The following is a 121,896-nucleotide window of genomic DNA, read 5'->3' as shown; positions in this document are numbered from 1 at the left end:
CAAGATTGGCTTAACCTTATAAAATAGGTTAATGTATTTGGGGTGCCTAGGTGGCTCAGTTGGATAAGTGGCTGACTTGATTTCAGTTCAGGTCATGATCCCAGGGTCCTGGCATGGAACCCCACATTGGACTCCACACTCAGCAGGGAGTCTGCTTCTCCCTCTCCCTCTGCCCCTCCCCCTGCTCTCTCTCTCAAATAAATAAATCTTTTTTAAAAAGTAGATGAATATATTTGACAACATTAATAGAATTAAAAACTATCATTTACAAATCTAACATACATTAATTTCAAAAAAAAACCCCTCTTAGCATAAACTCAAAAATTTGAATTTCTTTAACCTAATAAAGGGCATCTGTGATAATGTTCTGTGTCAACTTGCCTGCACTAAGGGATGCCCAGAGAGCTGCTGAAAACATTATTTCTGGGTGTGTCTGTGAAGGAGTTTCCAGATGAGATTAGCATGTGAACAAGTGAAGCAGAGGGCGGGCACCCTCCAATCCAATGAGCCCTCTGACATGGGCACTCTGTGTTCTCTGGTCTTTGGACGCACATCGGGATTTACATACTCCTCAGCCCTCCAGGCTTCCAGCCTTCAGACTGGACTGAATTATACCAACCACCGGCTTTCCTGGTTTTCCAGCTTGCAGGCGGCTGACGGTGGGGCTTCCTGGCCTCCATAGCCATAGGAGCCGAGTCCTGCAATAAATCTCCAGTCCGGCTCTCTACACATCCTATTGGTTCTGTTTCTCTGGAGAAACCTGAATGATACAGTGTCTATATAACCCGGTGCAGTGGAGACTATACTTGGCAGTAAAATGTTGAAAGTGTTTTCTTTGAGGTCAGGCACACCTGTGCTCTCACTCCTATTCTGCAGCTACTTGACATCCAAGCCAGAGACAAGTAATGGGGGCGGGGGGGGCGCACATGTTAAAATGTCATCATCACAGTTGCAGAGGTTATGAGAATCCCTGCAGGAAAAGTTTAAAACTCTGTGAATAAATGAGGGGCGCCTGGGTGGCTCAGTCGTTAAGCGTCTGCCTTCGGCTCAGGTCATGATCCCAGGGTCGGGCTTCCGTGCGCTCACTCTCTCTCTCTCTCTCTCTCTCTCTCTCTGAGCAATAAATAAATAAAATCTTTAAAAAATAATAAAAATAAAATAAAACTCTATGAATAAATGAGATGAAAGACACAGGTAGCTGGTCCCCACGCAGGTCTCCAGTCCGAATCCACACACCGCCTGTGAAGATGTTGGGAGCATGATAGCCAAGGAGCAAGCCCCCTTTCCAAGTCCAGGCCCAGAGGGGTACCCAGAAAGAGGAGCTGGCTGGTCACCAGAGGACAGCACCAAGCAGTGTCCTTATTAAGGAACTTCTGGAAGATCGTGGAGTATGAGAAGAGGGCTTCAAACTTCAAATTTCACCAAGACAGTGACCTTAGGAACAGTTACAGAACTTCATTAAGAGGTGTTAAAAGCTCAACATTACATAAAGTTTTTGAAAAGACAGGAGAGATCTTTGGTGGAGCATCTCCGAAGCACAGGACAGCCTTACCCCTGACATTAAGTGGGGGTGGGAGGGGGGGTAAGTGAAGCTCAGTTTAACATCTTCCCTGCCCTCATGTTTCCACTTCAGTCTCCAAGACCCTCGGACTCATCCCCCCAACAATATCACTGGGCTCTGACCTGTTCTTCCATTCTTGTTGCTGCCTCCGTGTGGTCAAGCCTCTAGGAAAAAAATTATCAACTTACAGGAAAACAGTGAGCAAGAGAACATTGTAAATGACACCCCAGGGTGCCTTCAACAAAATCTACATCATGAGAAACCCTATGGAACAAACAACCCATCTTCTGCAACGAATCATCTGCAAGAAAAAAAAAAAAGAGATGGAAGGAGAACATGCCGACGGAGGGAGATGTAAAAGGACAATGAGCCGATCACAGTGTGTGTGCATTTTGGGGTCCAGATTCAAACAAGTACTTATGGCATTCACAAGGCAATTGGAAATTTGAATATTGACAATACTAAGAAATTTTTTTTAAAGTTTTCCTTTAGGTTTCATAACGGGATTGTGGTTGTTTTTTAAAAAGGTTGTGTTTTGGGGGCACCTGGGTGGCTCAGGCAGTCGAACGTCCAACTCTTGGTTTCAGCTCAGGTCATGATCTCAGGGTTGTGGGATTGAGCCCCGTGTCGGGCTCCACGCTCAGTGAGGAGTCTGCTTGTCCCTCTCCCTCTGCCCCTTCCTCCACTCTCTCTCTCTCTCAAAAAATAAATAAATAAAAATCTTTAAATAAATAAAAATCTTTAAATAAATAAAAAGGTTGTTTTTTAAAAAATATAATTACATACTGATGAAATGATCAGTAGCATCTGGGATTGCTTCAAAATAATAATAACGTAGGGGAAATGATGGCTGGGGGAGTGTGGATGGGCCAGGTTGGGTGGGCAGGATGGGCCATGGGTGGATGATTTGGGTGCTGCGTGATGGGTCCAGAGGGATTCATTATACCATTCTATCTACTTTCATGGATTTTCAAAGGTCTCCATTAAAAAGACTTAAAAAAAATTTTTTTAAGGATTTTATTTATTTGACAGAGAGAGACACAGTGAGAGAGGAACACGAGCAGGGGGAGTGGGAGAGGGAGAAGCGGGCTTCCCGCCGAGCAGGGAGCCTGATGCGGGGCTCAATCCCAGGACCCTGGGATCATGACCTGAGCCGAAGGCAGATGCCTAATGAGTGAGCGAGCCACCCAGGCGCCCCTAAAAGCCTTTAAAATTTTAATGAGATAAGAAAGAGAAATTGGTTTGAGTAAGATTAAGCATTCCTTGGGAAAACATGAATATTTTTTACCAAACCCTCTTTTTAAGCGTGTGCAAATACTTAAAATGTAAAGTGCTTTCTAGTCTACAGTTTGTCAAAAGGTTATGCCAGCAAATTGACATTTCATTCACATATACATATGATTCTATATTGTCAATGTCACAAAATTAACATATTTTCACAATTTCAATTTTATATTTCAAAATGAGTCCCCAGTTTAAAAAGAAGCACACCCTGACCATGTCATTCCCCTGCTCCTGCCTTCCAGTGGCTTCTAGTTGTCCTCAGCCACTGACTCGCTGCTGAGGAAAGGCCACCAGCTCTGCTGTTCATCTCCCTTATCCAGCTGGATGAAGAGGGAAATATCCTCACAGGGCACTGGGCCCAGGGTCCAGTGGGGAACGCCCTTGGGAGCGACCCTGCCCCTAGTTTCTTCAGGGCCAGGGAGCTGGATCCCAGATGCCTGAGGTCAGCCTCCCTTTAGGCTGGAGGCCAGCTGCTTTCCTGTCCCCTCTGAAGACTGAGCTGGTGACCAGGCCTGAGTGCTGTGACAGCAGGGCCTGGCTCGACATTGTGGTTTTTAGTTCTTTATGAAGTTGCTTTTTTCATGTTTCTGATTTTCTTTTTTTTAAGAGGTTGGTCTTTTTCTCTGGGGTCAAAGACTATCTCTTGGATTCTTTATCTCTTTTGTGTTTGTGCTATTTTCTTATTGTTTTTGCCTTGTTCGCCTTTTTTCTGTTTTCTTGCAGGCTCATGTTTTCTTCTTTTTTTCCCTAACCTCCTGAATTATGGGGTGTATTAGTTTCCTAAGGCCGCTAAAACAAAAACAAAAACAAAAACAAAAACAAAAACCATAAACTAGGTGGCTGAAATGGAAACTATCTTTCACAGTTTTGTAGGCTAGAAATCTGAAATTGAAATTTTGGCAGGGCCACGCTCCTTCCAGAGGATCTAGGGAGGAATCCTTCCTTGCCTCTTCTAGCTTCTGGTGGTTGCTGGCAATCTTTGGGGCTTTGTGACTTGGAGATGCCTCACTCCAATCTCTGCCGGTCTTCACGTGGCATCCTCCCCTGCGTGTGTCCATGTCTAAATTTCCTTCCTCTTGTAAAAACACCAGTCATTGGACTCAGATCCACCCTAATCCAGTATGACATCATCTTAACTTGATTACATCTGCAAAGACCTTATTTCCAAGTAAGGTCACACTCGCAGGTACTATGAGTTAGAACTTGAACTGTATTTTGGGGGGCACACAATCATACTTACTACATAGAGTTAATTTCTTTTCACTCTTTAATGAAAACACTCAAGAATATGCATTCAAGAATATGACTCACCTGTGAGTCAATCCCAAAGATTCTGCTAAAGATGTTTTTATTTTCTTGCTTTCTAGATAGTGTGTTAGATTTTGATTTTCTTTTTGACCCATAATTATTTAACAGAATGAGTTAAAAGTCCTAAGCACCTTGAGATATCCCATTATTGCTGTTTTGTTTGCTTGTTTTCTTTTTTAAAAAAATTCTTTTAGGGCGCCTGGGTGGTTCAGTCAGTTAAGTGTCTGCCTTCAGCTCGGGTCATGATCCCAGGGTCCTGGGATCGAGCCCCATGTTGGGCTCCCTGCTCAGTGAAGAGTGTGCTTCTCCCTCTCCCCTTGCGCCTCCCCCCGCTCATGCTTTCTCTTTCTGTCAAATAAATAAATAAATAAATAAATAAATAAATAAAATCTTTAAAAAAGTTCTTTTAGTCTGAAAGTTGAAAGTTCCATAATTTATCAACCCCCCCCAAAAAAACCCACTACCAAGTTAATTAAAATGCTAAAGTCACGTGCTAACCACCAGTTTCTAAGTCCCATTCACACAGATAATTGTTAATTACTTGGAGTTAATCTTTCCAGACCTTTCTTTCATGTATACATGTTTAATTATCTGCCTCAAATGCTCATGGAGGGAGGAAAGGCAGATACCAAGGCACAAACGCAATAAGACCAGAAAAATGGAAGATACCCACACCAACTTTTAATTTTCCTAAATCAAATTTGCTTCTGAGGGGAGTACAAATACATAAACAGGAGGTGTATCCATACTCTGGTGAAAATAAGCACTTTTCTCCTCAGGGCTCTTGAGACTCTGTTTGCTTAAACATCAAAGTCCATCAAACTTTTATCTAGATATAAACAAAAAATCAGCTTTAAAAAATCTTAACCTCAGCTAAATGAGTTACTTATTTAACTGGAGGCAGGACCACTCCTTACCCTCAGACTCAGACAAACAAATCTCTGTGACACGTGCCCTGTTAGGGGCTATAGTTCAAAATATTTCTTTCCCCTCATAACAGCTTCCCACTCATCTTACAAAGAATTTGCACTACCTTGATATAGAATAGACCGAATTATTTATTTTGTAACATATCCCAAGTTGAAATCTATAAAATTTCAGACAGATATAATAAATTAGTGAACCTGAATTATAATTGATTGTCTATTTCATTCCCTAATTTCTGATTATTTTTTTAAAGATTTTATTTATTTATTTGACGGGGGCAGGGAGTGCACACAAGCAGGGGGAGGGGCAAAAGAGAGAGGGAAAAGTAGACTCCCCGCTGCAGAGGGAGCCCAACTCGGGGCTCGGCTGGATCCCAGGACACAGGGCTCCATCCCAGGACTCTGGGATCATGACCTCAGCTGAAGGCAGATGCTTAACTGACTGAGCCACCTAGGCACCCCCTGATTATTTTTCATTTGGTGATTTTTATCTTTGTCTTAGAAGTGAAAGGGATAGGAATTAAAGCTACCAATTACTCCTAACTTTTCACTCTTCATACTACTTATTTAGAAAAAAATATATAAGCCTGGATAATTTTAATAGTTCAGTACTAATGAACACAGATTTAAGCTGAGGGGGATAAAAACAACTAGTTTGCTATTTTTACATGAACAAAATAAAACATATTGGAATTTATACACACTTGCATCTTTAGAAAGAAAGCATATTTTCTTCAGGACTTTTCTAAAGAAAAAAGGCTTATTTTGAGAAAAATCCATGTTTACTTTGAGAAAAATCTGTGCTGTGGCTGCCAACTTCAAAGAATGAATAGATATTCTGGTGGTGTTTCATCGGAGACCAGATTTGAATTTAGGTTTGTCTCCATTTTCCTATATTACAGTGAATTTCATTATTATATGTACTAAATGAAAAGTTATTTTCATTCTCTGAAACATTTGTATCTAGTGCTTACCTCAGACTGATAAGTTTGCACTGATTTCTGTATTATGGTGTAATTTATTCAGCTGACACACACCTAGATTCAAAGAAAACTCGATTCAAAAATCAAAGACCTTACTAATAGAAGAAAACGTAGGCTGATATCTTTGTAGAAAATGTCAGATAATAGCTCTTTGGTCTGAGAGTAATACTGCTTAAACAAGATCAAAGAGCTCAAAAACCAATGGATTTTATTATATTTTAAGTTAAAGATTTCCAGTCAACAAAAGGCAAGATGGACAAAGTCAGAAGATAAATGACATATTGGGAGAAAAGATTTGCAACATCTAAAACTGGGGATTTATACCCTGAAATGTCAGACACTCCTGCAAATCCACAAGATAAAGACAAAAATGTCTTTGTCTTTTGCCCAACTGAAAAATGGGCAAAGGACATAAGCAGGAAGCCACTGAATGGTAAATCCCAAATGTCTAATGAGTATATATGAGGAGATGCTCAAATTCATCAGTAAGGAGGGCAATGAAAATTAAAACAATGAGAACTCACTCCTCACTTACTAGATTGGGAAATATTAGAAGGATGATGTTAACCTTAAAAAAATAAAAGTACCAACTACTTAAATCAGCAAAAATGGGTTTATTTGGGAATAGCAGAGACCTGTAATCAGGTACAACCATGCTACCACAAAACCGTAGGCAAGTTTGCAAAACACAGGGCAGGACCACCTCTTTTATAGAGGAAATGGGGGAGTGGGGCCGATGTTATAAACAAAAGGTCCATTGGAGGAAACTGGGAGTTTGAAGTATGGTGGCTTTTGATTGGCTGAGTTGTGACTGTCTCTCATTGGCTGGGCTCTTGATGGGGGGGTGGGGATGAAGAGGCCTTCCTTCGTCCTGCTGGGATAGTAAAGTAGCTAAAGTAGTAGCCAAGGGTAGGGTCCTTGTTTTCCTAGTGGCCGCAATTGACAAGTGGTGGGGTGTGAGAGCTCCCCCTGCTGGCCTCTGCTCCGTATTCGAAATGAAGTTTCCTTTTACCAATTTTCACAGTGAAAATGCTGAGGACTTTATGAAAGATGTGGGGATAGAGATGCCTTTGTACATTCTAGCTGAGAGTGTACACTGGCATAGCTAACATTAGGAGTAATCCGGCACTCCAATCAAACTAGTTATGCACACCTAGTATAAATCCTACTCTTGGATATATAACCCTGAAAAATTCCCTCACACGGGTCCATAAGGGACACGGACGGGGACGTTCTGTGCAGTGCTGTTTGCATTAATGGGGAGCTAGAGTCCACCCAGGTGTCACTCATGCGGAGCCTGGACAGTAAAATATGGGGTTGGCCTACTACTGAGTACGATGAAGCAGCTAGAAGCAAACAACTAAATCAGGGGTTCCCAAATGTTCTCACATCACAGCATCCTTAGAATCTCAACAATTTTCCTTGGAACTCCTAGTCCAAAAGCAATGGCTAAGAATTCTGTGTATTAAGTAGTTAGGTCCAAACAGCTGAATACACATTTATGTTCTAACAACTTGGTGGTATCTGAGGAAAACAATGCACATAATTTGGAGGAGAAAATAGTATTTCATTTCATTCTTAAATAACCAGAAGAACTTACTAAGAGGATGTGTGTGCCTGTTGGGCACTGCCCAACTTCTCAAATGTTGGCATCAGATTGGACACTACTGTCCTTACTCTCCGTTTCACCCTGATTTCCCTGTAGTACCTGCTTCTCACCACAACTGCTGAAGGCACAGCCCTGCAAAGATATATGACATTATATCATAGAAAGGAACATAGCACAATCTAATGTTGCAGCTGTGGACTACCTCAAATTAGCAGTTCACATGGCACCGTTTGGGAACCACAGAATTAGGTATACCTATAGCAGTATGAAGAAACCATAAAAACAGTGCCAAATTAAAAAAAAAAAAGTACCAGAAAACTAAGGCCTAAGGGGCTCCACTGAGTCTATTCTTGCTGAGGTTTCAATGACCTTACCGCTAAACCAGGGAACAGGCTCCCATACAGCATTTGGCCCTGTTGAGTCCCTCCACTTCCAGAAATGTTCTTCCATTGGCTTCCACCAATCCCCCCTCTCATGATCTCTTCCTCGTCTTTTTTTTTTTTTTAAGATTTTATTTATTTATTTGACAGAGAGAGACACAGCGAGAGAGGGAACACAAGCAGGGGGAGTGGGAGAGGGAGAAGCAGTCTTCCCGCAGAGCAGGGAGCCCCCGATGTGGGGCTCGATCCCAGGACCCTGGGATCATGACCTGAGCCGAAGGCAGACGATTAACGACTGAGCCACTCAGGCGCCCCTCTTCCTTGTCTTTGACTTGTCCTTCGCAGTTCCCTTCGGTGGTCTCCATCTGTCCCACTCTGAGCCCTTTCTGCACAAGCTAGCCCACTCCTATTGGGACCTAATAACTCACAACTCATTGTCTTTGGCCCAGAGCTCTTCCCTGAGCTGGGGGCCACATATCCAACTGCCTGTTCAGTGTCTCCACTCAGACATCCACAGGCACCTGAGACCTACCACGTCCTGACTAATCTCCCCATCTTCCCCACTCCCCCAGCTGCTTCTCCCATGTTTCCTAACTCAGAGAATGGAACCCCTCTCCACCTTGTCGTGGCCTGTGGCAGATTGCATCAGTGGCCCCAGTTCTTCACCTTCCCTGCATCCACACCCTTGCCCAGGCCTCATCCCCACCACTTGGCTTCGGGTGGCCCACAAGACTTTGGCTGGTGGCACAGAGGAGGAAGTGTAACAGGACGGTTCCGAACCTAGGCCTTCAGAGGCCTCACTCACGTGTTTGCCCTTGCCCTCTTCTGCTCCCCAGCTTCCATGAGAAGAGCATGGCTGGGGTACTCGCTGGTCCCAGGAAGAGAAGGCCGAGTGACATGTGGAGCAGAGCCACTCCACCGGAGTCTAGCCTAGATCAGCTGACACCTCTGCCCCGCCCCCTGCTGAGCTGCCAACAAGTGAGGAACACTACAAGATTATTGTTCTAAGGCACCAAGTTTGAGGGTGCTTTGTTACGCAGTTAACCAACCAGGTCGCCTAAACTAGAAACCAGACATTGCCTTTGACTCCTCCCCCTCTCAGTCCACGTGGTTCCCAGAGCTTCCCGAATATCTCGCGACTCCATTCACTGTCTCCATCCTTGGCACCTCTGCCTTACCTCAGGGCCTCCTGCAGCCCCATTTTAACACATTTCTCCTTTCTGTCTTTTGCCCCTATTCTCCACACAGCAACTTCCTATTATTCAAATCTGATCACGTGACTTCTTTTCTGGGGGTTGGCTATGCCCTCAGGCTGGGGTACCAGGGCCCCGGATGAGGGAAGGACGCTCGCTGGGGACCGTGGGTATCCTGGTCACTGCAAAGAGACACCTCCGGGGCAGTTTCTGCTTTGTTCCCAAGTCAGTGCAGGGGCTCTTTGGTTCTGCGCAGGGAGCCAGGTTCAAGCTTGGAGCAAAATAAGCAAAAGACTGGCCTCACTCAGGCCATGGCAGCGCTTCCTCAGGGTCCCCCGGAACCACCTTTACTGCTGGGTGTGCTTTTTGAGGGCATCAACAGAGAGGACAACCTGAGAGTCATCGACAACTTGGAATTACACTTTCTGTCTTCATTCGTTGCTAATGGGTTAAGTCGTGGGTGGGCAGCTTCCCTATGTAGGCAAACAGGCTCTCAGACCTCCAAAAGAAAGGGTGAATCACCAGAATGGGGTAGGTGCCACAGCCCACAGAGAAAGGCACCCCTGAACAAAATAGGGCCTCCCTGTGGGATACCTTGAGAAAGAGCCAGCGGCCTTGGCCTTCAGAGACATTTGTGTTTTGCCACAGGCCTTCTCATAAGACTACCCAGAAAATTGTCTCCTTTAGTGGTTAAACATGCAGATTCTGGAGGCAAATTTACTGGCGTGTGGGCCCAGTTCTGTCACTGATCTAGGGACCTCGGGCTGAGAGGAGCATCTGGGCTCCAAGCAGCTCAAGTTCAGCAAGAGAGACAGCCAGGTAATCAGACCATTGCAAAAGTATGAGAGGGGCTCCCATGGGCTGGGAAGGCCCTGGGAGAAGCATCTCACCTGTGAGAGCTTCTGGAAAGAAGTCAGTCCTAGGGACAAGGACGACATAGCCAGCGGGAATGTGGGGAAGAGAAGGTGTCCTCCCTTCCAGGAGGAGAGGGAGTAGGTCTGATTTTGTTTCTCATGGCCCCTTCGCCATGTCTGGCACACATTAGACTACCAATACCAGCTGATCCCAGGAATGAATGAGCCTCTCTGTCCAGAACACCGGGAGCTCTGATTTTAAATACAGAGGTGGGATGTGGCACATGTCAGAGCTGGGTAACCATTCAGATTTGCTGGGACCTGACAGGGCCTGTTGGAGCCCAGTGCCTGCAGCCCCAGGGTACATTTGTCTGTGACCTCTGTGTCACCAGCATGAGTGAACAGCTGTCTTAGTACCCGAGAGACAGCCATGGAAGTCTCCAGGCTTAGGGCCACCAGAGAGACAGGTTAAAGGTGGAACCTCTGGCCCAGATGTCCTCCGCGGGTAGCCAGGCCGCGTTAGGGCAAGACCTGTGCAGGGAGCACATGTGGATGGATTGGAGGGCAGGGGAGGGGTGGGGAGAGAGAGCTGCGCAGGGGGTACCTGTCCTGTTGCACAGGTGCGAAGCGCGAGGGCCTGGCCGGACGCGTGTCCCCGCCCCGTCGCCCGGCAGGCGGCGCCAGAGCGCAAGCCCGCGGGTGACACGGGTCCCGGAGTCCGGCCGGGCGGGGCGAGGGGCGGGCCCGGCGTCTCTGGGCGCTGGGGCGCGGCGACACTGCCGGCGCGGGAAGGACGGACAGACGCGCCGCCGGACCCTCCGCGGCCATGGCCGAGCGCGCCGCTCGCCCCTGCTGCCTGGGCTGGGACTTCAGCACGCAGCAGGTACAGTCGCGGGCCCCGAGTCCGGGCGGGGCGGGCCACCTCCTCCGCGACGCCGGGCGGGCTGGTGGGACCCGGGCGCGGGGAACCCTGGGCCGAGCCGCGCGCGGGCGCGCCTCCCTCCCGGGCTTCCTGGGGGTGGGGTGGGGGACGCCGGCGACCCCGCCAGATTCGGCCGCGACCCGGCCTGGACTCGGGCCCTCCCGGAAACGGTGGGCGCCCCCGCCCCCAGCCCCGGCGGATCCCGCGGGCACGTAGCGGGAAGTGCCTCGAGCGGCCGGGGTCCCCAAGCCTTCGCCCGTCGTGGGCGCTGAGTGACAGGGACCCGAAGGAGCTCGGCCGCAAGACTCGGGAACAGACAGACAGACGGGTAGACATGCACACAGGCATAACCAGTGACCTGGAACCAGATCACTGCTTGGAACTTTTTTTACGTGGAATGGGCACGATATACGCATGAACTTTGTTCCACCCCTGGTTGGCACCAGCATGCCCGGGTCAACGTACCCGGCACTGCTGGCCCCAGGACGGGCCGTGCTGCTCCCGGAGCTCTGCAGACAGGCGAGCAGAGTCAAAATGCCTTCAACCTGGGTGTGGGGTACCAAGGGCCTCCCTTTCTTTAACTTGGGAAATCAGCACAGGTGCAGTCAAATCCCTGGATCTCCGCGACGGGTCAGGGAGGCAGGCTTAGACCAATCCCTGATCAGAAAGTCCTGTGGGACTCTGCAGTCAGGTTCCTTGCTGGGTCTCAGTGCCCATCTGTCCGAGAGGAGCTGTGAGGAGCTGTACCCCTGAGTTTGGAGGTCTGCTCCCTTCCGGACCTGTATGTCTCTGGACCATGATCACAGCCTATGGGAACAGCCCAGGGACCTTGTCCGGTCTCTCAGGTCCCTGCACACGGGGTCCCGAGAGGCATCTCCAAATGCTGCTTCTCATTCCTTCCCCTGGAGGACTTAACGCAGGCCTCTCTGCCACGTTCTGGAATCAGCTCTTCTATGAACATCTGGTTCTATGAACATCTGGTTCTCGGCTTTGGTTGTTTAGAGGGACCAAAGATTCCTTGAGCAGTGTAGGTGTTTCGACTTTGCCTCAGCCTCTTCATTTTACCTACTCTTTGGGTATGTTCCCAGAGGGGGCCTCCATTGCCGTGGTTACAGTGATGTACCCCAAGCTTCTGGGAGGTCTCCAGGCTGAGCCACCCACTAGGGTGCTGGGCTTCACCTGGTGATGTTCCTACCCCTGGGCCAGTGTAGAAGCTGAGGAAATTTCTATACACCATTTTTTAAAATGCCTTCCAGGTGAAAGTTGTTGCTGTTGATGCAGAGCTGAATGTGTTCTATGAGGACAGTGTGAATTTTGACAGAGACCTTCCAGAATTTGGGTATGTACCTAGTGTATGTGTGTGTGGGAGGGGTTGGTTTTGGGGTCCTCCCTCAGCCTTTTACATTTATAAACCACACTATTCCGGTGTTACATTGTGATTTACAAGAAATACATATTTGGTCATTCAGATGGCCAAAATATATTTCTCACATGTATTTGGTCTTCATCCACAGTTCCTGGCTCACAGCTCCCCAAACCCTTGGAACTTCCTAAAGTGTTGAGAGTCATAAAGGTGTCTTTTGTTATGTTAACGGAGATGACTTTTGGACCCCACCTGGGGGTAGGGGCTGGTTGCCAAGAAGACCAACCACATGATTAGAGGGTTGGGATTTTCAGCTGGAGGTTGAAAAGGCCAATGGCCAGTGGCTTAGTCAGTCCTGACTATGTAATGAGGCCCTCATAAGAGCTCAAAAGGGCTGGGTTTAGAGAGCTTCTGGGTTGGTGAACATGTGGAGATTGGGCAGAGTGGTGTCCCTGGAAAGAATATGGAAGTGCCTTGCACTTTCCCCATACCTGACCCTAGGTATCTCTTCATCTGGCTGTGGATTCCTGTCCTTTCACGTCCTTTAATAAATTGGTAAACCTAAGCACGAGTTTCCCTGAGTTCTGTGAGCTGCTCAAGCAAATTAAAAGAACCTAAGGGCATTGGAACCAACAATCTGTGACTGGTTGGTCAGAAGCACAGGCAACAGCCTAGGGCTTGCGCCAGGCATCTGAAGTGGGTGGGGAGGGCAGTCTTGTAGGACTGACCCCTTAACCTGTGGAATTTGATGTTGTCTCTGGGTAGATAATGTCACCGTCTGCTTGTGTCCGAGAATTGCTTGGTGTTGTGTGTAGGGAACCACTATCCCCTCCTGTCCCCCACCACATTGGAATTGCATCCAAGAACCTAAGAGCTGATACCTGTAGATCTGGCTTGATCAAACTGCAGGCATGGTGGGGTCTTGGTAGACCTCTCAGCATCCTTTTTTCCTGTGCCCTGAATGTGTTCTCCATTCCTTCCCAATTCTATGCATGCATTCATTCATACATGCAATAGGTATCAGTTGAGACTCACTTTGTGTCAGGCACATGCTGGGTCCTGGGATTTGATGGTGAACCAGAGATGTGGTCCTTACTCTCCCAGAGCTTCCTTTTGAGTAGGGGAGACTGGTATCAATCAAGGAATCTCACAAAAAAATATTTGATTATAGACTCAGAGAAGGCCGTTGAAGGAAAGGAACTCCCTTCTCCAAATATTTATTATAAAGGAATGGGACCCAGACTTGGGGGGTGGTCAGGAAGGGTCCCTAAGGAAGTAGTGCTTTAGCCAAGGTCTGAGTGAGTGGGGTTCGCCAGGTGATGGAAGGGAGAGAGCATTCTAGGCAGAAGGATCAGTGTGTGCAAAGGCCCTGTGGCAAGAAAGAACACTGCTTATTCAGTGAATTGAAGAAGGTCAGTGTGGCTGGGGAGCAGAGAGGGAGGTGGAGGCTGGGCTGGGTCACATAGGCCTTGGTACACAGTTTGTCTATATCCTAATACCTATGGACAGCCACTGAAGGACCATAGGGATGGGGGTAAGGTGTGACACGGTTGTATCTGTGTTTTGAAAAGATCTCTGGGTGCAGTGGGAGACCATTTGGGGGTTGGTCAGAATGCAGGTTGGGAGACCATGGAGGTTTTTCAAGATCATCTAGATGGGAAATAATAGTCTTGGAGGAGAGAGCTGGGTGGTGAAATTGACAGGGCCTGGGGCAGAACTGAATGTGAGATGCGAAGATGAGGTTTCTGGCTGGCCTTCTGGATGGATGGTAGACTGAAGAGAGTTGGTTTTGGGGAGAAAGATCATGAGTTTAGCTGTTGTATTAGTTTGGGAGGGCTGCCAGAAGAAAAAAAAAATACCACAGACAGGGTGTCTTAAACAACAGGAATTTATTTTCCTGTAGTTCTGGAGCCTGGAAGTCCTAGGTCAAGGTGCTGGCAGGGTCGGTTTCCTCTGAGGCCTCTGTCGTTGGTTTGCACATGGCTGCCTTCTTGCTGCCTGTCACACGGTCATCTTCTGCCCCTGCATCCCTGGTGCCTCCACTGTGTTATTTGTGTCCCAGCCTACTTTTATAAGGACACCAGTCATACAGGATTAGGACCCACCCTGATGACTTCATTGTAAGTTAATTGCCTTTTTCAAGGCTCTTTCTCCAAAAACAGTCACATTCTGAGGTACTAGGGATTAGGACTTCAATATGTTAATTTGGGGGGAATATAATTCAGTCCATACAGCTGTGGACTTGTTGATTCTCAGGTGGCTCTGAGAGGCCCCGGTGGAAGTGTCCCTCCACGACTGTTTTAGATATCACTTCCAGGGCGCCTGGCTGGCTCAGTCGGTAGAGTGTGCAACTCTTGATCTCGGTGTTGTGAGTTCTAGCCCTTGTTGGGTGTGGAGATTACTTAAAAATAAAATAAAATCTTTAAAAAAAGAAAAAAAATATCACTTCCCTGATGACTCTGTGTACCCCCACTGCTGCTCATGTCATATGCCTCCTTTAAGTTGAGGTTGGAAGCCATCTTGCATTTGTAGTTTGTATTACTGCAGGTCATGTGTGTTTGAGTTTTGGTAGTTTGTATCTTTCAAGGAATTGGTCCGTTTCATCTAAGCTATTAAATTTGTGGCTAGTGTTGTTCATAATACTCCTTTACTTTCCTTCGGTGTCTGTGGGATCAGTAGTGATGACCCTTCTATCATTTCTGATACTGATTATTTGTGTCTTCTCGCTTATTGTCTTGGTTAGCCTGGCTAGAGGTTTATCAATTTAATGATCTTTTTGAAAAGTCAGCTTTTGGTTTTGTTGATTTTCTCTACTGTTTTCCTCTTTTCATTTCTCATTGATCTGTGTTCTCATTTTTAGTATTTCTTTTCTTCTGCTTGCTTTAAGCTTGCATTGCTCTTCTCTACTTTCCTGGAGTGGAAGCTTAGATTTTTTTTTTTAATTTTAGCTCTTCTTTCTAATATGTGCATTTTAATGCTGTAGATTTCCCTCTAAGCACTGCTTTTGCTGTATCCTACAGATTTTGATGTCATATTTTCATTTTTTGGGGGTTCAAAATACTTTTTTAGTTTCTCTTGATACTTTGACTCATGTGTTATTTAGAAGGATATAGCTTAGGGGCGCCTGGGTGGCTCAGTCGGTTAAGCATCTGCCTTCGGCTCAGGTCATGATCCGAGGGTCCTGGGATCGAGCCCCGCATGGGGCTCCCTGCTCAGTGGGGAGTCTGCTTCTCCCTCTCCCACTCCCCCTGCTTGTGTTCCCTCTCTTGCTGTGCCTCTCTGTCAAATAAATAAATAAAATCTTAAAAAAAAAAAAGAAGGATATAGCTTAATCTCCAGATCTTCCAGTGATCTTTCTGTTCTGGATTTTTGCTTTAATTCCATATTATAGTATGAAAACACACTTCATGTGATTTCTGTTCTTTTAAATTTTTAAATTCTATCTCACTTTCTCTTTTGACTCAATGAGTCTATCAGTCCTCTCCATTAGAAAAAAAAAAAAGATATCCCTACCCAAAATACAGTATTGCTTAGTATTGCTTTTTTACCCAGTTACATTTTTAAGATCTAGTTCATTCCTCCTGCACTGTTTTTTTTTATAATTTTACTGAGATACAATTGATGTACATTAAACTGAACATATAAAATATGTACAGCTTTGTAAGTTTTTTAAAAAGATTTTATTTATTGTTTGAGAGAGAGAGAGAGCGTGCGCGAGCGTGAGCTGGGGGGGCAGAGGGAGTGGGAGAGGGAGAAGCAGACTCCCCGCAGAGCAGGGAGCCCCATGTAGGGCTTGATCCCAGGACCCCGGGATCATGACCTGAGCCGAAGGCAGACATTAACTGACTGAGCCACCCAGGCGCCCCAGCTTTGTAAGTTTTGACATAGATGCTCCTCCATGAGACTATCACCAGGATCAAGATAATGAACATTTCCATACCCCAAAGGTTTTCTCATGCCCCTTTGAGTTTATTCCTCTTCCCTACCCCAAGCCCCCTGGCAACCACTGGTCTGTTTTCTATTACTATGGATTAGTTTACACTTTCTAGAATTTTATATAAAGGGAATCATCATTATATATTCTTTTTTATCTGACTTTTAACTCAGTATAATCATTTTGAGATTCATCTGTTTTGTTACATGTGTCAATAATTTGTTCTTTTTGTATCTCAGTAGTATTCCATTGTAGGAATGGACCACAATTGGTTTATCCATTCATCTGATGAGGGATATTTGGATTGTTTCCAGTTTTTTATTATTATAAATAAAGAGGCTATGAAACTTGGTGTCTTAGTGTCAACCTAAGTTTTCATTTGTCTTGGAAATGAAACACTCAGGAATGGTTAAGTTGTATGCTAGGTTTCTAAAAAACTGCCATATTCTTTTCCAAAGTGGTTTTTTAAATACAGCTATTTTGTTAATTGGCTTTGCATGTACTTGGTACATAGTTTGAGAGAAACAAAAGGCATGTAGTGAAAAGTCCTAATCCCTCCGTGGTCTCATTTCTGCCCTCCTGCCCTCCTCAACAGAGACCTTTCATTAGTTCTTTGTGTATCCTTCCAGTGTTTTATATCAAAGTATAAGCGGATGTGACTATTTTTATTTTCTCCCTTACTTACATATCAGAAAGTTTACTGTACACACTATTGTGTACTTTGTTTTATTCATTTCACAATAATTAGGCTGTGTTTCCACATCAGTACATAGAGCTTCTGTGTTCTTTTTTTTTTTTTTTTTTTTTTAGAGGGAGAGAGCGTGTGTGATCTCGAGTTGGGGGGGGAGTTGGGGGGCAGGGAGAGAGAGAATCATAAGCAGGCTCCCTGCTGAGCACAGAGCCTGATGCAGGGCTGGATCTCACGACCCTGAGATCATGCCCTGAGCTGAAACCAAGAGTCAGTTGTTTAATGGACTGAGCCACCCAGGCACCCTCTGTGTTCTTTTTATAGGATGCATAGTAGTCCACTGTGTAGATGAAATTGAAGGACGCTGGGTTGTTTGCAGTGAAAAATGATGTGTGAGTTACCATACATATGCCATTACAGACATGTGGCGGTTTATCTGTAAGGTAGAAGTTTGGGAAATAGTGGGATGCCTGGGTGGCTCAGTCAGTTGGGCATCCGACTCTTGGTTTTGGCTCAGGTTATGATCTCATGGGTCATGGGGTCGAGCCCCAAGGCACGCTCCCTCCGTGCTCAGCAGGGAGTCTGCTTGAAGAGTCTCTCCCTCTGCCCCTCCCCCCCACTTGCACATGTGTGAATATGTGTGTGCTCTCTCTCAGATAAATAAATCTTTTATTTATTTATTTATTTATTAAAAGATTTTATTTATTTATCTGACAGAGAGAGAGCACAAGCAGGGGGAGCAGGAGAGGGAAGAGCAGGCTCCCCACCGAGCAGGCAGCCCGATGTGGGGCTTGATCCCAGGATCCCCCAGGGATCATGACCTGAGCCGAAGGCAGACGCTTAACCCACTGAGCCACCTGGCGTCCCAATGAATAAATCTTTTTAAAAAAAGTTTGGAATTAGGATTGCTAGATCAAAGAGCAGATAGATTTATAATTTTGGGAGATCTGGGCAGATCGCCTCCCATAGGGATTGTATTGATTTACGCCCCACCAGCAATGCGTGTGAGTGCCTGTTTCCCACTGCACTGCAATGCAGTGTGGGTGTTAAAGAGTCTTTCGTTCTTTGCCAGTGAGAGAGGTGAAAAATGGTACGTCTGTGTGGATCTAGTTTGTATTTCTCTTATTATGAATGAAGGTGAGCATCTTTTCAAATGTCGAAGGGCTACTTGAACTTTTTTTTCCTGTGAAGTTGTTTTTTATGACCTTTGCCCATTTTTCTGTTGGATTGATTGTTTCTAGGTGCTCTTTGTATATTAGAGGAATGAGCTCTTTGTAGTTAAATGAATTGCAAATAGGTTTCTCAGTTTTGAGTTTGCTTTTGACGTGCTTGTGGGCGGTGGCAAACGACCCGGGGTTTTGTTTCCTGCGCTACTGCACTTCTCAGCCTTTCCTGTTGCTTCCAGATTTGGAGTCACAGTTTGAAAGGCCTTCCTCATTTGGAGACTGTGAGGGAATTTGCCTACGTTTTCTTCTAGTTCTCATAAAGTTTCAGTATTCCTATATAAAAATGTTTGTAGTTTAGGTGTATGGCATGACATTTATATCCAGCTCCAATTTTTTCCCGATGACTCTCCAGTTGTCTTAATACCATATTTTTAGATGCCCATCTTTACCTCACTGATTTGAGATGCCAGCTTTATATGCTAATTTCTGTGTATGGTTAGGCCGATTTCTGGGCATTTTCTTTTGTTCTGTTGGTTGGGGGGGGGTCTGTTCATGAGCCAGTAATGTGTGGTTTTAGTTATTCCAGCTTTATAATATGATTTAATATCTGGAATTGTTGGTCCCCTCTGACTCTTCTACAGTGTCCGTGGACGTTCTTGTTCTTTTTTGATATGTACTATAGAATCAGCTTTTAAGGTTCCAGAAAGCAAAATGGTTAATATTTTTATTGAGATCATATTACATTTATGAATTAACTTGCAGAGAATTGGCAACTTTATGAGATTGAGTTTTCCTATCAAGGCACATGTTTTGTCTTTCCATTTGTTCAAGGCTTTTTTTTTTTTAAGATTTTATTTATTTATTTGTCAGAGAGAGAGAGCACAGGCAGAGGCAGAGGGAGAAGCAGGCTCCTCACTGAGCAGGGAGCCCGATGCGGGGCTCGATCCCAGGACCCAGGGATCATGACCTGAGCCGAAGGCAGACACTTAACGACTGAGCCACCCAGGCCTCCCTCAAGGCTTCTTTTGAATACTTCACATGGGTTTTGATATGTTTGACATATGGATCGTGCACATTGGGATATATTGCAGAAAGGCCCATTCTTCCCCAGCCCTCCCTACACCCAGGCCCTTTGCAGTATGACTCTGTAGCTCCTTCAGTCAAGAGATGGGAGTCATTTCCCGACCTGTGGATTTTAACTGGTAGAACGTGAGGGAAATAACATTGTGCGGTTCTAGACCTAAGCCTCAAGAAGGCCTTGCTGACTTCTGCTCTCATTCTTGGAACCCTGCCCAGCCACCACGTGACCAAGCTCAGGCCAGCCTGCTGGAGAATGAGAGACACGTGGCCAAGTTCCCCTGTATCCCCAGCAAAGAGAAGCAGCGGCTGGCCCCCAGAGGCAGAGCCTTCTGGCCCTCTAGCTACTGTTAGTCGACACACAGAGGGAGCCTGGCTGAGCCCAGCCCAGTGACCCACAGAATTGTGAGCTAAATGAGCTTAGTAGTTTCAGGTCACTTAGCTGTGAAGTGGTTTGTAACAGGGCAAAACCACCTGGTACCTATAATTCATTTTAAACTTTCTGACTGTTGTATCTTTTTACTAATGTAAATGGGGACTTTTGTAGCCATTGACCAGCGATCTACCAGACTTCTTTCCTTCTCCTCCTGGGCATACTCCTGCCTTCCTTGCAGTTTTGTTCAGCCGTGTAACTTGAGTCCTAACCAGCAGAACATGAGAGAAAGTGAACAGGCCTCTTTATGAGACCATACGACCCCCACTGTGATCCTCTGCCCTGTGTCTCCCTGGGTCCTGTGGCTGGATGCGAGTGTCCAGGGCAGCCTTGGAAACCACTTGGAAGATGAGAAGGCCCCCCCTGTCCTCCTGGGTCCCTGAATAACTGCAGGGAACGGAGCCCCCCCCACCGACAACTCCGCATTCCTGGTCCCCAGCACACCACTGATGATGCTTTACGTGAGTGAGAACTAACCTTCAACGGTGTCGAGGCATGGAAATTAACTAAGACAGGGTCATCCCCCCCATCGTATCTTTTTTTTTTAAAGCTCTATTGAGATAGAATTCATGTACCAAAAAATTCACTCTTTTAAAATGTACAGTTCGGTGGTTTTTAATATACTCATAGAACTGTGTCACAATCTCCACTATTTAATTTTAGAACATTTTCATCTCCTCAAAAAGAAACCCCATACCCACTAGCAGTACACGCCCTATGCCCCTCCTCCAACCCTGGCAACCACAGTCTCGATGGATTTGCCTATTCTGAACATTTCTTATAAATGAATGTATGCAGTATGTGGTCATTTTTGGCAAGTTTCTTTCACTTATCATAACGTTTCCCAAGTTTATGTTGTATGATATCAGTACTTCATTCGTTTCTATAATATACTCAATAATGTTCCATTGTATGGATAGTACCACATTTTGTTTATCCATACATCAGTTGCCAGATATCCCACTCTTTGGCTATTATGAATAATCCTGCTATGAACATTCATGGATGTTATAGACTAAATTGTGTCCTTCTCCCGCCCCCTGAAAAAGCGTGTTGAAGCCCTAACCTCCAATGTGGCTGTATTTGGAGATAGAGCCTTTAGGGAAGTAATTAAGGTTAAATGAGGTCGTAAGGGTGGGCTCTAATCCAATAGGACTGGTGTCCTTATAAGAGGAAGATCTCTCTCTCTCTCTCCCTCCCCCCCTCCCTCCCCCCCCCCCCCCCCCCCCCCCCCGGTATGCACAGAGGAAAGGGCCATGAGAGGACACGGTGAGAAGGTCCCCCCTCCCTCCCTCCCCCCTCCCTCCCTCCCCCTCCCCCCTCCCCCCTCCCCCCCCCCCCCCCCGGGTATGCACAGAGGAAAGGGCCATGAGAGGACACGGTGAGAAGGTAGCCATCTGCACATGGGAAGAATGCTTTCACCAGAAACCAAATTTCCCAGCACCTTGATCATGGGCTTCTTGCCTCCAGAACTGTGACAAGATAAATGCCTGTTGTTTAAACCACTTCATCTGTGGTATTCGTTATGGCAGCCCAAGCTGACTAATCTAGTGTACAAGTTTTTGTGTGGCCATGTGTTCTCATTTCCACTGGGTATATACCTAAGAGTGGAATGAATGGGTCCTATGGTAACTCTATGTTCAACATCTGGAGGAACTGATAGACTTTTCCAAAGCAACGGTACCATTTTATATTCCCACGAGTGGTATAGGAGGGTTGCAATTCCTCCATGTTCTTGCTAACATTTGTTTTTTACTATTCTTCTGATTATAGATTATAACCATGTTAGTGGGCATGAAATGGTCGTAACTCGTTGTGGTGTTGATTTGCGTCTTTCTAATGACCAGTGATGTTGAGTATGTTTGGCCATTTGTGTATCTTCTTTGGAGAAATGTCCACTTGGATCCTTTGCCCATTTTTCAACTGCGTTGTCTTTTTATTACTGAGTTGTAAAAGTTCTTTAGGTAGTCTAGATACAAGTTTCTTATCAGACATATGATTTCAAAACTTTTTTCCCATTTCTGTGCTTGTCTTTTCACTTTCTTCATGATCCTTTGAAACAAAAGTTTTAAATTTTGATTGTCTATTTAATCAGTTTTTTCTTCTGTTGCTTGTACTTTGGTACAGTATTTGTTAGGTTTTGGTGTTGATTTTATATTTTTTCATAAAAAGAATTGGAAAATTCCAAGGTAAATAATATTAGAAATACTTGTTTTTTAAAGGTTTCAGAGCATTGTTGTGTGAAACCATTTGGGCCTGGTGCTTTGGCAGGTGTGGGGGAGTGCCGGTCTTCCCTCCTAGCAGGAATTGCCAATTTTAAGTTGCTAAATACACATGGACTGTTTGGTTGCAATTATCATGTGTTTTGTAAAGGCAACATTTTTTTCTGATGGTTTTTATTGTCTGTGGGAAAGTTTCCTGCTCTTTTTCACTTTTTTCCTAATAGTATCTTTTTAAAAATGTCATTATTATTGAGTATCATTTGTGTATAAAAAAAGGACATCCATTAAAATGTACAATTCAGCGCATCTGAATATAAATATAAATATCTATAAATATAAATATCTATAGGCAGACCTGTAGCTGGGAAAGTACCACCAAAATTAAGATACAAACTGTCTACATCGCTCCCAGAAGATTCTTTGTGCCCCTTTGCATTCCATCCTTTCCTTGCCGCTGGACTTGGGAAACCACTGATCTGCTTTTTCACACAGGTGGATTTGCGCTTTCTAGCATGTTATATACGTGGCATCATGTAATATGGACTCTTGTGGCTGGCTTCCTTCACTCAGCATGGTCATTGGAGATTCATCACTGTTGGTGTGTGTATCAGTAGTTCACTTTTTTATTATTATTATCGTGTAGTACTCCATCACACACACACACACACACACACACACACACACACACACACACACACACACACACACACACACACCACAATTTATCCATTTCACCTCCTTAGGGACACCTGAGTTGACTCTGGAGACAGGCGCCCTGTTGTTGTTGTTTTAAACTCATCATTGAAGAGCACCTGGGTGGCTCAGTCGGTTAAGCGTCTGTCTTCAGCTCAGGTCATGATCTCAGGGTCCTGGGATGCAGCCCCGCGTCGGGTTTCTTGCTCAGCAGGGAGTCTGGTTCTCCTTCTCCCTCTGTGCTCTCTCTCTCTCACATAAATAAATAAAACCTTTAAAAATAAAGATAAACTCATCATTGAAAGGGTTGGATTTTGTCAAATCAGTTATTTCCATGAGGGCCTTATAGGGGAGATGAGGGTAGGGAGAGGGGTCCAGGCAACTTTCCAGGCTTGCAATCCAAGGACTCCCTGGTCTGATAGCCAAGAACTTTTCCTGCAGACGCAGCACCTCTGTGTAGTGCATCCCTTCTACCTCTCCAAACCCGGTGGGCTTGGGAGGGCTTTGATCCAACCCTGCACCCCCTAGTTTCCTCATGGCCACAGCGCCAAGTGACACCATGCCTGCCTTCCAGGGCAAGCCCCTCATATTTAGAAGGCTTGTTTTTGCTGGTGTTTTCTGAGAATTGTCACCCCTGAGCAATTTCCAGGACTTCTCTTTCCATCTTGCCAGCACTGTTCAGTCTTGTTCAGTTTAGAGTTCCCACCGATGTTGGGGGAGGGGCATTTCTTTTTCCACTGGCGGGATCCAGGGTCTGTCCCCACCGGGCCCCCACCCAAGGCCCTATCCAGCACTCTGTCTTGTTCTCCTTGTAGGACTCAGGGTGGAGTTCACATTCACGAGGACGGGCTGACAGTGACCTCTCCAGTCCTGATGTGGGTCCAGGTAAGCACAGGGATCCCTGACCCTCTGTTGAGACCAGCTCCTCATTGGGAAATGGAGTCGGCCTGGCTCCTCAGGCTAGACTCAGCCTTGGCTGGTGTCAGTACTCGTGAGCCTGAGAGGGCTTGCAGGTCTGTTACTAGAGCACTTGCAGGCCCTGCCAGGAAGTAGCCATCTTCAGAATACCGATTTTCTCAAAACTTTGCCAAACACTCTGCAGGAGGCCCTCTGGCCACCCTTGTACCCTGAGATCCAGACACAGTACTGGCGTCTTAGTGTTCAGGCTCAGATGGACCCCAAGCCAGGCCTGCCTGCTCAGGACCAACAGGAAAGGAAGATGCCTGTTGCTAAACATGGGTGACCCATGGAGCCGCAGAACCAGGGGCATGGCCTGTACAGACCAGCATGATAGGGCTGGGTCTGCCTCGGGGGTCCCGAGACACTGAAACTGGAAGCCAGCCAAAGGCAGTGCTCAGTGTGTCTGCCAAAGCTGGTTCAGTCCTCCAATACCTGGTTACGTAATTCCCTCTCCTAAATTCTTTCTGTTAAGATAACTAGTGTAATTTAAAAAAACTTTTTTTTTTTTTTTTTTTAATCAACTTGACCCTGACTCATACTGGAGGACTGGGGTAAAGGACAGCTTTCCACCCGACAGCCCAGCTAGAATGGACTTCTTAGGGCTGAGCCAGACCAAGGGGCAGTGGGGGTGACAGGCAAGAGTCAGTGTCTAGAAGTCCCAGTGATAATGTCAGGGGTTTCAATAGTTTGGGTCCTTAACTTGGAGTGATGAACCATGGATAGAGAGTCAGAGTCACAGTGGAGGTGGGGCCACCTGATTTCTAATTATGAGCAGCCCCCCAGGATTGGACCTGTTCTAGCTTTGCCAGTCCCCGCTCCAGCCATGCCCTGCTCCATGCTCAAGGTTTGGCCAGGAGGGTGGAGTTGGCATCCATAGCCAGGGCCTCAAGAGGAGCCCTCCCAGCAGAGGGCAGGGATGCTGGTGTCAGGTCAAAGCTCCAGCAGCCTGGGGTGACTCTCTAATTCCTGCCCTGAAATCTTAGGGGAGCTCTGGGCAGGCAGCTCCATCTATCCCACACTTGGGGTCTTGCAAGAAAGAAGATTACACCCAGATGGTGGAGGGTAGAATGGGGATCGGGACAAGTGGCCACCGTCTCTACCTACTCCTTCCAGCCTGGTGCTCCTGGACACACGGAATCTAGGCCTGGTCCCCTCTCTGATGGGGGCCGTCTACTTTGCTCTTCACCTCTCTGTTGCAGTGAAGTCACACCACTAGTCCAGTGGGTTGAAAATGCAAATAAAAGAAACCACAATTTGATCCACCTTGTTTTTGTTCTTCCTGAGTGCTTGGAAGTCACAAATTGGAGAAGCAGAATTTGAGGGACCAGTGGTTTCTGATTCCATCTATTTAAGCTATTTTTACCATGGTTCACCTTTTTATTTGATGGGTGCCTACTTTAATTAATTATTCCAGGGCTTATCTATCCCAAGCCATCAGCTCTTTTGCATCTCTGGGGTAATGGCAAGCACTTGGGTTTCAGTGCTGAGGCCCATGGGTTTGCATGACTCAATGGTTCTGGAGAGTCACGGTGAGCTCCGTTTGTCTTCTCAGGCTCTGGATATCATCTTGGAGAGGATGAAGGCTTCGGGCTTCGACTTCTCTCAAGTCCTCGCCCTATCTGGGGCGGGCCAGGTTTGTCTGTGACAGCCTCCCTGCGGTGTGTGGGGCAGCCGTCAGGCAGGGGTGTGGGGCTCCCCTGGAGGGAATTATGCTTCCTGAGAGCTGCTGCATGCTTTCTGTTGTTGGTAAAGACCCCTGCCGCTCTTCTACCTTGGAGGATGTAGAGCTTGCCTCCTTGCTGAAGGATCTGAGGCGGCTGGGACTGTGAAGCATTATACAGAACAGGACGCTGGGTGAGGAAGAACCAGATAGAGGTCCTCTAACGGGGTGGAGGAAGCATTTGACGTGCATTTATGATGCCTGTCTGGGAGCACTAGCATTGCTTTTCTGTTTCCAGGAAGTAGAGGCAAAGTCAGAAATTATACTCCTAATGATAGCAGTTTTAGTAGTAGCAATATTAGTAAAAATAATAACAAAACACACTGACTGAGCACTTAGTACAGGCCAGGTGCAGTGCCGAGCATTTTATGTATACTGTTTTTTTCTTTCTTTCTTTCTTTTTTTTTAAAGATTTTATTTATTTATTTGAGAGAGAGAGAGAGCACATGAGAGGGGGGAGGGTCCGAGGGAGAAGCAGACTCCCTGCTGAGCAGGGAGCCCAATGCGGGACTCGATCCCGGGACTCCAGGATCATGACCTGAGCTGAAAGGCAGCCGCTTAACCAACTGAGTCACCCAGGCGCCCCTGTTTTTTTTCTTTTTAGAAAGAGAGAGAGAGAGATAGTGTGTGTGAACAGGGGAAGGGGCAGAGGGAGAGGGAGAGAGAATCTCAAACAGACTCAGCGCCCTGTGCGGAGCCCAACGCAGGGCTCACAACCCTTGAGATCACAACCTGACCCAAAACCAAGAGTCTGCTGCTTAACGAACTGAGCCACCCAGGTGCTTCTTATGTATACTATTTAACCTGATCGTTACAGTGATTTTATGGGGTGGTGTCGGGGTGCGGTTAGCACGGGAGCTCTGGGTCTTCTGCCTGGCTCTGTCCCCAGGCCCGCCATTTAAAAGCAGTGACTGGGGCATGTCATCGAACTTTCTGGTGCCTCCGTGCCCTCATCTGCCTTAGGGTCGATGTGAATGTTAAATACATAATGCATAAAAACTTAATTTAAGTTTTAGCTACTGCCTTTAATATCATTGCCATTTACATGGGGACACTGAGGCACAGAGGGGTGATGTCACTTACCCAGGGTCACACAGCTGCCTGGAGGAGGAGTCAGGACCCAAGTTGAGTCTTACCATCTGAATCACTTCGCTCCATGGTGGCTTAGCCGGCTTTCACATCCTCATGAGAGAGCGCTTACTAATTTTTCTGAAGCCACCTCTTTTCCTCTACCCTCCAACCTAACAGGAATTTAACGCTCCTGTCCTTGTTAAACAGAAACAGATTCCCTGGGGGATCCCGTCCACCTCTCTCATCTGAACCCCAGGCTGGGAGACTCTCTCCCTCCTGGGCGTCCCCCAGCCCCATGGCCAGGTGTCCCAAGAACACCTCCAACTTACCATGTGCTAGACTGAGTGCTCCGTCTTTCCCCAGGGCCACAACCTGTCATCCTCGAACCCACGTCCAAGGGGTAGCCGTGTCCTGTTGATTGGTTACATGACTCTTGAATCTACCACCTCTTCTCCAATCCTCCTCTTTTGCCCCAGGCTGAATATCTACGGTTTTTCACTGGTCCTCTGCTTAGGCCTCCCTGCCTCCCACATACCTTCTCTGTGACTCCTCCAAACCCTTCCATACATTCAGCCCTGGCCATGTCACTCCCCTGCTAATCTAGAGTTGCCACACCTCCAAGATAAACCCCCACCTCCTGGGCATGTATGTCCAGGCCCTGGTGCTCAGGATGCCGCCCCCACCACCTCCCTCCCACCCGAGACTCAGCCCACTGTGTGGAGCGCCACCGCTCTCCACACCTGCCAGGCTCTCTCAGCCGCGCTTGCTCTCCGCGTGGGGCACCCACACACTCCAGCTCCTTTCCTGCTAATCATGTCCTTTCTACCAGCTCGTTCGATGCCCCTCCTCTGTGTCCCCACTGCCCTGCCACTGCACATCCATAGGGTTTTGTAATTGTGTGTTTGTGTCTTTCTCCCTGACTCAAAGACAATATCGTAGAGAACAGGGACAGTACTGTTCTATTCATCTATCCCATCACCTGGCACGATCTAGGTGCTCAGGAAATGTTTGTTGAATGAGTGAACGGGTAACTGAATAAAAGAATGAATTTCAGGTAATATGAGCAATGTATTTAAATACAATTTTACAAGGATACCAAAGTCCAAACCACTAATTCTTTCTTGAACTCTTCCTATTAGTTGTGAGGTGGACAGGGCAGAGTTCTCATTTTCTAGAGGTGAAAACCAAGTGTCAGAAAGGGGACGAGTTCTGTGAGTAAGAAGTGGCAGGGGCAGGCTTGGAGCCAGTTCTTTGGGGTGTGGTCTGGAGTCTTTCTGTGTCTCCAGGAGGTGATCCCAGTATGTGGGCCATGTGAACGTGTGCTTGGGTTTTCCCTTGACAGCAACATGGAAGTGTATACTGGAAGGCTGGGGCCAGCCGGGTGCTGACAAGCCTGTCACCAGACCTCCTGTTGCATAAGCAGCTACAGGTAACTGCGGGGAGAAGGGCCCAAGCCTCTGCAGGCCCAGAAGTCTGGGGCTTTTGTGCATTGTCAAGGGTATAGGAACTTGGCTCAGCCGCAGTGTGGTGAACATGGTCTGCCCTGCCTCCCGGTGGAAATAGCTGGTGTCTGGACAGAGGGTCAGGTGCATAGCCCTCCTCACGGGGCCTTTTCTGCCAGGCATGGCTCTGGCTAGTTTCCCCCTCAGAGATCTCCCCTTGGGGCATGACGCCTCCTGGTGGTACGGGGAAGGCAGGCTCTGTCTTCTCCATGGTTCCTGGCTGCAAAGGTCCCTGAGAAACTGCACTTTGCTGTAGTTCTAGCCCTCCCCAGTGCGTCCCCCAGTGTTGCCTGTGGTACTCAGGTGTCCTCATCAGAACCTTCTCCCTTGAGCCCTCTGGGGAGAGACACCACCGGGCCAAGCCCAGGTTTGGCGGGTCTTCCAAGGTCACACCCAGAGAGGAGGTGCCCACACCTTCTGTGATTGGCTGTGGAACTGCCAGAGCCAGGGCGGCTCCCAGAGTCAGCAGGCAGAATTCAAACCTGTGCCTTCGTTCCTCCTTTCCAGGCCTGTTTCTCCATCAGGGACAGCCCGGTGTGGATGGACTCCAGCACCACAGCTCAGTGCCGCGGGCTGGAGGCCGCCATGGGCGGGGCCCAGGCTCTCAGCGGCCTCACCGGCTCCCGTGCCTATGAGGTGTGCAGCGCCCGCTGGGGGCTGGGGGCTGGGGGCTGGGGGCTGGGGTTGGCCCCGGGAGGAAGGTCCTGTTGCTGGCTCGGGTCCCTTGTCCCTGGGTGTCTGGGAGGACACAGCTGGTGACCTGCCCCAGTGGGGATCACGTGAGGCCCTGTGGGTGTCGCCCCTGCAGAGCCAGGATTGGGCTTTCTGGCCCCTGGTTCTGCTCAAGGCTGTCCTGCCTCCTTCTGCGACCCATGAGCAAGGACAGGCCTCCCGTTGCCCAGCGGGGGGCTGAGGTGTGACCGTGACTGTGCGCTGTGCGGGGTCATGATGTCACCTCTACCTCAGCCTCTAACCTGGGATACAAATAGCACTTACACTTTGGGCAGTTTTGAAAGGAGTCAATGTATGCAAGGCACTTAGTGCAGCTCCTGGAAAGGTTAAAAAAAAAAAAAAAAGAATGCCTCTTTCCCACTGGCCTCGGCCACCGTTCCAGGGCTGGCTGCAATTGGCCCAGCTCGGGTCATGTGACCCTTCTTGGGCCACCGGCTTTAAAAAAACAACAGGGAGGGGTGGGGAACGTACCTGCGTCTTCTGCGCAGATGCCCTTGGTCTGCACGGTCACTGTGCCGGGTGAGGAGCAAGGCTTATTCACTAAGGGTGTTCAGCCAACATTTCTAGATTTGAGGCCTTTGTAAAGCTTTCACGATACTAACACATATAGAGAGCATGCTATGCCAGCCTCAAGTTCCAGAGATGATCATTGCACGTAGGAGTTGGGTTTTTAAGAATTTGCAGTTTTTTTTCAGCGTTTTACAGGAAACCAAATTGCAAAGATTTACCAGCAGAATCCCGAGGCCTACTCACAGACAGAGGTTGGTGAAACGTTCCTATTTGATTTAAATCACAGTTGAATTTCTTTTATAATACCTTTAGCATAAATACATCTCGTGTGCACTGGCCAAAAACATCGATTAGCAGACATTAGAAATGGTATATATTCAGTTTGCTTATTTCTCACTGGCAAGCCATTTCCAAAGAGGAGGGAGAGAATGGAATCATGGGAAAGAGAAGTCAGGGCCTCTCCTGACCAGGCGGGGCGGAGGTCAGGGGCAGAGGTTAAGGGCAGGGTGGGAGCTGTGGGGACTGGTGTCTTCCTGGGGCCACCTGAGTAGTTGGTCCGGGTGCCTGCTAGTGTCTGTCCCCTCAGTTTCCTGCATGGTTAGTGCAGGATGGCTACCAGGCTCTTGATTGGCATGGGCTTGATGTTTTCTTTGGAAATGGGGAAAGCTGGACCCATGTGTCCCCAGCCGTGGCCTTCAGCCAGAGCCTGTGTCCCAGGAGCTCAGATTCGGTCCTCCACCCACAGGTGCTGCAAGCCAGCTCTTAATGCCGCCTGGGAAGCAGCTCCACAGCTTGGCTAGTGATTTTCATCTCTGGATCATTAGAAAATGATCAGCGCTTGTTAAACCAGAGTGCCTTTTTAATCTTGGGCGTTAACAACATCCCATTTATTACGTGACGATTCAAGGTTCCAGATTACTCTGCAGCATTAGCCGTGTAGATTTCGGGGGGGGGGGGCGCGGAGGCGGGGTAAGGGCAGAGATGAAAAACCCTCTCCTCACTCTGTGTGGAACAAAGGTGGCCTGAGGGGGTACAAGAGGTGCTGGCGTTCTCTGCTGTGGTCCAAGGGCCCCTGAGTCCCATGTGGAAGCACGGACCCTCGGGGGGACATTTGAAATCCGTTATCAGTTTCTCCAGCTCGTGCCTGGGCTCTGGTGCTTCTGAGGGGCCGACTTTCACTCATTTATTCTGAACCCCCGAGAGTATCTTTGTTCTGAATCCTCTAGCCACACATCCCACTTCCCTTGGGACTAGCTATAAAGACCACAGAAACGGAGGAAGGAAATCAGGCACCATGCTCCCTGGATGCTGGGCAGAAAAGCCACTTCCTTAAGCATGGCTTTTTCCTAGGCCTTGTTGCTCTTTTCTCTTTGTTGGACTTGATAGTTTTCTGGCCTGTCAGAAACTGCAGAGTGAGGTAGGTGCTCTCCCAAAGACTCAGTTCTTGGTATTCCAGATACTCCAGTGCTCTAGAATCCGGGATACTCGGTCACTGCCATTACTGGGGCATCTCACTCAATGTTTCCGCTTCCCTCCCCAGTTTAAAACTCTTCTCGGGTGGTGCGTATCAGAGTATTCAGTTGCTTATGGAAATGAGGCCTATCTCACTGTGTTTCTCTCTTTCACAGAGAATTTCTTTGGTCAGTAGTTTTGCTGCTTCCCTCTTCCTCGGGTCTTACGCCCCTATCGACTACAGTGATGGTAAGCCTTCAGAGTCCTGGGGGGTGTGCCTCTTCAGTATGGACGTGCATGCCTGTGGGTGGTGTGGGCCTCATCCCCCCCGGTGGGTGCCAGACTTTTAGCCCTTTCATATTTTGCCATGAAGGGAGTGTGTTAGTTATCTTTTGCTGTGTAACGAATGACCCCAATGCTTAGCAGCTAAAGATCACAACTGTTTAATTTTTTTTGTCTAATGCATTGCTTAGCAGAGTAGGAACTTTATTTTTAAAATATTTTATTTATTTATTTATTTGAGAGAGAAAGGGAGAGCATGAGTGAGGGGAGGGGCAGGGGGAGAAGCAGACTCCCCACTGAGCAGGGAGCTTGATGTGGGGCTCGTTCCCAGGATCCTAAGATCATGACCTGAGCGGAAGGTAGACGCTTAACTGACTGAGCCACCCAGGTGCCCCGACCACAAGTGTTTATTATCTCACAGAATTTCTGCACGTCTGTAATCTGGGAGCAGCTGAGCTGGGTGGTGCTGGCTCAGGGGCTCTCATGAGGTGGCATTCAAGCTGGCAACCAGGACCAGCCATCGAAAGGCTCGACTGGGGCTGGAGGATCCACTTCCAGGGCCCCAGACCTCTTAGCCAGAGGCCTCACTCCCCTCACCATGTGGGCCTCCATAGGACACCAATGACACTGGAGCTGGATCCCCCTCCGCCCAGCGTGGATGAGAGGAGAGGGTGGCCAAGCAGAGGCTGCAGAATCTTTTACACCTTAACCTTGGAAGTGACATGCCATCCCTTCTGGCCCACCCTACTGGTCACACAGACCTACCCAGGTAGAGGAAGGCAGGGACCTCATTAGGTGTGAATAGCGGAGCTTGGCAACGAGCATGAGCCATCTTGGAGCCTGGCTCCCACAAGGAGTTGTTTCTTGAAGTTGTGTTCACATTTGGGGAACTCAAGGGAGTGGTGAGTTTCTGGAGTCAACGCCTTGCCAAAAATTAACGTAAGCGATGCCAGTGAGGAAGGAGAGCTGGGAGGAGGCTGCCGAAGGCACTTTTGCACGAGGCCAGGCTAGAAGGCCTGTGAAGCACAGAGGGGAGCCGAGTGCAGAGCGTGAGCCTGGACCTATTCGTGGGGCTTCAGAAGAGTCTCGGAATGCTCAGAGCCTCCTGGGAATCCATCTGGAGTTGTCCGAGTGCTGTCGTATGCCACATATTATTCTAGCGTTCAGGGAGAGAAAGTAAGGTGCCCAAGCGGTGGTCTCCCAACTTCACTCACAGTCTGGAGAAGAAGGGACTCCCACAAGTAGCTCCACACACGTCAGGCCCGCAGAGCCCTAAGCCTGGAACGGCCTGTGTCCACCCCGGGGCTGTGAAGTGCTGCTGGGAAGCGTCATGGCCCCGCTCCTGCGGGCGTTCCAAAGTTCCGGTTCTACAGCCTCGGCTAGGCCCTCCACTCCGCTCTCCTCACAAACCTGAGAAGTCACCCCCTGATTCCCAGCCATCTCACCTCCTCACTTGGGTGCGTGACGCCATCAGCATCTCAGCCGACGGCTGTCTGCCTCCACCTGGGCCCAGCGGGGAAGGAAGAGGAGAGCCCTCCTCCTGTGCTCTGGCTTCTCTCCCCTTTGCCATCTTCAGGAAAGCCTTGGGAGACGTAGATTGTTTTCAGACACACTTAGCGAGCTGATCTCAGTGATTTCCTTGAAAAGTTGGATGTGATTGGGGAAGCCTGAGGGCTACCCACATCGGCATGGGGTTGCCTCTGAGCAGACCCCTTGAGCCCCAGGGGACACGAAGAACAGTTCCTCCTCAGTGTAGTGTTGGGTCTTAGGACTGCAGATTCCCAAGCTGACGTGAGGACTATTTGGAGGAGGTGATGGGGCCATGTGTTTCCAAGGGCCCTGCTGACCTCTGGTTCTCTGGCTCTCTAGTTGCATAATGACCCAGGCACACTGTATACATTCTGTTGGGAAAGAGCTCCAGGTCTGAGTTTGCTGCAAGAGATCAGTCGGCTTTCCGCCAGATGGGTGCATGTCCACAACAGGTCCTTTTCAGAGATATTTCTGTTTCTTATTTCCTTCATTCCTTAGGTTCTGGAATGAATTTGTTGCAGATCCAGGACAAAGTCTGGTCGCAGGTTTGCCTTGGCGCCTGTGCGCCTCATTTAGAGGAGAAGCTTGGCGCACCCATACCATCGTGCTCCGTGGTGGTAGGTCCCCTTGCTGGTGACGCGGCTCATTTCAGTGCTGGCAGCTACTGGGCCGGGCAGTGCAGAACACACACACACAGTCACCCTCATTCATTTATTTACACACAGGTGTATACACACGGGATTGTCAGGCTAGTGTGAGAAGTGTTTGACGTACATCGAAGCCAGATGCTTTGCATTTAGCAGGTACTCAGGTGCATGCACGGATGACTGCCTCATGGCGGTGAGGTGTAGGGTAAGGGAGACCTTGGAAAATTCCACTAGAAATTTATTAGAACAGGAAGAAAAGTGGAAAATATAAGTGGTGGGTGATTGCACACTGTAGACAAAAATACACAGAATGTTGACATTCTAGGGCTAGGAACCACCTCTGAAGCTTGAAGCAGGCGGTCTGGAGAAAACAGAAAGAAATATGAACGAGCTGGGGAGAGCACAGGCTCTGGTGCCAGGTTGCCCGGGCTGGAACCCTGCCTCAGCCACTCACTGACTCTGTAACGTTAATCTGTGCCTCAGTTTCCCCATCATTTCCATCTTTCCCGAAACAGTGGGAACAATGATACTTTCTATGTCATCAGGCCGTTGTGCAGAAGAAATGAGTTGACGTTTAAAGTGCTTAAGATAGGGGCACCTGCCTAGCTCAGTCGGTAGAGCATGCTTCTCTTGATCTCGGGGTTGTAAGTTCGAGCCCCGTAGAGATTACTTAAAAATAAAACCTTTAAAAAAAATTTTTTTTAAAGAATAAAAACAGATAAATTGTTTAAGATAGTGCGTGGTCCCAAGGGTAACATTAAAAACATTTAGGGCAGCCACATGCAAAAGAATGAAATTGGACCCCTAACTTACACCATATGCAAAAATTAACTGAAAATGGATTAAAGACTTGAATGTAAGACCTGAAACCATAAAACTCCTAGAAGAAAACAGGTGTTGGTGATGATTTTTTTGGGCTTGACACCACAAGCAAAGGCAGGAAAAGCAAAAATCAACAAATGGAACCTCATCAAATTTAAAAGCTTCTGTACAGCAAGAGAAACCATCAATAAAACAAAAAGGCAACCTATGGAATGGGAGAAAATATTTAAAAATCATATATGTGACAAGGAGTTAGTATCCAAAATATATAAAGAACTCAACTCCATAGCAAAAGATGCAAAATAGCATGGCACCCCCATTCAGAATAGACACCGGTGTCCCCTAGTTAACTACGTTCGTGGCTGTTCTGTGGGGAGTATGGAATAGAGGGAGACCTGGGCCCTGCCCTCAGGGGCCTTTTGGTGGGAGCACATGCCAGACATTGAGAAGAGCGAGAATTCTAGGTGGTTCTGAGCGTGGTGGGAAGGAAGGAGAAGGTCCCTGAGGCCCGCTTGTGCTGCCCGTTCCAAGTCCCAGCCACTTTTCGGAGATCAACTCTGATGCACAGAGCTTAGGGAGGGGTGTCCCCCGCCTTGGAGGGGAGTTCGAGGGACAGTTCAGGACCCAGGCCCGCTGAAGCCCAGCGGAAAGAATAAGGAAGGGCAAACAGGAAACTAAACGGCCAAGCCTTTGGGATTGGTATTCCATGCACAGCTTCTGGTTTTGTGTGAGCTGGAGAGCAGTGTTTGGTCCATGGCAGCAGGCTTTGTTCGCCTTATGCCAGGAACGCATGCCTCCAGGAGGGAGCCCGTGCACAGACTAGCAGCTTGAGGAACAGAAAAGAACCGATTCTGAAAAGGGTATTTTTTTTTTTGTAACATATGTACCCATGTGACGGGGGGAAGCAAGCCGAATCCATGTTTCCCATCATCCCTTCTCCTGCAGGTAGTGCCCAGATAGCTTACTCATTTTCTGCAGGAAAGTATTTGGGATATATGGTATCGGACGCTTCTCCAGCCCTGGCTTGCAGTCTCCTAACCCGCCTATTTTGCCAGCAGCTGTGGCTTCACGCAGGTGTCACCTGGCAGCACCCTGCCCCAGCTCTATCTCATTTCTCTCACTTTCTGCCCAGGGCTTCTGTGACTCCATGTTTGCGCCCTGCAAACGTGGAAGTCCACGGAGTTAACACCCCACGGGGCACCCCTCACTAGTGGGGGCCTGTGGAGAGCTGCTCCCTGTCCCGTCCCCAGGTGGACAGCCCCCAGATCCTTCACACAGCTCCTCGGACATTGCCCACAGCGAGGACCAGCTTGACAGTTTAACCTTTGGGTGGGCTCTCCCTCCTCCCCAGTTCCCCTCTTGTTTCCTGGGATCGCTTCCCCAAATAAGCCACCTGCACACAAACCCTGACTCAGCCTCTGTTTCTTGAGGCAACCTGGGCCAAGACATTTCTCTCCCAGGAGATGGCTTATTCTGATGTAAATCCGAAATTTTCCTGGAAGGAGCAGAATTTTCTTTCCAGACACCTGGACAGCCCATCATTTGTTTTAACCTTTTGGAACCGAGATAAAGTCAGGGAAAGGGGAAAAACAGTGTTTTTCCTTTATAGCTATGCTCTCTAAAGACTATGGGTCTGTTCGGAGGGGGTCCCTGCTGTCTGGTCCCACAGCTGCCCTGGGAGGAGCCCTGGGGGCCATGCTTCCCCAGGGGTATTCCCTCCCCCACACTGCCATTTCTGGTTTATTTTCTTTAGAATGTTGACCTGTGCACTTACGTGTTTGGTTAATCAGATTACTGGGCCGACAGAGCAAGGGTGTGGGGCATTATCTTCTTCCATGAATTTGCTTCCTGTGTGTCCTCTTGTTATCTATTTTTTAAAAATGTTTTAATTAATTTTGTTTATTTATTTGAGAGAGCATGAGAGAGAGATCATAAGCAGGGGGGAGGGGTAGAGGGAGAAGCAGACCCCCCCCGCTGAGCAGGGAGCCCGATGCGGGGCTTGATCCCAAGACCCTGGGATCATGACCTGAGCCGGAGGCAGATGCTTAACCGACTGAGCCACCCAGGCACCCTCCCCCTTGTTATTTATTTCCCACTAATGCTATCCCAGAATTTGGAGATTGCAAAACAAGTACAAGTTGGGGATTGGTTTGTTCTAGCTGCCTCTCAAAATCCAGTGGTGTTCAAGGCAGTGGGTTGACCTAATTTTGTGTTCCAAGCCTGTGCTGGGCTCCTCTGGCTTTTTGTGAACGGGAGGGACATCCCTGGTTTAGGACAGGGACTGATGTGAGTGCAGGCCCAGTGACCTGGAGCTTGTAACACTCTTGTGACCTGAGGCTTGGAGGGCTGTGCAGAGTAGGTCAGATTTGCCTCAGTAGGGCATGCTTGCTTTTCCTCCTCAGGGAGCCATTTCTTCCTACTACATCCAGCGCTACGGATTTCCTCCAGGATGCAAAGTGGTGGCCTTCACTGGGGACAACCCTGGTGAGTACCTTGGAGGATTTCACTCTCCAAGTAGCCTGACTTGGTCCATGCTGGACGTTTGAGAATGCCAGTCCAGCCTCTGGAAACCCTTCTGTGGCAGGCCCCTTCCTCCCTGGCCGCCTGCCACGCTGCTGGCCTGAAATCTGATGCCTTGTACCTGCCCTGCCTTGGCTCTGACTCTGCCTTCTGGAGCCGCTAAGGGCTGCCCCCACCCCCCACCCCGGTGAGAATGATCAGCGGTTAAGTCAGGTGGTCATGCCCACCCCTCCCTAACTGACTTTTCTGTTCCAAGCTAAACATCTCGGTTCCCCCAGCCTTTCCTCTAGGACATGGTTTTGGGTCTCCTTGCCGTCATTTGATCTATGGGTATGAATTATTCCTCATCCAAACACCTTGTCCCTCCCCCAGCCACTCCGGGAAGTGTCATCAGGTCTGTGAAGAAAGGCCAGGTGGCCACGTTGTGCCATCGTTGTGCCATCAGACTGCGGACCCTCAGCCCCACCCCTGAGGCGCTTTTCCTAAAGAGCCACCAAATTAGGGTTGCCAGGTAAATGCAAATACAGATAGATACAGGACACCCAGTGTGCCTTGAATTTCATAGGGATGATGAATAATTAGTATGATAAGTGCATCCCATGCAGTATTTGAATTTCACATAACAAACGATTTTTTAGTGTAAGTATGGGCCAAAGTATATCTCTCTGAAATTCAAATTTAACCGAGCGTCCTCCATTTTTTCTGGCAACTCTACTCCAAATCAGCATCCTCAGTTCCTGCTCTGAGGAGGTGTCAAGTACGTGGCAGAGGACCTGGGCTGCTGCCCGGGTGGGGCCAGGGTCTGCTGTCCTAGGGAGGCTGACTTCCTTCTTAGAGCCTCTCCTGCTTCTCTCTATGGTCAGGGAGCGTGGCTCTCTATTTCTTCTATTTTGCTGTCCTTTGAAACACATTTCTTTTTAGTTGTTTTCTGCCTTCAGCGCTCCTCCTGATTTCAACACCCACCAGCCTCTCTGTACTTTCCTTCTGTTGGCTGTGTAGACGAGCAGGACGGGGGCATCCAAAATAAATAGAGAGAGACGCATATGTCTAGGAGTAGAGTTGTATACCTCGAAATAGCGTGGGTGGTCCTTGTTAAAATTAATCCTTAATAGCAATAGGGACATTATCAGTATTATTATTAGATTATCGGGAAAAACACTGAAGTCGCTACTATGATTACAGCCATCACTGAGAATAATGCTAATAACGCTCATGGTGTTCCTCGGTCCGCTTCCGGCCTGTCTGCTCTGGAGCTGAGGGCACAGTGAGCACGTCCCCACACCTGTGGCCGCATCAGTGTCCTGGCTGTGACCCCTCCCTCCTGGGACAGGCTTGGTTCTGGCATCTGGAGGGAACTCCAGGAGCCAGACAAGGGCCTTTCCTATCCCTGGGCAATTTCTGGAGACGGGCACACGGAACCCTGTTGGCAAAGCACAGAACCAATCAAAGCAGGTTTTGGGGAAGGGATCCCAGTGTTCCTGGTCCGAAGGTGGGGAGGAGGCAGGGGCTGGTGGACAGTGGCCGGATTTCCACAGTGGCAAGGCATGAAGCCCCAAGCTCTGTCCCCTGGGTTGAGAGGCGGCTCCAGCCTGCAGTGTGTGGGTTCTGGTGCCCCTCCCAGGGGACACGCAGGCCCCAGTTCCCCCCCACCCTAAAAGCGGGGAGGTCCAGCCTCCCTCAGAGAAGAACGGTTGGTGTAGGAGCACCAACTTAGGAAAGTTCGACACTTTCAGAATGAAAATAACTTCACTGAGTCTTATTAGGCAATGTATCTTGTACCTCCTCTATCAACTAGAGGAGTGTCAGGGGGAAGAATGGGCCTTTTGAATCACTAAAGTGAGCTTCTGGGCATGTTTGAGCAGGAATGACAAAGAAGCAGCTTTCCAATCCTTCCTCTTGGACCTTGGTTTCCGGCTGAATGTTGGCAATACCAGGCAGGTAGCCCTCAGTTGGTCCCTCCCTAAGTCTGACCTTGAGTTAAGTCATGCATTAATTGCTCCTTCATTAAAACAACAACAACAACAACCAAGCCGACTAACCAAGGCTCACGCTCTTTTTCTTACTCACAAGGGATACCTCTTCACTGCAGAAAAAAAAAAATTGTTAAATACTGACAAACCAAAGGAAGGATCTCTTAACCCAGAGATAACCACAGTTAAAATTTTGATGGCTATCCTTCCACCTTGCTTTCTGTGCTCATAAGTACACATATTTTGTTTTAACTAACGCAGGCAATATTTTTGTGCAGCATCACGTTAACGGTTGCCTAGGGCCAGTTGCTCCACATTTCTTTCCCTAGCCCTTACGGTGGAGGTCAGTGGGGCTTCCAGTGCTCGGACAATGCGAACGGTGTTGACGCGCACACCCTGTCCTCTCCCTCATCCCTAAAGGCTAGGTTCTCCGAGGTAGAGTTCCTGGATCCAAGGCTCTGACACACACAGCAGTCATGGTGGAGGACTACCTTACCTGTCCCTTCCACGTTTCTCTTTTCACTCGCCCAGTCAGTCACTCGACATTTAGTGAGCACCCCGCCCAGGTCCATGTCAGACCTTCTTTCAGTTCCAGAGTGCATCAGTGAGCCAGGCCGATGCAGATTGCTGTTCTGGGCCTCATGTCTCAGGCGGACAGACACTGCCCTTTACATTCTGCCCCTTTTACACTCCTGCCTCACCCCTGTCTTTCTCTGCCGTGTGTATTCTGGTGTCTTGACTTGGCCCCCTTGTTTCTCTGCACTCTGGGCAGCACCTGATGGTGCGGAGTTTGGACCCTTTTGGAAGAGGCTTCCCAGCTCAGATCGGAGGCCCTGACCTCAGGGACTCTACCCTTTGACCCACTGGGACCTCCCCTTGGGCCATCCTGAGCCCTCAACTCACCCTGTTCCTGCCTCTACTAGCATGTGGCTTGGGGTGGGAGGTTCGGGGCTGGCTCCCATCTGGGGGTGACTTGTGGTTTGCTTTGTGGCTCTGTGTGACCTCCAGCTAATCAGAGGCTCCCCTCCTCTTCTCAGCGTCGCTGGCAGGCATGAGGCTGGAGGAGGGTGACATTGCGGTAAGGTGACTTCTCACATCCACAGGCACAGCCAGCTCTTTGTGCCCTGGGGGACGAGGGCCCCAGCAGCATCTTTCCTGCTTCTTAGAGGGTCTGCCAGTCCCAAAAGGCAGCTGAGGGAGGGGATAGGAAGACCCAGGCCCCAGGACCTGCTCTTAGAAGGTTATGGCCTTTGCCAGGTAGGCAGGTCCCCTTGACAATGGCCGGTCTTGGTGGGTACAGTGGTGGAAGGGTGAGACATTGGGCCGGAGGACTGTGAGCTCCCCGGGTGAATAAAGAAAACATAACCTGTGCCCTTCTGGGTCTAGTGGGAAGGTCATTTGGGAACCAGTTGTCACCCAAACCATTAGTTAGATGCAATTGTGGTAAATTCTAGAAAATCGGCCCACAGTTTCCATGAGAGCCTAAATCTGGTTGCTGACTTTGGACCCATCTAGTGTGGGAGGGTTAGAAGAAGAGATTTCTCTGTGGAAGTGGCATTTAATCTGAGGTCTGCAGCCTGAAGAGTGAAGTGAAGGCGGTCAGGGCTGGCGGAGCTGGGCAGAGAGGCACCTCATCTCTGCCCATTTCTTCCCAGGTCAGCCTGGGCACCAGCGACACCCTATTTCTCTGGCTCCAGGAGCCCATGCCCGCCCTGGAAGGGCACGTCTTCTGCAACCCGGTTGATGTCCAGCACTACATGGCGCTCCTGTGGTAGGCTTGGTGGGCAGTGGGCAGGTCTGACACCATGTGGAGCCCGCAGGCTCTTCTGCTCAGCAGGCTCTGTGGCCTCTGAGACCCTGGGACTCATTGGGTTTTTTTCTGACAGCAGAGCTGGGTGGGGAGGAACCCCGGACCTGGAGTCCTCCCCAAACCCAGATTCCAATCCCATCCTCAACACCTATATCCTGTGTGGCCCGGGGCAGACCCCATAGCACATGTGAGCCACACTTTGCTCATAAAATGCGAAGAATAAAAGGTTTACTTCATAGTGTTGTCAGGACATGCCTAGCACGTGGTAGACCTTCAATAAATAGTAGGAAGGACATCCTGCCCCCTGACAGTTGTCATGGAGGAGGTGTGCTCTGCACCCTGATGACAGGCCTTTGGAAACCCGCCAGAGGCTATTCAGGGAAGTTTCTGAGCCTCTAGGCCCCAGGAACCATTGGAGGATATGTAGGCCTAGTATATTTAGCCAGCTCTGTTCCATCATCCAGGTGGTATAACATGTAGAAGCCACAGCTCCCCGTCTCTCCCTGGGGTGCCTTTGCGGCAACCTCTGTAAACAGAGCCCAAGACAAGCCTTCCCCAGTGATTCCTAGGGACCTTCGCTGGGCCTGATACCTGAGGGAGAACCTCAGATCTCTGCAAGCCACTGCCTGGGGGTTGTGGTCCAGCCTGACCTGCAGCCCTTTGACCTGGGACTCTTCACCAAAACACATGGGTCCAGTCAGCAAGCAGTGGGTCCCCCCTCAGGGTTGTGTGCACTTCTGCAGCTTTAAAAACGGCTCCCTCATGAGAGAGAAGATCCGTGATGAATCCGCTTCCTGTTCCTGGAGTGATTTCTCCGAGGCGCTGCGGTCCACGGAGATGGGCAACGGCGGGAATCTGGGTAGGCTGTTTGGTGTTGCCCAGGCCTGTGAAGGGCAGTAGCTGCTAACAGGAGGGCCACGGAGCAAGCCAGGGGGAGCCCTAGCTGTCTGTCCTTCTGTTCCGTGGGCCTTCCAAACTAGTGTGAGGCCCAGTGATCTGGGTGAGGTAGGGCCATTCTCCATGCTTTGAGTGGAGGGCTCTGTCCCCCTCAGAGCCCCTGGTGACAGCCTCGGGGAGGGCAGCCACGGCTCCTGCTCTACCCTGGTGTGCGCACGTATATAGCTTTCTGCCCCAGATGCAGGTTTCTCTTCGGAAGAGGGCCCAGCATTGGGCCAAGCCTTCTGAGCAGGGAGGGGATGTGCTGCCCTTGATCAAACCTGCCCTGGTATTTCAGGGCTGGTGGGGCAGCTGCCTCTGGTCTGGGCTATCGGGTAAGAGTAGGCGGAACTGTCTCTAGGAGCATCTAGGCCAGGCCCTTCCAGTTCCTGTCTTTCCCGACTCTTCTGGGGGACAGAGATATGGGGTCATTTTACCCTATTCTGTCCTAAGTCTTTGTGAGGCTTATCTTTTGTTTTTGATTACCGACAGTGACTCTCTTCCTGGTCTGGTTTCAGGTTTTTATTTTGACGTAATGGAGATTACCCCTGAAATTATTGGGCGCCATCGGTTTAGTACAGAAAACCGACAGGTATGTGTGGTATTGGTATTGGAGAGAAATTGGCTCCATTTTCGAGTATTGAATTTAACAACTGCCTCCCAAGTTCTGCTACTTGAGGGCCTTCATTCATTTACTCTGCTCTTGCTCGCACAAACGTTTTGATGTGCCGGCGTGTATTTTAGTGCTGGGGAATCCGCAGAATCTAAGACAGATGCGATTCTCTCTCACAAAGAGGAGTGCAGAATACCTCGGGGCTTTCCCCTGAGCTGACCCGTGTCCACACTGACTGCCACTGAAAGCCATAGAGCCTGTTCCCTTGGCAAACTTAATCCTGCACCCCCAAGGACTCACATTGTCCCCAGATCGGGTATTTCTTCCTGATTGAAAGCCTCTGGGACAGGAAGCACTAACATTTATTGCATGCTGTTTGGCTCCAAGCACCGTGCTGGTGGTTCCCTGCGTCCCCCATTGAATGCTTAGAGCATCCTGAGGTCCAGAGACGCTAAATCATGTGCCCAAGTCACCAGGGCCTGGGTGGTGCAGGGGGCCCTCCACACCCAGTCCTCCCTGGTCCTGAAGCACTGTTTCCTCTCCCCTCCACTGTGCACGTGGGATTAAGTCCCTCTGTCTAGTAACTGTTACAGTTACAGTTGCCATTAGATTTATGGCTATTGAAGTCATGACATACTGGGTTGTAAGTGGAAAGTTTTATATAAACTATGGGGGGGGTCGCTCACCTGAGTCTTCTGATGAAGGGTCGGTTTGGTTTCTGTTGTTCATACAGAGAAGGTATGCCTGTTCCCCTTTGCACAAACCTGTCGGGGTGTGTCAGGGAGAAGGTAGGGTCTGTCACTGGTCTCAGAGGCTAAGGCATGGGCGAAGCTGGGGTTGACGCCTATCAGCATTAGCCTGATGGACACTCCTCAGCTGTGGGTTCTCACTTAGTATCACACACCTAGACCAGGCTCTGTTGTCTCATTTGATCATTATACCCACCCTGAAACAGGTACCACTATGACCTCGGTTTTGTTAAGGAAGAAAATGAAAATCCCAGCAAGATTTACTTAACTTATTTGAGGTCACAGTGCTGAACCCTTGGTGGCCTGAGACTGAGTTCTCTGATGCTCTGTGTCCCCGAAGTGAGCATGCCTGAGGCTGGGGTCATGTATGTGTGAGCAATGTGTTCGTGTGAGCGTGTGTGGCAGGTGCTTAGTGGGTCAAGAGCCCCAGCTGTGTATGAGCTGCTCTGGAGGCCTGAGTCATGAGTTCTGAATCTGGGCTGTTGTTTAAAAAGACAACACACACGCACACGCCCGCACACTCACACACATGCATGCACATGCACACATGCACACGCACGCACACGTACACACATGCACATGCACACACATGCATGCACTCATACACATGCACGCACACATACAATGAAGGGACACCAAGGAGTTTTCACTGTGCCTGCTTTCTCCTGGGGACAGGTCTCAGCATTCCCTAGGGCTGTGGAGATCCGGGCACTGATCGAAGGGCAGTTCATGGCCAAGAGGATCCATGCTGAGGGCTTGGGCTACCGAGTCAGTAAGTGAGCTGCTGGTGAGCTGTCTTCTGGGGCGGGGACCCTCACACCCTGAGGTGCTTGAGACGCTTCCCAGCCTTCAGGCCAGGCCTCGCACGGCACTGTCTGTTAAGGCTTCATTCCCAGGGCAGGAGGGAGATGGAGCCCGGCCACAGGTAGCTGGGGAGGTGAGTCAGCGGGCCCATGCGGGCAGGCAGGGACTAGGAGGCAGCTTGTTCCTGCTTCTCTGCTCTGTCCCCAGTAGCCTGATCTCCTGGCAAGTAGCTGTAGCACTTAGAGACCTTTCTGTAACCCGGACCTCCAACGTGCAAATGCAGTGTCCCAAGCTCCAGACCCTGAGGACATGGGCAGTGCAGGTGGGAAAGGTCTAGGCTGGGGCCATCTGCCTGTGGGGCACAGTCTGAGCACTTTGGCTTGGATGGGGAAGAGTGGGGATGCAGAACCACTGTGCAATTTGAGAGGTCTGGAATGGAAAGGCAGGGCAGGGCAGGTTGGGGGGGGTACCCCCGCGGGGAGAAAGGGATTTCTAAGAACTTGAGCTATGGAACGGACAGCTTTAGGAGGGCAGTGAGTTCCCCTTACTGCTGGCCCTGGAATGGTCTGGGGCAGGGGCTTCTGCCAGGAGGGTGGAGTCCAGGTCTCTAAGATGTATTTGTCCCCCTGGGCAGCAGCTGTTGTCACTAGAGAGGGTAGAAAACCCCTGAAGCCTCTTTGCTTGAGCGCCTCCTCATGACACTTTTATGGACAATCTGAGCTCTGTGTAGTGTGTTTTCTGTCTTTGAACCAACCAACTGCAAGCATACTCTAGAAATCAGCATTAGGTAAGCCTTCCGAGAAGTTGCACACACACACCTCCCCAGCAGTCTCGCCTCTCTGTGCATGCATAACAGAAATGTGTACACATGGTCTCTAAAGACGTACAGGAGAGCATTCATCATGGCACGGTGCTTACTAGCCCTGTGCTGGAACCCAGCGCCCATGGGTAGTAGACAGGAGACATGCATTCTGGGGTATTCATGCAATGTGATGCTACACCAAAATGAAAATAAACCAGCCTCCACCACGGGCAACAAAATGGATGAATCTCACAGATGTCACTCAGAGCAAAAGAAGCCAGACACAAAAGTGTGTGCGGCAAGATTCTGTGTACATCAAGTTTAAAACCAGACTGTCACTGGAAGCCAGGGCAGCGAACAGCTACCTTTCAGAGGAAGAGGGCCTCTCGGGTGCTGGTGGTGTTCTCTTTCCTGAGTTACATGGGTGTCTTGAGTTTGTGAAAATTTGTCAAGCTGTCAGCTTATGAGGTGTTACCTATGTTTTTCAGGGTGTACATGTGTTCACCGCAAATTTTAAAACAAATAAAATGATCATGATAAACATTTCCATTTCTCTCCATTCCATCACTCAAAGTGTAGAAAGAAATTCCCCAGGGGTGCCTGGGTGGCTCAGTCAGTTAAGTGTCTGCCTTTGGCTCAGGTCATGATCCCAGGGTCCTGGGATGGAGTCCTGTGTCGGGCTCCCTGCTCAGCGGGGAGTCTGCTTCTCCCTCTCCCTTTTCCCCTCCACCTGCACGTGCTCTCTCTCCCACTCTCTCTCATATAAATAAATAAAATCTTAAAAAGAAAAAAAAAGAAAGACATTCCCCCAGAGGTCTCCAAAGATTTCAGAATCCCCTGAAAAGTGAGATCGGTGAGCAGGGCAGGGATGGTGCTGACATCGGCACCCAGTGCCCAGCATGAAGGGTTCTCTGGCCAGCAGAAGGCAGCACTTTGCGGGGGGCTGGCCCCAACAGTGTGCAGGAAGAGGCAGTGAGAACAGAGAAGTCTTCCTGGGCACTGGAGGGGTGATGGAATCATGCCATCATTCCCAGCCTTTAAAGCAGTTTTGTGCAAACCCGCATAAAGTTACTTATCCTCTTAGCAGACTTAAAGGCAGTATCAAACCTGTCTTGCTAGGTCTGCTGGGTTCATAAGATTACATAAATGAACACGCTTGGAGCCAAGAAGGGCTGCACAAACGTGAGGCATCATTCTCCCAGCTGCCGTGTGGACTGACCCGCGTTCTTAGGTGACTTGCTTCTCTAACTTGACATTATGTTCATGAATTCACCGGTGTGAATTAGCGTAGCTACCAGTTGTCAGCTCTCACGGTGCTGTGGGGTTCCATCGTGATTATACCGTGATCCGTTTACCATTGTTCTGTGACGTACGTTTGCACGTGTTACCAGCCGTGCTGCTATGAACAGTCTTGTGGCTGATTTTTCCTTGCTTCCTCTCTTCTGTGTAACAGGTATTGGTAGTAAACTGACAACCTGAGTGTATGGATTATGTTTCTGGAACTTGTCGTGTTTGGCTCGCATGTTTACTTTGTTAATCAAATACCTTTAGGCTGGGTCTGCTCACTCAGGCGCCACGTCAGCACAGGTGCTGCCATTCACTAGCCCAGTCCACATTTATTTATTTATTTATTTGACAGAGAGAGAGAGCACAATCAGGGGGAGCTACAGGCAGAGGAAGAAGCAGACTTCCCGCCGAGCAGGGAGCCTGACACGGGGCTCGATCCCAGGAGCCTGACACGGGGCTCGATCCCAGGACCCCGGGATCATGACCTGAGCCGAAGGCAGCCGCTTAACTGACTGAGCCACCCAGGCGCCCCCTCTTCTCTCTTCTTTACCTCCCATTTTCCATTTCCAGGATGTTACTGTTCAGTGTGCATTACACATCAATAATTATTTAAATTATACACTTGGTGGCTTTCCTTGATTACCACTATTTATTATATCACACATCTAAGTGGTTTTGTATTTGGCTTTCATCTTTGCTTCAGGACATCCTTGACTAATTCTTTCATGTAGAGGTGGGGGTAAGGGGAATGGTCTCTGACTGTATGAAAATAGTTTAATTTTGCCTTCACACTTAAATGCTACTTTTATAATATGTGGAATTCTGAATTCAAAGATCATATTATTTTAGAACTTTGAAAATAATGTTCTGTTGTCTTCTGACTTTTAGCGTTGCCAGTGAGAAGCCCATCTGAATGGTATTTTTTTCCTCTACAGAATCTTCTAGAATCTTCTTTCTTAGGAATTTGGAAATTTCTCAACTAAAGTCTGGGTATAGGCCTTATGCCTTCATTGTGCCGAGCACCCACTGGCCCCTTTTGCCTGAATATATCTGACTGTTTCTACCTTGGGAAAATTTATTACATCATTTCTCCGATGATTCATTTCCCTTCATTTTCTCTGTTCTTTTTACTAGAATTCATATTGGGCCGGTGGTTTCCGACAGAGGCGATTTTGCCCCCCTGAGGATTTTTGATGATATCTGGAAACATTTTTGGTGTCACAAACGGGGAGTGCTCCTGGCATCTCACCGGCAGAGGCCCGGAATACCACTGCACATTCTGCAGTGTGCGCAACAAGCCCCCACAGCCAATGATTATCCAGCCCAAATGTCAGCTTTGCCAAGCTTGAGAAACCCTGTCTTATGCAGACCAGATGTTGGCTCTCTGGCCCTAATTGCACTTTGCTTTATTTTGTTGTAGAACTTGTCACTCTCAGGGGCCCCTGCCTGGCTCAGTCGGAAGAGCATACGACTCTTCATCTTGAGGTCGTGAGTTCGAGCCCCACGTTGGGTGTAGAGATGACATAAATAAGTAAATAGAATTTTAAAAAAATGAACTTGTCACTATCATGCTCTATTTTTAAATTTATCTGTTTTTGGTCTGTCCTCCTTCAACTAGAATATGAGCTCTCTGGGAGGAAGAATCTCATCTGTCCTGTTAAACTATCTATTCCCACTTCTTAAACCACTACCAGGTGGTAACTGGCCTCTCCCTAATAAGTATCTGTAGACTGAATAACTCTAAAATGATAAATGAATTCTGTGTCTTCTGACTTTGTTCTTTCTCTTTCCTTATCACTTTAAATCATAGGGAATTTCCTGGATTGTATCTTTCAGGTTATTACATTAGATATGGCCGTGTTTAGTCTACTGTTTAGTTTTTCCACCTAAATATGTTGGTAATCATTTATCTTTTTTTTTTTTGAGAATTTATTTATTTGAGAGAGAAAGAGAGAGTGAACACAAGTAGGGGGGGCGGGCAGAGGCAGAGGGAGAAGCAGACTCCCCGCTGAGCAGAGAGCCCGACGTGGGGCTCGATCCCAGGACACTGAGATCATGACCTGAGCTGAAGGCAGACACTTCACCGACTGAGCCACCCAGGAGCCCCTCATATATCGTTTTTTTAATTTTTAGAACTCTTTCTTGTTTCCCAGTTCTTCTTCATAATGGTTTATTCTTTTTTATGGACTTATACCCGTTCAAATACACCAGAGGATAAAATATTGGAATTTTTTCAAATTTGTCCCTTTGTTCCCTGGGTTCTTTTCCTTCTGAGGTAGTCTGTTCACATTGATCTTTCTATTTCACACCATTAATTTTTCTCAATTGTCTTGGCTGCAGGTTCGTAGTACTGAATGAGTAACTGGTTCTCAGTGGAGACAGCAAGCAAGGTCCCTCCTCCCAGTGCTCCCCACCCCCGCCCCACTTGCCCCTTCCAGGCTGGGGAAGTAGATGGGGTGACAACAGGCAGATTTAAGCTGAAACTTGTGAGCACTGTACAAGCACTGTACACTGTTAAAGCTGGAGTCCTCCCTACGAAGGCTCTCCACATGCCAAAATCTACAGGTTTTTATTCTGGTTGGAAGATGAATGCAGCTTATTTCTCTGATGGGTGCATGTCTGTCCCTTTCCACGTCTGCCCAGGCAGCTCAGTGGTACTGCAAGTTCTGATTCCCCTCAAGCCTCCCAGGCACCCTCCCCAGGTAGCTGCTCTTTAGCTCGAGGTCAGATGCCGCTGCTGCTCAATGGAAGTGGGTAGAGACAGACGGGGTCAGACTCTGGGGTTTTTGAAATCATCAGTCTACTGTCAGTGCATGAGCGTTCCCGCATCCCCACCAACACTTAGCATTAAGCACCTTTGACTCCTTTGCTAATCTGAGGGATGGATGTAAACTAGTATCGCAGTGTTACTTTCATTTGCATTTTTTTTCATTAATAATGACTTTGAACAGCTCTTTGTAACTTTGGTTTTTTTTACCCTGTGAATTGGCGGTTTGTATCTTTTACCATTTCCCCCATATTGGATTTCCCATCTTTTTCTTAACATTTTGCAGGAGTTTATCAGATACCTCGAATATTACTAGATCCTTGTCAGCTTCTGTGTCACAAGCGTCTTCTATCATTTGTCTGTTAACCTTATTTATAGTGTTGGCAACTGAACAGAATTTTGATTAAATTAAACCTGCCAATATTTCATTTTAAATTTTATGCTCTTGAGATATTGTTGAAGAGGTTTTCCCCTCTTTCAGTGCCACAGAAATGTTTTTTGTTTTGTTTTTTTTACATTTTGTACTGTTCGTATAACTTCCACATTTAGGACTCTGATCCTTCTGGAGTTCACTTTTGTGAGTGGTATAAATCGGGATCCAGTTTAATTTTTTTTCCGCATGGTGACCCAGTTCTTTTTTCCTCCAGTACTTGTAGTGCCTTCTTTATCATTTATCAAGTTTTTATATATATGTGGGTCTCTCTCCCCATCCCCTTTTCCACTCCATTGGTTTATTGGTCTGTTTTTGGGACAAACTATTATTATGGCTTTGTAGTATGTATTAGTTGGCCAGGTCTGCATAACAAAGTACCACATACTGGATGCATCAAACAACAGATATTAATTTTCTCACAATTCTGGAGGCTAAAAGTCTGAGATCAAGGTGTCAGCATGGTTGTTTTTTCCCGAGGCCTCTCCCCTTGACTGTGTTTTCACATGGTTTTCCCTCTGTGTGTCCTAATAGACTGTTCTTATAAGGACAACAGCCATATTGGATTAGAGCCACCCTAATGGCCTCATTTCAGTTAACTACCTTTTTAAACATGTATCTGTCTTTATCTTCAAATACAGTCACATTCTGAGGTACTAGGAGTTAGAACTTCAACATACAAATTTTGAGGGGACACAGTTCAGCCCAAAACACGTCTTAATGTCTAATATAGCAATTCACCCCCTCACTTTTCTTTTTTCAGTGTTGTCTTAGCCATTTATGGATCTTTATTTTTCCGTAAATATTTTATAGTAACTTGATTCAGTTCCTTAAAAAAAATCCAGTTGGAATTTTTATTTAGGTTGCATTGAATTTATAAATTAGTTTGAAAAAATTGACACTTTTATAATGTTAGTTCAAATCCACCCAAGACCGTGGAATATCTTTTAATTTACTTAGATATTCCTTTTTGTACTTTAATAACAGTTTCCTTTTTTTTTTTTTTTCCTCATAGAGACTTCTGAATTCTTTGCTAAGGTATTTCCTAGCTACATTATATTTCTGGTTACCATTGTGAATGGTAATTTATTTTCTATCACATTTGGTAATTGGTTATTGCTAGAAATGCCACTGATTATTGTAAGTTGACTTTTTTATATCTGGCAACCTTATTAAACTTTAATTAGTTTTCCTATTTTTAATTTTTCTAAGTAGATAGTTTATTGTCCATAAATAACAATGGTAGTTTTATTTATTTTCTTTCAATCCTTATATATTTATTTATTTTTCTTGCCTTATAGGTGTGGCTAGTAAAACTAGCACTATGTGACAGTGTATTGGATAATATGAGTCTTTGTTTTGTTCTTATTATTAATTAACTATTGCTGTGTAACAAATTACTGCAAGACTTAGCAGCTTAAAACAACAATGAACATTTATTATCTTACATGGTTTCTGTGTGTCAAGAATTTGGGATTAGCATAACTCAGTCGTTCTGGCTGAGGTCTCTTCTAAGGTTGAAGTCAGTATGTCATCTGGGGCTGCAGTCATCTGAAGGCTTGACTCAGGCTACAGGATCTGCTTCCCAGGTGGCCAGCTCACACGGCTGTTGGCAGGAGTCCCCAAAGTGAGGGAACCAAGAGAGTGATCTGCAACAGAACAGGATAGAAGCCTCAATGTCCTTTATGACCTACTCTTGGAACTCACACTCCACCATTTACACAATATCCCACTGGTCACAGGAGTCAGCCCTATTGACTGTGAGAGGGAACGACATGAATATAAACATATCTGGAGGCAAGGGTCATTTGGAGGCCATTTTTTTGAGGTCTGGGAGACACACCAGTCTTAAAGAAAATACATCTAAGTGTTTCTGTTAAGAATGACGTTTGTTATAAATTTTGGATAGATGGCCTTTATTAATTTAAGTAAGTTCCCTTTTGTTCCTGGTTCGTTGACAGATTCTTTTTTTTTTTTTTTAATGATTTAAAAAAAAATGAAGACAGTAAGAGGTCGGTGGGGCAGCAGCCTCACAAGCAAATTACTTGTGACAAGCCTGCATGGACAGTGCCAGCTCTGGAGCTCTCCTTGAGTCCTGTGTGATGAGCAAGAGGCATTGGTCCAGTACAAGCCCTTTGTGGCTGAAGGACTCTAGAAAAGTCTTTTTTGTCTTGAGGAGATTGTTATAGCCATCAGTGTTTTCTTCTTCCTTGCAGTGCCCAAGACAAAGATTTTGGCCACTGGAGGGGCATCTCGCAACAGAGACATCTTACAGGTATGTGTTGGTGATAGGCCAAGCAGTAGGGCCTCTTCCATGTCTGTTACTTCTAAGAGCCTGACACTGTCCAATAAGGCCTGCCTCTATTCCTACTCCTATAGATGTCTGACAGTCAAGCTATCACATCATGGGGCTGTCAGGGTCTTACTGGGACACTGAGCATTTTTGGATGTAGCCTGAGGCTGTATCAACTATTGACTTATAATATACCTGTCTTAGGTAAGATTCTCTAAAAATGAGCCTGAGATGGGAATTCTTCTATAAGTGGATTGTTGAGAAGGTGCTCCCAGAAGAGAGTGAGGGGGGCAGGTAGCGCCGAGGGAAATGATAAGCAAGAATGTGATTTCAGCTTCGGTTCCATCCCATAGGGAAGATCTGAAACGTGAACTGTACCACAGACTTGGTTCCACCTTGGGTAAGGGGGCCAAGTGGCTAACCTGGAGAGAGGTGAGAATAACCTCCTATGAGAGGCATCCTCTGTTCAGCCAAGAGCAATTCCTTTGAGGACGGGCAGCTGTAAGCCATTAGCAGCCGATACTCACAGCATCTGGGGGAGAGATGCACACCAGTCCAGTAATGGAATCCAGGTGGGGCATCAGTGGCATCCACTGTAATATTTCCGGTCAACTAAGACTCCCAAGTCTTTTCCATGTGAGCTCTAGTGAGTAGAGGTCCTCCATTTTAAAATTATGCAATTTATTTTGGGGAGCTAAATGGAAAAATTTATCCTTATCCCTATAAGACATGCCCCCTTAGTTTGGGTTTGTTTGAGCTTGTTGACATTAGTCTCTACCTCCAGCCATCTCCACCTTAACCATTTGCTAAATATACTTCCTAAATCTTCCTCCTTGTCTTTGATAAAATGGTTAAATAGTGCAGGGACAATCTGGAGAGCTGTGGCCCTCCACTAGAGACTTCCCCCAGGTCATCCTGACTCTATTATTATCAGGGTGGCATGGCTGAGTATACTCCCTTTAAGGCAGTAGAGGTGGAATGGAAGGCATCAGAAGACACATGAGGAAAAAGAGCGTAGAGCATGTGTGCCAAATGTCCGTGTTCCCCCCGAGGAATGGCTTACCACAGTATAAAGCTCCCTCCTTTCCAGGTGCTTGCAGATGTGTTTGGTGCCCCAGTGCATGTCACAGACACTGCCAACTCAGCCTGTGTGGGCTCTGCATACCGAGCTTTCCACGGTAGGTCGCAGGATGGGGAACAGAGGCTTCTGGAAGAGTTGGGGCACTGGCGGGGCTGAGGAGGATAGCAAGGGGAGATTGGAATGTTCCCAGCCTTCAGGGACATTGGAGTCTTGGGCTTTAGTTTCATTTTTTCTCCTCCCAGCAGGCAAGAACCAACCCAAACCTTCTGTTCTTTTATTCTGTACTTAAAGTGGGGAAAGAAAAGTAGGTTCCTAACTGAATGAGACTTGGTCATGGTCAGGCTCAGCACAGGGACATTGGGAAAGAACGCAGGACATGCTTGAGGGCACATGGGTGTGGGTCTGGACAGCTGGCGGGCAGGAGAGGTGGATGAAGTCCAGGGCCATCTTTTCAGCAAATGCAGGAAGTGGAGACAAAGCTGAAGGCTTCAGAGCCAAACAGTCCAGTACCCTGGACAGCTCCATGGGGGCCCATCGCTCTGATGGCAGCCTCGCTGAAACTCGGATCTCCCCCATCTAGGCAGGTTCTCCTGGGAGCTGCCCATGCCCACAAGGGGCCCATTTAGTCAATTTGCCCTGTCCCCTGCCTGCTCAGACTGCTCCTCCAGCTGCCCATTTACCTCAAGGTCTCTCTTTCCTCTGGCAGTTCTTTTCATGCATTTGCTCTTCACTTTTTAACACACCTATTTAAACTTACATGTTTCTATCAACATTGAGAATTAATCAGGGACCAGATCCTTCTCTTAATAATTAACCTCCTGCTCTTTTACCCCCCTCCCTGTCTACCCTATCTTCCTCACCCCACCTCATGCCACCTCCTGTGTCAAGATCACTGGGTAATTTATTTCCAGGTTGTGTTTTTAATTAAACTTACATCATATTGGCTTTTGTTTGCACTTCCCTATGAATTCCTCTCTCTCTCTTCCTAATTCCCTGCAGTTTCTTTCTCCTTTTTCTTTTCCATGATAGTTTTGTTGGACTCTACAACCTCGGTAAGTTTAAGAGAGAATTCAGTAGGTGATAACTTTAGAGGCCTTACATGTCCAGCGTGGGCTTTGTTTCACCCTCCAAAAGAATGCTACCTTGTGGGGTGCCTGGGTGGCTCAGTCGGTTCAGCATCTGACTTTGGCTGGGATCGAGCCCCGTGTCCTGGGATCGAGCCCCATGTCGGGCTCCCTGCTTCGTGGGGAGTCTGCTTCATCCTCTCCCTCTGCTCCTCCCCCCACTTGTGCTCTCCCTCTCTCTTTCAAATAAATAAATAAATAAATAATCTTAAAAAGAAAAAAAAGGAATGTTACCTTGTTTGGGCAAAGGACTCTAACTTCAAAATACTTTCCCTCAGCACCTTGAAAATACTGTTCCATAATCTTCTGGCCCTTAGTGCTGCCCATGAGAAGCCCAGAGCCCACGTCTCACTCCTCCTTCTAAAGCAGGAAAGGCACTGCCCTTTAGGGACTCCACTACTATGTGGCACTGCATTTCTTTTTTATTTTTCCTTTTCTGTGCCTATTGCGTTGCCAGAGGTTATCTGGGGTACTGCCCACTCTGCCCTCCAAAACTGAAGCCCAGGCTAAATCCAAGCACACCGGTCCTCACCCTGAGGTGTCTCAGCCACTTCACATCTCTTCTCCCCAGCCGCATCCAGGCTGAACCTCACACATAGGCGGTCTCTGAATGAGTGGCCAAGGGACCAGTGTCTTTTGATTGGTCTCTCTGCTCCCCCCCCCCACCCCCTGTTCCCATACAGCTCTGAGCCGAGATATCCCAACATCTGCTTGGAAACCTCGTGTCTTCCCCGGGCCCTGCCTCACTCCAAGTGGTCCTGTGTTTCCCTGCCTATCTGATAGTACTCCCTAACCCGCCTAGAAATTCCTCACTTTTCCTGACCCCCGACAGCAGCCTCCCTTCCTCTCCAGCCCTGCGCTCATTTGCTTGGGGAGTATTTATTGAGTGCCTCGGGTATGCAGGCGGTGTGCGAGGCCCCAGGGCTCTTCTGGAGACCCAGTCCCTGGCTTCACAGAGCTTTGGGAGCTCAGCAAGGGAGGGACCTTAAATCTGGGGCCAGAAATTGTACAAAGTTTCTGAGGACAGCAGATGGTACTTAGGGGTAGAGGGTTAGGGAGCCTCGGAACAAGGGACATTGTGGGCAGCAGCTGGTCTGAGAAGAGTGTAGGTCTGTGAAGAGAGGAGACCGGGACACTCGACACAGTGAAAAGGCTGAGGTAGAAGGAATCGTAAGAAGCCTGGGGTGGCTTCGGTGCACTGAGCCATGGGGAGTGGGGCCAGGTGAGGGACGAGAGGCAGGTAAGTTCTCCTGTCAGGTGCCAGGGGCTAGCTGCCCTGCTGTGACAGGTGCTGTCCCGCTGAGCAAGACAAACTAGGCCTTGCTGGGGAGAGGTCTACACATCAAATTTCTCTCTTCTCTCTCTCTCTTTTTCTCGAACAGTTTTACCGAGACACAATTTATATGGCATAAACGTCACCCAATTTTAAGTGTACAATTCAGTGATTTTTTTTTAGTAAATTTACTGAGTTGTGCAACCATCACCATAATCCTGTTTTAGAATATTTTATCACCCCAGAGATAAGATGCTATTTTCAGTTAATGTCTTCATTTGCAACATGCACTGATGTGAAATGAGCTTTCTCTCCTGGGCCTTGCAGCTGGAACAGACGTGCCCTTTTCAGAGGTTGTGAAGTTAGCCCCAAATCCCAGATTAGCTGCTACCCCAACCCCAGGAGCTGCTCAGGTGAGAGACCATCAGAATTTGGTCATAGCCTTTGCATTGTGAAAACCAACCACAGTTAACTCTTGAACAACATGGGTGACGGGTGCCAATCCCCTTGCAGACACGAAAATGTACGTATAACTTTTGACTCCCCCCATAACTGCTAATAGCCCACTGCTGACCAGAAGCCTTACTGATAACATAGTCAATTACTACATATTTTATATATTGTATGTGTTATATACTGTATTATTAAAATGAAATAAACTAGAGAAAAGAAAATAATAAGCAAAATGCATTTACCATCTACTCTATCGAAAAAAATCCACCTGTACTTGGACCTGCACAGTTCAAACCCATGATGTTCAAGGTCAACTGTAGGTTCTTTTTTCCAAAAGGTAAGTTTTGCTCTGTCACTTAAAGTTGATGTGTTCAGCTAATGGGGAAATCCTACTTTTTGGTTTTTTAATTGTCAAGGAAACAGAGCAAAAGGGAGCCAGGTTGTCAACTGAGATTTATAGATCCTGCTGATTTTATAGCCCCAGGGGTCAGATCGATTGCTGGGTGTATCTTCAGTGTTCCATATGCCTTCAGGATGGGCCCTTACATTTCACGGGTTACAGAAGCCACAGAAAGATTCTGTCACTTAAGCGTAAGAAGTGCTACGTTTCTAGCTCTCAGATCTGAATTCTGGATCCAAGACAGGTGTGCGGTTCCCCAGGCCAGGAAATCCCTGGGAAGGCAGACCCCGCTTGTTACAGCTTGGGTTCTCTGGAAAGCAGACCCTGAGATGCCAATTAGGGTGTAGGACATTTATTGGGGGTGCTCTTGGGATCTATATCTGTGGAGGGGGAAATGAGGAGGCAGGATGGGGCAGAGGGAGGAGGTGAAACCCAGGGCAATCTCCCTGGAGCCCTCAGCCAGTCCTAGAGGGAGTCCTGAAGCTGGGCTGACTCTTTGGACTTTAACCTAGCTGGGGTAAGGGGGCCGGGCCGTTATACCTTATGTCAGCCGGTGTCTATATGCAGGCCACCCCAGGATGGGGTAAGGCAGCACTCTCTAGCCAAAGCCATCCCCAAAGGGGGCCGTCAGCTGAGGGCTGGGAGAATAAGGTCTTCATTCTTGAAGGGCAATCTGGGTGGTATGCCATAGCATCCACCGTACCTCTGTTCCTGTTCCCAGAAGGTTCTTGCAGCCCAGCGGCAGGGCTGCGCAGACAGAGGGCATTATTACTGATGTAGCAGGCAGCATGAACTTCATGCTTGCACCAGATTTCCTTGGCCCTGAAGTGCCATTGGATGATGTGGAGTGGGCCCAGGAGGATAACTGTGCACACGCTGTGTCTGCATCAAAACTGAGTGAACCCAAGCTTAGGAAACTCCCAACTTATAAAGGAGCTGCAAGCAGATCTTCCCAACCTTTGCCCTCGAGGGAGACATTATCTGTACTAGCCTGATCAGCAAATAAATTTTCCTTCTGCCCCAGAGGACGACTCTATCTCTATCTTCCAATGCTATTTGTCATACAAACATTGAGAAGATAGTCTGCAACAAAGGCTGTCACCAGTCACATAGAAACACCATGGAGAATTATCTCCCAACATATCTGGGAGCAGAAGCTCCCAGTTTCCAGGTGACTACGTAACCCACACGTGTAGGTGTGCCCAAACTTTTATTACTTTGTCCTTATGTCATGTGTCCTTACCTTTAAGAGCCAGCTCAATGCAGTAGGAAGACCCTAAACTGATAGAAAGGGCCTTTGGGTTTTCATTCTTATCCAGCCTTTCCTTCAGCATATGACCGTCATATGACCTTGAACAGCATTTCTCATCTCTGAGCCTGTTTCTGCATCAGTGAAGTGGGGACAACATCTGGTCCTGCCTACTTTTAACCCACTCTTTGTGAAGTTTGAAAAGACTCCCTGACTAGAATGGCTTCATTATGTAACAAGAAGTCTGAAGGTAGTTGTGGCGCTGGTTCCATGGTTCCACAATGTCAGGGCTCTGGGTCATAGTCCCTGCAGTTCTACAGATCAGCAACAGACAGTGGCACCATGAGAACCACCTATGTCATTTCCAATTTTCTAGTAGTCTCATTAAAAAAGAAAAAAAAGTAAAAATAAAGAAATGACTAACTTTAAAGACATTTTTTATCTAATCTAGTATGTCTGAAATATTGCTATTTCAACAGGTAATCAATAAGAACAATTGCCAATGTCGGGCTCCCTGCTGGGTGGGGAGGCTGCTTCTCCCTCTGACCCTCCCCCTTCTCATGTGCTCTCTCTCTCTCTCAAATAAATAAAGAAAAATCTAAAAAAAAAAAAGAAAAGAAAAATTGCCAATGTGCTATTTTACATTCCTCTGTTTTGTATGAAGCTTTTGAAATCCGAGGTGCATTTTGGGCTTGTAGCGCGAGTCCCAGTTCAAGTGCCCCCAGGCTTGAATGACTTATGGCTATGGTGTTGGGTGGCGCCGCTCTAGATGTGCTCCTGATGATCACGGGATGTCTGCCGCTTCTCCAAACATCCCGCTCCCCCACCACTGTAGCCATAGGCAGGAGTGAGGGCGTGGCGTTGGGCAGCCCCTTCTCACGCACTTCTTGCTCATCAGGGAGAGAATCCTGGTCTATTTCTCTCAACTCCCCCACCAGACGGCTACTTGGTCATATGGTCACCCTTGGTTGTAAGAAAGGCTAGGGTAGTTTCTGGCTCCTTTGTCCTCTAGAAGGAGGCCCACGAGGGAGAAGGTAGCTGGGGAAAGCTTTAGGGCAGCTGCACCTGTCTCCTTATAGGCAGCAAACACTCTGTGTGTGTCCCCCACCTTCCCTGGCTCGCCCATGACCAAAGTCACTAAAGGCTCCTGGAACTCTCTACCCGTCAACCCAAGTGCAACCTCAGAATCCTTCGTAACACCAGGTTGCAAGCAGCAACAGTCTATGACTGTTGGTGTAATGAGCTATTGGAGGACTGGTTTGTAAACTTGGGAGCAGGGGAGCATCCTCTGTGTTCTCTCTATGGTATGTACAGTAGTGGTTGTGCTCAAGTACAAACTCAAAACTGTACCAGTGTTTTCTCTCGGCTCAGCTGAATATTGCAGTTTCCTCTTGACAGACAAGATCCAAGCTCCCCATGAGTTCTCTGTTCTCTGTCACCTTCACCGAGTGGCCCCAGATGCGCCAAGAGTGGGCCCTGGGTGCAAAATCAGTTACTAGAGTACTTGACTTTGGAGCTAATTAAGCCAAAGGAAGGAGTGGGATTGGAATGAACTAGTAGTGGTGTTTGTGAGTTGCAAGGACATCTGGGTCCCTTGTCTACAAGACACCATGTGCTCACCTGAAGTGTCCACATTTCTCAGGCAAGGCTTATAGAGTCACAAGTGAAAACAGGTTTTGTTTTGTTTTGTTTTGTTTTTTTTAAAGGAGTGGGGAAGGAAGTTTAAGAATGTGGGGTTGTGAAGGGTGCCTGGCTGGCTCAGTTGGTGGAGCGTGGGACTCTTGATCTAGGAGTTCTGAGTTTGAGCCCCACGTTGGGTGTAGAGATTATTCAAAAATAAAATCTTTTTAAAAACCTTTTTCCCTTATTGGTTTTTGGTTTGGGTTGATTACCCAGCACACTGTATATATAATTTTGTAGCCCACTCAAAAAAAAAAAAACACTACAGTACAACATGAGTATTTATATTCTTAAAAATGAGCATATACATTATTTTTAATGACTGCATAATATTCTCTCTGGCTAATGAACCATAATTTACTTGTGCGTTTTATATGTCTTAGAGCAGTTGCTTCTAGTTTATTATTATTTTTTTTAAAGATTTTACCCATTTACTTGAGAGAGAGAGAGAGCACAAGCGGGGTGAGGAGCCGCTCTAGATGTGAGGAGCAGAGGGAGAAACAGACTCCCCACTGAGCAGGGAGCCCGATGCAGGGCTCTATCCCAGGACCCTGGGACCACGACCTAAGCCGAAGGCAGACACTTAACCAACTGAGCCACCCAGGTGCCCCTCTACTCTTTTAATTACTGCACTGAAAATTATGTGGGTAAAAGGTTAACAAAACCATTTCCTGTTCTGCATGAGAATTTGAACTTCGGTTACTTCTAGCTCTGTTTCCTTTGGAATGTCACAGTATGGGTACACAGCATTGCTTATGTAAAAATGGCCTTTAATTAGGGCACTGCGTCTGGAGTGGGAAAACCATATATACCTGATGGGAAGTCATACTTAGGGCTTCCCTGAGTCCAGTGACGTCTCATGGAGTTGTTAAAAGAGATACTCCTGTGGGGCATGAGGTTTCAAAGCCAGGGTGGTTCTTGCATCTGTATGATGTGGATTTCACCTCCTTGCACCTGAGCTGTAACATGGGGCGCAGGGAGACTGTTTCCTGGACACTTGTGCAAACTGCTATAAGGACCGCTATGCGGTCTTTCATTGAAGAGAAGCACCTGCAGCCACTGTGCCAACAGGTATGTTTCTCCAGTGTGTCCTGTTGAGGGCCAGGGTGTGGCGCATGGTAGTCTTAGGAGACTGGACGGTTAGTCAGGTGCGGCACCCTACATTTAGGATGGTTTCCTTAGGAGAGCTTTGCAGAAGTAGAATAAATGGTTCGAAGGCTATGGGCATTTTCAAGCCCTTTAATACCAACGTACAGTCAAGTTGATTTCCAGAAGGGTTGCACCACCAACTTCACCAGCTGTGCGATAAGCCAGCATTTCCAGGTACCTTCACCAGAATTTTTAAAAATTTTGTAGATTTGATAACAAATTTTTTGGTCCTAATTTGCATTTTTAAAAAATCTTAAACTGTAGGTTTGAGAACTACTAGCTTTTCCTCTTTTGAGACTTGATGCTTCCTTTCCTTTGCCCAGCACAGACACTTAAATTGCAAGTAAATGGGATGCTAATATTTTAAAAATTGCAAGTTGCTAAGAGATGCCTCCCCATTCTTAAACTGCTCTTTCTGCCCCTCCAGGTCTACGAGGCCCTTCTCCCGCAATATGCCAAGCTTGAGCAGAGAATCCTGTCCCAGACCCGGGGGCCTCCAGAGTGAATTCCTCAGGCCCAGGTACCCCTATTAGCCCTGGCTGCCTAGGCTCACTGGTCCCACTTGACGCCGTGCTCCTCCTGGACAGCAGGGACCCTCTTCCCTGTCCTGAGTGACTCTGCCTGCCCACCTGACTCCTTGCGGTGCTCCAGCCCTGCCCGGGACCACCTGAAGCCCACCTTAGCACATCTTCCTGAACATAAATGGGCTGATTCTGTGCCCTTGTGCCCAGGGCAGGAAAGCATCTGTCTTTTCCTGTCCTTTATCTTGGGAGGCAAGATAAAACTGTGAGTCTGGGATATGTCCAGTAAAAATTGGTGACTTTTCCCCTTTCAAATGCAGAAGTAAAGCTAATATAGGGACCTAATCAGCAGAACAGGGGAGACAAAGCTATCCCCCATACCCCCACCCTAGCAGCCTCTTCCCCAACTCTGACTCTTTGGCTACTTCTCCTCAAACTGTAACCCACAGCCACCTGCCCCCCTCCCCCGCTACTGTGACCCTGTGGTCCATCCTCCCTCCTCCAACGATGACCTCCTCAGCTGCTTCCTCCCTCCTCATTTCAGTGTCTGAAGGGCTTCCTAGTGTCTTCCTTTCTTGTCTTCCCCGTGCTAACCCCTCCGTCAAGTTTTTGCCCTTCTCACCTCCCAGTTTCTGTCCCCTCATCTTCCGTGATCTCTCCTCCCTCCCCATGCCCACCTTTTGTAACTCATTACCTCCCACCCAAGAAGCTTGACAGGGCTGATGACCAAGCTTCCTGTCCCCTCCCATCAGCTCTGCCCACAGGCTGCCTGACTCCCTGGCACACCAGACCACTTGCAGGGGCCCTCTCCCAGGTAGTACAGGGCAGCACCTCCCTCCCTCCATCCCTTCCTTCAGGGAGCATTTCTCTAATTCTGGATTTTGTTGATTCTTTTTCCGGGGTGTCATTTAACATATTCTCTATCCTCTGTATTTCCTATAAATTGGTGATTGGATCTAATACAGAGCTCCTCAACCGCAGTACTATTGACATTTGGGGCTGGGTAAGTTTTGGTTGTGGGGGGGCAGCAGGGTCGCTGGCCTCGACCCACCAGATGCCAGTAGCACGCCCTCCCCAAGTCATGACAATTCAAAATGTCTCCAGGCATTGCCACATTATCTCCTGGTGGGGATGGGAAGGCAAAATTGCCCCTGGTTCATAACCACTGACCTAGAGTCTTGATCCGATGCACGTGTGATGATTTCCCTTTTTATGTCAGACAATTTCATAAAATGGTGTTGTGTTCTTCCATTGGGAGGCACATATGTCTGGTTTTATCTCATTTGGGGGATGTTCAAGCCTAGCTCCATTAGTTCACTAGGGATACAATTTTGTTATTCCTCTTCATTTATTACCCAGAATTCTTCTGTGTGAGAGACATTCCCTGTCCAATTACCCAAAGGGGCTAGGAGAGGCTGGATAAATACTTTCCTCTGTTCACCAGTTTTCAAAATAATGGGTTGATTCCCAAGCATCCTCTAACAGCAAGTAGGTTTTTATTTTTAGTGTCAATACCATACATTTAATATATTTTATGTATTTTAATCCATTACAGTAATTATTTCTGCCCTTGTCTTCTTTTTTGATAGTCACTCTTTCCAACTTTTCTCCTGCTTTCCTGAGCTTTCCTTCCTTCTTCTTTACTGATAGTAATGCTCTGTGTAGTCCTTAATTATTGCTGGTCCCCAAATTTTTATCCTCATCTCTCTTTCTCTCCCATTCTGTCCTCTCTTGTTGGATGATTTCGTCTTTTCTTGGGTTTCAACCACTGCTTCTGTGCCAGGAACACCCAGACCTATGCTTCCATCCAGAACTTTCCTTGGAGTCTATTAGAAGTCTCAGGGCGGTGCTTCAGACTCCACTTATCTTCCCTTGCCCTTCCCCAAACCTCCTCCTCTCGTGTTCCTGTTTCAGTGAACTGGCACCACTGTTCATCCATCCATTCATTGAAGAACCCAAACCTCAAATTCAGATGTCCTCCCCCTTTGCCATGTCAGATCAGTCACCAAGTGAGTTTGGTTATTCCTTTGCTAACTCCTAAAGCAGTTCCTTTCTCTCCTTCCCTCCCGTTTTACTTTGGATCCCTTTATTCCTTGCTCAACGTATCACAAAAGCCTACAGATAAAGTCCTGCGTGATCTGCTTCCCTCAAATTGAGAATCCCTCAAATTTTACCTCTGCTGCAAGCCCTTGCCTAAATTGGAACTTCAGTTAAACCAGACTACTTGTGGTTTCCATCCAGAGTGGAAGAATGCTGCAAACCAGGTCTGGGACCTGGTCGATCAAGGCAGTGGAGAGGGGGACGTCAAAGGAAGAGGTTTAGAAAATGAGTGGGACCAGCAGCATCACTTCTGAGAGAGATGAAGTCATCTTGAAAGGAAGTGGTGTCCCTAGCAGGTTTGGTGGTTGAAGGAGAGAAAGAAAGCAGAAAGCTGAAGATAACAGCCTATTTTATTAATGGCAAGTCAAAGATTCAGAAGAAAATGGACAACTTTCCCACCCCTACTACCTAGATATTACTCATTAAAGAAATTTTACAACATCGACCAACAGAAAAAGATTCTCTTGGACCAAGAAACAGTGAAAGCCACTCAATCAATCCATTTCCCATTTTACCTCTGCCCCCATAGGGTTGCCTGTTATTGCAAGCATGTCAACATAAATAGAACAAGGAATTCACTGTGTATACAAATACAGGAAGAAAACAAAGTGAGAATCATAACTTTTCAAGCTGATGAAATACTCCAAAATAAAGAGAACAAAAGAGAGTAAACTGTAACAACCCTCCAACATGAACTCTAAAATAAATTTTGAAACAATTGTGGATATGAAAGATACAGTTCAGAAAATTTAAAACTCAGAATAAAAATGAAAAAGCGAGGCACCTGGGTGGCTCAGTTGTTAAGCATCTGCCTTCGGCTCAGGTCATGATCCCAGGGTCCTGGGATCGAGCCCTGCATCGGGCTCCCTGCTCTGCAGGAAGCCTGCTTCTCCCTCTCACACTCCCCTTGCTTGTGTTCCCTCTCTCGCTATCTTTCTCTCTGTGTCAAGTAAATAAATAAAATCTTAAAAAAAAAATGAAAAAGCAACAGGGATATGTGAAAAGAGAAATGACCAAGTTTGGGAAACAATTTGAACAAAAAATTAAAATCATCATAGATATGAAGACAAAATCACAACATATTCAAATAAAAATAGAGATGACTACAAGTACAGTAAAGCATTATAGAAGTTGGGAATGACAAAAGCTAAGACAGCAAAAAATACAGAGGAAGAGCTGAAAAGGTCCAGAACGAAAATGATAGGTAAAGAAGAAGTAACACAGGCAAAATTGGAGCTCCCAGAAGCTACCAAAAAAGAAGGCAGTGGAATTGCTTAATACTTAAAACTGCCCCAGGAGAGGAACACCTGGGTGACTCAGTCAGTGAAGCGTCTGCCTTTGGCTCAGGTCATGATCCCAGGGTCCTGAGATCAAGTCCTGTATCAGGCTTCCTGCTCAGCGGGGAGCCTGCTTCTCCCTCTGCCTGCCACTCCCCCTCCTTGTGCTCTCTCTCTCTGACAAATAAATAAATAAAATCTTTAAAAAACAAAACTGCCCCAGGAGAAATTTCTGAAAAAGCAAAAAGAAGACCTAAATCTTTATCTTGAAAGGGCCCCTTTCTTACATAGAAAAGTTGACCCAGAATGATCAACTGAGATATATCCTGGCAAACTATTAAATTTTGAAGGTGAGGAAAAGACTAGACCAAAAGAGCTAGTCTCTTACAAAGGAAAGGTCAGGTCGGCATCAGACTTCTCAAAAAGCAAGTAGTGGTGGAGCAACATTTTCAAGAAGTATAAAGAAAAAAAATAGGAACTCAGACTAAGTGTTTGTATCAAGCTAAGCTGTCCTTTAACTATCAAGGATACATGTAAGTTTTAATCATGTGAGAGCTCAGGAAATATTGTACTCATAATCCCTGAGGATCTTACTAAAAAGCTTCAACCAACTAGGAGATAATTGGGGAACTTCAGCAAAAGGACTGGTGGTGAGCATTGAGTATCTTTAGTTTCAGATTTAAAACCAAAATGAAAGAGGAGCTGGGGTGAAAGAATAGTATCAAATGATATTCTTTGACAAGGTAGAAGTAACAATGAAATAAGTGAAAAAGGAGGGAGAGGGGGAGGACAGTACAAAGTGGGCTTTGTTGCAAAGGCAGTATTACAAGGCAAAGGGCATCATTTATTTTTTTTTAGAGAAAGTTCTCATTCCTTTTTTTTTAAAGATTTATTTATTTATTTTTGAGAGAGAGAGAAAGCACATGGCGGGGGAGGGTCAGAGGGAGAAGCAGACTCCCCACTGAGCAGGGAACCCGATGCGGGACTCGATCCTAGGACTCCAGGATCATGACCTGAGCGGAAGGCAGTCGCTCAACCAACTGAGCCACCCAGGTGCCCAAAGGGCATCATTTAAAGTTGACAAACCAAATAGTTGGGGCTTAAGTAAGGAAAAAAAGAGACAAAGAATTATATAAAGGTACAACGATAATCACTAGAAGATAGAAATCTCCCTCAATGCTCAAAGAAACAATAATAAAAGCAATAAATCACAGTGAAAAATGCAGTGAATGTAGCATCATACACAGTAAATATATAATAAAAAGCATAGAATCAAATTAATAAACTAAAAGGCTCAACTCATCTATTAAAAAAAAGTTCAAAAATGAACAAAGGGGAAAAAAAAGAAAGGCAAACCAAGAAATGGACTCTCTCTCTCTTTTTTATTTTTTTATTTTATTTTTTTAAAGATTTTATTTATTCATTTGAGAGAGAGAGAAAGAGCACGAGAGGGAAGAGGGTCAGAGGGAGAAGCAGACTCCCTGCTGAGCAGGGAGCCCAACGTGGGACTCGATCCTGGGACTCCAGAATCACGACCTGAGCCGAAGGCAGTCGCTTAACCTACTGAGCCACCCAGGCGCCCTCTCTCTCTTTTTTTAAAAGTAGGCTCCATACCCAGCATGGAGCTCAATGCAGGGCTTGAACTCACAGCCCTGAGATCAAGACCTGAGCTGAGATCAAAAGTTGAATGCTTAACTGACTGAGCCACCCAGGTGCCTCAAGAAACAGACTCTTTAACTATAGAGAACAAACTGGAGGTTATCAGAGGGGAGGTGGGTAGGAGGATGAGTGAAAAAAGGTGACAGGGATTAAGGAGGGCACTTGTGATGAGCACAGGGTGATGTATGGAAGTGTTGAGTCACTATATTGTACACCTGAAACTAATATTAGTTATGTATAAGTTAACATACATATATGTATGTTATATGTATGTTTTATTTAAATCACACATATGTTATATGTATGTTTTATTTAAATGGGATTTAAATAAAAACTTTAAAAAAGTTCAGATTGGCTCACAAACCAGCATCTTACTATCTGTTATTTACGGGAGACACATTTAAAATGATCTGGGCACCTGGGTGGCTCAGTCAGTTGAGCATCTGCCTTTGGCTCAGGTCATGATCCCAGGGTCCTGTGATCAAGTCCCTCATTGGGCTCCCTGCTCCATGGGGAGCCTGCTTCTCTCTCTGCCTTTGCTTCTCTCTCTCTCTCTGTCTCTCATGAATAAACAAATCTTAAAAAAAATAAAATAATTGACCCATAAAAGCTAAAAATTAGGTGGGCAAAAATATACCAGGCAAATACAAATCATAAAAAGCAAGATTACAATATTGATATATGACAAAGATAGAATTCAAGAGACAACTAGACAAATCAAAGAAGGACACTGTAATGCTAAAAGTCACAATTCACAATGAAGGTATACTAGTACAAATGTTACAGCCTCAATTATTTCATTTTTCAACTTTAAATTATTTTCTTTGATATCACCTATAGATTCCAACAGAATCTATATAGCTTCTGAATATATATTGAACTTTGCATCTTATAATAAGGAATAATAATACATAATTGAGGATATACCTATTATTCTCACTCACAGAAATTGGCCATTTATTATTTCACAAAGAAAACGTATACTTTCCACAAAATACAGATAATACAATCTTCTTTAATCACAATGCAATAAAATGAGGAATTAATAAAATACATTTTTTTAAGTTTCACCTGGAGAAAGACTTTCTATGAATTACTCTTGGGGCAAAGGGGAAATATAAACCAAAATTTCAGAGCTTTTAAAAAAAGATTGAAAATTAAATCTGTGAGAAATAATTAAAGCATTGATAGGTGAAATATAGCTTTAAAATACTATAACACATGTCAACTATACTCAAATAAAAATTTTAAAATACTGTAACATTGATGAAAGAATAAAACTTAAATAAAAATACAACTCAAAAGCAAAGAAAAAGGACAAAATGAACAAAAGAAGGGGTGTAAGAAATAATGATAAAATCACACATTAGGAAAACAGGAAAAAATAAAATTAATGAAGAATATTTTTATTATTTGAAAACAATTGGGGCACCTGGGTGGCTCAGTCGGTTAAGTGTCCCACTGATTTTGGCTCAGGTCATGATCTCAGGTCGTGAGATAGAGCCCCACATCAGGCTCTGTGCTCAGCACTGAGTCTGCTTATCCCTCTCCCTCTGCCCCTCCCCCTGGTCACACTCTCTCTCTCTCTCTTAAATAAATTTAAAAAATCTTAAAAAAGAAAAACAAAAGAGACAAACCACTAGCTAACTTAAGTAAAAGGGGGAGGAAGTAGAAATATTAAAAATAAAAATGATAGTGGAAAATTAAGATTAAAACAATAATTTTTAGTTTTAAGGACTATTTTGTACAACTCTGCAAATAATTTGGAAACCTAGATGAAATGGTAATGACCTAATGAACTAAAATGACTCCAGTAGGGGCACCTGGGTGGCTCAGTTGTTAAGCATCTGCCTTTAGCTCAGGTCATAATCCCAGGGTCCTGGGATCGAGCCCCACGTCAGGCTCCCTGCTCCATGGGAAGCCTGCTTCTCCCTCTCCCACACTCCCCCTGCTTGTGTTCCCTCTCTCACTGTGTCTCCCTCCATCAAATAAATAAATAAACAAAATCTTTAAAAAAAATAAAATGACTCCAATAGAGAAAGTTTAAGCAGACTAATTTTCATAAGGGAAATAGAAAATATTATCAAAGAGCTATAATATGAAAAAGGCTCTAGTTCAGATGGTTTCACAGGAGGATTCTACCAAACCTTCATTGTTCAGTTAATCCCTTTGCTATATAATGTATTCCAGAACATTGGAAAAGAAGAAACACTTCCAGATTTTTTTAAAAAAGATTTTATTTATTTATTTGACAAAGAGAGTGAGAGAGGAAACACAAGCAGGGGGAGTGGGAGAGGGAGAAGCAGGCTTCCTGCTGAGCAAGGAGCCCGATGGGCGGCTTGATCCCAGGACTCTGACATCATGACCTGAGCCGGAAGGCAGATGCTTAATGACTGAGCCATCCAGGCGGCCCGACACTTCCAGATTTTTATGAAGCAAATATAACATTGATTCCTAATACTAGGTTGCAAAAATAGCCCCAATTCTTCACTTATCCCTATATCCATATACTTGACCATGAAGTTTTGTTGTGCCCTCCCTGTCTGACCTCTGGGCTCGGCCATGCAAGTTTGGTCAATGGGATTTTCACAAACAAGATGCAAGCATTGCCTTGGAAAGTCCTTATGCAATTGAGATGTCTCTCATTTTGCTCTGTCTTTGTTATGAAATGTTTGCGCCTAACCTTGCCTGGCCAAAGCCATTAAGGTAACTGACTATCCCAGACATGTGAGTGGGTCTAGATGAGACCAGAAGCACTGCCCAGCCAAGTCCAATCTACAGATTCATGAGCTAAATACATGTTTATTATTTTAAGGCATTGAGATTTTAAAGTGATTTATTCACAGTAATAGATAACTGATATAGAAATTGGTGCCAAATCAAAAAACCATTATATGTGACATTGGTGCTGGGCTGTGGGTGGGGCTTGGAAAAATGGTGAGAAAATTATTTTAGGAGGCTGAAAAATGCCAAGAAACTGAGCACCTGTGGTAACTTGGAAGACCGAAAATGTACCTCCTGAACATTGGGGCTTGAGAGAAGATATTTCTAGGCAGAATGTTGAAAATGTCAGCTGACTATTACTCAGAAAAGAACTAGCCAGATTTGAAGTAGAATTTAGATGGAATGTAAAGATGCTAGAGCAATAACTTTCTCATCTCCCTCCCTTTAAGCCAATAAAGATATCAGACTTATGATACAGCTTTAGGTAAAAACAAAATCAAGGGCTGAAAGACACTTGGCTAAGACCTCTGAAAGAATCAAGGCATTGTCTAACAGACTTTTCCAGTTGATTAAAAATGACTTCCAGGAAGTATAAGATTCTTGTCCCACAGCAGCTTGATACCTAAAGTATCAGTGATTAAGCCCAGATTAAGCAAGTGATATCTCAAAATGATTGGATATGGCTTTTGGTGGAGAGAATGGATTCAAATCAGACCCAGAAGTTCCACAGAACTTTTTGGAGAGGTATACTAATAAAAGTGACATCAACCTAGATTAAAAGGGACAAAATGTAAAAAGAATCTGGGCCCCCAACTTTCTTTGGACAGGAAGCAGGTTGAGGAAGTTGTTCAGAAGGCATATTTTCCAGTGCCCTCTTCAGAAGTGTTTAAGGAGGGCAATGCAAAGTGAAAGATGTAGAGGGTGAAGCCAAGAGCCACAGAGAACAATGGACTGGGATGCCACTTTCAGTGTGGCAGATAAACTCTAAAATGACCTGCAGTGATCCCTGCCTCCCAGTATTCACACCCTTGTGTAACTCCTGCCTCCTCAGCGTGAGCAGGACCTATAACTCGATTCTAATAAAAAACGGCCAAGGTGATGGTATGTCACTTCTGTAATTATGTTACATATAAGCGTAACTGCTATCTTCCTAGCAGACTCTAATGACTCTCCCTTGCTACCTTTGATGAAGTAAGCTGCCCTATGGAGAGACCCACATGGCAGGGAAATGAGCAGCTTCTGTCTAATGACCATCAAATGATCGAGGCCCTCAGTCCAGCAATTCACAAGGAGCTGGATCCACATGACTTTGGAAGTGAATCCTTCCGTAGTAAAGCCTCAGATGAGACCCCAGCTCTGACCAACAACTTGATTATAGCCTAGTGAGAGATTCTGAAGCAGAGGACTAGAGGACCCAGGTAAATCATACCCAGATTCTTGACCTACAGAAACTCGGATAATACATGGGTGTTGTGCTAACCCACTAAGTTTGTGGTTGTAACAGTAGTTACTTACTATTATGCAGCAATAGATAATTCATATACCCAAGGAACTAGGCCTTAATCACAAACCATTCTTCATCTCTAGAGCAGGGGGACCTGCTCATACATTCCCAGTGGGATTTTAGAATTGCTATGGGCAAGTGACTACTATATGCTTTCATTCCTACACTTACCAAATGATAGCGCTTTTGCAATGATCTTGTCCTTGTTTCCACCCACTTATGTTGGCTATTTGAGAAGCAACTAATTGGACTTTTTGGTTCATATGTCTTTGGATCAAGAGTAGGCACAACCAGGGGGTGCCTGGGTGGCTCAGTCGGTTGAGTGTCCAACTCTTGATCTCAGCTCAGGTCTTGATCTCAGGGTCATGAGTTTAAGCCCTGCATCAGACTCCACACTGGGTGTGAAGCCTGCTTAGGATTCTCTCTCTCCCTCTCCCACCAGCCCCCACCGTGCACATGCACATGCTCTCTCTCCCTCTCTTAAAAGAAAAAAAAAAAGTAGGCACAACCAGACTTTACTTAGATTGTGAAATCCTAAACCTGACTGAGATTTTGCAGGGCTTTGGGATGGGAATGTGCATATTTTACATGTGGGAATGGTGTGTGTAACTGCGGCCATGAGGGAAAACTGAGATAGTTGCAGAAATGCAACTTTGCCACGCTCTCCCCTTTTGACTCAGCGTTGGTTGTGTGACTTGCTTTGGCCATATCAGTAAATGAGATGCAAGCTGAGGCTTTAAATAACTTGCATGAGTGAGTTTTTCTTGCAAAAACAGCATTACATGATAAGAAGGTGACAGACACATGGAAAGAGCCTGGTTGTTCCAGGTGCTCCAGCCAACAACTGGTTGAACTGCAGATGTCTAGGCTAGCCCAGCCCATGTCAGAATCACCTCAGTCACATGAGCAATAAACCTTCTACTGTTGTAAACCTCAGGCTTTCTGGTTGCTTGTTAGGCAGCATTATTTTAACAATAGATAACTGCTACAATACCTAACCTGATAAAGATTATACAAAATAAGGAACTACATATCAATCTCTTATTAATATCAATGAAATTATTACCAATTTTGTCAAATTGTCTATGATTTAGTATAAATCATATTTATAAATGATAAATTTATCAAGTATTATTGGATTAATATCAATAAGAAAATCCCAAATGAAAAGATCAGTAAACAGAAACCAATAGGGCATTGAAGATGATCTGTCATGATCAAGTGCAGCTTATTCCTGAGTGGTCCAGTATTAGGAAATCAATGAATACAGTTCCCCATTTTAATAGATCTAAGAAGACGAGCAATTTGATTATGGCTGTTGAAAAGTCTTTTGACAAAATTTCATACTCATTTCTTTTTTTTTAAGATTTTATTTATTTATTTGTCAGAGAGAGAGAGAGAGAGAGCACAAGCAGGGGGATTGGCAGGCAGAGGGAGAAGCAGGCTCCCTGCTAAGCAAGGAGCCTGATGCAGGACTCCATCCCAGGACCCTGGGATCATGACCTGAGCTGAAGGCAGACGCTTAAGCAACTGAGCCACTCAGGTGTCCCTTAACACTCATTTCTGATTAGAAAAAAAAAAAAAAAAAACTTGGTAAAAGCTAGCATCTACTTAATGAGGAATCACTAGAGTCATTCCTCCTAGAATCAGGAATGAGTCAAGGAAGTCCACCATCGTCATTACTATTTAATAGTGTATTAAAGGTAGCAGCCGGTGCAATTAGACCAGAGAAAACCAAGGCATAAGAATAGGAAAGGAAGAGATAAAACTTAAGAGAATCAATGCTAAAAATAATGCAAATAAGAAAATTCAGTAAAGTAGCAGAACATAAAATTTTAATATAAAAAAGCAGTGTTTACATATGTAATCAATAAAAATTATATGTCGTGAAGGACAAGAGCCCATTTACAACAGCAGAAAAAAAGTTAAAATACTTAAAATAGAGGTATAAAAATAGCTGGTATAAAATAGGTGTAAAAATAGATGAGCAAGGCACGCCTGGGTGGCTCTGTCAGTTAAGCGTTTGTCTTCAGCTCAGGTTATGATCCCAGGGTCCTGGGATTGAGTCCCACATCGGGCTCCCTGCTTAGCAGGGAGTCTGCTTCTCCCTCTGCTTGTGCTCTCGCTCTCTCTGTTTCTGACAAATAAAAAATAAAATCTTTAAAAAAAAGAAAAAAGAAAATGGTCAGCAACAAATAACAAACTATGGACAGAAAAAATACAAATACTTTTTAAGCATTTTTTTTAAATGCTCAACCTCCTCCATAATATCATTTCTCATCTACAAAATTGACAAACATCCAAGGGTTTGATAAAATTCTCCGTTACCAAGGCTGTGAGGCTGGTATCAGTACAATTAACAAAACCAAATATGAATGTGATCTAACAGTTTCAGTAAGAATCTGCGTGAAAGTATTAATAAAGCAAAATATTTGGAAAAAAGCAAATATTGATTAACATAGGACCAGTTGAATGGATTATGGTACACAAGAAAAAAGAATAAGGAAGATCTGTATGTACTGGTTCCACAGACATGGGGCATTTTTATTTACTTCTTTCCTTCTATTTATTTCTTTAATTCCCCTCAGCGAAGTTTTCTAATTCTTTTTTTTTTGAGAGAGAGAGAAAATGAGAGGTGGCAGAGGGAGGAGAGACAGAGAATGTTAAGGAGGATCCACGCCCCATGCAGAGCCCAACATGGGGCTCAGTCTCAGCACCCTGAGATCATGACCTGAGCTGAAATCAAGAGTTAGATGCCTAACTGACGAAGCCACCCAGGCATCCCCAAGTTTTCTAATTTTTAGTGTACATGTCTTATATGTATTTTGTTAAATTCATCGTTATTTAAGTGCTTTTCAAATTGTGCTAAAATATACATACAACTTACTATTTTTATGTATATAATTCAAGGCCCTTAAATACATTCACAGTGTTGTGCCACCATCACCACTGTCCATCTCCAGAACTTTTTTTATCATCCCAAACTGAAACTCTTTAGCATTAGACTACAACTCCCATTCCCTTTCCCCCAGCTCTTGATAGCCACTATTCTACTTTCTGCTTCTCTGAATTTACCTATTTTAGGTACCTCATGTAAGTGGAAACATACAACAATCCACAACAAGAATCAGACAACAACAATCATGTGTCTTGTTTGTTTCACTTAGCAAAGTGTTTTCAAGGTTCATTCATGTAACGAGGCTGAATAATTTTATGTGTACTCCACATTTCATTTATCCATTCATTGGTTGCTCAATGTTTGAGTTGTTTCTGTCTTTTGGATATTGTAAATAATGCTGCTGTGAATATTGATGTACAAATTTCTGTTTAAGTCCCTGCTTTCATTTCTTTGGGGCATGTACTTGCAAGTGGAATTGTTGGATTAAATGGTAATTCTGTGTTTTTTTTTTTTAAATATTTTATTTATTTGAGAGAGAGTGAGAGCACAAGCAGGGGGAGTGGGAGAGGGAGAAGCAGACTTCCTGCTGAGCAGGGAGTCTGATGCAGGACTCGATCCCAGGACCCTGGGATCATGACCTGAGCTGAAGGCAGACGCTTAAGACATTGAGCCACCCAGGCGGCCCATGTGTTTAATGTTTGAAGAACTGCCATACTGTTTTCCACAGCAGCTGCACTATTTTACATTCACACCAACAATGCGCAAGGATTCCAATTTCTCCACATCCTTGTCAGCATTTGTTTTTTCTGTTTTTGTTTTGTTTTGGTTTTTGGTTTTGATAATAGCCATCTTAATGGGTGTGAAGTGGTATCTCATTGTTTTGATTTGTGTTTCCCCAATGACTAGTGATGTCAAGCACCTTTATGTTCTTATTGGCCATTCATATATACTTAATATTTTCTGAGGCCAGTGTAAGGATTTTTCATTTTTTAATTGTTTATTACTGGCTTATAGAAATGCTCTGTGGTATAATTGCTAGCATATAGAAGTGGATTTTTGTTTGATCTTGTATTTTCTACCTTACTAAATTCACTTATTAGTTCTGGTAGTATTTTGCACTAGTAGAATATGTAGGATTTTCTACATATGTCATGTCATTTGTGAAAAAAAACTGTCTTACTTCTTCCATTTCAATATTTATTTCTTTTTCTTGCCTTGTTCCAATGGCTAGAACATCCAGTATAATGTTGAATAGAGGTGGGAAGAGCAATCATCCTTGCCTTATTCCTGATCTTAAGAGATGATATTCTTTTCTTTTCTTTTTTTATGATAAACTGCATGTTTGCTGCAGGATGTGGTGTGTGTGTGTGTGTGTGTGTGTGTGTGTGTGTGTGTATGTGTGTGTGTGTGTGTGTGTTTATCCTCCTTGGGGTTTACTAAGCTTTTTGGATCTGTGGGATTCTAGTTTTCATAAAATTGGAAAAAAGTTTAGCCATTATTTCTTCAAATATTTTTGCTGTATTCTCTGGGATTTCAGTTAGACATGTTAGACAATTTGATATTGTTCCACAGGGCATAGAGTTTCTGTTAATTTTTTTTCCAGTCTTTTTTTCTCCCCCATACTTAATTTGACTAGTTCGTATTGCTATGTCTTCAAATTCATAGATCTTACTTTTCTGTAGTGTCTAATCTGCTGCCAATTTCATCCAGTTAATCTTTTTTAAAAAAGATACTACATTTCTTTTATTTCTAGAAGTCCATTTTTGAAATATTTTCATTCTCTCTTCATTATGTTTATATTTCCCTTAAATCTTTCAGTATATTTATAACAGCCTTTAAAAAAAAATCCTTGACTGATAATTCCATCATCTCTCTTTTCTTTTTCTATTGGCTGATTTTTCTCCTGCTAATGGGTCACATTTTCCTGTTTTTTTTCTCATGTCTATTAAATTGTTATTAGATGTTGGGCATTGTTCATGTTTTATTGCAGTGTCAGAATTTGTTGAATTCCTTTTAAAAGTGTTAAACTTTTGTCTAGTAAATACTTAAGTTACTTATGTATCAGCTGGATTAGTTCAAGCCTTGATATTGTGGGCTCACAGGGGGAGCCTTTATTCTTGGTTAGTTTACCTCCACTACTATGGAGTGACCCTTTGTGTTTCCAAAGGTGAGGGTCCTAGGTGTTTAATCAGGACTTTCCACTCTGGATGGCTAGAACTATAAAAACTTACCTTTCCTGTGTGAGTTCTTGGCACTATTCAGCTTATAGCTCCTCTGTCTTTCTTTCTCTCACCCCATGGAGTTTCATTGTATGTATGTACAATTCAGAATTCAGGAAAAGACCCAAGGAGACTCCTCTGCAGATGCCCAGCTTTCATTATGTAATTCCCTCCTCTCTGGTACTCTGCCAGAGTAAAATTTGCTCTTAAATTTGCTGTAGCCTTCTCCATCTTCAGTCTCACTCTCTGTTCTCAACTCTGCAAGGTTGCCAGGCTCTGCTTGGGATATGCTTCCTGCATTGTGGACTGGAATTTGTCTCCAGGCAGAAAGCAGGGGCAATCATAAGGCTCCCTTCATTTTTTTTTTTTCTCTCTCTCTCCGGGATTACAGCTTGTGTAATGTCCAAAAATAGTTGCCTCCTATAGCTTGTCCATTTTTCTTGTTATGGTAGGAGGGCAAATGTGATTCCGGTTCCTGTGTGATGGCTGGAAGAAAAAAACTTATCCAGCTCAATTTTGATTCCACCTCTAGCAGTTTCTCCTCAATGTAGGAATCTGATCTAAAACACAGGCCGGGCTAATCAGGTTTTTTTTTTTTTTAAAGATCTTATTTGTTTGTCAGAGAGAGAGAGAGAGAGACAGAGCATAAGCAGGGAGAGCAACAGGCAGAGGGAGAATCAGGCTTCCTGCTGAACAAGGAGCCTGATGCAGAACTCGATCCCAGGACTCTGGGACCATGACCTGAGCTGAAGACAGATGCTTAACTGACTGAACCACCCTAGGTATCCCTGGCTAATCACTTTTTTTTTTAAAGATTTTATTTATTTATTTGAGAGAGAGAGAGAATGAGAGATAGAAAGCATGAGAGGGAAGGGGGTCAGAGGGAGAAGCAGACTCCCCGCCGAGCAGGGAGCCCGATGTGGGACTCGATCCTGGGACTCCAGGATCACGACCTGAGCCGAAGGCAGTCGCTTAACCAACTGAGCCACCCAGGCGTAATTACTAAAAGTTCACAGGGACAAACTGTTCCAACTCTTTCTATGCTTACAAGAGTCTCCTTGTATTCACTTGTGGTCGGATTGGGGAAGCCCCTCCCAGTTTCACCTACTGTTCTTAAGTTATTGAGCCATGCTTTCCAGTGAATGTCTCTTAGCTGTTTGGGGATTCTGTTGTTCTCAGGAACCTTATCTACCTTGTTGTGTTCTTCAGGTTCCCCTTGCACAGATGCTGGTCATGTAAATTTTATTGCTGTTGGTAGTTTGTAGTTTGTCTCCATTTGCTTGTATTTTTGGTGTTTTGGGCGAAATCTTGTCACCTAGTTTTCTTGTAAATGTACATGGATTTTCTGTTTTTTGTTTTTGTTTTCATGTAGTTGCTCTGTGAGGATTTTGGGAGAATTCAAAAACTGTGCAGCCACCAACCGAGCTACCACTTTCCTGGAATCTGGTTGAAGTTTTAAAAGCCTGAATATAATTTACTTTCCCTCTTTCACTGTAATAGTAGAAGAATGTATCAAAATGTAGCCTCCATTAGCTTGTGTCCCTGAGTTATTACAATGAGTATAACTTGCTTGGTGACTCACAATGAACAGGTAGCATGAGTGAAAAATAAATTTGGTTGTTTTAAGCCATTGAGATCTGAGGATTTCCCATTACCACAGCATAATCGAATCTATCTGAAAGACCTTTCTACCCAGTCCAATTAATTTAGTTGACCTCAAGGTGGCCACCATAAGTTAAGAGAGAGCGCGTTAAGAGAAGTATGAGGACTGGAGGAAAAGAAATAAAACAGTTTGAGAATTGTCTAGGAAATAACTTTTAACATCGATGGTACACAGAATAGATTGGAAATAAATAGATAGCTTACCAAGTTTGGAGGGGAATTGTATTCCCAAATAAACTATGCATCCACCCCCATTATATATGGTGAATAGTACCCTCTGAAATCATTTAATGTGGTATTGCTGTAACTAAATTACCCACTATTCTAATATATGTTACCCTATATCTCTCATAATAAGCCACTATAGCATATCTCTAAACAATGACTCTCAGAAGCTGAGAGCGGCTGGGCCACTCCACTTTTTTTTTTTAAATGAAGAGTTCTCGGAGTAAAGTTACAAAAGTTGTGGTTATTTTAAGAGTTTATCTTGATAAATAAATGCATTTAACCCTCACAATATAATGCCTTGTAACTATTCAGATACCAAGTCATATTTTAATGCTATAATTTTCCATCTTCTTCCATTAGCTTGATACTGAAGGATGCCACGCTCAATTGTTTCTTCCTAATTCCTTGGTTTCTGACTTGGATCATTGAGCAGGGGGGAGAGTAGGGGAAGAATCATCCTAAACACAGAATTCCTGAATGGCAGAACTCCCTGCCATAAGTTTTGTAGTAGACATTTGTTGGTTTTTTGCCTTTCAGCTTCCAGTTACCTCATGTCTGATACCAAATGAGGTATTTAGTGTTCTTGTGGTTCAGAAGAACAGAAAACCCAAACCAAACTTGATTTTCAGATACCCACATCATCTTTCCCTATCAGCCTGGTATTGGTTCATGAACAAAATGGTAGCAGAGATACAGGCTAATCTCAGGAGCTCAACAACATAGATTTCAGCTCTCCAAGAGAGTTGGTTGGGGGTGCGGGGAGAGGAGAGTATACCAGCAGTGGCAGTGGAGATCACACGGACTCTGAAGTAGAAACAACCTTAATGTGTTTGAGGAGCAGAAAGCACACCAGTGTGTCTGGCTGATAATGGGGAGTTGGAGAGGAAGAAGGGTTGATTATGTAAAGCTTTGCCAGGCATTGTAACAGGAAGCCCTGGGAGGATTTTAAGGAAGGGAGTAATGTGATACTAGTTCCATGTTTAAAAGATCATTTCAAGTGCTGTATAGAAGTTGTATTATATAGCCAGGCAAGAATGGAAGCAGGTGACTAGTTATAATTCCTTCCAGTTCACTGCTGTTGCAGTGGTCCAGATGTGAGAGGTTGGGTGACAATGGTATATATGGAAAAAGTGGCTTGATGGTTGATATGTTTTTGAAGCCAGCTTGCTGATGGACTGAGTGTGGGAGAAATCAAGACTGGCTCATAGAGTTTTGATTTGAGCGACTGGTTGTTTGGTTATGCCATTGATTCAGACAACGACAACTGGAGAAGTGGGTTTGTGGTGAAAATGGGGAATTCTGCTTTGGCTAGGTCAGGTTGGAGATGCCTGATTGGCTGCCAAATAGAGATGTCAAGTAGGCAGTTACACAAATTTGGAGTTGCCAGAGACATCAAGGTGGAAGACACCGATGTGTTGGCAACTTGGATCACCCTGAGCCCTTATTGTGATACCTCTCCTGGCGTGGAGTAGAAGAGAGGAACCAGCCAATCTAATTGTTGGCACAGTGGGTTATAGTTGATACCTACCAGTAGGGAGAAGGCATCGATTTTTCTTTCCTAGAAAAGCCACTTATTCAAAATATGCAGTTGCTTCCCCTGCCATCATGTGTCTGTTGATATAGCCTCCTGTAGGATTACCAAATACCTGATACACAACCAGGGTATCCCATACCACACTGCTTCTTGCTCAGCACACAGTAGCATTCAATCCTGTGTTAAAAGGCCTATACAGGGATTGTGGCAAGGAGGTGCTGTCATTTTCCACAGGATTTTCCGGACCTGGAAGGGAACTTTAGAGCCTTCAGTCTTTCTGGACTCCAAAGATGCCACACTTTGGAGTCACTACCCAGATGCTCCTGATGCTTTTGAAACTAGGGGTGGTGGGCCCTCATTTTGACATCAATCAAGGCAATTTTGTTCTGTATGGTGGACTTTTACATAATATTTTGTTTGTATAAGGTTTCTGCTTTTTGAAAAATGCAAAACAGAGGAATCTAACCTCTTCACTTTCTGTGTAAGGAAACAGGCTTAGAGAAGTGAAATAACTGATTTCCAGGCACCACCTCCTTCCTGGTTGTCCTTGCCCTGCTCCTGCCTTGCTCCAAGAAAGGCTGTGGCAAGTCAGAAGCCAGAGGACAATTTCTGTATCCAAGGGTCCTGCACCTCATCCCTGAGTTGTGAGGGGCTTTCCATCTTTAGCTGGGAGCCCTATCGTGACCTTCCTAAATTCCGGTTGTGTGATAAGGAGAGTGGAATCTGAGATGAAGAACAAGGGGCCCCAAGGAGGAACGTGGCAGGTGAAGAGGACATCAGAACCATTCGCCAGACAAGATTTTCAGCTGGGTGGACAGGAGGCAGTTGAGAACAGTTTTGAAGGTGCAGACTGAAGCAGGGGTGGGGGTGGGGGTGGGAGTGCTGAGGACAAGAGTAAGGTTGGGGAAGCCAGTTGCCATTGGTCCTGTTCCGCCTGCTGCCCCTCTGCGGGGAGGGGCTCGGCGCCCTCTCTCAGACAGGTGGGTCCAACTCCAGGATGTCCAGCTGTGCCTTTGAGTGTGTGTGTTAGGGTTGCAGACGTGGAGGACTACCTGTCATTTCAGAGAAGATAACCTTTTCTGCCGATTAGTTCGGCACCAAAGACACGACTCTCCCATGGTTCACATTGACCCACATTTCAAAGGTGGGGAAACGGAGGCGCGGGGTGGGGGCGGAATCCAGGAGAGTCCAGGGGCTGTCCACCCACTCCCGCATCCCAGGGCAGCTCGCCCTGCCTCGCCCTCCAGTCGCGCGGTGGTACGCGACCTCCCAGAGGGCGGAGGGCGAGGGCTGGGGGCGGAGCCTCCTTGTTGTTGTTTCTCCGGGGCACCGCCCCTGAGGGGGGCGCGGACCACGCGGCCGGAGGGCCCGCCTCCCCTCCCCCTCCCCGCCCAGCTCGCCCGCCTCTTTGTATCCAACATCCGGGTTTCCCCGCTGGCTCGGCTCCGCGGCCGCGGCTCAGGAGCCATTTTGGACTCGGTTCAGCTCCCCTCCCCCCACCCCTCCCCCCCGTTCATGGCCCCTCCGGACTCGGCCCCAGTGCCCGGGGCCCGGGCCCAGCCCCGCCGCGCCATGCCTGAGTCGGGCGCGCCCCGGCCCGCGCCCCGCCGCCGCCCCCCGGCCCCCGCGTCGTCCCGGAGCCCGGGCCGCAGCCTGCGCCGCCCGCAGCGGCCCTGAGCCCGGCCCCGCCGCCCGGCCCTTGGAGCCTGCACGCTGCCAGGGGACGAAGGCGCAGGAAGCGCGCGGGGAGACAGACCGAAGGAAGAAGCGGGAAGAAAAGCGCAGCCGCCGCTGGGCCCTGCGCGCCCCGGGAGCGCCGCGCGGCCCTGCCCGCGGGCTCCGGGTGTCCGCGGGGCGGCGCCGCGGAACATGACGGCGCCCTGGGCGGCCCTCGCCCTCCTCTGGGGATCGCTGTGCGCGGGTAAGGACTGGGCGCGGCGTGGGGGGCGCGGGGAGGGCGCGCGGGGCCGGTCTCGGGCGCCGCGCGGTGTTTACCAACAAAGGGCGGGCCCGTGGCCTCCTCGCTGCGCCACCTGCACCCAGCTTGCACCTCCCGGGGCGGGGACTGGGGGCGCGCTGGGCGCCGCGCTCCTGGATCTTGGGGGGACGATCTTGTTTGTGCGGCGGCCTGGCGACCCCGTGATCGGGGCTGGGATCTAGAGCCTCGGGGTCTGGGTTCAGGCTACTCGGGCGCGTGGAACCTAGGGAGCGTGAGAGGAAAACCAAAGCGTGGGGAAGGTGGCCAGATCTAACCCGGGGGTGGCGGGATCGTAGGTGCGGGAGGGGCTGGGGGCAGGACTGCGCGACCCTCAGAGCCACTAGGTGTAGCGAAGGGAAGGGGGCTGCTTCACACAGCCAGGAGGAGTCTTCTGCACCCAATCCCACTAGCGTCTGCGTTGTGTTCCCCTCAAGGCGGGCCGTTGGCGCCAGCTCGCACCTACGCTCGCTTTCCCTGCGGCTGCCCCAGGACGCGAGGTGCGGTCACCCTATGGGACCGCTTTGTTCGGGGCCCCTGAGAAGGGAGGTGGGGTGCGAAGAAAAATTAACAGGCCCGTTTCTGCCTCTGAGAAACACGTGGCGGGGGTGGGGGACCGGCAGGGCCGTTCAGCTCGCGTGTCTGTGGTTGAGGGTGTGTGGGTGCGGGTGTATACACGCGGAGTTCCGCTGGGAAAGCGCTTTTCCCCAAGGCCGAAGCAGTGATTTTCCTCTTGTAGCGGTGTTGGGGCGCGCCCAGCTCGGATTGCGCGCAGGGATGGCCCCCGCATTCCGGTTCGGATGGCTCCAGATAGCCCTGGGAAACGTGGGGAGCCGCGCATTGAAGCTCCAGGGAGAAGCCTAGGGAGGTCGGGGTGGTTGGTTCGCGGAAGCCGGGGCGCTGGGTCCTGCGCGTCTTTGTTCCCAGCCCCCATTACACATGCAGCGCGGGTCCCCTGCCGCCCGCGGTGGCAGCAGCGCGGAGTCTGGGAAACCCGTGAAGGGCGGGGCCTGGCGTGCAGGGGCGGGGCAGGGATCCCCGCGCTCCTGCGGGGGTGGAGATGGGGGATCTCCGTCCCATCCCATTCCAACTCTCGGTCTCCTTTTAACGTAGCGTGGCTTAGTTGTCTACACCCAAAGCAAGTGAGTTGTCTCTGTGGAGTTTGGAGCTGCGTAGCCTGAGCGCAGGGAGGAGAGGATGAAGACCCCCTTATTGGTACTTGGGCACAGTGTGGCAGGGGGCGTCACGGCTCTTTTGGAGCCATTTCCCGTGTGGTAGAAGCAAAGTGGTGGTGTTGAGCTCGTTGCTCCCTCTGCCTTTTAAGTGCTGCTTTGAGATGCTTCTGAAGGAAAGGAAGGTATTGCGCTCCGGAGGATAGGGCCGCGCAAGCTGACTTAATAGGCTCGCAGTAGCCCACCTGGCTGTCTAGATTCCTTTTCAAGGTCCAGTGCTCTTCCAAGCCCCAGCCTGCACAGGGGACCTCCTTCTATGACAGGGCACCTCAGACCTGGAACCCTCATCCTAATTTGTCTCAGTGTCGTCTCACCAGTCTCATCTCCCTCCCTAATGAGGCAGGACAGGGTGGGATGGGGCCCCTGGAAGGACTGTATTTCCCTCTTTTCCTCCGTTCCCCCCCCAACCCGGCTCTGGCAGTGCTGAGCAGTGTGCTCTGCAAAGTGGGGCAGACTGGAATCCAAGGACCTATGTTCCTGCCGTGACAGGAAGATGGGGTCGCTGGGTGTTTCTTGGGGTCACACCATCCAGTTCCCTGGTGGCCACTGCCCTGACCTGTGAGGAGCTCTGGGAAGAGCTGCCCCAAGCCCAAGGAGGGGGAGAGCTGGCCCTCCTCTTCCTTTCATTTCATGGATGCTCTTCCGTCAAGCTCTTGGCTTGCTGTTTAGAAGTATCCCATCACCTGCAGCACACAGGAGGAGGTTCCAGAACAGCACTGTCCAACAGAAATAGAACACCAACCATGTACATAACATAAAATTTCATAGTAGTCGTGTTAATAAAAGGAAAAAGAAACAGGTGTCTTAGTTGGCTTGGGCTGCTATACGTAAAGGCCACAGGCTGGGTGACTTCAGTAACAATTTGTTTCTCACAGCTCTCGTGTCTGGAAGTCCGAGATCAGTGTGCCAGCATGGTAGGGTTGTGGTAAGGGCCCTTTTTCTGGCTGGCAGATGGCTGCCTTCTCATGTATCCTCGAGTGGCCTTTCGTTCGTGTTTGGAGGGTGGGGTAGAGAGAGATCATCCTTCCTCTTCTACTAACCCCAAATTGAGGGCCCCACCCTCATGAACCAGTCTAACCCTGATTACCTCTCAAAGGCTCCAGCTCCAAATACCATCATTTTGGGGGTTAGGATTTCAACATATGGATTTTGAGGGGACACATATAAACATTCAGTCTACCTCTGCAACTAATGACATACTATATGTTAATTAATTGAATTTAAATAAAAAAATAAACATTCAGTCTATAACAAAGTGAAATTAACTTTAATGGTATGTTTATTTAACCTAATATATACCAAGTAATCATTTCACCGTGTAATCAGTTTAAAACAGTTAATGCGACATTTTACATCCTTTTTTTTTGTACTATCATCAAAATCTAGTGTTTATTTTATACTTAGAGAACATGTCAACTTAGACTTTCCCCATTTCAAGTGCTCAGTAGTCACATTTAGCTAGTGGTTACCATATTGGATGGTGCAGGTCTAGAAGAAAGGGGGGAATATATGGTGTAATAATGGCACATGGTGCTTGTTACAGGATCACTGTTCATTTAGTTCTTCCCAAGTTTTTTGTGTTCTGTGCCTGGCTCAGTATCCTTGAGAAATAAGTTATTTGGTTCTTGCCTTGCAATGGACACCTTAGACACACTTGTGTATCTCTTTAGAACTCCCGACATTTGTCTCTGTATTTGGGGTTCAGATTAGGGCCTGTGGGGGTGGAGTGGAGACTTTCTGAGTGGAATGTCAGGAGCCACTGGTGGAGGAGGACCTGACTCTTGTCAGCTTTGACTGCCCCAAGTTGTCCTCATGGGCTGGATGCTCTGATCCTCAGATGCTGTTTCCCCGGGGCAAAAGTATGTATGTGTGATGAGTGAAGGGAGCCTCAGGCTTGTAGTGGTCGCTGTCAAAGGCTGTTGGTGCCATTCTCCAGGGAAGGGCATCCTTTGCTCCCTATGCTTGTACCTGCTGGGTGCTCCTCACTGGAGGGCTGGGCTGCCCTTTGGGAGGAGTGGACACCCTTATCTCTTAGAGGCTCTTCCGAGGTAAATGATACCAGAAACTCACCCAGCCTTCCAGGTTCCACAGCTGTGTGAATAAACCAGTCCTGGGATGTCACAGTCTCCCACAGCTTGGGTGGGCTTCTGGTATACTACTCTGCAGGGTCTTTCTGGGCATCGAGAATCCCCAAATAGCACCTGGACCTCTCCTGGCACTTCACCTAAGGAATTTTCAGGGAGCCCAGTGAAGGGTGCCCGTTCTATACCATGGACCTTTGTATTGTGAGCCCCTCTGAGAATCTGATGAAAGCTGTGGACTCTTCCCCCAGGAGAATACAAATAAAGAGAGAGAAAGCATGTGCGTATGAGAGCCAGCACATGCATTGTACATGCACACTTGCTGTTTTGCCCTGATACCAGCAACCTGTAGCCCCCTGGATTGGACTCCGTGAAGTCCTGGCTGCGCTACACATAGCCACTGTACCGGTCCTGAGGGGCAGCTTGTTGCCCTTGGGGGGGGTGCACTGGGCTTGTTCCCACATTGCTTCTAACCACTGGACAGGACTTCTTTACTTCTGCCTTTTGTGATCCCTGTGTAGTGTTTACATTCCAGCCCTGCTCTCCTCCTTTTTTCTCCTCCAGGCGGCCCTCCCTTGACTGCCTATGCATTCAGCCCCTTCCTGGGAGCTCACGGTAGTGCAATTGGGGACCAAGGGACATCAAGTTTAGAATTAAGATTCACTTGTAGATACTGGCCTGTTACTGTGGATGGAGATTTGGGGGCTGTGAGGAGGGGCTGGTGTGGGAATACTTTTGAGAATGACACTGGATGCACAGCTGTCAGGCAAGGTCCTGGCTGGGTAGACCTCATTCTAGGACAGGGTTTTTCAGTCTTGACACTGTGGACAGTCTGGATCCCATGAGTCTTTGTTGTGTGTGTGTTTGGAGGGCGTGGCGGGGAGCCCTGTCTTGTGCATTGTAAGATGTTTAGCACCATCCCCGGCCTCTGTTCACTAAATGCTAGTAGTCCTTCTAATTTTGACAACAAAAGTGGCCTGGGTAGAGGGGTTGCAAATCACCTCAGGTTGAGAACCTCCGATCTAGAATGTCCCCGTGCTTTAAAGAGACAGTTGTGGGAGGTGGGGTTATGGCTAATGCCCACAGCACCCCGCCTTCCCGGATTCAGGGTGGGAGGTTGGAGTCTCCTCAAAGCCTGGGAGATCCCTGCTTGCTCAACTTGCTCGGCCTTGAGAGTTTGATTGGAAATGAGCGGTTCAGGAGTCCCTCGGCCAGCCAGCGAGGAGAATCCTGGCGTCCTTGAGTTTTCCCAGAAGCGGTTCGGGTTTCAGGGAGGTGGCGGCCGTGGGTGGCCGGGCATCCTGCCTGCCCGCACCCGCCCACCCGCCTCTGCCCGCTGCCTTGAGCTTTGCACGGGGGCCTCGCCCTCCCACTCGCCCAGAATGTCAGGCAGTGCGTGTTGCCGGGGCTGCCGCGCCGCCTGGAACCCCGGGGCCGCCGGCCGGGCAGCCACCCGAGCTGCGGCTGGGAGCTGAGGCTGGCCGGAGCAGCGCCAGGGCTGCAGCAGGACACGGGCATGCCCCTGCCCTCGAGCAGGCCGGCCCCCTGGCGCCCTGCCCAGCCCGGGGACGCCAGCGCAGGGGGGCAGCCTCTCCCCCGAGGTACTGGTGCAGGCCTCCACCCTGGCCTCTGGGAGGCGGTGGGCAGGGCCCGGGAGGTGGGGTGGGCAGCACGGGCGCCAGCCCTGGGGTTGGTCTCTCTGGGCGCGTGTGCCGGGCTTGGCAGGTGGACAGCCCCGTGTCTTTACTCCACTCCAGGCTCTGGTAGGGAGGGCTTTCTGGGGGCTCCTCTCTGATCTCGAGCTCAGCAAGGCACAGCTTGCCGCACTGGGACCCGATTGCAGACTGGGGCCTTAGGGTGGGAGGACGCAGTCCTGAACGCTTGCGTTTCCAAGTTCTCCACACCACCGGTGTGTCCCGTGTTTATTTTAAAGGGCTTCTTACTGGGGTTGAGACTTCTGGTTCCATCTTATTGCCTTCTCGGAATTCTTTATCTACTTTCCTTCCCACCCAGTCACCAATTATTTGTTCCAGAATAGACACCCACCCTCTTGGGGCTTCCTTTTTTTGGTCTTTCTCCACCAGACTCAGGCCGAGCCCAGCCCAGCCCAGAGGTGCCTGTTTCCTCAGAACCTTGTCGTGCTGCTGGTGGGAGGGATGCCCAAGTTGGGGGTGGGGGTGGGAATGGGGGAGAGGAGATGCTGCTGCCTTCTTTTGAGTCTCTAAGTTTCTCAGTGACATCTATGTCTGAGGCGCTGGAAACCAACTGATGATAGGGGCTGGGAGTGAGCTGTGCCTCTTCCTGGCCTAGGATCAGTCATGGCTTCCGGCCCTTGAACAGCCCCAGGCTTTGCCCTGGTTATTCCATTCTTGCTGGACACACATGTGCCTTTTTCAGACTCAGGGACTGGCAGCCCTAGCTGGGTGTTTTCATTCATGGACTTGTGGTTATTGGGAGCAGGTGTTGGAAAGGAAGTCTGCCCCACTGGGCAGATGTGTGGCCCTTCTCCCAGGGGACCTTCTCTAGGGGCCTGGCCTGCTGCACAATGGGACTTCTTTTCTCTAGTCAGCTTCTCGGCTGGAGCAGAGGTGTTTTGTGAGGTGAGCTCATGTTCTTGTTTGCAAATGTTCCTCTGCCGACTATTTGAGTTCCACTCTGACAACCAAGGAGGCTAAAATTAGTTCTGGGGAAGGAAAAGGAAGGCTGGTTGGAAACCCAAGCCCTTGGCTGGAGGATGGAGAAGGCTGCTTCCCGGAGTTTGTGGTCAAGCCTTTCGGAAGATGTGACCAGACCAGCTGTTGTCTGTCCATCCGAGGAGAGGGTGGGGCCCCCGCTTGCTGCGTCAACCTGAACCAATGGAAATGGGAGGCTGACTTGGAAGCTGACTCTCCTGAGTGTTGATGTCAGGATGTTTTTTTCTTCTGTCTTGTGTAGTGGTGCACAGTGTTTTCAGGTATGAGGACAATGCCTTTTAATGTCTAATGTTGACAACCCTCTTTCTACCTCCTGCTCTCCCCCATTGATTCAGAAAGAATGCGTGAGTTCTCAGAGCCCTGGGCTGACAGCCATGGGTTAAGAAACCCATGTGCTTTTATGTACTTCATGGGAATTTCCTTGGCACCCAAGTTTTGATGTTCCCTTCAGGTGCTCAGTAGCCAGGCAGACCAGGTCCTGCCTTAGAACTGGCTTGGGTGGGAAGTGGGTTAGAGAGGAGCCCTGTGGCTCGTGCTTCATAAGGAGGTCTAGCCTCTCTGCCTGAGAACCTGGGGATCAGGGTTCATCTGCTCTGGGGCTTAGAAATAGAGGGGCAGAAAAGTTATAGAGGTGACTTCTGCTTTCCCTCCCACCAGGCTGGCCCCTCATGTGGACCCCCCACCTCAGAGTGAGTCCTGCAGGGCCGCTTGGGGGAAGGAGAACTGGGACAATGCAGGTCTGCCTCCCCTGCCCTGAGAAGCCACTCCCAAGCCTCCCTTGACCCCGGGTCTCCTGGTTAGGCACCAGGTGTAGCTGGGGGGAGTAGAGGTCACTTTGGCCGTAAGTTCTTTTCCCATTTTAAATTTTATTAATTTTTAGTTTTACAAATTATACACATACATTCAACTGCAGAAAATTAGACGTTACAGATAAAACCAGGGCCCTTCACCACTCTCGGTCCCCACCTGGTCCCATCTGAGTCCTTCTACACACATTATCTGTGCATCTGTGGAAGTGCTCAGAGAAATTGGATTTTGTAACTTAAAATGGTATTGCTTCTTTTCAGACATTTAATTGGGGTATGAAATACATGTAGAACAGTGTAATTGTCATAAGTGACAGCTTGATGATTTTTCACAAACTAAATATGCCCATGTAATCAGCATCTAGATCGAGAATCAGAAATTGGCCAGCCCCTATGCCCACCAAGCCCTTCTTGCGCCCTTCCAGTCTTCCCCCTACGCCCCTAAGGGTAATCACCATCCTAACTTCTCACAGCACATGTTAGTTTTGCCTGTTTTTGTGCTTTATATGAGTGGAATCTAACAGAGTGAACTGTTTTGTGTCCATCTTTTTTTTTGTGCTCACCATGTTTGTGACTTAACATCTGTATTGTTGCATGTCATGCCTTTTAAGTTCAGAGATATGTTTTGGCTATCCTTCTCATACGTATGGGTCTACCTTGATCTTTTTTAATAGCTTTGTGAAATTTCAAAGTTGGTATATAGACTACATTTTATCTAGTCTGTTGATGGATTTTTCTGACTGTATACAGTTTATGCAGATTGGTTCTCAAGGATAGATGACAAGAGGAATTTCCAGGTCATAGGACATGTATATTTTATTTTTTAAAAGATTTATTTAAGTTATCTCTACACCAAATGTGGGGCTCGAACTCATAGCCCTGACATCAAGAGTTGTGTGCTGTACTGACTAAGCTAGCCAGGCGCCCCAGGACATGTATATTTTATTTTATTTTATTTTATTTATTTATTTTTTAAAGATTTCATTTATTTATTTGACAGAGAGAGACAGTGAGAGCAGGAACACAAGCAGGGGGAGTGGGAGAGGGAGAAGCAGGCTTCCCGCTGAGCAGGGAGCCCGATGTGGGACTCGATCCCAGGATCCTGGGATCATGACCTGAGCCGAAGGCAGACGCTTAACGACTGAGCCACCCAGGTGCCCGACATGTATATTTTAAATTTTAATAGGTACTGAGAAATGGCTGTACTGTTTTTTCCCCCCCACGAGGCTACCCAGGTGATGGCAGTGGGGGCAGAAGCTGGGTGAGATGGCAGGTGGCCTTCTGCAGCAATATGTGAGCCTCTCCCCCCTGCCTCCAAAAATGCTAGATGACAGAGGTTGGAAATAACCCACTTCATGAAGGGTGCCCAGACAAGATCTAGTGTCTGAGAGCCAGAGAGTCTCCTTCCTGTGTCTGAGCCTCCTGGTTACTGTGTTGATAGAGGAGAGGTAGCAGCGGACTTGCCAGTAAGTGCTGGTCTGGGTTTGGGATGGCTGTGTGAGCTCGCCAGCCGTGCTGTTCATGGCCTCCACCCTCCAGAGAGACTGACGCACTTGCTGAAGGTTGTGAGGAGCTGTGCATAACAGGACACCACCACTGGAGACCCCAGTGCATTTGACAGGATTGTGGCATGGCAGGATCCTGATTGCACATGTGGTGATCATGGTGGTAGGGGGTATAGGAGACATTTGGAGAAGAATTATTTTAGAATCTGATGAGAAGCTTCTTATGACAGAAGGTGAGCTGGTGAACTTCACTTCCTGTCTGAGCGTGTGTGGTGTTCCCTTGTATAACTTTCTGCCACGATTGGCCACAGAACTAGGGAAGATAGTTTGAGATGACTGTTCTCCAGAGCCTGTGCTTTCCTAGGCTCCTTCTCCATCATGCTGTCTGCTGTTTCACTGCTCTTTCACTGGGATTCCTTGTGCAAGCCCACTTGTCAGGCTCTGCTTGTGGATTTAGATGACAGTGGATTTATGGTACTGTTTCTAGGATGAATGATGTCCCAATCAGCTTTCCCACATTGTACAGATGATGTGCACTGTCTGTGCATTAGACTGATAGGGCTGCCAGAGAATGGATGGCTTTGAAATACCACAGACTGGGTGGCTTCAATAACAGAAATGTATTTTCTCACAGTTCTGGAGGCCGGAAGTCCTCCTCCGTGCCAGCAGGGATGGTTTCTGGTGAGGACTTTCTCTTTGGCTTGCAGATAGCTGCCTACTTTGTCCGCACATGGTCTTTTCCCTGTGTGTGGATACACTCCTGGTGTTTGTCTCTTCATCTAAGGACACCAGTCCTATTGGATTAGGGCCCCACCCTTATAACCTAATTTGACCTTAATTACCTCTTTAAAGGGCTTTATCTCCCAGTACAGTCACATTGGGAGGTAAGAATTTTGGGGGTGGGGGGATGACACAATTCAGTTCCTGACAGTCTGAAATAATAAAATTGGTTGAAAGGGAAAATTCTCTTTCCCTCTTGAGTTACACTTTGGAATGGAAGTTAATTTTTTCAGGCCTCTGCCCCTAGGGTCTGATTAAAACACTTCCACAAACGGGCTTATCTACATAGGTGATTTCAGTTTCTGTGTATGTGTAGACATCTCCTCTTTGGGTATTATGTGTTCCTGAAAATAGTCTTAAAAGCTGGGTAAAAAGTAGATATGGAGGCTTCCTTATTTGATGACCAGGACCAGCCCTATTTCTGAAGGCATCTGGAAAAGATGGGCAGATTGAGGAAACATCTCTGGCTGAAAGCACCGTACAGCTCCAGAAGATAGTGAAGCCCTACCAGGTCAGGATCTGTGTGGGGACAAAGGCCCTGGGTGGGGACTTTGATGTTTGAATCTCTTTTTAGCCCTTCCGTGTGGGCAAGCGAGAGGGTTGCATTTGCATTTCATAGCCTTGTGGGGCTAGGAAGACAGGGATTGGAGTTTTCAACAGAGGGTGGGTATGGTGAACCCCTCCTTTTGAGTTGGAACCCCAAAGACTTGGGGGTAAGGGGGCACCAAGAGAAGACAAATCTAAAGCAGGATTAGGATCTTCTGGAATTAATGGTACCTTAGCTGCCTGCCAGAAGCACATGTAATATCATTATAGGAATATAACATCATCGTAGGCGTCAAATTATTTTACAGACAATTCTGCACGTGTCATTACTGGGTGATCATGATCATTTTAAATAAATAGCCATCAGAAACATCACAGCTGAAGCAAACCTGGGTGAACTCCAGACTGGAGTTATCATATGCATATTGAAAAATAGTGCTTGCTATGATCAAGGAAATGAAAGTGGAGAGCTTTCAGTAGAGAGCTGGAAAAATAATGTAAGAGCTAAATGAAAAATCTGTTCTAGATCTGCATTGTACGTGGACAGAAATTAAGAACTCAATGGGTGATTTTATCAGGAAGTTAAGTAAAACTGAAGAGAGAATTAATGAATGGGAAGATAGATCAGAAGATAATATACAGACTAAGCCCTTCAAAGAGAAAAAGATAATACAGAAGATAGGGAAAGATACAGAGAGGATCAAGTGAGAAGATCTCTAAGATCCATGTAATCAGAGCGACAGAAATGACTGAGAAATAAAAGACAGAAGCAGAAGAGATAATAGCTGAGAATGTTGCAAAATGAATGAAAGGCATCAAGCCACAGATTCAAGATGCCGTGTGAACCTAGATAAGATAATTAAAAATTCCACACCTCTTCTTATTCCAGCCATACTTCTGAACCCCAAGAAGAGAATCTTAAAAAGCAGCCAGAGGAAAAAAAGCATATTTACAATCAAAAGAGTAATGGTTATTGACATCTAACTTCTCAAAAACAGTGGAAGCCAGAAGACAATGGAATGATAGCTTTAAAGGCTAAAAGAAATAATTGTCAACCTAAACTTCTATATCAAGTGAAACTGTCTTTCAAGAATGAAGGTATCGGGGTGCCTGGGTGGCTCGGTTGGTTAAGCATCTGACTCTTGATTTCTGCTCAGTTCATGATCTCAGGGTTGTGAGATTGAGCCCCATGTTGGGCTCCACGCTCAGCAGGGAGTCTGCTTGAGATTCTCTCTCTCTCTCTCTCTCTCTCTCTGCCCTTCCCCCCCACTCTATTTCTCTTCCTCTCTCTCTCTTTAAAATAAATACATAAATCTTAAAAAAAGAAAGAGTGAAAGTATCAAGTAAAGAGGGTGGTCTTCAGGCAGAAGGTAAATGATCTAAACGGGAGGTCAGAGATGCAGAAAAGAATGAAGAATATTGAAAGTGATAGGCATGTGGTTATGAAAGAAGTGCGTTACTGAGTTCAAAATACATAAAAAAGCAACACATGACAATGCTATATGGAGAGTGGAGTGAAAATAGAATTTAATTGTTCTAAAAATTCTCACATTGGCCACCAAGAGGATAAAACTACCCATTAATATTGGGTTTTGATAATTCAAGGAGGCATACTGTAATCTCTAGGGTAACCACTAAAGGAGAGAAAGATGATAACTTTCAAACTAATAAAGGGGACAAATGGAATAATAGAGAATTCACAAATTGAAAAGAAAGCAATAAAAGTGAGATAAGGGAACATACAGAGCAGGAGAGATAAATAGAACTAATATCCCTAATGAGTATAAGATGCAAAAGTCTTTAAAACATTCACAAATCCAGCAGTATGTAAAAAAAAATATATCATGGCCAAGTGTTTTAATCTCAGAAATGCATAATTGGTTTAACAATTGAAAATCTAATCTGCCATGTTAACAGAGCAAAAAAACCCATAGGATTATCTTAGTAGATGCAGAAAAAGCCTGTAGGGTCTAATCTTTAATCCTCAGAGTAAAACAGTTTGGAAATGCAAAGGACTAAGAAGAGTCAAGGCTATCTTAAAGAAAAAGAACAAGTTGTGCCTACTGGATTTCAGGATTCATTGTAAAGGTGTAGTAATTAAAATGGGAAGCTTTTGGGACACCTGGGTGGCTCGGTTGGTTAAGCATCTACTTTGGGCTCAGGTAGTGTGATCTGGGGGTCCTGGGATTGAGCCCCGCATCGGGCTCCCTGCTTGGAAGGGAGTTTGCTTCTCCCTCTCCCTCTGCTCCTCCCCTGTGCTCATCCTCTCTCTCTTCTTCTCTCTCTCTCTCTCTCAAATAAATACTATCTTAAAAAAAATAAATGGGAAGCTTTTGGTGCTAGATAGCTAAAGAGACAATAAAATAGAATAGAAAGTCCAGAAATATATTCATGCCTGTATGGATGCTTAATTTAAGACAAAGAAGAAACACAGAAGTTGGAAAATGGACAGTTTTTCCCATGAGTAGAAGCATTTCAGTTCTTTTGAAGTGGTATTTCGTAGGTGTGAGAAATTGTTTCAAGATTGGGAAGTGGTACTAGTTGGTGGGGCTTCAATAGGGAAATAAATCATCCATATTTGTGTCTTAGTGTTATAAAATTTCATTTTAATAACCACTCTAGCTATGTGGACATGGTATATTTATTTCCATTTGTTTACTTTCAACCTGTCTTTGTGAATTTTTTGTTTCAGGTTATTCAGTTTTAGAATTTCCATTTCGTTCCTTTTTCTGGTAGGTTTTATTTCTCTGCTGATATATCCTATCAATGCCTTCACTGGAATGTATTTTCCTTTACTTTCTTGAACATATAGTTCTGATAGTCACTTTAAAATCTTTGCTAATTCCAACATCTGATCATCTTAGAATTAGTCTCCAATGATTATCTGTTCTCTTGAATATGAGACACATTACCTATTTTTCATATAATCTTGGATTATATCTAAATATTGTGAGTGATAATTGTAGAGGCTCTGAATTTTGTTATGTTCCTCTTAAAAGCATTGCTTGTTTTGAGTTTGTTTTGTTGGTGTTTTTTTGGTTTGTTTTTGTTTTTTTGGTTTTTGCGTTAGCAGGTAGTTATATTGGCTGAATTCATACACTTCTGTGATGTGTAGCTGCTGCAATGTCTGTTTGAGTTCCTTTAGGCTTACTTGGTTGCTTGAAGTGTGATTGGTGCCTGTGTAGTTAAAGGTCAGCCAGCAGTTTGGAACAGAGTTCACATGTAGACTCTGTCTCCCATCCTGGTCTGGCTGTCACCCTGTGTCTCCTTTGCTTTTCAATCTTTAAGATACCTGTCACTATCTCTTGTGTTGCATCTTTGGGTTTTTGTATCCTTGTTGTATCTTCTTTTTTTGTTTACTTCCTCATTTTAGTGGAGCATATCCTCTACTACCTTTTAAGAAAGGGTGAATAGGAGGTACATTTTTGTGATCTTACTTTTCTCTCTTCTCCCTTCATATTTCATTAATGGTTAACTGGGTATGAGCTTGTAAATAGGAAATCTTTTCCGCTCCAAATTGTGAAGCACAGTCCCATTATAATCTAACTTCCAAGTATTATTGGCTGCAAGGAAGTTCAAAGCCATTCTGATTCCTAATTTTTTATAGGTGACATTTCTCTCTTGATAGACATTTGTTGTGGGATCTTTTCTTGTCCCCACTGTGGTGAAATTTCACAGTGATGGGCCTTGCTGGGGGGCACTGTGCTGGTCTTTGATTTCTTCCCTTTTGTTTTCTCCTTCTGGAACTGCTGTTATTTAGACTGGGCCTGGACTGGACTGGGCCTCTAGATTCTTTTCTGTTTTCTCTCTTATTTTCTGTATCCTTGTGTGTTTACTTGACTTTGGTTGTGAGATTACTTCAATGTTATCTTTTAATCTTTCTGTTGATTTTCATTTTTGCCATTTATGTGTGTGTGTGTGTGTGTGTGTGTGTGTGTGTGTGTATATATAATTTTATTTTATTCTTTTTTTTAAATTCCCAAGAGCTCTTTCATTCTCTGGTCTTTTAACAATGCCATTCGATTTACTTTTCATGGGCGCATTGGTTTTTTAGCTCTCTGAGGGTATTGATAGAATTTTTGAAGTTATCTTCTCCCTACATAATCTCTGTATTCTCCAAGTTGGTTCCCCCCCCCCCCACGTGTTTTTATCTCTGTCTTTCAGGTAAGTGGCTTTCCTAGACCTGTTTATTTTAAGGGTGGACCTGAATACTGATTGAAAGCTCTGAACTCCTGAGTAGAACCTGCCAACTGTAGGATGATCTGATGGGGTTGTTTTTGATACTCCTGAGAAGTATCTTCTGCTTTGTGTTTGGGGATTGGTGGGGAAGGGTGGGTATAGGCCTGGCTGCCAATATCCTGGGAACCATGGTGGGAAGAGAGCTGGAGTTTCTGTATTTCATATATTATTCTGTATTCCTCTTGTTTCCATATGGTGCCTGTGCCCTCAAATTTTCCCACTGCTCCCTATCCAGGCTCTTTATTTTATCTTCTTTAGAAAATAACCTACTCTCCGCTGGGTTGGGGGAGGTAGCCCCCAGCCATGGCGAGTGGTAGTGAGCTCTGAAGCTCTGGCCAGCCTTTTGTCTTTGGACTCATCTTCACCTCACTCTTCCAGAGACATTTAGTGCCACAAATTCCCGAGTTTTAGAGGCTCCTGTGGTGGAAATCGTGTTGCTTTTCAGCTTTCTTCACAGCCAACTCAGGATTGTGTATGGTTACTGACCACTTATGTATCTGCTTTCCAGCTTCAGAATTTGATTTCGGTGGTTCTTTCCTGTTGTTTTTGTTTATGGTTTATGCTTTAAAAAACTACGGGTTTATGCTTTAAAAAACTTCTCTTTGCTGTGGTTTTCATGGGATTACAGAAGGTAGCAAAAGTAATATTTGTGTATAATCCTTAACCTTTACCTGGAAGCTCTCTCTCTAGTATTCTTCAGAAATTATGGGGCCTGGAGAAAGACAAGGATTCCAGAGGATGGCCCTGGACCCACACTTTGTTCTGTGGGAGGATGGTGCTAGGGACTTGTTTACAGAGTTGAAGTTGGAAGTGAATTGAGGTGATGTGGCTTGATTCCTTGTTCCTGGGCTGGGCTTGGGAAAGCTTATAGCTTATGTCACCCTTGGAAAGTGCTCTTGGACTTATATTTTGGCAATAATAGTGAAATAGTTAAACAGCTGATAAACCTCCTCTTGCAAGACATGTAGAAATGCTGGATAAGATATAATAAATGTCCTTTTAAAATGGATATGCATAGCTGCATATATAAGAAAGTAAGGGAGAAGCAAGAGGAGGCTGGAAATTAGAACTGTATACCTCAACTAGCTAAAGTTGTTGATTCCCAGGGGGACTCTGCCCCTTTCCCTAACTTAGAGGTGTAGGTTTAGTGGCAGTGTGTAAAGCATGAGAGATAAGGTATGAAATTGAGACTGAGGCCCTCATATGATAAAACTTACATAGGGTATACCTTCAGTGAAAGTTTGGACTAGAAGGAACATCCTTTTGCTGACAAAGGGAGTATAAAATGAAACTGTCTTGTCCTAGGTTGATAGGGAGGCAGATAGTTTCCTTTGAGAATTTATAACCATAGGTCTGTGCTTACATGAGCTTGCAGTTGAAGTTTATACCAATTAGTATTCTCTGGGAAACTCGAAGTTGAGAAATTAAAGTGATTCCAAATTGATGATGTCCTAGAAAGTTTGGCAGAAGCAAAAGCAAAAATTATCTCTGGAAGGTTGCCCCCTCAAAGTTGGCCTTCGAGTATTCTCACAATAGAGGCCTGATGAACATAAGCTCTGTATCCAAAAACAGAACCCAGAATTTTGAGAATCCTAAATTCCAAACACACAAGGAAACAAGATACCATAAGTGAAAAATCATCACACTAACAGGTGGTAGAAATAAATGTTCAAGAAATTAAATTATGGAACTATAAAATAGGGATTTGGAAGTATGACAAATAACAGAAGTATCAAAATCAACCAAGAACTTTTTTTAAAAAATAGAACTTCTAGAAATGAAAAAATGGGTTAATTGAATTTATAAATTAAGTAGAAGAGCTAAATAGCAAATTAGACACAGCTAAAGAGAGAATTAATAAATTGGAAGTTAGGCCATATGGAATTATCCCTAACAGTGCCTAGATACAGAATTGGAAAACATAAAGGCAGGGTTAAAATACTGGATAGAATGAGAAAGTCTAATATACTTTATTTATTAAAGATCTTATTTATTTGAGAGAGGGCACATGAGAGAGAGAGAGCACATGTGAGCACAAGCAGGGGGGGGAGGGGCAGAGGAAGAGGGAGAAGCAGGCTCTCTGCTGAGCAGGGAGCCTGACGTGGGACTGGATCCCAGGACCGTAGGATCATTACCTAAGCTGAAGGCAGACGCTTAACTGACTGAGCCACCCAGGCACCCCAAGTCTAATATACTTTAATAGGAATTTCAGAATCATAGAATAGGGAGATGTAATACTCAAATTGATAAAAAGCCAAGAATTGTTCAGAATTGATAATAGAGGTGAATCACTGGATAAAATGTATATTTTTCCAAGCAGTGTAAATAAACTTAAACTTAAACTTAGACACACAGCTCATAGTGAAACTGTGAAGAGAGGATCTAAGAGAAGTAGTCAAAGAGAAAAGACAGTATCTACAAAGTTAAAATAATAGCAGACTTTTCAGCAACAATAGAAGTCAGAAGACTGTGGAATAATATTTCCTTTTTTTTTTAAGATTTTTTTTTTAAATTTATTCATGAGAGAGAGAGAGGGGCAGAGGCAGAGTGCCTGCGGAACAGGGAGCCTGATATGGGACTCGATCCCAGGACCCTTGGGATCATGACCTGAGCTGAAGGCAGACGCTTAACCAACTGAGTCACCCAGGCACCCAATATTTTCAAAATGACGAGAAAATAACTCGGCCTAAAAGTTTATGTTCTTTTAAAGTGTCAGTTGGGAAACAGGGCAAAATAACACTTTCAGAAAAGCAAACAAAAGCTTCTCTACAAAAGATCTTTACTGAGGGAGGATGTTCTTTTGGAAGGACAGGGGTCCCAGAAGGAAGAATAGAGATGTAGGGTTGGCTGAGCAGACGAACTGATGAATGTATGGACAAATAAGAAAATACCGAGTGTATACAATACAGATCATATCTACTTTGGTAGGCAGATAAGAAGAACAACAATAGCAGATTAAAGATTTAACACCAATATTAAATTAAACTAAGTGTGGTTGGAAGGAGGTAATTGGAGCTAAAACAGTTAAGTTCCTATGAGGGATGGTAGAGATGTTAACTTTAGGTTTTTAGCGTAAATAGTACATATTAAAGTTTAAAGGCTAGCTTGTAATAGAATAGATACAGAGTACATTACTTCCAGACCAGAGTGGCTGAAATGTGGAATTAAAAAAGATAATCCAAAGGTGGTAGCAGTAGAGAAAAAACAAATGTAAACGTAGCAGTAATCATGAATGTAATGAAACTCAATTCTAGGTCAGAGACAGTGTTAAACTGAACTGGAAGAAAAAGATACAGAAAGATTTAAAATAAAAGAAAAAGATAAATTCAGAAAATGCTAACCACAAAATGTTGTATAGCTATGTCAGCATCAGATTAAATAGCCTTTTTGGTGAAGAGCAAATGAACAAATGAAGAGGATTACTCTATGGTTAGAAAAGTTTTATTACCAAGAATATATAAAGAATTTATACAACTCCTGGGAAATACATCCCAGCAGAAAAATGGGAAAGGATGTGAACAGGCATTTCTCAGAAGTACAGGTTAATAAACACAAAAGGATGATCAGTTTCACCAATAATCAGGAAATGGGGATCAAAACTGTCCTACACCATTTCATACTGACCAGGTGAGCAAATATCAGGGGTGAGGGTGTGGCTCGGCAGGGCTGTAGTCTTCTGGGAACATAAATTGGTACATCCAGATGGGTCCTTGGGAGAAAAGTTGGACAGTCTCTAGTAAGTTGAAGATGCTCCTACCCTATGATAGGACCCAGCATGTCTAACATATCCCCTGAACTGCCCTCCCACACGTGAGCACAAGAAAGCACACAGGAGTCTAGAGGCTTCCTGATGGTAGTGCTCAGATCAGCACCCCTTGTAAATAACCTAGAAGTCCATCGGGAGGATGGACACTTCAGTAGTGAGCTTGTACAGTGGACTGCATGCACCACAGAGCTGCAGGGGCGGCAGCAGGGCATGGACTGTGGAGCCAGGCTGCCAGGGTTCCAAACCTGGTTTTGACACTTGGTAGTAACTTGGGGAAGGTACGTCACCTCATTGTGCTTCAGCTTAGGATTTATTTATTTGTTTATTCATTAATTTGAGAGGGAGGGGGAGGGGCAGCGGGAGAGGGAGAGAGAGAATCTTAAGCAGGCTCCATGCCCAGTGTGGAGCCCTAACATGGGCTCAATCTCACAATCCTGAGATGATGACCTGAGCTGAAATCAAGAGTCGGATGCTTAACCACTGAGGCACCCTGAAATTATTATTTGTAAAGTGCTTAGTTTAGTGCCTGCTATGTGTTTGTTAAATGAATGTGTATCAGTGTGGATGGCTCACAAATAAATGGGTCGAGGCAAAAAAGCCAACATGTCAGAGATTGTTTGGCTGCTGGAAACATACTGAGTTCTTGTGTGAAAGTTCAAAGATAAAGTATACATGCATTTTGGATTCTTTTCTGCCGCACTCTCCGTCTGTGCCACTCCACAGTGGGTGCACACTCGTGTGTGTGTGTGTCTGTGGGTGTCTTTCTCACACTCCAGCCTTCCCCCTTGCACCTCCCCTTCGCCCTTTTAGGTTCCCTTAGTCCTCACACCCTGGCCATTCTTACTCCTGTGGGGGAGGAGTCATGAACATGGACCAAATACTGTCACTGGGAGCCGGAACCTTCAGGTCTCTGGGCCCTTCTTGGCTCCTCTGGAGGAAGCTGCTGGGGCAGCAGGTACTCAGCTAACTGTAGGGCTGCCTTCTGAGGAGGGCAGGGCTAGGGGAGCCTAAGGCAGGAGCCTCCTGGGAAGGGAGCCTGGCCACTGGCTAGGGGAAGGCTGACTCTTCTCTCTAGGCAGATCTGGAGTCTGGGCAGTAAGGGAGAGCACTGGGCATACCTCACTTGGCCACTTTGCAGGCATGGAGGCTTCTGGGAGGAGGGTGCACCTTGGCATGCTGATGGCAGGGGCCTGAGGTGGGTGTGGTGGGTGGCATCCCTTTCTCACTGGTCTACAATGCCCCGTGGTTGGAGCTGGGCATCTGCTTCCTGGGGTGGGGGGCAGGTGCTGCCGAGGGGCTTCAGGAGCCAAGGGTAGAGTGCAGCTGGTTGCTGGTTGCTGGGGTTCCTCTGGGAGATGTTGGCTGGCTGGATGCACCCCGAGGCCAGAGCTCAGGGAACCCCAGGGGAGGCATGGCCACGCTAGCTTCATATCCTCCTGCCAAAGCCCTGCCTTAATCGCCCTCGCTTCTGCATCCCTCTGTCACTCTTCCCTCCCTGTTGTGCTTTGAGTGCCTTCCAGGCAGGACCCGGGTAGGCTTTCCCCTGCTTCTCCCCAGCATATCATGGGCTGTGTCCGAGGCCATCTGGACTGGGAAACACCTCCCAGCGCTTGTCCTCGAGTGTCAGAACTGGCCTGTTTAGGGCAAGCTCTGGAATGTCAGTTCATAGTGGAGTACGTATTTTTATTTTTCTCAGTGGTGGTGTGTGTCCACGAGTGGGGTTTCTCTGCCCACCTGGGCTGAGGGCTCGGCGAGTACTGGGGCCTTCTTTCCAATAAGGTGCAAATCCCTTGGAACCTAGAAACTGTCTGTTGGGGACGCATGGTTCCTTTGGAGGCCGGCAGTTGGGTCGGCTGTGACTCAGGGATGGAGTGAGCCACTTGCCCAGGTATCTGGGAGGTAGGTTCCCCTCAGGGCTCTGCGGTAGCAAATACGGGGGGACTGCAGGCACCCCATCTTGGGAGCGCAGCTTCCTCTCCTGCTGGGATAGGTGAGTGGGTGGGGGTCAGGGGAGCCTCATGTGCATGGGTGCCCCGCCCATGAGCAAGCGTGGGCAGGAACCCTGTGTCTGTTAAAAGGCAGAGGCTGCCTTGTGGTTGGAGTGTTGCCAGAGACTATAAATAGCTGTGTGTGTGTGCAGAAGCAGAGCCCAGGGAGGAGGGAGGAAGGGGGTGGCCCTGGGCTTCCAGCTGGCAGCAGAGCCTGGGTGTGGTGTGGGAGGGGCTTGGAGTCTCCCCATCTCCCCAGGTCCTCCTTGGCTCTGAGTGCAAAGCTTTTGGAGGCGTTGGTGTGCACAATCCCTACTTGATGGGCTGGGAGCCCTCCTGGGGGGCTTGTAATGTGAAGGGTTGTCACAGGCAGCAGGGAGGGGTATGGCTCCTGATAGGACCGCTAATGTGCCAGGTACTGTCATAACCACTCTTAAAATGCATCAACTCATTTGGCTCCAGAACAGCCTGAGGAATGAGGTGCTTCTACCATCGCTTTTCCACACGAGGAGACAGAGGCACAGGGTGGATTGGTAACTTACCCAAGAAGTATCAGAGCCAGGATTTGAACGATGTCTGGCCAGCTCAGGGCTGCCTTACTCTCAGTTGTCTGTAGGAGGATCTGGTCAGAGGGGGGGTCCAGTTATATCCTGAGCCCTTGGGTCCTACCTGGAGCCTTGAGATTTGGCATTCCCTAGCCCTGTCCACCTGTGTCCTGCCCATGGTAGTGGCCAGAGGAGCCTCTGCTTGGTGAATGGCATGAGGAGAGAAGTTGGGCCGGCCTTGGCCACTGTCCATGTTGGGACTCCTCGCCTTGCACAGGGGGCTTGTTGCTTGTTGTCTGCATGGAGATGGGAACTCCCCTGAGGACCCTCAGGCTGGGGCTGCAGGCTCAGGCCACGCCTCCTGTAGTCCCTTCCCTCCAAATCCTGCCCTCACCAGGTGATAACCATGTCCTCTGTCCATTTATTCTTCCATCTTTCTACCTGCCATCTGTCTGGAACTGGTTCTAGCACTCAAGATAGTCAGGGCTTCGCCTTCATCAGCCTTGCAGGCTTGTGGGGGAGGCTGACATTTCAAAAGTGATTTTCAAGTACATTTATAATGTTTTATTTCTTAATATGAGTATTCACTATGTTATTTTCTCTTGGAGGTTGTCTTTGGTTACATTATTTTTACACATTTTGAATGAAACATTTCTTTAAAAAAAACAATAGGCAGTTAGTCAAGAGTGGTAAATTAGGGGTGCCTGGGTGGCTCAGTCGTTAAGCGTCTGCCTTTGGCTCACGTCATGATCCCAGGGTCCTGGGATCGAGCCCCACATCGGGCTCCCTGCTCAGCGGGCTCCCTGCTCAGCGGGCTCCCTGCTCAGCGGGAAGCCTGCTTCTCCCTCTCCCACTCCCCCTGCTTGTGTTCCCTCTCTCACTGTCTCTTTCTCTCTGTCAAATAAATAAATAAAATCATTAAAAAAAAAGAGTGGTGAATGAAGTGATGGAGGAAGCACAAGGGCCTGTGGAGGTAGAGAGTTTGCCTGGTCTCTGGAGAGAGAAGAGCCGGAATTTAAAGGAGAAAGTGGGGAGCATCCTGCAGCCAGAGATAGTAACTTGTGATAAGCCCAGAGGTGGAGCGTATTCAGGGGCCTGGAAACATGGTGTGATGGCGGTGGGGGAAGCAAGATTGAGGAGTAGCTGGCACCCCTACCTGCAGCTCACCCCATCCCTTTAGGTTCTCCCCTAAAACCTTAAGCCTTATGCTCCATAAAGGGCCTGGTTGGGGGAAGCCAGTGTGCACTCCTGATGCCCTTCTTATGGACCAGGCTGGGTCCCAGCTGCCTGGGTGGGTTGGGAGGCCACTCTTCTTACAAGTGTCCTTGGATAACCAGAACCATGGCTAGACACTGGCATTCTGATAGGATGACATTTTGAACCCTTGGAGCTTTGAGATTTGCTGCTTGCCCCTGGCCTCTGGAGGAGCCTCTTGTCACTGAAGAGGGCTGCAGAAGGGGTGGGGTGACTAGAGAATGACCTGCGGGGTGGGGGGGCTTTCCTCCTGACAGCCAGTCATTGTCCTTCTCCCTGGGTATACCATGGCATATCAAGTTCTTCGCTCACGATGGCCACTGTGGGCGTGGAGCAGAGGATGAGGGAGGCTTTGGGCTGTTAAGATTCTGGGCACTTAGCTCTCCGCCAGGTTTGGGGTGAGATCTTCTCTTCTGGCTGCCGGTGGGCTGGCTGACTGTTCATCCGTGGGGGTGACTCTGACCCGTCCTTCCTCCTTCCTGGGGCGGGAATGCGAGCTAGGGGTGGCATCAGGTCCCTGGCCTGCAGTAGGCCCAAGAAGAGTGGCGAGGTTAGGTGGATGCTTGGTGCTGATTTCCTCTTGGGTGTCTATGGTTTTTGGCAGTGAGGTTGATCATGGGTGTCCTGTAAAGGGACCATGGTAGGGCACTCGCAGACAGAGTTCTGGAGAGCTCTTCAGCCCAGGCGTCAGGGGCAGGGGCCATAATCTGTTTCCTGGGAACCTCCTTTGGCATCTCCTTCCTCCTTCCCATTACAGGGCTTTGGGAGTCTTGGGGGCAGTGGGGCAGATGGGAGGGCTGGGACGGGGTTGCTTGAGAGGGGTTGGTGAGAACGGTGGATTTGGTGAATGCTTGAGGCCATATTTGAAGGAAAGAATATTTGAAGGGTACAGTTGGGGGTTCAGGTGTTTGGCCACCTGGATGGCACTCATGCAGGGGGTGGAACAGGGCACAGGAATTGTCGGGAGTGCTCACAGGGGTCTTCAGGGGCCAAGCCCAGCTGGGAGGATTCTGTTAACCATCTCTAGTCACCAGCCAGCCCTCCTTCTGCTTGGGGCACGTACTCCACATCCTGACTCTGGAAAGCCTTACCCTGAGCACGCTGGCCTGATTCTTAGACCTTCTCCTGCTCTGCGGAGCACCAGGTGTCGTTCCTGGGTGCTGGAAGGGCACTGGACTGGAGGGTCCTTATTTCCCATTCAGTCTGGACTGGGGTGGGGGACACACCAGCAGTGTGTCTCCCCAGGATGAGACAGACAGCGACAGCAGGAAGCTGCCTCTCGGAGTGTGCCCACACATGGTCCCTGAGGTGTGTGGCCGAGTCACCTGAGATTCTGTGGGGTGAGGAGGGGGCTGGAGGTAGAGGGTGGTGGTGTTTAAAACTGTAGTAGATTCTGCCCCCATTTAAGCTGTCCGGTATGGGCTAGGCCCAGGAATGTGTATTTTTAGCAGCCCCCCCCTCCCCAGTGATTCTACTGTGCCCTCCATTTCTGCTGCTGCGAGGGAGCCGTCCCCACCCCCACGCAGGAGCCTCGGGCATCAGTGGAGCCCCTTTGTGCGCGTGTAGCCATCAGTCTGGCTGTTGGACACCCACCCACCACCCAGCCTCCCGCAAGGTGGCTGGGGACTCAGCACAGGCGCCGGGGGTCGTGGAGCGCTCAGCGCTTCTCTCATCTCCCGGGCACAGGTTCCGGGCGTGGGGAGGCCGAGACTCGGGAGTGCATTTACTACAACGCCAACTGGGAGCTGGAGCGCACCAACCAGAGTGGCCTGGAGCGCTGCGAGGGCGAGCAGGACAAGCGGCTGCACTGCTACGCCTCCTGGCGCAACAGCTCCGGCACCATCGAGCTCGTCAAGAAGGGCTGCTGGCTGGACGACTTCAACTGCTACGACAGGTGTGCGGAGCCCGCCCTCTCCTCCCCCCAGCCCCTCAGCCCGCTGGAGCCGGTCCTGCCCACCCCTCCCAGCACCATCCCTGCCTCAGTCCCGCTGGAGCCCACCCTCCCCCCAGCTCTCAGTCCGGCTGGAGCCTGCCCTCCCCTCCCGTTCACTACCCCCCCCCCCCCCCCCCGCAGCCCCGCTGGAGCCCGCCTGTGGCTACAGTGCCCTCTGGGCCCCAGGATGTAAAAGTGAGCCTGGCATTTAAGGGTAGGGGGGAGACCAGGGCCTCTCCAGACAGCTTGGTAGGGATGGTGCCAGGGCCCTAGCTTTCCTGCACCTGTGTATACCCTGCCCCAGTCCAAAGGAGAGCTCTTTGTGTGGACCCTTGGCTATCCCTGCCAGACTTTGGGTCCCACTTTAGGGGAGGTGGGTTCACACTGTCCCCTGATGGTTCCCCCTGAGCTTCTCTATTGCTGGGGAGGGGTCGGCTGGGCAGGCCCCAGTGAGGCTTGCATACCTCAGCTGAAGGGTCCATGGGAAACTGTGTGCCTCCAGGCAGGAGTGCGTGGCCACCGAGGAGAACCCCCAGGTGTACTTCTGCTGCTGTGAAGGCAACTTTTGCAACGAGCGCTTCACCCACTTGCCGGAGGCTGGGGGCCCGGAAGGTGAGGGCTGTGGGGGGCGGGGCAGGCTGGGGCCTCTCCTTGGCCCTGGAGCTCTCCTCTCAGCTCCTGAGTTGGGTGGGCAGTGGCTGCAGGGCTCTCTGGTCTGGCCCCTGAGGTGTGTGGGTGGGCGGGCTGTGTGACACAGGGCTCCGTGTGTCCCCCAGTCACGTACGAGCCACCCCCGACAGCCCCCACCCTGCTCACGGTGCTGGCCTACTCGCTGCTGCCCATTGGGGGCCTCTCCCTCATCGTCCTGCTGGCCTTCTGGATGTACCGGCATCGCAAGCCTCCCTACGGCCATGTGGACATCCACGAGGTGAGACAGGGCTGGCGGAGGGCAGGGGTAGAGGTGGGGTGGCCCGGCCAGACCCTCTTAAGCCCTCCATCTCCTCCAGGACCCTGGACCTCCACCTCCGTCCCCTCTGGTGGGCCTGAAGCCTCTGCAGCTGCTGGAGATCAAGGCTCGGGGGCGCTTTGGCTGTGTCTGGAAGGCGCAGCTCATGAATGACTTTGTCGCTGTCAAGATCTTCCCACTCCAGGTGAGTGAGTGAGGGGCTTCCAGGTCATCCACCCCTGCTGTCCAGCTTGAGCTGTCCCACCCCAGGGCATTCTGGGCTGAGGCAGGTGGGATGAGAGAGAGGCGAGCCCCACTGAAATTTTCTTGTAGGGCTGGGGTAGGACTTTGCAAAACCTTGGTCCACTCTGGTTTTCAAGGGTTTGTTTTTGACATCGGGTTCTGCTTAGAGGCCTTGGACACCAGGCCTGGCTCTGCATCTCATTTGGTGTGTGACACAGAGCCACTCACTCTCCTCCTTGGGCCTCAGTGGCCTTGTTTGTAAATCCGGTGCTAGCGCTGCATGATTTCCGGGATCACTGTTGGCCTGTACTCCAGGGCCCAGCTCAGTCCTGGTCATCTGCCTGCCTCCCTTACAGAGCCGAGGCTGGCTGAAGGGGGTGGGTGGGGGCGTGGCTGGCGCTTCTGCCTCAGGGTGGTGTGGCGGCAGTGGGGTTTAAGCCGCATCCCTGCCTTAGGACAAACAGTCATGGCAGAGTGAACGGGAGATCTTCAGCACCCCTGGCATGAAGCATGAGAACCTGCTGCAGTTCATTGCCGCTGAGAAGCGAGGCTCCAACCTTGAGGTAGAGCTCTGGCTCATTACGGCCTTCCATGACAAGGTGAGTCATGCTTATGAACAGGGGCTCCTGAGATGAGGTGGCCTTCCACTGTAGGATGACCCTTCCTAAGTGTGGATGTGAGTGTCTGTAAGAACTCCTGACTCTGGGATACATTCTTATGAATAAGTGCAATGACTTCATGATTAACACCCTCTGACACCCCCCCGCCCTGCGACCCCTCCTGGCCTCACATACCTTCCATGTCAGTCCCAGTCTCCCAGGAGGGGAGTCTGCCATTGGTCCACTGAGACAGTCCTCCCAGGGCCAGGCTGGGTCCTGTCCTTTCCTGTACCCAGAGCCTGTGCCCAACTTCTGTGCTGTCTCCTGTAGGGCTCCCTCACGGATTACCTCAAGGGGAACATCATCACGTGGAATGAACTGTGTCACGTGGCAGAGACAATGTCAAGAGGCCTCTCGTACCTTCATGAGGATGTGCCCTGGTGCCGTGGCGAGGGCCACAAGCCGTCTATTGCCCACAGGTACCTGGCTTAGCAGTTGCCCTCCCTGCGCTTGGTGTGGAGCTGCAGAGAGGGTTGGAGGGTGAGAGCAGGGCCTGGGGTTGGGGGTGGGGAGCCTCTGATTCATAAAGATGCTTAGCTGCTCTGTGGTGGGCCCACCTGGCCCTTCCCCTGCCTTCCACCTGTGTGTCCTGGGCCTGATGTGGCCTCGAAAGCTGGTTTTCTCATGCCCTCTGGTGGCCACATGAGGAAGTGCTGACTCCCATTACTTTGGAGGGTTGGTTTAGCAGTTCTCAAACGTTTTGGTTAGACTCTCTTTACATTCTTTTTTTTTTTTCTTTTTCTTTTTAGAGAGAGAGAGTGTGTGTACCTGTGCTCAGTGGTGGGGGGAAGGGCAGAGGGAGAGGGAGAGAGAGAATCTGAAGCAGGCTCCATGCCCAGCGTGGCTCCATCTCACCACCCTGAGATCATGCCCTGCACAGAAATCAAGTCAGATGCTTAACCGACTGAGCCACCCAGGCGCCCCAGGATCTCTTTACATTAAGAATTTCTGTGTACATGGGTTATATCTACTGATATATGCTGTATCAGAGTACACATCCGTTAAGTGTCAGAGTGTTGGAGTGATGACATCACATGTATATGTAGCCTCTGGAAAACTCTTCTCCTGAGAATGAATTTACAAAAAGACAAATAATGGATTCTGAATGAAAAAAATTCTGGTCTTGCAGTTCCCCTGAAACAGTGTCAGGGACTCTTTAGGGTTCTAGGGCTACCCCTTGAGACCACCATATTAACTGGTCATGGTAGTCCTCACTAAATGCAGGCACTACTCTGAACACTTAGAGACACTAGGCCAGATCAGTCTTGTCACCTGAAGGGAGAGGTCTGTGAGACACTCGTCATCGGTGAGATAGGGGGTGTTTTCCCAGCCCCGTCATACAGAGCAAGGAACAGTGCGGATAGGTTGAGTAGGTTGTCATCAGACTTGGTTTAGTGTGGTTCTGTGCCTACGAGGGAGGGGAATGAGCCTTGGATTCCAGGATTCAAAGCTCAAGGGCCCCTCATGGTAATAACATAATGACATTTAAGGTTGACAATGTGAAATTGCAATTTTTGTAGGCCAAAAATGTTGATTCTTCCATATGGTTCAACCTAATAGTAGTGCACAGTGAGTGTGCTGGGGTGGCCCTAAGCATGTGTGCTTACTACTCCCTGAGCTTCATCCTTACGACAAGACTGACACAGGTGCTGGGGAGACTGAGGACCAAACATACCCCTGCTAGCATGAGGTGGAGCTGAATGCACATACCGGCACCCTGCTCTACCCTGGCAAGCCCCTTGGGCTTGCACAGAAACCTGGGCAAGTTCATTCAACTTGTCACTCCCATCCTGGGCCATGTACATTTTCCCCCAGAAGCCTTCATCCCAGGCCCATAGGCCTGACCTCGCCCCCTCTGAGAATGCAGAGGCTGGCCTTTGATACTGTGGGGACTGGAATGGGGTCTGCCCAGCTATTGTGGTAGGTGTTGCTTTGACAGCTGTGGCAGAAGTGCATTGAGGGATTCTCACATCGAGGCGGGTGAGGGGTGGAAGGGTGTCCTAAAGCTGCCTGCCTGTGCAGCCTCATAGAACTCCACCCTGGTACAGGCCCTGCTCCCCAGATAGGGTGGGATGGCCTGGTCTAGGGTCTATTGGGGCTGGAAGGCACAGGCTCCAGTATCTTGGGGGTCAAGGTGGGAAGCCAGGAGCAAGGAGCACAGTATTCACCTTCATCTCAGTCCACCTGTCTCCCCAGGGACTTCAAAAGCAAGAATGTATTGCTCAAGAGTGACCTCACAGCTGTGCTGGCTGACTTTGGTCTGGCTGTTCGGTTTGAGCCAGGGAAACCTCCGGGGGACACTCATGGGCAGGTAATGAGCCTCAGGGGTACAGGAGGGGGGCTGGCACAGGGGTGGACACTGCCCTTCTGGTGCCCGGCTGGCAAGACACAGGGAGCAAGGGTCACTGTGAGCTCAGAGCTGTCGGGGAACTCCAGGAGCAACACTCGTCTTCCCAGTGGGGCACCCAAGCCTGGAGGGCAGCACGACCTCAAAGGCCAGTTAGACCCAGCTGCCCCGCTGGGGTCGGTGCTCATCCTTGTAGCCTCCATCTCTTTCTCTTTGAGCAGAACTGTTAAGCAATGTAAAATAGAAGGAACTGTACTAAGAATCCAAACCAAAAACCTAGAAAACGTACCTAAAAGTTAAGCCTGAGGAAATTCTCCTAGAACAATTGCTCTCAGTATTTTTAGGTATTCTTCAGCCCCTCTGTTTTTGATCTTAGTCTCAGGAAAACAGCCACAGCATGTGGGTGGCCCCTCGTGCTGCTGAGGTTTAGAGTAAAGAGGCAGCCGTTCTGTGTTAGAGTACTGTGCGTGATATTTACAGTTATCCCTCAGCTGTCATACATGCACCATGACCTCTTGTGAGCTCCCCACGAACATGGTGAATCAAGGGTTGTCCCTGGCGGTGTCCTCTATGCCGCCATCCTGGCCCTGTCTGGTGCCCTCGGGTGGTGGCTCTCGTGTGCTGTGGTGAGTCGCTTTGTGCGTGGCTGTTGATGGGACTCCCTCCCCTGTCCTCGTGTAGGTGGGTACGCGGCGGTACATGGCCCCTGAGGTGCTTGAGGGAGCCATCAACTTCCAGAGAGATGCCTTCCTGCGCATCGACATGTACGCCATGGGGCTGGTGCTGTGGGAGCTTGTGTCCCGCTGCAAGGCTGCGGATGGTGAGTGGGGCATCCAGGGGGTGGGGTGAGGAGCCACGAGCCCTTGGGGTGACCCTGCTGGGCTCTCCATCACCCCCAGGCCCTGTGGATGAGTACATGCTGCCCTTTGAGGAAGAGATCGGCCAGCACCCATCACTGGAGGAGCTACAAGAGGTGGTCGTGCACAAGAAGATGCGGCCCGCCATTAAGGATCACTGGCTGAAGCACCCGGTGAGGGGCCTGGGTGGCAGGGGACTATGCAGGGCAGCAGAGGGACGGAGAGAGAGGACGCCTCAGGCAGCAGGACCGTCTCCTCCTCCCCTGTGGGGCCAGAGGCCACTTAGTGCACTGTCTCCCTTCCACCAGGAAAGTGTCTGGGGAGGTTCCAGGCTTGGCGGGGAGGTGGCTCCGGGTTTGGGCCCAGAGTGATGGGGCCTGACAGTCCGTTTCATCGGGGTCCATGTGGCCTCCATGTGGACCATTTGTGGAGGGGAGCCACTAACCCTGGGCCTGACACGTCTGGGTTCGAATCCTGGATCTACCCATCAGTAGCTGTGTGGCTTCTGGCAAATTGCTTTATTCCTCTGAGCCTTTGTCTCCTCAGGATAGTAATAGATTTAACTGGTTATTGTAAATTGTTTGGCAGGACACCTGTCCATAAATGCTTACTATGGATTAGCTCTGATTAAATATTCTGTTCTCTGCCTTCGTTATCTTTCTGGGCATGGACTGAGCCATGTGGCATCTTGTCTCCTCCAGGCTGGGGATATTGTACAAAAGACCCCTGCCATCTGAACTGTTTTCCTGTCTTGGAAAGACACTTGCCTTCAGCTCCATTGAGCCCCTCCCCCTGCGCACCCCCTGGTCCTTTCAGAAACAGGACAGCCTTGAGGTCACTGGAGGCTAGCAGTCTACCGTATATAGCATCAGGGGCCAAGTGCAGTTGCAGTACTGCTCCCTGGAACCCGGGGCTGCAGATGGAAAAAACAGACATGGGGACATATAGGCTGTGCCAGAGTCTGTACCCTCGCCTCAGACTTTCTCAGTCTTCCAGGGCAGACATGCTGGGGTTGCCGGGCCAGTTCCCTGATGTGGAGCCCATGGTGCAGACAGATCTTGGGGTGGTTTGGTGCCGAGCAGACTGGAGAGCCCCTGGATGTGGGCATTTGCCTTTCCTTGGCTCCACTGTGTGTGTGCCAGCAGAGAGTGTCACGCCACGTGTCCCGGAGTCTTGGGAGGGGCCCCAGGGCTTGTAGGGAGTAGGGTGGGATGAAGCCCTCCTCCGGTCCCCACTGTAACTGAGGCTGCACTGTGGGCCCCTACATGATTTGGGATTCACGTAAGATTTTGTTTGAATATCACCACCCCAAGGCAAGCAGCTGGGTCTGCCCCAGGAGGGGCCTGGGTTCCCGACCCCGTCCCTTCCTATGTTGAGGCTGTGGACGGAGTCCAATGGGCTCAGGATGGTAGCTGCTGGGAGGGAAGGCATCCTGATTTCTGCAGTGTCCCCTGGGCCCCTGCTAATTGACCTGCTGCTAGGGTTGGGACCAGTGGGCTCTCTGGCTGATCCTTAGGAGCATCCTCAAGTTTACCTGTCCCCCATGCTTGTCTTCACTGAGGGGCACTGACAAGGCTGTCCTTTCCCTCTCCTCACCGACGTGCAGGGCCTGGCCCAGCTCTGTGTGACCATTGAGGAGTGCTGGGACCATGATGCAGAGGCTCGCCTGTCTGCGGGCTGCGTGGAGGAGCGGGTGTCCCTAATCCGGAGGTCAGTCAACGGCACTACCTCGGACTGTCTTGTCTCCCTGGTGACCTCTGTCACCAATGTGGACCTGCCGCCTAAGGAGTCGAGCATCTAAGCCCAGGAATGAGTGGATCTGAAGAGGAAAGGAAAAAAAGTTGTGTTTTGTTTTGGAAATCCCATAACACCAACAAACACATAAAATGCAGCTGCTATTTTACCTTGACTTTTTATTATTATTATAATTATTATAATTATTATTATTAATATTATTTTTTGGATTGGATCAGTTTTTACCAGCACATTGCTCTACTGTATCGCAAACAGCGGACACGTCAGCAGGCGTTGAGGTGCTGAGCTGTGAATGCAGAACCAGCGCCATGCTGAAGAGCCTCAGCCACCTCCTGTCCTTTGGGGTTCATTTTTCCCGCTTTCTCTTTGTTTGTTGTCTCAGAATCTGTGACACAAAGAAACCCATCTCCTGTCTTAGGAAACTTAATGCTGCAAACTCTACCTAGAGGAAACTTTGAAGACTGTTACATAAGAACACACCTTCCTCAGAGGAGGAATTTCCCCCTGCCCTCGTCCCCTTCCTGCCCCCCCCCCCCGCCTTTATTGTTTTTCTCCCTTTTTAGACAGTGAGTTTAAGAAACAGCAGATGTGTCTTTCACGGATTAACGGGTGTTGTCCTGACCGAGGAAAAACGGGGATGAGAATGAGGATGGTTTGGACCGGAGTTGGAAGGGGAGGACAGAGCTGGGGATGGGGTTTGGAACAGAGCTACACTGGACTCGGGCACATTCGGAGCAACATCCTTTGCTAGGAGGCTACTTCTCAGGTAACCAGGATTCGAGGGGAAGGACCGTGTGGAGGCTGAGCATTAACGGCCAGAGCGGGGTTTGGAGAAAGTCTGAAAGGAGGTGTGGCTCTGACCCATCTGTTGGCCCTGACCAGTTTTTTCCCACTGACTTGGGCTTGGGCGTTGGACAAAACGTTTTCTCTGCCCTCATTTTAAGGTTAGGTAGGGGTAGAAATCATCATGTTTTAGTGACTGTATTCCTCATAAGACAATGCTGTAAATATCTTAACGGAGGAAAAAGTTAAAACACGTTGCTTCCTCCTGGTGCAGTTCAGGGAAATGCCCACGGGGCGCCCTGCACAGCCAGGGCAAGAGGATTCCCTGGGTGGGCTGCCACGGCCTGCCTCTGAAGACCCGAGTCCTGCAGGGCTGGCTCTGCCTTGTGTGGTGACATCGCTGTCCCTTTATGTGGCTCGTGCACACGGCTTTCTCCAGACCCCTCAAAGAGGTGCATATTCTAAAAACCGTTTGTCTATTATGCCATAACCTTGCTCTAGTCAGTGAATGTTCCTAATGCTGCTGTTTCAACATTTGAATTTTTTTAATTTATGAAACATGCGAATTTTTTTAAAAATGAAACACACATCCACATATACACACATGCTTTGCAATGTGGCTTCCGAGGTTTAAATTTTGAAAAGTAAAAGAATTAAAACTTCACGACCACAGACCACCTCAAACCAGAAATACCTCAGAATTTTCTACTTGTGTAAGTTTTATTATATATTTTATTAGTTGTGTTGTCTCGTAGTAAGTATATTTTAATGTAAGTTGGCTTTTATGACAAGAAAATTTAAAAGAAATAGAGAAAAAGAAAAAAAGTTTGAGTCTTCTAGGGAGTGCTACCATTTTTGTTTGAGAACGCCCCCTTGTAAATAATTGTCAACTGTAGATTGGCTGTCTGGGCCGTCTGGGCATTCATCACTCTTGTTTGTGAAGGCGTTTCCCTCTGGTTTCTCGAGACTTTTATTTAAAAAGTGGATCTCTTTCATCTTGAGGGTAGGTGAGTTGGTGAGCGATGGGGAGAGGTTGACCTGGGTGAGAATGGGAGAGGGGCGCCTCCTCTTGACTTAACGTGGAGGTTCAGATCTTTCCCTCAACCTGACTGGTCAGTGTTCAGAATGACAGGTAACCCCACTTTAACTTGGTCAGACTGTGGCCCTTAGACGTGCTTGAGGTCATTTTCCTCGAGCCGCAGCGACCGTGGAGGAGGCCGGTAGCGGCTGTGTGAGTCCACCTGGTGACTCGGTGACGCGGGGCAGTCTGGGACAGAGGGGCGTGTCCGGGGTGGCACGCTCGCCCCGTGCCCTGGAGTCAGTCTGAGCGCGCATGCTCCGCGCTCGTGCGCCCTGCGCGTCTGGGGCCTGCCGCTTGGCTGTGTCCCTTCCTCTCCGTCCTTGGGCACAGGGTGCTGTGGGAGGTGAGTGTGTGTCCCTCGCAGAGCTCAGTTTTTGCTTCGTGGGTCAAGCTGTGAGCTGGCCAAGGTGGTTACAGGGACAGGGTTTTTGTTGTTGTTTTTGGGGTAAGCTGTGTTGTCTTTTTTTTTTTTTTTTAACTATTTTGTGCTGTGGTATTTTTCTTCCCTCAGAATAATTTTTAACAGCAAAACAGGCCTTACAGCAGTTGCTTTTCTTTTCCACTTCTTTCTTTAAAAAGCTTTAAAATATTTATTGAAAAGTGCCATATCTAATTTCTTTAGCTTTCACCTCAGGCAGTGCATCTCTACTTTTCCAGCATCTGCTTTGCACCCTCAGCAACAAATAAACCACTAACACATGTAGCTGATTCGCCACAAGAATGATCAGATCTCTTATCCTGCCCAGTGTGGAACACTAAACCCCTGCCTCTCCATTTGGTTTTAGATTTCCTCTGGGTGAGTTTTCTTTCAGCTTGATGCTTGTCAGAACACGTTTTTGGCCTGGCTGTGGAGGGTTGAGCTGTGGCTTTGGTGTGGGACCTGCTGGTCAGCTCGCAGTACCGACAGGATGGGCCTTCCCGTTGGCCTACATGCCTTTTATCTGGGTGGGCTCCCTCTTTGCTGACCCTGTGCTCAGCTGCTTTCAGGCCTTGGCGCCAGAATGAAGTGTCTGGAGATGGTTCCTGTGTGGTGTGGCTGGGGAGAGGGGAGTCTGGGAGCGTCAGCTCTTTGGGCTTCAGGCTGCCTTTCCCTCATGCTGTGGTGTAAAATGCACCCATCAGGCAGTATCCCTGACTGCTGCTGATGACAGAAGAGGGTGGGTGATCCTTTTCCAGGGCACGCCCCTGGGGGTCTGGGCGGGTCTTTTGCCTCAGATAAAGTGTCTGTGCTGTCATGTACTCTTCGGGGAGAAAACCATTTAGAGCTCTGGTTTATGTTTATTGCGTTATAGGGTCTCTGCCTGTGTTCTTTTCCACAAAGATTTCATGTAGTGTCTACTTCTGGAGGGCTCAGAGAACTACCCCCCCCCAGCCCCCCAAGCACCTGTGGAAGGCTTCTGGGAGTCTGGCATCATTTTGCCTGCCTGTGGGAGAGGCTGCCCCACCTAGGGTGAGAGGGTGGCCAAGTCAGGGGAGGGAAGGAGCCAAGGATCCTTGCTCCTTCCTTTCTAGTGTTCTTCCTTCCACACAGGCTCCTGGCTGTGGAGTGGGGCTTTGGGAGAGAATGTTTTCCGTTTGAAAACGTCCGTGATCACTGGGAAGACATCCCAAGCCAGAGAAATACAGGAATGAACGAGGAGGAGGAAATGAGTGGGGACAGGGGCCACTTGTCACACTGTCCTGCAAAGAATTCTTAATGATGGGCCAGGGGAGGCCCTGGACATAGTCCTTAGGGGCTGGCATCAGCCAGGTTTTCTCCTGGGACCATTGGTCCCTCCCAGGAGTCCTTTGAGTGAGTTACTCAGGGTGAGGGCCGTAGGTAGAGTGTTCTTAGGAGGGAGACCTGGCTGTGAAGGGAAGTGGTGAGTATTTTTGGCCCATCATCGGCCTTCACTGTTGAACATGGCTGGCTTGTCCTTCATTGTTCAGCATGGCTGTGTAGGTATAGGTGCCCAGAGGGATCAGGGCTACCTGGGGAGGGGTTCCCCATGTGTGCCAGCATCTTCTGACTCAGAATCCCTCCTGTCTGGACTTGGGTATGTGTGCAGAACAAGAGAGATCTTGTTCAGCTTTGAACATCTTCAAGTGGCTTGAAGCCCCTACTCACATATTCTCAGCCCAGTTCAGAATCTCTCCTCTCCAGGCCGCTGAGCTAGTTCTTCACTGCCCCTAGGGGCCAGGCCAGTCTTCTTGTCATGGCTTGTCATGTCATGCTTTAGAAAGCAAAGCAGGTGACCCAGCACTTTTCTGCTGTCACCTTTCTCTCCAGTTGCCATGTTCTTGCTCCCTGCTACCCTGACACTCTGAGTGCTTGAGCTATGTGTGTGGTGTTTCTTTGGTGGCAAGCCCAGCTGCCCATGTGTGTGTATGTGTCTGTTTGTGGCTCAGAAAGCCTGTCACGTGGCCCGATGCTCTGAGCCATGAGGGTAGGGAGGCGGCTGTTCTACCTGGAGTGGGAGAACTGGGTGGCCCTCTTGCAAATGGAATTTTGCTTTTTTTAGGATGCAGTGTAAAGTTCCCAGCACATACTGGTAATACAAGGATTTGGTGGTTTTTAGCAATACAGTAAGCAGATGTATGTAAGTGTTTAGACTTGGTACTAGAAGTCGAACAGCCAAATGTTATTCCTGAGAACTTGGCTCACTAAGTGAGTGTCTGAATTGGAAAGCATTTCCTTGTAGCTAACTCAGTTGGTCAGTCCCAGCTATTTCAGTAGCCTGTTGGGTTCTTAATGGCTCATCTTTGGAGAGATAGCCAGGCTTGGTTCACATTTCAGGGGCTCTCTAGATCACACCTTTCTAAGAAGCGCAGTGAATTGACTCATCTACCCTCCCCACCTCCCATCCAGGGTGAGCAGCCAGAAAGGAAAGAGGGCAAGGTAGCTTTTTCTCCTCATTTGGGTGCCATGAATTCCTTAGTTAATGGCTGTTTATAAAAGCTGAACTGATAAATTAGTCAGTAGCTAATAGGTGTTCAGCCTAGTAATGACGAGTTTAAGTCTTGATCAACAGTAATGTTTTAGGTAAAGAAACAGGCCCAGTAATTCAGTTGATGACCTGTTTATCTTCTCAGTCTAGATTTAATGAATTCAGGGTTATATGCATAGTTGTTTAAGTAAGATTCCTGGTAGTTGATTTGTAACCAGCAATCCACCTATGAATGTATCCCAAACCTTTAGAAGGCTTGGAAAAGTTTTTTAAAATAATGATTTAGTTTTGTAGCAAAAAGAAATTGAAGTTTAAAATGCCCCCCTTGGAAATTAATTCAGTTGACTCAGCTACGTTTTAAAAACAGTGGGTCCAAGAGACCCATTAACTCATCAAATAAAAGTCCAAATTATCCAGAGGGATATTTTGAATATTTCTATTTTATACTCATTTGGGGTCCATTGTAAACTTTGGGCTTGGACAAGATTTTGAATTTAAACAGTTTGTCACTATTTAAATTTTACCAAGCTTTTACATTTTTGTGACTGTATCTTCCAGGTGTGAATGAAGCAGGACTTTTGATTGTGGTACTCCATGTATCCCTGTAGTGCCAAAACCAGTGATACTTTTATTTGCTCCTATGGCAGCTTGTAGAGATAATACAAATGGTTTTCCCTCATGAAATAAAATGCATAGTCTCTAAATGCCAGTGTGTGGTGATGGGCCCTGTGCTGCCCTTTCTCTCCGGGAGTATCTTTGGGCTGTCTGGGGCCTATGCAGTTCTGAGAACCATTGCATGCCAACCGCAGGACCCTAGAGAAGCATACGCTCGGGCACATGTGTGTATGCAATGGATTATTCAAACGTGGGCTCTCTGGACATCTGTGGGAAAGTGTTACATTTATTTGCAAAGTTTACATTTTTGAGCTCACAGTTACAAAAAATATGACCCATTATTAGCGAATGCTTTTTAGGCAGGTGAGGATGGGTTTATTTTGTTTTGTTTTGTTGTTTTTAACAAACGGATGTGTTCTGTCTTGAGTCCTGGGGATTTCTGCTGTTGGTTGGGCATGGGATCATTCTGTTTCTCCCAATCACGTTTGCATCGGAATGTTGTTAGGTAGCATTGTAAATAAAAGAATAGGTTCTATAATAGAGATATGACACTTGAAATTTTACTTTAAAAAATCTATAGCTCTACATATATATTTAGTTATATCACCTGACAGATTCTTCTGCACAGTGTGGAGATTGTTTTATACCACAGATTATTTTTATAAAGTCTAGTGAGTTTGAATGAGAATGATTTTGTAATCAGAGTAATGAGCTTTACCTTTCAGGATAAACGTACACTGGAGTGTGAGTGGTGTGGAGCTCTTACCTAGTGCTCATATGGATTCTCTTGATACACTGGCAGATTGGAGGACCTTTATGGGTCTCATTTGGCCAAAACTCCACTTCTGGCTGTGTGGGACAGTGATGCTCCGGCTCAGCTCCCTGCAGATTGGAAGGCGAGGGGCTGGGGAGCGGCAAGAAGAGCCTGTGGTGTGTTTTACATTTGTGCTTCCTCCTGAGATTTCTTCTGAACAAAGGGTTCTGAAGTTAGAAATGAGTCTGTGAGTTCCTGCCACACGGTGTAGTCATATGAGGGTGTTTTGAGGAACAGAACTCATATGGGAGTGCATATTGGGGCGGGTTAGGACAATTAAGATTCAGGCTATAAACATTTGAAATGAGAGTTTGGTGATTTGAAGAATCCATAAAACTGAATTATCTAGGACCAAATTTTCCAGTTTTCAGGACAGAAAGGAGGGTGGTGTGTGGACACAGCGATCAAGTGAAATGGTGAGCTGCCGGGCACATTGTGTCTTCTCTGGTCGGGGCCTCTTGGATGTGAGAGTGCTTGGGGCAGCTCCCTCCTTTCATCTAGTGAGTCACAACCGGGAGCCCTCTGAAGAAGCTCAGAGCCCCATACCAGAGGGCATCTTCCAGCTGTCACATGGCCCTTCCTGCTCTTCCTGCAAAGGTCAGCATGACTGCCAGGGGATGGGAGGCGGTCTTCATGTTAGCCTTTTTATTTTGGGGTAGAGAGTGAATGGTTACTTGGGTGAGCCTTTTGGATGGGGATACAGGGAAGGTGAATAATGGAGCTCATTCTTTGTATCGTCATTGTCAGTCCTGAGGCCCAGCTGAAGGCCTGTCCCTCAGACCCAGGCTGCGGCGCTCAGAAGTACACTGGTTGGGACAGTTTTGTCAGGAGAATTCCTGATGTGTCATTTTATACCAGCTGTGCTTTTTATTCAGTCTGGTTCAGAGTGAAGTTTTATACTTTACCCCTTTTATACTTGGAGTAAGTTTAGTTTCAGCAGGTCCAGTAGCAGTCCGGGAACTAACCTGTCGTTCCTTTCCCTGCTCCCCGTGAAAGAACGTTTCTCTGTTCTCCAGCCACGTGTCTTGGAATGTAATTCTGTTGTGCCTTTGTTTTTGTCACCTGCCTCCCCCCAAAAGCAACTGCTGTAAGCTTTTTTCTACTTGTCTTTTCTAGCCCGAAACCCCACCTTTTTCCTTTTTCCCAACTGTAATTTCTGGATGCAGTTCTGTGCTCCAGGTATTTGAAGAACCAGTTACCTCAGACCTCATGTTGAACCGTGTCACCATCTGGGTCCTCTCGATACTGCAGGCTTGTAACATACACACGCAGGAACCCTGCCAAGTATGGGCACTTATTTGTTTTAAAGTTAAACTCTTCCCAAGGACTGAGAAAGGGGCTTCTGGCAAGCTCCTCACTGCACTGTGGTGGGATGGGTCTAGAGTGTCATCTGAATGGTGCTTCCTGGGTTCCTCTTTGAATTCTGCCATTTTCAGTATTCTTGTGTCTGAATAGGCAAAGTGATTCAATTGGCTGGTCTTGCACACAGATTAGTTCCAAAGATGAGCTCTTTGTAATACATTTCCAGTCATTAAAACTCAAACGTAGAACATTCCTTTAAATGGCAGGATTAAAAAACCCACCATCCACCACTGTGCATTTTGGGAAGATGTCTGTAGCATATGTTGCTGTGAAATTAGGCCTTGCGGGATATGGCTGTTTGTCATTTTGATGTATTTTAAATAAATATATATATATATTTTTAAAGAGCCTTTTTTACCAGTTCAAAAAGTTTGATTAACCAGCAGTCACCACATTTGAATTTTTGTCTCTGGGGCATAGATGGCAGACCAAGATTAAAAGTGGTAACTCAGCCATATGAGCATGGGCTGCCTGCCTGGGCTGTCCTGCTGACTGTGGGATGCCAAGGTCAGTGTGTTCCCAGTGGGTTCTGATCAGCCCTCGAAGTGTTTGCTCTCTGCCCTGTTCAGTGGACTGTTGACTTCAGTCCCTGCAAGTGCTTTAGCCCAAGTGGGGTTTTCTCAGAGCACTGCCACAAGCTAAGTGTATGTTTAGCCAAATAATTTCTCCATTAAGGGAAAAAAATGCGCTCATTCAGATGTTACCAGCAACGACAGAGATGAGAGTAGGAAAGATTAGGCAACATTGGGGTTTTGATTTGGAAAGTGTTCAAGTCACTGTCAAAGGCTGTCTGAGAGCCAGTGATCATATAGAGATTCTTAGGAGTTCTCATCTGGAAGTGTTAAAAGACCTCCTGTGAGTTGGAGGGATTGTTAAAATGCCAGCAGCTCCCCCCCCCATTTTTTTCTAGAATTCTGTAAAAATGCAAAGAAAATTGAGTGGTACTTAAGAATTGAGGGTGAGGGTTACCGCAGAATAGAAGCATACTTCTAGATTTCAGTTCCATGCCACAAATCCACACAATGCCATTTTTCAACTGTACAAAAGAATCTGCTTACGAATTTGACATGATCTTAGTGGTAGCATCAAAAGGCCGAATTTTTCACCTGTTAATATTTTTCCACATTTGTCCTTGAATCTGAGTAACTTTACAGTACTGTAAATTTAACTTACATTGAGTTTGATGTCAATTCTTGTAAAAAGAGCTTCTGCATGTAACACACACACAGTTAACACAGCAGAATATAAAATTTGCAGGACCAATTTTGGAACCAACAGAAAATGTCACCTCTCATTTACCATCTTTATGTATCAGTTTTACCAGCTACTTCTAAATTTGTACATTATGTGTAAGGAAAAGAAGGAAACCCCCTAAGGCTTGTCTAACTTAGTGGAGAATGTGTGTGTCGGGTTTAGGATGGATAGCGAAGTCTTACTGAGCTGTGTTACCTAACTTGTATATAACAATTGTAATTAAAAGTCTGGATTCACCTGTTTCTTGCGGTTTAAAACAATGAGTAATTACAAACTCTGGAAATGTGACTAGTATATGACTTAAGGTGTAGAAGTGGGGAAGCTCTTCAAGTGCTAAAAATAAAGACTTCTAGTTTTTGGCTCAAATTCAGTAAGTACTGTTTGTATACCAGGATATGTGAGATGTAAATGTAATAGGTCACTTTTCACCCTTGTAGCTATAAAATAAAAATTTTGTAGAACAGAAATAGCTTGTACTACTGAATTAACAAAAGTTATACTAAAGTATCATGTTTAAAAAATATACACACACACACACACACACATATACAGAGTTAATGCTGTTACCCTGTCTGGATTTGAAAAGTGTGCTGATTTATATATGTGTGTGTGTATATAATACACACACACACACATATATAAATTATATACACGCACACATCTAAAATGGCCTAAAGCAGACATCCATGTAATTACAGTTGCAAAATGAAGACATTTTGGAAAGAACATTGTATCATAGTTCATTCATTTGCAGTGGATCTTTGTTCCTTTTTACTGTGGTAATTTTAGAAATGAGTGTCAAGTTTGAAATTAGATCTGCTAAGTTGGGGTTTTGCTGCTTGAACTCTGCACTGGGTCCTCAAATAAACCGATGTGAATGTAGTTTTTTCCCCCTGTGTGAAGAAGCAGCCACACCCCAACAGAATAGGAGGAAAATCTAGAGCTATTTCAAGTTTTATCTTTTTGTATATGAAAATAAAATAATAATAAAACTACCCTGTTGTCTCTCTTAATCACATGGCAGGGGATTGAGGTTTCTTTTCATGGGAATCAGAAATCAATACAGTGGTGTTCTTGCACTTACAGGGCTAACTCAAACACCCCTGTAAGTTCCTGCTTGGTACACATGCAGTTGTTAATGGTTGAGTGCCTAGTCTGCCATGGTCCTGAGGTACTGGAGCTCAGCACAGGTCCTCATTTCTGCCCTTCAGAAGCTCAGGGCCTAGTTGGAGACACTGGGTTTCTCCTAAATGGACTGTCCTGGAACTTGGGGTAAGTTCCTGCAGGGTAGGGGTATATTTTCCAAGTCTCCAAGATCCCTGTACCTCCCTCCCCCCACCCCCAGTCCTATACTTTGCAGACAACCCTGAGCAATATTTTTGTAAGTGGAGCAGAGAAGCCTGGAAAATAAGTTTTATTCAGGACTACTGCAAAATACAGACTCTGCCATTTCTAAGCATGGCTGAGTATCAGGGTCACTAAATCAACAAAGCCAGGTCTCACATTTTGGAATTCCTGACTTAACTCGCTAGATGAAAACTTGGTGATGGGTGGGAGGCATGAGATCTTGGCGCAGTGGTAATTCAGTAAGTACTGTTTGTATACCAGGATATGTGAGATGTAAATGTAATAGATCATGAAAACATGGTTCCCTGTTAATGAAATGATGAGTCTCTACTGCCTAACAAAACCAGAAAGCCCCAGAAATCACCTCACTGCTTTCTGCAGTAACAGATTTTTTTTTGGCCCGTGACTAATATTTTGCTAAGTGGAGAAATACCCAGCTTTGAGTCCTTCTGGTAGGGTTAATGCCTTTTTATTCATGCTTTAATATGAGGATTAAACAACCTGTTTGGAACTCTTAGAAAATGATTTTTGATGAAGGGACCCTTTATTTAGGGACCAATTGTCACAGCTTATAGCCCATTTTGCTCTCAGATTTAGACAGTTAACCTTTTATTAGTGAATGCCCCTAATGATAAGCACAGAGAAGGAAAGAAAAGCTAACATTGTTGAAAGAGGATCTTAGAACTAGAAATGCCGGAAGGTTGGACCAGAGAAGTCATCTGGTCACACTTTTCCTTCAGCAAAGGAGTTCCTTCACCAGAAGAACTTGGACACAGAAGCTGATTTCTAAAAACAGGCTTGCTCAAGTGAGCAAATAGAAGAGGGTTCAGGGGCCATTAAACCTGCCCTCCCACTCCTTCCCTTAAGTCTCAAGTACCCCTGTGGAACACTGTGGGCCCCTGGTTACAGTTCAAAAACTGGTCCAATTCCTTGATTTTAAAGGTGGGCAAACTGGCCCAGAGGGAGGTACCCTACCCTAAGTCAGGCAGTCCTTACTTCCAGTTCTTGAAATCTTGGGGCCAAGTGTGGGGGTTCACTGTTGTGTCCAAGTACAGGGTCTGGATGAGAAAAAGTCACCTACCATTTATCTCTCATTCTGGTGTTTAACACAGCACATGGCACTTAGGAGGGCCTTGAGGAATAAATATCTCTTAAGTGAATGTACGTATTTAGTAAATTCTGGTAGAAGCTGCTGAGGTAGCTTTGAAATCTACAGATATACCAGTGTTGTCTGGTTGTATTTGTTGGGACTCTTGGTTGCAAATGACAGAAACTGTTAAGCAAAAAGGGGGTTTTACTGGAAGGATGCTGGGGCAAAGGGCCAACCAAGCTTTGAGTAAAGGCAAGCTGTGGCGGGGCTTCAGGAGCCTTGGCAGCTGGGGTCACAACATTGCAGCCCTTCACTTATGTCTCAGCATTTCCTCCACTGTTGCTCAGTGCAAGACCAGATGCATCTGCTCCTTTGTCCACTTAGTAGGGAACAAAGCTACAGATAGTGCCAGAGTTTCATATGTCACAGCTTTGCCACCTGGAGAGACTTTCAGACCCACAATCCCTGGTAAGATTTCAGTTGACCTACTTCAACCAATTAGGGTCAGAGGTACAAGGAATTATACAGAATGACCTTATAATAGGTATTCCTGGGTAGGGGCGTGGACCCATGAAGCTGTCAAAACAACACTGACACTTGAGCTGGTTGTTAGAAAGGGCCTCCTGCTTAAGCCCACGTGGGGTGCTGCAGATTGTGCTGCAAAAGGAACAAAACCCATTTATTTGGAGTAGGAGTGCCTAAAACATACCCTTACTCTGTCAGCAGGCGTTCAGAAGACCGAATTTTACATTCTTTCAAGATAAAATAGGACTAATGAAAAATTGCTAACATTTACAGAGCACTTAATGACATGCCCCAGATTCTTCCCTAAATGCTTTATGTGGTAGCATTTAATCCTCACAAGAACCCTATGGTCTAATCATAATTACTTTTATTGTTTATTTACATTTTAAAATAACATTTATGGTATA

The 121,896-nt window shown here is 47.2% G+C and overlaps 2 protein-coding genes across 2 annotated transcripts; both read left to right on the top strand.

The window, feature by feature from the left end:
- The first annotated feature begins 10,915 nt into the window (after nucleotides 1-10,915).
- XYLB (xylulokinase) lies at nucleotides 10,916-63,288 on the top strand. The gene is made up of 19 exons (XM_028107111.2): nucleotides 10,916-10,981; nucleotides 12,277-12,359; nucleotides 23,412-23,481; nucleotides 25,109-25,189; nucleotides 27,690-27,776; nucleotides 28,357-28,485; nucleotides 29,277-29,342; nucleotides 30,720-30,792; nucleotides 32,854-32,972; nucleotides 36,227-36,308; nucleotides 39,352-39,392; nucleotides 39,970-40,085; nucleotides 40,868-40,983; nucleotides 41,579-41,652; nucleotides 43,098-43,194; nucleotides 50,729-50,787; nucleotides 51,896-51,983; nucleotides 54,611-54,696; nucleotides 59,642-63,288. Exons 1-19 carry the CDS (start codon nucleotides 10,925-10,927, stop codon nucleotides 59,717-59,719), a joined length of 1,602 nt encoding a protein of 533 aa, XP_027962912.1. The 5' UTR covers nucleotides 10,916-10,924; the 3' UTR covers nucleotides 59,720-63,288.
- A 16,122-nt stretch (nucleotides 63,289-79,410) lies between these two features.
- Nucleotides 79,411-109,835, top strand: ACVR2B (activin A receptor type 2B). The gene is made up of 11 exons (XM_028107178.2): nucleotides 79,411-79,462; nucleotides 102,638-102,845; nucleotides 103,387-103,496; nucleotides 103,661-103,812; nucleotides 103,892-104,035; nucleotides 104,529-104,672; nucleotides 105,003-105,151; nucleotides 106,929-107,043; nucleotides 107,761-107,899; nucleotides 107,979-108,109; nucleotides 109,543-109,835. Exons 1-11 carry the CDS (start codon nucleotides 79,411-79,413, stop codon nucleotides 109,735-109,737), a joined length of 1,539 nt encoding a protein of 512 aa, XP_027962979.1. The 3' UTR covers nucleotides 109,738-109,835.
- Nucleotides 109,836-121,896: the final 12,061 nt, after the last annotated feature.

This window comes from Eumetopias jubatus, unplaced genomic scaffold (assembly GCF_037043125.1).
Source record: "Eumetopias jubatus isolate StellerSeaLion01/CBP00866 unplaced genomic scaffold, mEumJub1_p1.0 scaffold_1, whole genome shotgun sequence".
In the NCBI taxonomy this organism is placed as follows: Eukaryota; Metazoa; Chordata; class Mammalia; order Carnivora; family Otariidae; genus Eumetopias; species Eumetopias jubatus.
The sequence above is the reverse complement of the archived record's forward strand: the minus strand, read 5'-3'. Positions and strand labels throughout refer to the sequence as shown.

Bases quoted from the DNA above. Each gene is read 5' to 3' on its own strand.
- XYLB (XM_028107111.2), top strand. From the start codon at position 10,925: ATGGCCGAGCGCGCCGCTCGCCCCTGCTGCCTGGGCTGGGACTTCAGC. The intron at 30,793-32,853 runs GTAAGCCTTCAG...TTCATTCCTTAG, and splicing joins CCCTATCGACTACAGTGATG to GTTCTGGAATGAATTTGTTG. The intron at 32,973-36,226 runs GTAGGTCCCCTT...TTTCCTCCTCAG, and splicing joins TACCATCGTGCTCCGTGGTG to GGAGCCATTTCTTCCTACTA.
- ACVR2B (XM_028107178.2), top strand. From the start codon at position 79,411: ATGACGGCGCCCTGGGCGGCCCTCGCCCTCCTCTGGGGATCGCTGTGC. The intron at 102,846-103,386 runs GTGTGCGGAGCC...GTGTGCCTCCAG, and splicing joins GACTTCAACTGCTACGACAG to GCAGGAGTGCGTGGCCACCG. The intron at 104,673-105,002 runs GTGAGTCATGCT...TGTCTCCTGTAG, and splicing joins TTACGGCCTTCCATGACAAG to GGCTCCCTCACGGATTACCT.